This window comes from Callospermophilus lateralis, chromosome 4 (assembly GCF_048772815.1).
Source record: "Callospermophilus lateralis isolate mCalLat2 chromosome 4, mCalLat2.hap1, whole genome shotgun sequence".
In the NCBI taxonomy this organism is placed as follows: Eukaryota; Metazoa; Chordata; class Mammalia; order Rodentia; family Sciuridae; genus Callospermophilus; species Callospermophilus lateralis.
In genome coordinates this window covers 5,182,054-5,326,232 of record NC_135308.1, presented here as the reverse complement: position 1 = coordinate 5,326,232, position 144,179 = coordinate 5,182,054, and the positions used below count along the sequence as shown (strand labels likewise).

Here is a 144,179-nt window from a genome sequence, read left to right as displayed (position 1 = left end):
CTAGGTGGTGCCGCTGCTGACATACTCTGAAGTTTCAACCCTAATTTCTGAGATTTCACTAAGGACGATTCTGGCTAGACATATGATTTCATTTTTCCAATTGGGGGAAAATGGTCTACTTTATGTATAATCAATTAGATTCTACGTATGGCTAACTCAAGGTCACTAATCTCCTATAAAACCCGCTGTTTCCCTATTTACTGCTCACAGCGACAGTGGTGGAATTGCATGGCAGAGACCTGACCATGCTGGCACTCTAGTTGGTCCTCCTGTGTTTCTGGGTTTGTGGTCACTGTATTTTGTCGTGGTCCTTACCACTTCAGGCCAGCTTGGAGTCCACCCCCGCGCCCTGCCAGCCAGCACACTCACAACTGCAAACATCCAAAACTCAGTTCACCCAAGATAAAAAAAAAGGGGGGGGGGGGGTCAGCTCCAGGACACTCACCAGAAAGGTCACCTGCAGGCTCTGGGGACCCAGCATGGACGCAGTCCCAAGAATCCAGGGAGTTGTCGCCAGTGTCTCACTTACTTTTAAACCCGCTCCTTTACATGGTGAGATGCCTCCTAAAATCAAGGGATGTGTTGGTTTTTGATACTTTTACAGAGAAAAAGAACATCTCTTTCTGCAATAATTGCACAGACACCGAGCTTTCCATCAGTGGGAGCCGCCTCGTGCTTGGCACCCACTTTGGCCAAGGGAATGTCCTATCTCATCTGTTTGGGTCCCTTCTGTACAACCTGTGGCCAGGTGTGTGGACCATGCATCCATCCCGTAAGTGCATAGGAGGCAGTTCCCACCTAGAAGGTGCAGCAGACACCACTGGCAGAGGGGTGGGATGGAGCTGAATCAGAACAGGCGATCCTACCTGCTGAGCAAGTGGCCGGAGCCATACAGATAGAGGGGCCTCCAGCCAGCCCGGTGGGTCTCAGTCATGAGCTGCTCCTCCTGTCCTGGCCAGATCCATCTGGCCCTGCGCCTTGAGGACTCTCTAGTGTCTGCTCCTGGCCATCTTCATTCTTTATGCTCCCGTTGCCTCAGCTAAGACCTGAAGCCCAGAACCCAGTGGGGTGCGGGCATCTCATGCCCAGGGAATGGTGACTGAGCTGTGTTTTGGCAGGGGCTCAGCATCCAGAAATCAATAATAAATCTGAGCATCCAGGAGAACACCAAAGAATATCACAGAAATTCTTACCTTTTTTTAACTTACTGATCCCTCTCCCCAGAAACTCCTTAGGCTAAGAAGGAAGGGTATTTCCCTGCACCAAGCTTAGAGCAGAGGTAAGCAGCATGGATGTGCCAGTATTCAGGAAAGCAGGTGCGTCCAGCGAGAACCTCAGGTGGGCAGGCCTGCTGGGGTCACTTCCCATGGGGTTTCTTTGCCTGGGCAGAGCTCAGGATACAGAAGAGGGCTGGGTTTGGGAATCAGAGCACTCGGGTGTCACTGTCAGGCCGTCACTTGCCATGTGTCTCTGTACAAGTGGCTGAGTTGTCCTAACGCTCCCTCCTGTCTTCTGTAAAACGGCAACAGAAGCTAGAGAGGCACCGAGGGTCTCCCAGACAGCAAGTGAGGCTGTGCTCGAGGAGGGCCTCCTGACGCTGCAGAGACAGGGAAGGCTCCCAGGTCCTTGTCCTGCCGATTTTGTCTTCTCTGGCTTGTCTCCTTGGGGCCATGGGCTCCCACCCAGCTCCCCTCCCAGCTCCAGGCTGTGGAGCCAGCTCAGTGGCCTCCAGGACCACGGTCTGCTCTTTCTGCCCAGTTTCTCCTGCTCTTTTCTGTCCAGGGTGATTTTTACCAGACTTACATGGTGCAGAGACCCAGTCATGACCCCACCTCTCCCAGCCTCTTCAGCAGGGATGGGATGATGGGGATCCAGGAGCCAGTGTCTGGGCAGACATGATAGCACCCAACATGTCCCGAGTGGAGGACTCCTGCAGCCAAGAAGGAGTAGCAGTACTGGCTTTATTAGAAGGGGACACGGGAACATTATTAGAGGCAAAGTTCTCCAGATGGAGTGCCACTGCATGGCCTGCAACTCACAGCAAATACTATTCTCAACCAAGTACCCAAATGAATGTTCTTCTTCACGGGTTATAGCTACTCTCTTCGGCAAAATGGGAGTCAACATAAGTTTTTCTGAACAATCCACCAGAGAACCATCAATTGCTGTCACAATGGGAGAAATGCTGCAAAGGGTTGAAGGACCAGGACAAGGAGCCTGGAGAATGAGATCAAATGCTTAACTTTCACTCTAAAAATGCCACTGTATTATCTCCTGAAAAATAAATGGACAGGTGCTCAATTTAGTAGTGACAATTACTTTGTGTAAAAACGTTTGGGAGAGATGTGTGTCTAGAGGCTGAGAGGGAGTAACAGGTGTGCATGACCAGGTGTACATGTGCAGAGGCTGGGTGTGCCTGAAACGTGAGATGCCTGTGCACAGAAATGCTGGGGTCTTGGTTACAAACAGGACCATGTGCATGAGAAGAGAAGCTTCCACATGCACAACTGTGGGGGAAGGTAGTTTCACGTTTTACCTACATAGGCGCCTGTGTATGTGGGTGGGAAGAGAGGCATGTTAAATTATGGATTCACCTTACTTCGTTTTCTATATAGTGCTGAACTGTTTTCTGGACCCTTCAAAAGTCTGTCATTTGGCTAGGTCAGAAGCCACTTCCCATTCTTAGCTTAAAACATCACAGCCTCTTTGGTGGGTGATCCATAGCTTGGCAGGTTGAGCTGGGCTCAGATGAATGGTTCGTCTGGTCTCATCTGGTGCGTGAACCTGTTAGGGCTGCCGTGGCAAAGCCCCTCAGGCTGGGCAGCTTAAACAGCACAAATTCATTTGCTCTCCGTCCTAGAAGCTGGAAGTCTGACATTGGGGCATCAGCAGGTCAATTTGGCCTATAGATGGCGGTCTTTTCCCTGTGTCTTCATATGGTCTCTCCTCTATGTGTGTGTGCGCGTGTGTCCAAACCTCCTTTTCTTATAGGGACACCAGCCATATTGTACCAGAGCCCACTTTAAAGACTGCCTTTTACCTTAATTGCCACTTCTAAAGACTATGCAAATGTGGGTACACTCTAAGGCACTGGGGTTAGGACTTCAGCATAAACATTTAGGGCACGATTCAGCCCACAACACTGGCTTGCTCCTGCATCTGTAGCAGCCTGACCGCAGCTGGGTGCTGGCCTGCACTCAAGGCAACGTGAATTGTGGAGTCACAGGTCTCTGCCATTGTGGGCTCACCCAGACTGTTCTCACAGTAGCATCCAGAGTCCCAACAGAACAGGCAGTAGCACGCACGGTGTCTTCCGGTCCGGGTTGGAATGGCACCTTCTGCTGCCTTTATTGATCAAAGCAAGTCCGCAGGCCAACTTAGACTCCAGAATGGGAGAAACGGAGGCCACCTGTGGATGGAGAACTGCAAGGTCACGCTACAGAAAACCCACTCCGGGAGGGGTGTACGGTCGTACCCTTGTGGGTCCTCTTTCTGGGCCATCTTGCAAATGACCACAAAGAGCACCCAGGGTCCTTCTGCCCTGGGCATGGCTTGTGTTGTGTGCGGACCTTAGCTTAGCTCAATGTGCCTTTGAAGACCCCAAACCTGCCTTAGAGGCAGAGGGTTCTCTGGAAAAAAATCCATTCTATTCAAGGCTGCTCTCTTTGTTGAAAAATAAAACGCACAATGAATCATCAAGGGCAAGATCAGAATTTCCTGGACTACTTTATACTTTGCCATTTATATTGTATTGGCTATTACTTAGAGAGGAGGAGACCTAAATTATTTTCTCTGCAAAAGACCCCTGAAGGTCCCAAAGCAGACCTTGCCCCTTGCTATTGACCTGGGTACTGCTCCAGGTGCCATGTCTCCATGCACAGGTTGATGAGACCAAGGAGGAGGGAGGGAGGGCCCTGCACACCCCCATGATCTCCTCCCCATGGCCACCCAAATAGGAATGAGATGACACTAGAAAAAGAGTTGGCAGAACAAGGACACCTTCAAAACCATCCCCCAACGCCTTCCAACCTCACCACTCTGTCTAAATGCTTCCTCCGGGAGTATCTTAGAATCACCGGCCTTTACCCACGCCTCTGATCTGAATCCCACCTAAAAGGGCCACTGGATTTTCCTCTGCATCTTCTACCTGCTTCTGCCTCCCCTTCACCCTCCCCCCATGCCTTAACCCCGCTGACCAGGAAGGGTCATCCCCACTCCCTCACTTGACTTCAAGAGAGGCCCTTCCTCCTAATGGGGACTATCTCTGTGCTCCTGGAATATTAATTGCAACAGGGTCATTCCATCCTAACAGGTAGAGGCCAGGAGAGGGAGAATGCTGTCTCACGGCTATTGCCCAGGGGACAGGATTTCTGCACTAACCATCCCACATCCATGAGCCACACAAAGATGCACTCAGTGCTTCCTCTGGGTCAGGGATGAATGAGTCAAATGAAGTCCCTCCTCTCAGATGCTTGCCGGTTAGTGGAGGAAGACTGATTATGAAAACAAATAAACAAATTAGATGATAGAAAGCCATGAAGAAAGAGAGGGCAGGCTGAGGGCAGGCCGAAGGTGCAGGAGGCGGGTGTGGCTGCCCACAGAGCCCCCAGGTCAGGATCAGAACGTCCCAGGCTGTGTCTTCCTGGAGTCCTCTCCCTACTCCACGCATACCACCTGCAGGAACTGGGGAGAGCCGCTCAGATGCTGGACACAGCATGCGAGGCAGACAAAGGGGGGTCCCGTTTAATAATGACACCACCCCCAAAGAAAGTGCCCTTCTGTTCTGCTGGTGTCTGCCCAGCCCCAGGAGGAGGTAGGGGAAGCAAGGAAAATGATTCCTGCCACGCTGTCAAGTGCAGCTCTTCTAATGTCTAAAGATTTTCTTTTTCACCGGGAAGCACCTGCTATGAAACGCCACAGTTTTCTGGAGATGCCTGGCTGCACACGGGGCTCTGCTTCTGCTTGCAGAGCAAATGTCTCTCTGAGTCTCAGTGAGCAAGTAAGGTCCAGCCCACTCCAGGGCTTGCAGGCAGGGCCTGTTGAGATCATGTTTCCTAAGCATTTGGAAGTTATCCAAGATTTTCAAGTACAAAGGATTATCTTAATAAAATTAAAATTCATTTACCTGGACATGGTGACACTCACCTATAACTACTGTAATCCCAACAGAGGCTGAGGCAGAAGGATCACAAATTCAAGGCCAGCCTGGGCAACTTGGCAAGACCGTCTCAAAATAAAATAAAAGGGCTGAGGACATAGTTCAGTGATGGAGCGCCCCAGAGTTTCATCCCCAGTACCAAAAAATAAAACGCAGTTCTTTCCACACTGATTTGTTTTCCAAATATGTTTATAAACAGGTTTTTCCACTTCTCCCTTTAGACGGCCTCAGACGGATTAGAACACATGGTGCAATGGCGCCACCTACCGGACATCTGCCTGCACTGCGTGGCTTTCGTGCTTTGGAGACACCCATCGTGCAGTGCGAATGCGCCTATACCCTGTTTACACACCACACCTGCCCTTGCAAACTGACCACGGTTCTGGTGTTAGGAGGTTAGACGAGACAAAGGGAGGATTTCTTCCAATAGCTTGGAGTAGGGATGAGAAGAGTCCTGGCAGACAGCACAGGCTCCCTCCCCGAGCACCCGCAGAGATTTCCTGGAAGCCTCGGCCCAGAATGGTTCCCTCACTGGTCATCCGAGGGTCAGCAGCAGCAGTATGAGAAACAACTGTCCTCTGGTCCAAGTCCAGGCCCTCAAGGATTGCTACAAACTACCAAGGGCTACAGGATTCTTTACACTCTTGGTAAGGAGCATAAAGTCTAATAACCTACACCTGGAAATTAATCTTTTAAAACATATTCCAACAGAAAAGGGAGGGGAGAACTATGTCCCAAAAATGGTTATTGTAGCAGTATTGGCATTACAAAAAAAAGAAAGAAACAAACGAACAAACAAGTACATGTTCAACTATAGGGTAAAGAATCAGGGCACGTTGGGCTGGGGGTGCAGCTCAGTGGTAGAGCGCTAGCGACGTGGGTTCCATTCCCAACACAGTGCTCACAAAAAAATCACTGCACCTCAACACAGCCGAATACAAAGCATAGACCAATAAGAATCAGATCAAACTACGTGACTGTGAGCCTGATTCACTATATTGAAAAAGCAGAATATTAACCTCAAGGCATATTTTTATTCCAATAATGTAAAAAGAAAAGCATGATCAAAGACTCCAAGGTGTATATCTGAAGTTAAAATTACGACTACCTTAACTGTGGAGCACCGTGTCTGGCTTTGAAGCAGACCATACGACTTTTCCTCAGGACGGCTCTAGACTCCCTCCCAGCACTGGGGCCACCTCATGCTCTAGACGAACACTGGAGTATCATCCAAGTTCATAATTTTAATCTCACTAAAGCAATAATGTGATTACATTGCACTTTGCATTTCTCAAAATATTAATGATTTGAGCATTATTTCAATTCTCTTTGGTTTTGGATTATGTTTTCTTTAGTAAATTGGGCCTTTTCAGGTTTTTCTTTTCTATGAATTACCTCTTCCCATTTCTCCAATAAATTGCTTATTACAATTTTTATCAGTACCACATTGAACTAGTCAAAGCAAATCCAAGACCAGCCAGATTCAAGAATTAAGAAGCAGCTCCACTCCTTGGCTGGGATGTGCACAGAAAGAGGGGAGAAGCAGAGGCGTGGACAGGGGTGGGGACTTACACCCTAGGAACTTCCATTTCTCTAGCTTCCAAGAGATTTCCACAAGACACCACCTTCTCTCCCTGCCCACTTGCTTAACCTCACGGCTATGATTTGGGATGGGAGTCACTGTAACCAGAATACTCCGCTGAAAGTCCTGGCCCCAGGGGTCCCAATAGACCAGCTCAGCCACCAGCCTCAACATGCCAAGGAGACAGCAATGATGAGGAACAGAGACAGTGAACAAAGATCTATCTTCAAGGGGCTGGAGGTGTTGCAGAAAAGGGGAACAAAGCCCCGGCTGGGGGCTTGCCTGGCTGCAGGGCTCCCATAGCCTGTGGAGTGGGTGGTCCTGGGCAGGGACTGGTCAGGCTGATCCTTGTCTGGGGACTGGCTCCTGAAGCTCTGGGCAGGTCACAGTGGCTTGAGGGGGACATGGTTCCCATGTGAGAAGGCAGGTTTGGGGGACAGGAAACAGCCTCTTGGGGTAACTGCTCCCACTTAGGGAGCCACTGCTTGGAAGTAATTTTGGCTTCTGGACCAGCCTATTGTTCCTGTAATCCAAGGTGACTGCAGAAGAAAGTGGCTCAGGGAAAAAAGCTGAGTCAAGGGCAGTCGCAGAGGGACAGATGGAGGTGGTTAGGTAGCAACTCAGCCCTTTCTCTGTGACTTTTTTTCTGCTTCTCTTTCCAAAACCCTTCCATTTGCTTCAATGCCAAAGACATTGATCTTAGCTCTCACTCAAACTGCTGCTGTCCCAAGGCAAAGCCTCACCGTCCAGCTTTTAAATCATTAGTTTTTTTAACATAGGAAATGTAGGACACAGGGGTATTACTCCAGTAATACCTAGGATTTTGAGAGAAATTTTTTTTAAATTGAATTGCTGACAGAGGTACAGAACATCACACGGATCTCTCACCAACCAAGAAGAGCCTTTATTCCTCATCCTAATTTCTGTACGTGATTTCAACTTTATATTCATATTCTAGTGCATAACAGTACTGCTTCCACGTGCGTGGGGCCACATAGTCCCTTTGATAGGAAAACTGGAAAGGGGTTGAGAGTGAATATAAGGTGGGAGGTAGGCAAGAGCGAACAGGGCAATGAGGTTTTGAGAGAAGAGACACGAAGGGACGGAAGGGGAACGCTTCTGTGAGTAGAGGCTGGGAAGGACTTGGAGGGGAGATGCCACGGAACGCGCCCTGCGTTTTTCCCACATAATTTTAAGATTTCAAAGATCCAATTAACGATTCTAATTCAGTTCCTTCCCGCCCCTCTCCCGGACTTGCTTTCAGCAGCACCCCAGGGCCAGGACCAACGAAAACAGCACTTCTCCTTAGGTTCAGATCAAGGGGCCAGACCTAAACGGGACTTCCCACTGGGAATCTGTCCTTCCTTCCTCCTTCCCTCCCTCCCCTGCTAGCAACTTGGCATAAACCAGAACCAGCCCCCGTGCGCCCAACTGCTCTGGCCGAACTGCCTCCCGCAGTCGGGCCTCAGGCCGGAAACCTCCCCGACTAGGGGCGTCTGACAGGGGAAGGGGCGGGCGCAGGCGGCGGGGCAGGCTGGAGGATGCACGCGGGGCTCCTGGGGCTCTCCGCCCTGCTGCAGGCGGCGGAGCAGAGCGCGCGTGAGTGCAGCGCAGCCCGCGGCTGGCGCCGGCGGGTGCTCCCTCCACCACCCTCACCCCACCCCAGCGCCGGCGGGGGCGCACACCCCACCCCGGCCCGCTGGGGCAGCCTGCAGAGCGCTGCGCGCTGGTGCTTGCATGCTGGCTCTCCTCCCAGCTTGCCGAGCACGCCCGCCAATCCTTAGTGGGTGCTCAAGGTTGCCAGAGCCCTTGCGGATGCCTAACCCCCCGGCGGTTGCATGAATTTCCACCCCTCCCCCCACCCATGCATGACCCCTTCCGCGGATCCAGGGGTCGCCCTCGGATGGGGGATTCCCCTGCCGGAAAAGGCGGACTGGCATCCCGCCCTCCCTCCAGAATTCTTATTCCACGCGCTTCGCAAAGTGCTGTGCTGCAAGATGCGCCCCGCCTCTCCCCATCGCCCCGGCTGGCCTGAAGCGGGGAGGCCGCTCGGGAGCCGAGGGCTTGGGGGACCCAGGGCCTGAAGGGCAGTGGCTCCCCACTGGGGTTTGGGGTGGGGCAGACGAGACTGCCGGGGACACCATCGCCGCGCGGGGGAACCCAACCACCGGGCGAAGGCAAAGCAAAATGGCCATACTTTTCGCGCCCTTCGCGTTTGAACGTGTAACTCTTTGGGTGCCGGAGAGGAGTGTCTCCGCCCACTTCCGCCACGCCTCCGGGTCTCAGTCTTCCGGGCCCGCCTCTGGGGAGCGGGACGGTGGCCTAGGGAGGCTCCAGTGTCAAGAAGGTTCCGCGCCCGCTACCATCACGCACGCCTTCGGGACCCGCCGGGCGCTGACTCTCTGATCTGCCCCGCGGTTCCTCGCCGGTCCCCGGGCGCACCCGCTGCGCTTTCTCCGAGCGGCGCTGGGGGAGCCGGGGTGGGGTCCTACCCGAGCATTCCCAATTCCTGCCCTGAGGCAGGGGAGGGCTAAAACCGGGCGGGCAGGCCCGGGTTGGCGGTGTGTGGCGGGACGTGCTGGGCGGTTAGACCGCTGGACAGAGCCCAGGGCCCTGACGCCTCTGCTGGGGCTGCACGACTCCCAGCTGTTCCTCAGGGCAGTGCATTTGCCACCAAATTCATGGCTTGTGCTCACAGACCCACTTTAAACTTTAATACTGTAAAATCCAAGTAACAGTGATTTGAAAGAGTTACTGGGCATCCCCGTGTCCACCAGTGCTGCTGCCTCCATTACCAACCTCAGGATCCTCAGCCGCGGTGGGGAGGGGCTGACGTTTGCACTGACAGCGAGGACCCCACTGCCCAAGTGGAGGAGGCTGCCTCACCGAATTAGCCAGCAGGTGGGCAGCAGCAGGGTGACTGAGGACCCTGTGGGGAGGGGAGTGCTGGTCCTCTGCACCATGTCCCAGAGAGGAGGCGGCACACTTAGAGCACATCCTAGCTGCCAGGTACTTGGTACACGTGGCTCCTTGTAACAGAGGGAGGTGCCCCAGAGAGCCCTGGCACCTTTATGCCTGCCCCTGTTGCCAGCCAGCTCTGCCAGCTCCCAGGCAGGGTCTAGCAGAGTCTTGTGGCAATGGGGACACCGTGTTGATTGGCTAGGTGGCTTGGTTTTGTCTTTTAATGAGATGGAGTGTTGAGTGTATAGACAAGAGGCTCAGGAAAGCAAGTTCATTGTCCTCACAGGTGCCAGAGGCAGGAGGCCACAGAGGGCCACTGAGGAAGTACAGTGGTTAGGCAGCAGAAGTCAGCAACCAGGGTAGAGAGGCCAGGTTGGAGCCTCCTAGACAAGGACCAAGCACAGCGGGGACAATTTAGGACAGTCTAACATGGATGATGTGTGTGTGTGTGTTGGGCTTTTTGGCCCCTGGATGCCTGTCTCCTGGTCCTGAGACAACTAAGGCAGAACAGTACTGTCTCCTGGGGTGGGGCCAGACAGAGGAGGTGGCTCTGGGTTGGGCAGTCTGCATGTCACAAGCATGCTCCTGGAGGTGCCCTGTGCTACCCCCAAGGGAAGCAGTCTCTTCCCACCCAAGAAACTTTGTAAGATTTCAGAGCATTATAACATCCAGAAAACGAAAATACTTACAACCCAGTTACCCAGTCCAGCCCTATCCTTCCAATAACCCCTCTGGTTTTTCTCGTCCCTCCAGGCCTCTGTACTGTGGTTTACTACTTCACCACAGGACAGCTTCTCTGGGGGTGGCTGGCCTTTTCTGTCCTCCTGCCTGGCTTCCTGGTCCAGGGCCTGAGCTATCTGTGGTTCCGAGAAGATGGGCATCTGGGACGTGGCCTGTTGGTGATGCTGCACCTCCTGCAGCTGGGCGTCTGGAAGCGGTAAGAACAGCCAGCCTCCTTCCACCTCCAGAGCCTGACCAAGAAGGGACTCCTCTGACCTCTGTGCATATGTTCTGTCCTTAAGGTCCTGGAAGTTCAGGATCACACCTCTGCTTGATACTGACATCCCCTCATCCAGCATCTCTAACACCAGGGCCCCCTCCTAGATGCATCTGTAACCTTTAGAAAACTTTTTCTTGTCTTCAGCCAAATTCCATCTTCATGTTGTTTCCATCCTTTGGTCAACCTTTGGAGCCACATAAAGCAACCTGCTCATGGCAGCTCTGTTTGAACACCTATTATCTTAGTCTAGGAAGGTGACATAGTTGAGTTAGCCACAGGCTAGACAGTGAACACCCCCATACCCTCACACCCCACAGCAGCATCTGTTCAAGCTTTTGTGAAAGGAAGAAGTCATCTGGGAGCCAGGACCAGTGTTTTTGCCACAGAAAAGCTGCCAGAAATGTCTCTAGTGCTGTGGGCTTACCTGTGGTCCACAGGCCACCTCTGAGGCAAGGTGTGGCTTCTCCCTGGAGCACCTGGAAACAGGGAATTGTCAGAGAGATGTGGCAGTGAGTTTGCACAAATGTGCACTTCAGCTCTCAGCCGCCTCAATGATCCCATGGGGCTGAAGGAGAAGAATTCAGGGACCAGATTGGTGAAGCCTGTAGCTCGAGTGTGTATCACAGGCCATGAGGGTTCAAGAGTTCCAAGTGTATTGAAGGAGCCCTTGCCAGGTGTTGCTCTCTGTTCTGAGGGTTTGTGCTGTCACAGTCACTGTCCCTAGGGCTTTCTCACAAGGCCCTGAAACAAGTATGTGGCAGGTTCATGGGTGGGAGCCCCATGTCCAGAGAGAACATGGGCATGGCATGCCGCCTGCCCCACCCCGAGGACCCTCAGGCCAGAGTGGAAGGTGCTCCTGAGAAAGACATGGGGCAGCCACCACAGCGTCACAGGCCCCGCAGTCGGCCGTCTGTGTCAACAGGCACCACAAACACACCCACAGCCACCTCAGAGGCCCCCCAGCTGGACCTGCATGTGCCAGAGTGCTGGGGAGGACTGGACACCAGGGACTGGGAGGCAGCAGAGAATCTTTTGCCTGGACTTGGGGCCTGCAGCCTCTTCTGAGCACTGCCCAGCATCTCCATACCCTCCCTAACCAGCCTGGCCTCGAAATGAGAGCAGGAGGACCGCAGGCCTCTTCCCAACCTCAGCCATCATAGTCATCAAGAATGAGCCCTCAGGGGCAAGTGACCTGTGGAGAAACTGAGCCAGGCTTTCCTTAAGCAAATGTTTGATAGCTGACAGCCTGAGGAGTTGACTGGTCCTGTAGTTGCTAAGGAGAAGCCTTCTGAGTGATTGTCAGGTAGTGTGCCTTCGAGACTCTGGGCAGCCTCAGGCCCACCTCATCCACAGCCTTCTTCAGAGGTAGGGATACAAGAGGCCCGGGGCATGTGCAGATTCTTGGTACTGGTATTTGACAGTGGACTCCACCCTCTTGTCTTCCCCTGGGCTCTCAGAATCTCCATAAGCACACTGATATTCTGGTATATACTGAAAATTAGCATGGGTAAGTGAAAAGAGATGCAAAAATTAGGAGCTAGGAAAGACAACTAGTCACGTGTATCTAATCATTATAAAGAAGTGAAGGTAACCAAAGAAACTTACACATGATTTAAAAGAACACAAAAAAATTTACAAAAGGAGGGGGGAGTGTTGAGCGAATAAAAAGAAACAATAAAAGCCAGAAAAGGGGGCAAAATATCAGAACATGATCAAGCCAGAGTGGGCAGTTTGTATATCAAGCCACAAATTTGGTTCTAACTTCATGACAGTATATGCATAAGAAACTACCCAGCTTATAAGTTTTCTGAGATTACAAATTAGCCAAAACTCAGAAATCTACTTCCTTAGTAGGGAGATTTGAAAATAGGAAGAAGAATCTTTTCCTTATTCTGAAGCTAGCACTTTCAGCTCTCACAAAGAAAACATGGTAAAAGTAGTCTTTTAAAGCAAATCATTTTTAAAATCACAGTTTGGTAAATCACCTTTAGGGGGAGCCAAAACAGTGGTATTTTGCACAATCCTGAGTTGGATCCCAATTGCCCTCAGGAAGTGACTCCATAAGGAAATGCAGAGGAGCCTTCAAAAACAGAACAATCAATAAAACACAACCCACTTGAGGAAAGTTGCTTATAAAAATTCAGGCCTTTAAAATAAAATCGCTGAATTTTTTTAACACAAAATGGTACAAACTATATTCATGTTAAATCTGACTGTTCAAACCTGACATTAGTAGCAGCTTTTTTAAACAGAGTTACTTTTTTTCTATTTGGGCTTTTTGTGTCCCTTCTACTACTATGTGTTACCAACATCTTTTTAACAATTTTTAAAGCCTGTCAATTCAATTGAAACTCAGTGTAAGCTGGTAGAAGAGTCCCTAGCTAATCTCCTCAGCATGCATTCTGTGTTAGCACATTTAGAAGTTAAAAGATCTTTAAAAGGCAAATTTTAAGGGTGTGTAAGATAAGCTCAGTGTAGATGGGTGGAGACTGAATACTTAAAAAGTACGTAAAACACAGCTCTAGTCAAAACCTTGAGCTGCAGGCTGACAGGGCCAACATCCCCAGGAATGTTACATTGGAGAAAAAAAATCACTTATTCTCCACATCTTGGGCCCAAGATAGACTAGTTGTAGTGGACACATTTTCTTGCCTACTTGTTAGTTAGGAAAGACTAGATTGCTGAGAAACTGAATTCTAAAGACAAGTTAGGCTGATGGGTTGTGTTTCCAAGCCTCTGGGTGGAGCCTGTGTTCCTAATGCGACCAGGACCCTGGACCTGCATCCACAGGGCTCAGTACGCTTGGTGTGTGACTGTTCATGGTTAGTGACTCGTGTGAGTGCAGTCTCTGAGGCTGAGTTGGGAACAGAGCTGAGAGTGGCCTCACCAGCACAGAGAAGGATGTCGGCAGTGCCCCAAGAGTCAGACTTGCCCTCCGCACAGAAGGCAGAGCACTGTCCCTACACCCGCTGAGGTCCGGTCCTGGCGCCTCTGCAGGAGGGGAGGCGACTCTGACCCAGGAAGCTGCAGTGTTGCTGCAGAGGCATAGTGGCTTCCAGAAACTCCCGTCTGGGGAGTGGTCGTCTGTAGTCAGTAGAGGAGGGTGTTCTCTAGAGCAGGGAAAGTGCCAGGTAGAGGGACCTTGGTCGTAGCCTAAGGAGCTTGCGGTTGGAAAGCCCTGGGAGAGCTGAGACCACCGTGGCAGGCTGGGCCTGCAAGAGCTGCCCTGGCAACAGTCGGCCGAGGCTATCAGAACCCAGGCCAGAGCAGCTGGGGGCCTGGGCGTGCTGTGGCCAGGACAGATAGGTTGAATCTCAGGACCAGGTGGCCAGATCATCACCCCAGCTTTCCCCAGGGCCCCCAGTGACTACTGTCACAAACCTGGGTGGCTGCCCTCCCTCAGGCCGTCCGCATCCTGGAGGGAAGCAGCGTCAGCACACCCGCGAACCTTTCCCCGTCTGGCCCCAGCCTCTGTTCCACCAGACTCTTGACAGTTCCCAGACGTGGACCCTTCCCACTGCCCCCGCTCCCTGTCCCACTGACCCCACACACCCCTTTAGGTTCCCTCCCACCTCAGCTGCCCCACCAGGCCTTCCCATCCTCCCCCCAGAGAGCCCTCCCCGACCTCCCGACCCCCTGCCCAGGACTCGGACTCCACCTCCACCCTCACCGCTCATTTTGATGGTTTCTTCCCCAATCCTTTCACGTGTGTTTTCTTTCCAAAACTGAATCACAAGCTTCTAGTGAACATGGTTCATTTGTCTCGTTATATTTTTTGAGGTTTCATATGTTTTTTCTTAACATTAAGTTTGTGTCAGAATCAGACCTTCAAAGACTCAGTGAGAAATCAGTTCACTCCAGGATTCCGAATCATGAAAAAGGAAAACTGTTTTCCCTAAGCATCTTCCCTAGGCTCTCAGCCCCGTAAGTAAAACCCTTTCAAAAGGGACCCCCCACCTTCTGCTTGGACATAGCAGAGCTGGCCAAAGATCAGAGTCTGCCTGTCATGGCAGAGTCTAGGGAGATGCTTGGGAAGCCTTACCTCGTGGACTTCCAGAGACATTGGCTCTGGCCCAGGGGTTGCTCAACTGTGTCTCTGAACTTGGACCAGACAAGGAGGCTCTGCTCCTGAATGGAGCTGTAGGCACCACTGCCCACACAGCAGGCAGGTGGTCACCTCCCTTGTTGCTGCTGATGCATAGAAACCTCATCACCCAATGGAAACTCAGAGTCCACTGAACCCCCAAGTGTGACCAGGGAGTGGCATGGTTGTTAGATATTCCGTGTGGCCCTTTGGGCAGTTTAGCAGGTGCCCCACGCCACATTATAGACAGCTTTCAGAAGATGAGAATATGAGGAAAAGGCTTCTGGGGTGGATTTATGGGAAGCAGAATGAGAAAAGAACATTCTAAGTCCTTTCACTGGGTTTGACTCCTCTTCCAGACCCTAGGAAAGTTACCCAGGTGGGCTGAGCTGAAGTGTCCTTGGGGTCCTGCACAGGCCGGCGTGACAGACGTGTGAGGGGGCTCATCCCTCCAGCTGCCTCTAGTTCCCCATTGCCTCAGTCTGGTTTGCACGCTCCACCTTGACGACATGCCTTCCCTTTCTCCTCTTGCCACCTGACAGCCTGACTCTCCTCCATCCACGTGTGTGTGTGTGTGTGTGTGTGTGTGTGTGTGCGCAAGCACGTGAGCATGTGTGCATGTGTGCGGCTTCTCTTTCTCATCCTGGCCCCTAAGCATGAACAGCCCCTCAGCTTCTTGGGTGTCGTAATTTTAGGGCACAAAGTTCTTGTGTGTCGCAGTTTTAGGGCACACAAAGCTCTGCACTCCATAAGTGTGAGGATGAGGGTTTTCTCTGTGCTCTAAAGAGATGACCACACACAGCACCTTGGAGCAAGCAGCTGCTGAAGGAATTGATTCCCATCCCAAGAGCTCTGGGGCAGGGAAGCCAGTTGGAGTTGCCTTCAAACCTTGCCAGCCTATCCGTCTGGGTTTCCTTGCCCTGTGGCAGCTCTGCTCAGAGAGACCCTCCTGCACTGGGTCCTGGCTCCTCACCTGCCTTCCCCACCCTTCCAGATGTGGGGACTCTGTGGCACATAGGCTGGGCCTGGCTGAGCACCAGAATTCAGGGCACACCCATTGGAACTGACATCTTCAGCTTGGAGTCAGCCCAGTGACAGCCTGGCTGATGACTCTGGGTGACATTGATGAGTACCTAGGGTATTTCCCAGAATGCTACCTGCCTCTGAATGAAGAGTCCTGCCACAGCCTGGCTCCATGTCACCATGCCCCTTGCTCTTCTTTAGGCACTGGGATACTACATCAACTGCTCTGTCAAAGGCAGAGGAGGCTCCCCACTGGGGACAGCTGTGGCTGCAGGAGGCTGACCTGTCAGCCCTCCGGCTCCTGGAGGCCCTGCTGCAGACGGGGCCCCACCTGCTGCTCCAGACATATGTTTTTCTAGCCTCAGACTTCACAGATGTTGTGCCAGGTGAGTACCTCTTACTGCAGAGCTCAGACTGTCAACTTCCCAAGGGGGACATGAACACGTGACTAGTTAGCAAAACCCTCCCATCTGAGACTTCCCCTGCCTGGGAGAATGAGGGCATCCTGTGCTCACTAGCCCGTAGGGGACTACAGTTGGCTTTGCTTGGGGCAATGCATTCTCAGTGAGCTGGCTTTCCTTGGGGGTTAGGCTGTAAGGTCAGACCAGAAGATAGAAATTGTGCACTTAAGATGACCCTGAAAATACCCCAGGAAGAACTGCTTCTCAGCAAGATCAGTGCTCCGTCTTCCCTATGTCCTTAGTCACTAGAATAACTCCTAATGCAGCCAGAGCTGACTCCAGAGCCTCATGGAAACCACAACTCAGATCCCAGCAGATGCACATTTCCATCTCCTGCATCCACAATCTCTCCTTCCCTCCCTCCCTCCCTCTCCCCCTTTCTCCTTCCTTCCCTCCTTCCCAATTGCTTCTTATGTCCCTCCTCCCCTCACCCACCTCCTCCCCTCACCCACCTCCTCCCCTCACCCACCTCCTCCCCTCACCCACCTCCTCCCCTCACACACTTCTCCCCTCACCCACCTCCTCCCTCCCCCTCCCTCTGTGCACACGACATGTACATAAACCAAATGTTCAGAAGACAGGACTGTATCATTCTTCCATGCATCTTCATCGAAGGGCCTGATGCCGTTTATGTTCTGATTATAGTTTTTTTATTAAACCTCCTTCACATGATCCAGTGATCGAGCAGGGAAGGAACCTGGGAAGGAACCACATTCATCATCTTCCAGGATCTGCTTTGTTCTAAACAGAACTTAGACCAGAGGGCTTGGACCTGGGGCTGGGAAGTTCTTCCTAAGGGCTTACAAAGGGATAGGCCATTTGCTGGGCAAGGCACCCAGGACATTGGGCAGTGGAAGTGCTTCTTTGTGTCCTCATTTATTCCTGTGTACAGATTTGTGCCTTCGTGCACACAGTTGTTATGTTTCCACCTTCAAAGGGCTTGGTCAGTGGTGTCCCCTGTAGAGCTGGGTTTTAATGAGAGGTTATATGTCCCATTAAAGCAATGAACCTTCAACAGTGGCTGTTTGGAGCCTGCGAGGAATGTTCTGTCTGTTTGCTTCCCTTTCAGGAGTCAGCGCCCTGCTCTCCTGGTCCTCACTGTCCTGGGCCCTGGTGTCCTACACCCACTTCCTGGGTGTCCTGAAGCCAGGCCACCGCATCATGCCATGGGCTGCCCTCTTCTGCCAGCAGCTCTGGCGGATGGGCATGCTGGGGACCCGCGTCCTGAGTCTGGTTCTGTTCTGCAGAGCTTACCGCGTTTGGGTTCTGGTGGTTGGAGGTAAGCAGAACTTACTCTCTGGTCATCTACTGCTGCGTAACACGGCACCGCAGAGCGGCCTGTCTTAGAAATACTGTTGATGATCATGAGCCCCAGGTCTGGGGCTGGCTTGGCTGGGCCGGTGGTTCCTGCTTAGGGGTCGCCTGTGGTTGCAGCAGGAGAGCAGGCGTCTGGGTTCACAGGGAGGCTGGAGCAGGCTGCGTGCACACATGTCCTTGCTCTTCCACAGAGTAGCTTGGACTCACCCTTGGCAGCTGAGAATTCCAAGACAGGAAGTGGGACCTGCCAGTCCTCTTAAAAGCTAGGCCTAGAACTGGCTCAGGATTGCTTCCGCTGGGCTCTGCCGGTCCGAGCAGCCACAGGCAGCCCAGATCCCCCTGCGTGGAGGCGCTGACCCCAACTCCCAGAGGGCCGTGCAGTGGGAAGGAGGGCACGGAGGGCACGCGGCTTGCTCTGGAGAGACCTTGCCATAGCTTACATATCCCAGCCTCAAAAGTCCTAGGGACCCCTAGGGCATAGACACCATTCTACATCACGGACTAAAATCTTTCCCTAGAAAAACTGCCTTTCAAACAGGAGGGAGGTCTGGGGTTCCGTTGCCCTGACCCAGTTCAAAAATATACAAGTTATGAGAAGCTGCTTCTAGTCTCTGAAAGTGCTCTGACATTGTCTCTGTCTGAAACGAGACAGCTCTTCAGAACCCCAGCCCTCTGTCCAGGGCACACAGAGATGCACAGTGATGACAGGGAGTCTCTCTGGCCTTGCACAGTCCTGAATGGGGTCTGTGTGTCTCTGCCAAGGACAGCAGTCTCCTCTGGTCATCAGTGAATGCACTCTGCAAGAAAGGACAGTGTACTCTTGTTTTAAGGGAACTGGAGACATTGAGAGATATTGGGCCCTCGGGCCCAGAACAAACATTTGATACAGTTATGGGGGGAAAAAAACTTGCTCCAAAAGAGAAATTAACGATGTTTTTATTCATCCTTTTAAAAACTCGGCTTCAACTCTAGAAGGATATTATTCATCTTAAAATATAGGCATAAAAACTATAGCTGGACCTCATAGAATCCTTCCCTGTGGGTATGGAGGGTTTTGGCTCATGTAGTAACAATTTAAAAATAGTAGAGTCGATTTTGTAACTGCCTCCTTAAAACCTTTCTGGAACCCAAAAGGCAGGGGTCCATAACATCTGACATGTGCCATTGAGGGCAGCAGCTCGTCTTTGCTTCCGAGTCTCCAGTAGGCCAGTGCCCTTAGGAGGCTCGAGAGGTGATAGGTGCAGAGCTGGACTGGCCGGTTTGCCGCTCCTCCACTCTCTTCTGGGTTCTGATGTCTGTTCTTGGATGCAGCCCAAGCAGAGAGGGATGTTTCCAGGCCGTGCTTCTGGGTTCTTGCCCCCTCCCCCACCTACCCCCTGGACCCTGACCACCACCGCTGGCCTCTCCCCAGGTGCCCACTGGCTGGTGATGACGTTCTGGCTCGTAGCCCAGCAGAGTGACATCATCGACAGCACCTGCCACTGGCGACTGTTCAACCTGCTGGTGGGGGCCGTGTACATCCTGTGCTACCTCGACTTCTGGGACAGCCCTTCCAGGAGGAGGATGGCCAGCTTCTACTCGGCAAGTGCAATGGGGGCGCTCTTTCATCCCGGCTCTCCCAGAATGTGTGTGGCCTGTAGTGTGTGTGTGTGTCTGTGTGCACAGGAGCGTGAGTGTGCACACAGCTATGAAAGAAGGACTGGCGTGGTTTACAGGAAAATTCTAAAAGGAATTAGTCTTGAATGGAGACGACGGGCTGTGAAAATACTAAGCCGACGTCCAGGTGCCACCACAGAATCACTGTGGCACAGGCGTGTTTGGTGTGTTCTCTGCTGTCTGCTGAGGGTCCCTGCAGGTCCTCGTCACACAAAACAGCCTTGGTCGTCATCTCAGCCTTTACCAGGTGTTTATCACCGAGTTCCAGATGCGGTCCTACCTAGGGTGATAATCTCAAAGGTGGCCTGATGTCAGTCTTCAGGTTGCTTCTATTCCAGAAGAAATTTCTACCCATTTTTTTAAAAAATTCACATTAATAAGTTCACATGATAGTAAGGCAGAATGTGGGCAAGGCAGGAGAGAAAAACCTGGAGGACCTACCAGCATGGCTTCCCATTGGTGACCAGAAGGTGAAGGTTGAGCTGCACTGTGAAGAGCAGACCAGAGAAAATATGGCCCAGAGGTGCAGGCCCCAGGTTTCGAAGGCTAACGAGTGACGGAACCCCAGCCCTGCTGGTCACTACCCAGAACTCAGATCCTCACAGCCTTTTCCACCTGTCCCTCAGTGTTCCTGTGACAAGTAAGACCCATCTACTTTTCAAGGGCCTTATGAAGAGCAAACAACAGGTAGCATAAGTAGTTGGCACAAAGTGACCTATAAATGGAGGCGAGACACGTGACAGACGTCACAAGCCTTAGCAGGCAAACTCCAGCGGGGGTACACATTCAAGAGGAAATACAGTTAAAAAGATGGTGAGACACCAGCAGAGCCGGTAACAATTATATGGAAAGTATAGATAATGACCACCCAGCTTCCCAAGGGGGCCTCAGACCTCCAGGAGCCTAAGCCAACTGGGTCCTGGTTAGGGAGCTGGGGCCCTCCCAGAAACTGAAGCAGCACAAAGACCCCCTCTTCAAACTGCAATTCTTACAATCGGGTCAGAAAGATTGCAGACATGTCGCTCAGAGTAACAAGAATGTTTAATGAAGGAATAGGAAAGCAGAAGGGGACACTCTCAAGGGAGAGGCTGGGTCCTCTCAGGGAAGACAGGGACTGTGTGCCTCTCCTGCACTCCAGTTTTATTGGGGATCCCAGAGAAGTTTCCAGAGAGTCCTGCCCAGGTCCACCTCTTGACTTTCGACTGACAGCAGGACGGTATCAGACTTTCAGGCCTTCCCTGTCACGTCAACTCTAGGTCACCTTGGCCCATGCTGACCCGCTCTAGTTGAAGTCTTAACCAGACGCAGATCAATTTTCTGGTTAGGAAGAACTTTCCTCGTCTCCCAGTGTTCTGGGATCTGGTCACAAACATCTCCTGGGTTCCTCCCATCAGTATTCTCTTGGGCCTGCATTTCTCCTTCAGTGAGCAACAGGTGGTTTGCTGAGGAAGGTGACGTATCCTGTCCACTGAGGAAAAGAATGCGTGTGGGGGTCAGCCCAGGAGCAGCAAGTGGTTATAGAATCACTCTTACCCTGTGATCCCACCATCCTCATCTGTCCTCTAACAGCCGTGAGGCCCCAGGGGCCATATCTACAGGGCCTTTGAGCCTGTGCACTCCACTGTCCCCCTATTCATTACTTCTCAGGTCTCCCTCAGGCAAGGATGGTGATGGCTCCACTCCTGGAAGCCCATGTCCCACCCCTGAGCCCCTGAAGAGGGAGGCCCAGGTATTGCAAAGGCCACAGGCAGAGGATCACAGCACTGAGGTGGAAGGCGCCCAGAGGACAAGTCTGCCTTCTCAGTGGACCAACCAGACATCTGTCAGGAGTCAGAGTGAAAGACTCCAGGTTTTCACAGGGCTGCCAGCAACTCCTTGGGGGCTGCTGAGACCCTACCTACAACAGCTCCTGAGAGTTTTTAACCCTTGATTTATTTGAGTTTCCTGGATTAAGATGAAGCCAATGAATCAGCAGGGCGAATCTTTGGAAGACTTTCTGAGCATGTCAGTGCTATAACTCAGTTTCCTATGTCTTACGGTCAGTAGTTAAGTGTACAGATGGTCCCAACTTCTATTCTTTGATTTGCAGTGCAGCAAAGCTGCACCCATGCCACCATTCTGTCACTTTTAATGCACTATTAAGTTACGTGAGACAGTCCACTCTTCCCTGTAAGTGGGCTTGGCGCTACCTGACTTTGCCCAAGTGGGGAAGGTAAGTGTTCTGGGCACACTTGGGGCAGGCTATGCTGTGCTGGGGTGTTTGGGAGGTGAGGTACCCCAGACTTATTTCCAACTTAGCAACATATTCAATTTACAGTGGGTTTATTGGGTGGTAACCCCATGGTAAATCAAGGACCATCTGTATAATCTTGAATTACGTGCTGTTAATTTATATATTTCAATAAAAATTTACTTTTTATATTTAAAAATTAGAAACAAGTTGATAGGCCAGACTGGAGACAGGTGCCTTTGGGAGAGCCCACCAGCCAGGGAAATCCCCTCCCCCACTGCCACTGTGTGGTGCAAAACAAATTAACCCTTAAAGTGCTCCTGTTTACAGGAAATCTCTAGACTTGTTATGAAAGTCTGTGACTCTAGCTTACTGGAGCTCAGTGGCACCCTGAGCTCTGCACATGGCTTTCACTATCGTGTTACCATATGAGTCCCTGCCTACACCCAGCCTGGGCATGAGAAAGAGGTGGGGAATAAGAGCAGCCCAGCCCGACTGCCCCAGGGAGCCCCCATGGCTGCTCCAGTGTTTGTGACTGTGACATTTCAATGAGCAACGCTAGGAGACTCTCCCTTGCAGAGAGGTTTCCCTTGAGGATGAGGGTTCTGCTTCTAGGGGCCATTCGGCCTGGGCACCCTGGAGACAGCAAGGAAGAGCTGCAGATCCAGGAAGGGTGCGGTGGCTCTACCTTGTTCTGACAGGTGGTGGCTCTGCCTTGGTCCCACAGGTAATGCTGCTGGAAGACATCATTCTTTTGGTGCTGGCCACTGACTTCCTCCAGGGGGCCTCATGGAGCAGCCTGTGGACCATAGCTGGGGTCTTGTCTGGATTTCTGATAGGTAAGACCCACCGTGGCTGCCTTCTCCAAGCCTCCTCAACTTGGTTGTCTTGTTTTTACGTTGGACTCAGAGGACAGGAAACTGAGCCCAGAGGTGGTAGGCTGGGGACTGAGGACAGAGCCACTCTGTTGTGGCTGGAGGCCATGCTCCAGGGCAGGAGAAACTGAGATCAGCCCTGTTGGCCTGACTTGACTGCTGGGAACTCAGGTGAGGCTGGGCCCAGCCCCGTGTAGCCAAAATGCCTCCTGTGCCAGCCCCTCTCCAGGCTTCCATGGGGTTAGGGTGATTTCCCTCTCCTCCCTGGCCTGGCCACACGGCCACGGGCACTCTGTCTGTCACATCTGCAGCTGGTTGGAGAGAGTTTGCACAGAGGTCTCTAGGAGACTTTATGAGACCAGCAGTTGCTAAGTGGTCTAGCTGCGTCCACCCCAGCTCCATCACGGGCATCAGCACCGTGATTGGGGGCTTCAGGTATCAGTCACACTTAGTGAATGGACAACCTGATGGCACTGCTGTGTCCATGTGTTGACCTTGCCTCCCTGATAGGGGTGAGCTCAGCAGGTGTTTTGTCCTGGGGTTTTGAAGAATGATGCCAGCCTGCCCACCCGCCCTGCCCTGCCAGCCGCTCTTGAGCCTGTGGTGATTGTCCAGGATGGCCACCACTCGTGGCAGTGGCCCCTGCCCAGGATCCCCCATTGTTCACTACAAGCCTTGGTCCTGCCTGTGCCCCCCGCTTCCTGCTCACCTGGTCCTGAGGTCCTGCCACACCCCACCCCTTCCTCTGCCCACTTGTACTCTGAAGGAGGCACATGCTGGCAACAAGACCACCTGACACCTGGGCCCTCCCCAGAGAGGTGGGCAGCAGGGACCTAGGGCCCTTTTCTTGCTCACAGCTCTGGGGGTGGGCTGGCCTACGAGAGCAGCCGTGACAGGGGAAAGAGCAACCTTGACACAAAGCCTTCGAGGTGAGAGACCATTCACAGCACAGGAGATTCCCAGATCACGGGTCTATGACAAATACGGGAGCCCCAACCACCTGGGCCTTAAGCCTGCCTCCTCTTCCTCAGAGTCCCGAGTCCTGGCTTGGCAGAGTGGGCGGCTGAGCCACTGCTGCTTCTTCAGATGAACTTTTCTTTTCAGATAGTTGTAGTGCTAATCATGCAGAGAGTACCCTGTACCCATCACCCAGTCTCCACCCTGCAAGACTGTATCACAGTCTCACAACCAGGACAGAATGTGACACAGCCCAGACAGGAAGACCCTCCCACACCAAAGACCCCCACAGTGCCTACTTCCTCTCACCCCACCACACCCCCAGCTCCTGGCCAGCAACCCACCCTCCACCTCTGCACCTGTACCACTTCAAGGATGTTACGTAAATGCCCTTGTGGTACCAGTTCTGGGTGGTCCCCTTCCCTCACCGGCCCTTTGATGGCTGAGCAGCGTTCCACAGCATGGCAGGACCACAGGTGAACCACCCGCCCACTGAAGGGCATCCGTGTAGTCCTTTATAACGCAGCTTAGCTAGCGGCGCTTTCATTTCTAAGCTGCTCGTGTGCGTAGAATGGCCCATCTCAAGAACAGCAGGCTGCCCAGGCAGGTCGGCTCCCAGAGGCTCCTGGCCCTGCCAAGCAATCCCTGGGGGGTGGGGCCAGCCGTGAGGACTGACCTCTTTGCATGCTCTGGCTCAGGGGAGGCACAGCGGAGTCCTATAAGCTCAGGGTGGGAAGAGCACAGGCAGGGCTCAGCCAGAGTGGGCCTGCCCGTCCCTCTCCACTGAAGGCAGAGCTTGAGCAGACCTGGCTCACGAGGGGCCTCAGGAATCCTCAGCAGGAAGAGACACAAAAAAATGAAAAGGAAAGAAATTTTGTGAGCCAGTTGTTCAACACAGGCATTATTGAGAATTAACTATATCATGTGTATTCTTACAATCAAATACACTATATCAAAACTGATATCACTAAATATGAAACAAAATGGAAAGGAAGAAGGTAGGAAAGGAGGGGAGGGAGATTTGTAGTCCAAAGAGCTAGAGCTCAGGCTGAAAGTAGACAGTTCCTGCTCACATTTAGCCCCCACCACCTTTCCTTCTTTATTGAGCACCTACTGCCTGCCAGCCTGGGACTACAACCCAAAACCAGCAAATGGCGTGGCCCCTGAAGAGACTTTTCACTGGATCCGTGTGCTAAGGACTTCTATGACCCCACAGCGTGGTTCGTCTTGGGTCATTCATTGTAAAAGGTGACACTAGGTCCCTCCCAGCAATGTGAGAGTCTGAAGCAGTGTGCAGAAGTTGTGATCAGGGCCTGCTGCAGGGGCCACACCGAGCGTGTAGGGATTCTGCCCCGTGTCCCCGGTTCGAGCCCTGAGCAGTGGCCCTTGGCCCGAGAGACAGAGGGTCTGTGGCAGAGTCCTGGGGCCCCTTGCAGCTCTGTCATGCTGGCGTGTCCTGGCGCCCTCAGACTCTTCTCGCCAGCACTTCCTCCCGTTTCCTGCGGTTGATAAGGAGCTCCCTGCCCAGCGCTCCTCCAGTGCCGCAGGAAGCTGGGCGCTGTGTGGGAGGCTTACTGGAACGCTCTGTTAAAGAGATTACCCAGCAGTCAACACTCCTGATCAAAATATACGAAAAAGGCAACATGTGACCAAGATGTTTGCACACAGAGGAAGCCCGGCTGCTGCTCCTGGAAATTCCTTGATGTGGCTTTTCAGAAGCAGGACCGGCCTGGGCTGCAGCCCTCCGCCAGCACCAGAGCCCTGTGGCCCCTCCACCCAGGGTATTGACAGAGCTCTTCTAGGCATGTTGCCCACTCCCACACGTGTGCCCACTCCCACACGCTACACATCCCCATGCTACACACCCACTACACACATGTACACACATATTCTCACACACAACCCGAGCACTCAGTGGGAGTGTGCTTGAGAAGGAAGACCCAGGATCGGTAGGAGTCAAGCTCTCTTGTTCCAGTTGAAGATGAGCTGCAAATTCTAGGAGCTGCAAACTCCCCCAGAACATTCATTTCTCAGGCTCCACATAGTCTCACTTTGGATCCCACTGATATTGCTCTACTCAAAACGGCTGGAACCTGGAACCACAAACCACGAGGAGGCTGCAGGACTTCCAAGAACTTGACCTGGTACTCTCTCTCTTTTTCAGGCAGTGTGTCGCTGGTTATTTATTACAGCCTGCTACACCCCAAATCCACACACATCTGGCCAGGCTTCGTGAGAACGTGCAGAGGCCCTGCCGGCAGGGACAGCGCAGAGCAGGAGGCCCCTCCCCGGACCACGGCTCCAGCGGCCGGGAGGCCTGAGAGCGCAGACTCCTGCCACGGAGAAAGCTGGGTGCTGGAGAAGGCCCCCAGCCCAGAGCAGGGCCCTCCAGAGGCAGAGACGGGGGACCCAGGCTCCAGGGAGGGGTCCCTCCTGAGCCGCCACCACTGGCTGCTGGTGAAACTTGCCCTAAAAACAGGAAATGTGCCCAAGATCAACGCAGCCCTGGGAGAGGACAGTTCTGGCTGCCCCTGTCCCCCGACATGGGGGTCCAGTCAACACTGTAGTCTGCAGGAGCAGACCCTATTTACCCAGAAAGCCCACCTGTCATTCCCCCATGATGCTTCAACCCTAGAGAGAGGCTCCAAGTTTGAAGGGACCCCAAAAGCAGAGGTGGATGCCTTGGAAAACTCGAGTTACATCTCTTTTGCCAGTGATCATCAGGACAGCGTGCCCACCCAGAAGCCATCAGCTACACGCGGGGAGGACAACCCAAAGGAGAGAGCCAGGGCTACCCCCAGGGAGCAGGGGAGGACTGCAGGGGGGCAGCTGAGAGGAAGCGAGGGACAGGAGAGCACAACAGTGTACTTCAGTGCCACCACGGAAGTGGCCATGTCCTCACACCAAGAGGGCAGCCCTGCGTCCCTGCTGATGGCCCGCTCCAGGAGGATGCCGGGAGAGAGCAGCCCTGCCCAGCTGCCCTTCCCCCTCACTGTGGCCAACATCAGCCCCATCCTAGGCGCAGGCCCGTGCAGACACTTCCGCCCCAGCCCAGGCCTCCCTGGACCAGCCCCGGGTGGCTCAGAGTGTGGGGAGTGGCAGGAGCCGGCAGAGGCCCTGAGCCACCCTGCTGTAGTTGGCACCCCGAGGCTGTTGCCACAGATGAGCCTGAGATCCGCTGAAGAGCCCTGCCTCACATCCACCCCCAAGTCCGAGCCCATCCAGAGGGACTGCAGCTGCCCGGACAGGATGAAGCACGAGGCAAGCTTTTACATCTGACCACAGTCACAGGGAGACAACAGGTCACAAATGGGGCCAGCCACCGGGCGCCATGATGAGAGAAGCCACCTCCAACGTCTTCGTCCTTGGACGGGCTTTTCCTCCTCTGGCTCGCCGTCTGCCCGCCTGAAAAATGAGGGAGCAGGACTGGATGCCCCCTGTACCTCCCGCAAGAACGTCTCCCGTGGTGCTTGCATAGGGGACATTCTAGCACAGTGTACCCGGGTGTCGGCTCCGAGACTGCTCACCTCCTCCAGTGAGCCGAATGGTCCCCATTTCCCATCTTGGCGGCACTAGGAAACAAAGGTAAAACTCAGTTCTGTTTTACCCTGGGTTCTTTTGTAACTAACTTTTCCTGACACTGAGTGCTTATTAATTTTTTTTATTAAATGTATTCCAACTGCATTATTTCTTGGAGTCACACAGCTAGACAATGCAAACTCTGGAGGCAGACGAGAACTACAGTGCCTGGAGTCGACAGAACTGAACCCGCAAATGCCGAGATTTCCTCGCTCTCTGGCAGAGTCTGGATGGTATTTTTCAGTGAAATCCCAGCTCTCCTGCCCGCAGGCCAGCCGGCCAGCAGTTCTTTGTCTGCTTTTGATAACTGCCGTTCTGACTGGCGTGAGATGAAACCTTAGAGTAAGGTTTTCCTTTATCTCCAAACACTGCTTCCTCCTCCATTCCACGTGAGAAACTATCCAACTCAAGTGCATCCAGCGAGGGCCAGCGCGTCCTCGTGTCCGTTTCTTCCTCGCTCCTCTCTATAGGCTGTCCCTGTGGGTAGGAATTTCCATCGTTTCTCTACACCTTCCTTCATCGCTGGCTAAGGAAATCCAATCAGAAACCCTCTAGAGAAAGGACACAGGAGGGCTGTGTGCTGTTAGGGTGGGGAGCTTCTCCTCTCCGAGTGTCTCTGGGTCCAGGGACAGCATCAGAACCCCAAAGAGGACGGGAAGCCAGCTGGCTCAGGCCAAGGCCACACAAACATGGGCAGTGAGCTCACAGACATCCTCATCACCAGCCATGGAAGCCAATCAGCTCGATGCAACAGTAAACATCAACTATGGGGAGTTTGAAAAGAATGAATAGTCATAGTGACACTCACTGAGCCTCACATCATCCTTTCCCCTACTCTGCCTTGGTTCTCACCAGCTGAGGAGAAGAACTTGGGCCCTCAATTCCTGCCATTCATCCTCTGATTCTCAAATCCAGCACACCTTTAATTTTTTTATTAATTCTAATTAGTTACACATGATACTAGAAAGCTCTTCAACTCATTGTACACAAATGGAGAATTTTTTACTTCTCTGGTCATACATGGAGTAACATCATTGGTGCAGTCATGCATGTACCTAGAGAATGATGTTCATCTCATTCCACCATCTTTCCTACCCCTTGCCCCCTCCCCTTTGCTCCATCCAAAGTTCCTCCACTCATCTCATGCACACACCCCCATTATGGATTAGCATCCACTTATTGGAGAAAACATTCAGCCTTTGTTTTTGGGGGGATTGGCTTATTTCACTTAGCATGATGTTCTCCAGCTCCATCCATTTACCTGCAAATTCCATGATTTTATTCTTTTAATGCCGAGTAATATTCCATTTTGTGTATATATACCACAGTTTCTTTATTAATTCATCTATTGAAGGGCATCTAGGTTGATTACACAGTTTAGCTAATGTGAATTGTGCTGCTATAAACATTGAAGTGGCTGTGTCCCTGTAGTATGCTGTTTTTAAGTCTTTTGGGGATAAACCCAGGAGTGGCATAGCTGGGTCAAATGGTGGTTCCATTCCAAGTTTTCTAAGGAATCTCCGTAATGCTTTCCAGATTGGTTGCACCAATTTGCAGTCCCACCAGCAGTGTATGAGTGTGCCTTTTCCTCCCACATCCTCACCAACAATTATTGTTGCTCATATTCTTAATAACTGTCATTTTGACTGGTGTGAGGTGAAACCTTAGAGTAGTTTTGATTTGCATTTGTCTAATTACTAGAGATGTTAAACATTTTTTTCATATATTTGTTGAAAAGGACCTAGTAATTAGACCAGAGACCTTATGCCTAATAGAAGAAAAACTAGGCCCAAATCTTCTTTATGTTGGCTTAGGCCCTGACTTCCTTAACAAGACTCCTAAAGCGCAAGAAATAAAATCAAGAATCAATCAACGGGATGGATTCAAATTAAAAAGCTTGTTCTCAGGGAAAAAAACAACCAATGAGGTGAAGAGAGAGGCAAATTTTTGCCACATGCATGTCAGGTAGAGTGTTGATCTCCAGGATATAAAAAGAACTCAAAAAACTTAACACCAAAAAAACAAACAACTCAATCAATACATGGGCCAAGGAACTGAACAGACGCTTCTTATAAACAAATCCAGCCCGCCTTTAGAGAGCCTTGTCCTGCTGGCCTTCTCCACCTCACCTCTCCCTGGCCGCCTCCTATCCTCTGCCCTCCACTGACCTCTCCCGGGCTGGAAACCCATCCCCACTTGGAGCTCTGGGTCTTCAAAGCCAGCACAGAGCCTGTGACATTCCAGGAAAAATTAGCAAAGTGGGGAGACTTTAGTCAGGACTTGCAGCTCTGCTACCCATGGTAAAAGGCATTGCGGCTCAGGGAGAGTGGGCCTCAGACCAGCCACTAGAGATGGCACTGTGCTGTCCCTCAGAATGTCGGCGAGGCCTCTTCTGTCTCCTGCATGTGTTCCTCAGGCTCCCTCTCCTGTCCCAGATCACAGCCCAAGCCACAGGCCTCCCCAAGAGCCAGCAGCAGGCCTTCTCTGTCTGCCCCCGAGCCTGAACGTTAGCTAGTCCTGTCCCGGGGGGGGGAGCTGATCTGAGGTGGACAGGCTGCCCTGGTCCACAGGTAAGTGCAACACCTGAGAGTAAGAGCCGGCCATGACCCTTCTTAGAAGCCGAGGTCACGAGACCCCGTCCAGCTCCCCAGAGGTGACGTCAAACCCACACACTCTGGATGGGGTGTCGCTCTTCTCCGCCTCACAGCTCCTGTGGGACAGCGGCACCTGCCTGCCACATGGTCATCGCTCCTCCCGACAGTGGGCCCCTCACTACCGCCTGCTCCTTTTCCTTACCAGGTGAGCTGAGGCCTCTGCTGGACTCATCCTCCACCCCCACCTCTGGTCCCCGCTGGCTTCTCCTTCCCTTACAGCCGCCATGCTGACTGTCCACTGCCCCCCCAGTGCCCGCCCCTCAACACTGCTCTGCTGCAGCTCTGCCCAGACTCCATGCTGTGGCCACCCATCTGCTTAGACCTGGAGGAGGGCAGAGTGGCTCCTGGGCACCGGAACCTGGCTCGCGGCTCTGCTGGGCTGCTGCCTCAGAAGGGGGTCGTCACCAGGGTCTCCGACATGGGGTTTGCTCCAAGGGCATTTATCTGCGGCTACAACCACCTGGCCTCTTTATTTTTTTTTTGAGCCTTCCTCTGTTTAGTCAGTTTTTGTGCCTCTGTGACTAAGAGACCCGAAAAGAACAACTTAGAGGAGGAAAAGCTTACTCGGAAGCTCAGGGTTCAGAGCTCTCAGTCCATAGCCAGCTCCATCCTCGGGGCTCAGGGCGAGGCAGGACAGCGTGGCAGGACAGCGTGGCAGGACAGCGTGGCAGGACAGCGTGGCAGAGGGAAGCGGCTCACATGCTGATCAGGAAGCAGAGACTCTGTGCCCCCAGATACAAATATATACCCCAAGGCCACGCCCTGATGCCCCACCCCCTCCAGCCACACCCCACCTGCCTCCAGGCGGCACCCAGTTAATCCCACCAGGGGTTGGTTCACTGACTGGGTTAAGGCCCTCATTACCCAATCATTTCACCTGGAAACCTTGCATTGTCTCACTCTTGACCTCTTGGGGGACACCTCCCATCCAAACCGTAACGACCTAACTTCTTCCCCCAAGAGGGGACACCTGGCCGTCCACAAGCTGCAGGCCATAGCTTTCGTGGTTTTCCTCACCCCCATTCCTTCCCAGGCAGGGAAACCCAGCCCCCAGGACCTGCAGGAAATGCGATGGTTCCGTGATCTTCTGTTCCTTGGGGAGGGCTGTTTGGTGCAGCTGTAGCCCCTTGTGAGACGCGTGGCAGGCATCCAGCAAACGCCTCTTTTCTGGAATTCAGTGAGGCTTTTCTCAAGGACTAGGAGCAAAGCTTCTGAAGGGCCATTCTAGACACAGGTCTCAGCAGACGACCCCCCCACCTCTGCAGCGGGGGCTCTGTTTCCTCAGAACGCAATGCCCCCCTCTCACACTGGAAGGGGCTGCTCTCGGTGTTGTGGAGGGGAGTTTCCAAAGCCAAGGAGGCTGGGAGCACCCAGTTTGCTGCCGCCCACCTGAAGGACAAGGCTCTGGCTGCCACTGGGCCCCATCTGAACTGTGCTGTTGGTGAGGGCAGCAGCCAACCCACAGCGACCAGTGAAGGAAATGAAAGCCCTGGGCCCTCTCTCCTCAGGTGCCATCATGGGCCAGCGCTCACCGGAAGCCGGAGGACTTGGGGCTTCCCTCACAGCTCCCATGGCCCAGAGTGGGCAGACCGGGCAGAGGGGAAACTGAAAATCACTGTGGGGTGGCCACAGGACACGCCCTCCAGATGCCCGGACACACTGTGACCTCTTCCCACACGGCCCCCATGCCGTGGCCTCTGTGTGTGTCCACTTCACATGGTGGTCCTCTCCCTGCTGCATGCTGTCTGCACTCTGTGGGCTCTGGCCTGGGGCTGCATCTTGCTGGGGCCTTCACGGGCTCATCCACATTACTCATTTAGACTTTATTAGGAAGGGAAAAGCAGAAGGGAGATTCTGCATCTTCTGCGGGCTCCTACACAACAGAAGAAATCCTGGAGGGAGACATTTGAGACCTCTCTGGCTCTCCGTAACACAGGAATGGCCCAGTAAAGACTGCCGCGGCCCCTCACTGCTTACCCTCCTCCTTTAAGGACAAACAGCACAAAATCTCAGTGACATGGACCAGCACTGCACACCACTCGGGTCGGGTCGGTGGGATCTAAGGCACCCTTCCTCGGCTGTGGTCCAGGTCCCATCCACTCACACCCCAGGTTACAGGGCAGTGGCCAGGCCCTTCGTTCTTCTAGAGAGGAAGTTTGGGAATTGCCTGACGGGTGGGTGGACACACAGGCATAGGACCCACCAACCCAGGTTCCCTGCTGGGGACGACACTCCTCCTGCAGAGGTGGGCAGAACAGGCAGCATCTTCACTCCCCTGGTACCCTGCCTGTCCATCATGTGATCCTGGAATTCACAGTGCTCCAAGTTATAGCAGCCCAAAGGATTAATGCACCGCTGCCAAGGGCTCTGAATCCAGAAATGGATTCTATGCATATCCTACAAGTTCAGCATTCCTAAATCCAGAAGTAGGTTTAACACTCATAATCCAAAAGATCTGCTTTCACGTGTCAACAAGAGGTCTGACATACATTTTTCTCTTGCTGCTCTACAGAGTAGGAGAAATGCCGTCAACCCCACTCAGGCCCCAAATCCTGAGAGTTTGGGGTTCTCACAAAACCTAGAAAGGCAAACAGGACGCTCTGAGAGATCTGGGGGGGGGGGGGGCGGAATAATCCAGAAAGCAGGGCCCTTGAGTAAAGCACCACCTAGCTTTCCTCCGTTGCCTCTTTCATCATAGAGAAAGAAGCTCGGTCCTGCTGGGGGAGGCATGGAGCAGGGGAGACGTGGAGCAGGGGACCCCACCACCACCCCCAGGTGGCTCCTCTGCTTTTGCCTCAGGAGAACGAGCAGACCCGCTCCCCACCAGGCGCAGGCAGACACGTTCGCCTGTTTTCCACGTATATTCTGCCACGTTGAGCACGAGGCCTGATGGTTCCTTCTGAGTCTTTTCATGGATGTGATCTCCAGATACATGTTGACTACACTAGGGTTTTTAAGCACCACGAAAGGATTTTCCTTTGAAACTCAGTCTAGTTTCTCTCTTTAAGAGAGTATTAGTTTTCTGTCTTGAATTTGATCCTAGTTCTATATTATATGTATTCTACGTCTATATATTAAAGTATATTTTATATATACATATTTCTATACCTGCATATTTCTACTTAGGATGACTGGCTGTCCTGGCCTCCCCAGGCCTGGGGAGTTTTGTAGAGTTCCGGGCCAACCAGGAAGGCGGTCACCCTAATAGTGGTTAGCTCTATTCAACTTTTCTTCTCTAATGCAGCTCCCAAGTCAGAGAAGAAAGAAACCATTCCCTGGTTAAAAATGTGGGAGAAGATGCAGTTTGCCGGGGTCAGCTCCTGCACTGAGCAACCACCAGTCCTCACCATCGGTGTCTCCAGAATCAATGTGACCAGCGTCCCCCTTGTGATCCACGGCTACCAGAGCCAGCGTAATCACCAACTTCAGGCTGCAGCATCGCCTGCTCTGAAGTGAAAGCTATAATCCAGATTTTAAGTTAACATCTCACAGGAGGAAACCTCCCATGGAAAAATACCATGGAAAAGTCCACACTGATACACTCATTATGGCAAGGCTATAATTACCGCATCGCCGTCAGGGTTTCCATTCTACGTGGGGCCTGAATCTTGGTGGAGCACAATTCTTTCCAGCTGGAGTAACACGGACAGGTTTTCAGCTCATTGGGGATTTTTCCAAATTGTTTACACATTGGCAAGGCTGGGGATGGGGAAAGGAAAGAGGGGGAAGATGAGGCTAGGAACAGAATAAACAGTAGGGATTCCTGTTCCTAGGGTGTCCTTTCCACTGAAACTAGAAGAACACAAAAAACAACCGACCAGGCTGATTAAAAATATCACCCGACTCAACTCCTGGATTTGGGGTTTGAAATGACACTTTGTCCCTAGTTTTCTCTTTAAAATGAAGTATTAAGTGAAAGAACCAGGATTAACCCTTTTCCCCTCATCCCTGAAGCGTGGCCCACCACTGAAGAAACGAGCTCTGGGCTCTCTGTGCCTCGGAGGAGAGCAGTACTGGCAAGAGCCAAGTGGGAGCCGGGTCTTTTTCTAGCAAAGTCTGAGGTTGCAGATAACAACTTCATCTTTCTGAGTGTCTGGCCCGTTGCTGCAAGACGGGGACACTGTTCGCTGGCCTGGCTTGGTAGTAGATTTCTTAAGCATGTCCACAAGGCCACAGGTGTGAACTGTCTTACCAAGTGGCAGGATCCTTCTGTTCCTTCTTTCCCTGGTCCTCAAGCTGATTCCCCTGCTGCCCTCCAGACACAGTGAAGTCAGGGGCCTCCTGCTGGTCCACGGAGGCCAGGGAAGAAGGGATACCTACACCCCACCCTGCCTCGCTGGACACTGCCTCTCCCAGTGCAATGCATCTGCAGGCTCTCCAGCTTACTTTTCTGAAGGTTTTTAAGGTTGCTCCAGCACCCAAAAAAATCTCTGAAGGACATCTCACCCTCATCTGGTGACCTTGTACAGCACCAGAGGAGAAGCCTCCTCCGTGGAGTCTTTGGGGACAAAGACACAGACCTTTCTCAAGGCACACAGAGGGACCCACAGAATGACCAGTACAGCTCCTCAAACAGCAGGAGAGCCAGAGATGTTGGTCCCTGCCTTACCCTGCCCCGGGCCTAGGGACAGGGCTGAGGGCATCTGTTCTAGCTGTTGTTAGTCTTCAGTCACAGCCATTGCAGAGCGAAGGATGAAGTGTTACTTGGATATTCCGACCCAACTTTCCATTCTCAAACATGTTAAGAATTTGGAGGTCAGTGTGTATCTTTTTCTGCCGCAGCCAGGAAGTAGCATGATTAATCTAGTGAATGAGGTGGACAAAGGTCGAAGCTGAATTGCAAGGTCGTGAAAACACTCAGGATTGCTAGCCATTTATTTTCAGAAACTGTCAACTAAAATGTTCCTCTGGGGCGGCTGTGTCTTGGGCTGGCCATGAAGGGCCAGCTGCCTTCCTCTTTAGCACAGAGCTGGCACTCTAAGCAGCAAACAGCCCATCCTTGTGGCGATGGAGTCACGCTAACATTTTAAGGTGCGAAGCTGCCACAGTCTTGTTGACACTCACAATGAGACGCTCTGCCGTGAAGCGCAGCGTGTTCCCCCTCGTTTTGCTCTAGGGGCGAAAGCGGTGCTGCTGGCCAGTTCCCAGCCCTAGCCCATCCCTGGGCCAGCCGCGCAATGGGCTCCGCGGGGCCCGTGCCGCTAGGGGGCGCTCCAAGCCCTCGGCCGCTACGCGCGCTGCCTGGCCCCGGGGTTAGCTAAGGCTCCGCTGCGTGTCCTTTGAAGGGCAAGTTCGGTGGGTCAGTCCGCGGCTTTCGGTCACACACCGAAGCGCAGGCGCACCACAGAGCTTGTTGAAAGCTTAGCACACGCAGGACATTTTGCATTCCCAGCGAGTTGCCGACCTGCCCTAGTTGGAGCTGGTGTTCAAGGTTTTATGAAGATAATTAGGTATTCAAATGCAGCTATCCATTTTCCAATGAAAGGAGCACAAGGGAGTTCCGTTTCCAACAGTGAGCGCCCTGACATTGGAAGTTAGTGTTGAGGAGACGTCAAGCGAGTTTCTCCTCCAGGAAGCCAAGCTTGCTTCTGGGGGCCTGGCCTGGCACAGCTCTGCCCCCGGCAAGGGCAACGGGTCCAACAAGCCAGAATTCCTAAGGCTCCTATGGGTTTGGTCCTGGTGTTGATGTCACTTAAGAAAAAGGAAATATTCTACGTCTCTTCAGGGACAGAGAATTCCAAAATGGGCCTCCCATGGTAAGGGCCCCCAGTCTCCCGAGAGCAGGAGAGACTTCTCATTCTCACCAGGTGAGAACTGTCCCTTCTCAGACAGTGGGATACTGTGGGTGCCAAAGAGGAAATGAGCCACAGGCCGTGAAAGACCTGGAGAAACCCAAAAGCAGGTCCCTGGGAAGAAGCCCGTCCATATGCTGCACATTCCAGCTAGCTGACATTCTGAAAAGCCGGACAGAGCCGGGGCATGGCGGGCTAAGGGTCAGTGGGAGGAGGCCCGAGCAGGCCGAGGCAGAGGGCTTTTAGGCAGAGAAGCCACGCTGCATGCTCTGTGACAGTGGGCACCCATGGTATGCACTGGTCCAGTCCCACAGAGTTGACACCAAGAGTGGGCCCCAAGGACCCCTGTGACTCTGGGGGACAATGACACGTCCCCATGGGCGTGTGTACTGTAACACACACAATGCTCGGTGGGGATGTGTGAGGGGGAGCAGGGAATGTTCCGCAGGTCTCCCCCCTTCTGCTCAGCTCAATTTTTCTGTGAAACAGACCTACAAGACCTACAGTTTTTTAAATCATGCTTCGTCAGTCATGAGCCAAAACCTCTTCTCATCTGTCGATGTGTTTGAGAGTTGGGCCATCACCTGGACCGGCCTCAGAGATGCGAGGCTGCTCTGGATCCCCAGTGCCCGGAGGCCAAGGCTCCGCCCTGCAGGCTTGCAGCGAGAGTCACTGCAACCCGAATCTGACTGACACCGACTCCGTTCACAGCCCGTCTCAGGTGCATGCTCATGATGGCTCTGCCCCTGTGGGTTTGTGTGCAGAGGACCGGATGAGCTGGGCACAGTCAGGAGAGGCCTGGTTTTCACGCATCCATCCCTCAAGTCTAGTCTTGTGGTTAAGACACTGGCCTTGGAGTAAGTGCCTTGGTTTGCAGTTCCTGCTCTGTCACTGAAGTGTGACTTCAGCAAGAGACCTAGCTTTTCCCCTCCCTCTCAAAGAGGCGGTAATGACAGCCCAGCAGTGTCTGAGGACTACGGGGCAGGACTGAAGGATATGAGGCCCATAAAGCTCTTCGCCATGCATCTGGCCCGACTGAGAACACAGAGTGAGTGGCCATTGCTTTTCCAGGTGGTAGGCACGTGGGGGGAGGCGGGCAAGCCGTGGGCCCACCACGTGCAGGACTACTGTAGACTCACGCTTATCTCCAAGATGTCAGAAATCCCTCAAAAGCACCTGCAGCACCCACTCAACAGCCTTGTCTACCCTCTGCTCCCCGTGACGGTGCAAAAACACCACCACGCTCCCCTCCACCTCTCACAGGGCTCCCAGGCATCCACTGTGGCAAACACGGAGATCCCCGGGTCACCTTGGGTCGGAGGTGACTAAAAGAGCATAGATGTTTCTTTAGTTTAAAAAAAAAAGGGTTCAGTTTTCTCTGGTTGGGAGAGTTCCTGACGTGCTTTTTCTTGTTTTCCTTCGTACTTGGGGACAGCAGGAATGATGCATGGCCTCGCCACAATCACAGGGCACTATCCAGCGGACTATGATATATTTACTGAGAAATTTTTAATAAATAAACCGCAGCCTTGAACCCATGTGCCCTTATAAACCAGCCGGTTCTCATGGGGAGAGTTCCGGAGTTTTTATGGAGCAATACTATGTTCTCATGAGAATTTTATTAGAAATCAGAGACTTGAAATGCATCGAGCAGGAAATTTATGAGGTTACATGGGAACCATCTTTTCATTTTGTCATTCTGGGTTAATTTACTTCTTCATATTATGTTGATTTACTTTGTACAATTTAGTCATGAACAGTATTCTGAATTTCTCAGCAAATTTAAGCCAGCTAATTGATTTCTTGAACTTTTCACTTTCCATTTTTATCCTTAAAGTCAGATAGATCATTATTGATTGTCTATAAAAGAAAAGTCCCTGACTCTCTGGGAAACACAGATGGCTACTCAAAAATGAGGCCGAGCAGGTCTTGCCGAACTCAAGGAATAAACAAGAAGCTCAGTGGGAAACATTTTTATAACCACACACAATTCTTTACATCTCTAACTTTTCCACTTAAGAGTTTCTTCAATTATGTTTTTGAAATTGTGTTTTGTGAAGTACCCAGTTAAAATTTCACTCACCCCCCCCAAAAAAAAAATACCCTGTTGTTTATCATCGTGTAACCCAACTTGGAAAACAGCCCAAACCCAGAATAGATGTTTGCGCGGTTGAAGTGTGGAGGAAGTGCTCCGGACACGTTTTCTCCCTGGGCCGGGTCCAGCGTTTCATTAGTCGCCTGTGTTAATGGTGTGAGGACAACGCCAGGCCAGAGCGGCCTTGGCTAGAGAGGAGAGAATGGGGGTGACCCAGGAACCAGCCTTCTGTCAACTAGCTGACCCCTGCCTCTCTTTGAGCTGGATTCCAGGGTCAAGTCCCCAAATTATGTATTTTTTCTTACTCTCTGAATGTAATTCTCCAGTTGAAACTGTACTTTTCCATATTCCGGCTCTGGGGGGCTGCTTCCAGACCCAGCTGGTAAGCTCTAACTTTCTAGCACCCTCCCAAGCTTCTAGACAACTGTTATTTTAAAAAAAAAAGATATTCTTTTTTTTTTTTAATTGGTTGTTCAAAATTTTACAAAGCTCTTGACATCTCATATTACATATATTAGATTCAAGTGGATTATGAACTCCCATTTTTACCCCCAATACAGATGGCAGAATCACATCGGTTACACATCCACATTTTTACATAATGCCCTATCAGTAACTGTTGTATTCTGGATATTCTTGATAAAATTATGCAATAAGGCACAGTCATTGGCGGGCCTCAGGGTTTTTGATCCCAGAGAATCAGCTGCCCCGCCCTGGCTCCACTGGTCTTTGTGCTGATGAAATTCAGTCCTTCTGTCACAGTGCAAACGGAGGGGTTGGGGATTTAGCTCAGTGGCAGAGCCCTTACCTAGCACAGCAAGGCCCTGAGTTGTCCTCAGCCCTGGGGCCGGACAGGGGCAGGTGGTGGGGTGGGGGTGGGATGCAAACTGAGTGCTCACTGTCACCATCAAGCACCTTCCCGAGCCCAAGCCGGCTCTGTGCTGCTGTGTCTACTTTAGCATATTCACTACCGCAAACAACCCTGTAAAGCAGGTGCAGCTGTTCTCCCCATCACAGATGAGAAGCTTGAGGCTCAGCGGGGCCTGATCAGGGGCTGAGCCAACTAGCAGTTGCACCTACTTGTCCCATTGCACCCAGACAGAATCTCCACCCTCAGGCAGCCTGCTCTTTGACGTCAGTTTCTTAGGAACAAGAACTCAGATCCAGTGATTGTCCAGAGGAGTGCTGGCGTGCCTGGGAAGGAAGATGCCTGGGATGACCAGACTCACTGAAAAGGGCTCCCGGCACAGATCATCTGGGAGGCGCAAAGTGAAGCCACATGAGATGCCACTGGGCCCCGGCTGCTTGGCCAAGCCTGGAGCTCCGTGAGGATGCAGGGCAACAGGACACTCACTCACTGCTGGAGGGAATGGAGATAGCTACGCAGACTGGGGGAAGGCATGTAGCAGTTCTTACAACACCAAGCACACTCTCACCTTCGATCCCTCTGTCATGCTCTTTGGAATTTACCCAAAGGAACTGAAAACTTATGTGCAACAAAACATGCGTGTACATGTTTGTAGGAGTTGTGTGTGTGACCGCCAAAGCTCAGAAGCAGCCAAGTTGTCTCCTAGTTGATGAACGGATAAACAAACTGGTACATCCAGACGATGGGATGTGATCTAATGCTAAAATGAAATGAGCTATTAAAGCTTGGGGAGATGCCGGTGGGGCTGACGATGTGGCTCGGCATGCGCAGAGCCCTGGGTTCCATTCCCAGCAGAAAAAAGGAAGGAAGGAAGGAAGGGAGAGGGAGAGAGAAAGGGGAGACCTGGAGAAGTCTAACAGCAGTTTACCAGTGGAAGGAGCCAGTGTGAAGGGGCGGCTGCTGTGTGTCGCAGCTACATGACATTCTCCAAAAGGCCAAGCCAAGGAGACAGGAGAGACCAGTGCTTGCCAGGGCTCGGGGGAAGGAGGGTGAACAGAGAAACACAGGGATTTTTAGGACGGTGAGCTACCGGATGGTGAACATGCATTGTGGTGTATTTGTCCAAACCCATACAATGTGCAACACCTAGAATGAGCCATGGCATAAGCTGTGGATTCAGGGTGACTATGATGTGTCAACGAAGGTCCGTGGATTGTGATAAGTTTACCGTTCTGGGGTTGGGGGTGTTGATAGTGGGGAGGCCATGGAGAGGGAACAGAGAATATATGGGAAACGACTGTATTTTCTGCTTGATTTTGCTGTGAGCCTAAAACTGCTTTTTTTTTTTTTTTTTTTTTTTTAAGTCTTCAAGTAATGAAAAAACCTAGAACAGTAACAAACAAAAAGATGACTTGGATTTAGGAGACCCTCACCCCAGCTGCTCTGGAGCAGAGAGACCTTTGTAACAGGACTGCACCCAGCTTAACAAGCATAATGCAAATCCAAACAAGTCCTTCCAGCTGCCCCATCTTGCGCCGCAGGGAGAGGGTGCTGGGAACAAGATGGAGGGCAGCGAGGGAGCTTCCTGGTGAGACCGGCTTTGTGGCAGGATGTGAAGGGAATGAGGGTGTGAATGTGGCTCTGGTGGGACAAGGAGTTAGACTCAGGTCTTTGCCCTGGAATTGTGCCTGTAGATTCTTCCCCCGCTGGCCTCTTGTTCCTGAGAACTGTTAACAAATTGGTTTTCTTCCACCTCTGTGGTTTGGGGGCAGGCCAAGGGAAATACCCGCTGCATACAAACCAGTCTCCTAGAACATGCCCAGGAGCACAGAGCAAACTGTCCCAGCCAGCGCCCCACCGAAGCCTCCCCACGCCCTCCTGGGAGGCCTGCCGCCCACCTTGCGGCCTCTTGGGAAGGACCGACAAGTCTGGCGGGGCCTGCTCCAGCCCCAAGCTCAGACACTGCCAGCCACACACAGTCCTCCAGGCTTGGGAAAAACCGTGGTCCCCTGGGAAGAGCTCCAGAAGGGGCACCATCCACAGCAGAGGCAGGAAGGCGTGGGCAGCCCCAGAACAGGGTGCCACAAGGCAAACCCAAGCCCGGGCCGCTCTGGCTCCACTCAGGGTTCTGCTGGCATCCAAAACCCAGAAGGGTGAATGGCTTTGGTCCTGCGGGAGACCAGGAAACTCACCCATCCAACATGAGATTCCGAACAGGCGCCTCCTGGACCCACTGCCCACCAGTCCCCAAGGCCTCTGTCACAACCCAGGCTGGGAAGGTGACTTCTGAGCCCAGTGGCCCTAACTCACTTTTTACCATGCGATGGTTAAAATTCGTGTCCCCTAGATCTGCCTATTGAAACCCTAATTCCCATTGTGCTGATATGGAAGGGGTGGAGCCCTCAGAATGGGATTAGTGTCCTCATTTAGGAGGCCCCAGAGAGCTGCTGCTTCGCCTCCCACCATGTGAGGACACCACGAGAAGACGCCACAAAGAACCAAGAAATGGGACCTCAGTAGACAGTGACTCTGCCAGTGCCTTGGACTTGACTGCTGGCTTCCAGAAGAGTGAGAAGTAAACTTCCATTGTTTATAATCCACCTGGTCTATTGCCCTTTGTTATAGTACCACCAACAGACTAAGACACACTCTCCTGCTTTACCCAGTTTCCCTCCTGGGGCGGCCTGTGTTGAATGCCTCCCGGGATACATCCTTTTTTTTTTTTTTTGTTCATGGAGATGGGGCTCTGAAACATTTCTAGAGGCTACGACTGAGGCAGAAGCAAGGGGATACAAGAGGACAAGCAATTTTCCACTCTCTCTTGATGACCCAGGCTGAGCTGCCTTTGTCCTTAGACGACGAGGATGTTATAAACTGCACGGATCCCTCCTGTCTCCTGCGGGGAGGAGCACTCTGCCTTCGAGTAGCAGAAAGTGGAAAGACGCTGACCAATCCTAGAGGCAGCCTCTTTCCCAAGGGCCTCACCCCTCCGGGGGAAGCAGCCCCCAGGCCTGACCCCCCCTTCAAGGGCCCACTTCTCATCACTGCCACGCGGGGAATACCTGAACTTGGAGAAGACACATTCAGGATGATGCCCCAGACCTAGAACAGTGCCTGGAGTCTGGTGAAGTTGAATTTGTTGAATGAAGTAGTATTTCCAAGCATTTATCTCTGCAGCGAAGCAAAAACGCTCCTCAACTCATAATGGGGCCACATCCCAAGAAACCCACTGCAACCTGAAACCCATCTAAGTTGAAATTGCACTCAATACAGCTGAGCTGCTGACGTCACAGCGTGGCCCCGTCTGGCTTAAATATGCTCAGAACATAGTAGCCCACGGTTGGGCAGAACCATCCAACACTGGCCTATCTTAGAATGACGAGTTGCCTGTCTGGTGTGACTTATTGAATTCTGTATTGAAAATGGGAACCAGAGGCTGGAAGGACACCACCCTAGGGCTTCCCTTTATACCTTTATAAAGAAGAAAACTCACCAGTGGGACCATCTTATTGGAGACCTTCTATGGTGACAAGACCTCAGCGATTTCTCTTCAGTCTTGGCGAGCCCAAAGTGAGGGACGTAAGGATCCAGTCCAGGAAGGTGAAGCCACTGAAGGTCCCCGGATGGCTACCCCAGGCCCAGGGTTAGATGGGCCCACCCCATGGCTGGAGGACAGGTCCAGAGCCTCTCCCCCCTGATGCAGAGACCACATAGGCCAGTCGTGACCACCGAAGGGAGAGGCGAAGGCAACTCTAAACTCCCACTGGAGCAAGATGACCAGGTTCTAGTCCAGGAGGAAACCAGCAGACCAGCTCCACCGTGGCTGCAAGCTCTTGGCCCCAAGCAGGGCTCCCTGGACGTCTGTGGAAGGCCTTAGCCCCTGGTTTCCCACAGGAGTCACCCCAAACACTGTCCTCTGTCTTCAGTGGAGACCTCTGCTGTGCCGGGAAGACGGGCCTCATCTGAGCGGAGCCCCCTTAGAGCCGGGCCTCTCATCACAGGGGCATGAGTTCCCACTCACCTCCGCCCCCTGCTCCTTCCTTATCAAGCCCCGCCCCTGCCCTGGGCTTCATCCCTCCTGCCTCCTCCTTGCCTTCCCCATGAGGGTCCCCTCCCCCTCCAGAGCCTCCTCTGAGACCCCAGTCCACCATCCACAAAGGCCGACGGCTGCCCGCACCTGCCGGTCCTGCAGCTACCCTCGTTGCCAGCTCAGCTCACCCCCTGCCCCCAGCCTCCACCCTCCAGGCCCTGCCACCAGTCAGCACCTCGGGTCGACCTGGGGACACATCAACCTGCAAAAGCCTCAGAGGCCTCTCCTCCAGTCCTCCCCGTCAAGACCAAGGAAGGTAACACAACCTGAGCAAGGTCTCCAGAACTAAGGACGTGCATCCTGATCTCCTTGAACACCTAGTGGTCTCTGGGCCCCACATCCTCCCCCACCCCTGGACCACCAATGAGGGAGCATCTTTGAGGGTGCCCCCCACACCACCCAGGCTCACTGCACGTTAAGGCACAGCCTTCCTTCTCCCTGAGTCCACTCAGCTCTCCTGCTTGGCTTAATGCTCCTGCCCATCCCCAGGATGATGCCCTGCCACACCTCCCCACGACCACTAGCCCTCTCTCCCTCACCAATGCACCCAGCCCGAATCTCCCTCTGTCTTGGAACTCAAGGCACAAATCCGCTGGTGTTCTTCTCCTGCTCTGGCTCCGGATAGGAAAAGCCAAGCTGGAGCAGTGGGGCCTTCCTACCCCGTTGGCTTTTGCAACGGTCACAAATGTATCAGAAAGGCCCGCCGTTCCTCAACAGTGAGGAAAGGGTCAAGGCAGAGGGCATCTGGAAACCACCTAGTGTCCAGTTGTCGATGTGTTGCACACGAACACTTCTGTAATTTCCTTTAAACAGTTTCAGTCCTATTTCTGGGGGGCAGATTCAGTAACCCTCTTCAAATTCTTGACATCCTTCTAAAGTCCTGCATTAAGTTCCCCGTGAGGTTTGGACCTGTAGAAGACAGATAGGACACAGCATAATCAACTTGACTATGCAGGTCAATATTCTAGTGCCCATCTGGTTGGTGGCACCTTTTCTTTTTAAAACAAACTCTGTTTTCATGAGACCTATTTTGCACTGCGTGGACTTGGGTCTGCCTGTGGAGTCAGGGAAACCCTTCTTTTTCCTTTCTTTACCACGGACTCCCATGTCAGTCCTTCAGCAGAAAAGAAAAACAACTTTAGGGCATGGTTTCTGCATCCCAACAGGTGACAATAACATTTCAAACAACCACATGAAATGGCTCACAAGAAGGCTGGATGTCTTCCATCCCTGCCTGGGCCTGTACAGTTGGTTCTCAGTGCTGGCCCCGCTCTCTGCAGTCAGTGGTCACCGGCAGGGCTTAACTTGCCTCCACATCCCCAATTTTAAAGGCCTCCACAGGGACTTAGACTTGTGAGCAGGGACCATGGGGATGGTAGGAAGAATGGGATCAGCCGAGACTCCGAGTCAGGCGGCAGTGCAGGGGAGGGAAGGATCGCTCTGACGGCGCTTCACCAGCAGCCACATCTCCCGTGGGTGTGAAGGTCGCTGCCTCCGCCGCGCTGCACGGGCATCCTGTTTCTGACCCTGGACGGAGCCTGCAGTGCAGCCGCGTGTGGCCCCTGTCTCTGTGAGGCGCTCTGGAAGTTCTGTTAGTACCTCTTGGCCTGGAGAGCGGAAAACCGGAGCAGAGAAGACACCACTGGCCTGTTTTACGCCTGGGCACTGCGTTCAGGAGACCCTCCAAGGTCAGAACGGGGCTGCTGTTGGCGTGGAGCCAAGAGGAGAGTCCACTGGTTCCCCTGGGGGCGGGCAGGAGGCCACTGGAGCAGTCAGGCGTCTCTCCTTTGTGGTTTTGTGGGGAAGGAGGCTAAATTATCCAGGTAGACTCAAATCACGGCTGTTCTCCACACAGGGTCAAACTGGCGGCTGTTGTTGATGGAGCCAGGCTCTGTGCTGAGACAGGACATGTCCTGTGTAAAGGGAACCCTTGCGTTGGTCATAGCGTCTTTGTTTTAAAGATGACAAAACTGCTCCTGGGAGAATTGAAGAAGGCCCCCAAGCTGGCAGCTGGAAGAACGAGGACTGGAGCCCAGATCAGTCAGATGTCAGTTCCTACTGGACCCCAGCGTCTCCGCAGGGTCCCCTGCGCTCACTCCCTATCACCTGGATACTTCTCCAGAGGCCCCAGCACCCGCCAGGCCCCACCTCCAATCTCTTCTCCCGAGTCTCTGGCACCTCCTCTTGCTGATCCTTTAAAACTCCCTTAGGAGTCCCCGAAGCCCAGGTTGAAGCACTTGGTGGCCACAGATGCACAGCTCATCTTCCCATGACGTGGGAAGAGCACAAATCCGACGGAGCAGGTTACGGGACCCCGTCTCTAACAAAGACTGCAGGCAGGATGCCGAGTGTCGGCCGAGGGCCACGGCTCCTCCACCTGGTAGATCTCGGCTTGTGCCTTCAGACGGGATCAAAGGCCCCGGGTGCCGGGACACAGAGCAGGCTCCCACTCTGCCCACGGCTATTCATTCTGCCGTGGGCCAAGCCTGCTGTTAGCTCAGGCTCTGGGGTGAGAGTCAGAGGTGCAAGACAACCCAGACAGCCCCTGCCCACGAGGACCGTAGAGTCTAAGGGGACAACAAACGAACAAACCAACACTTGCAATATAGTCAGTCTTCACACAGAGGGCACGTGATGGAGACATTCAGCCTGTGCCGGACCAAGACCGTGTGAAGGCAGCCCGGGGCATTCCTACCCTCCTTCACACCGAAAGAGGTCAGTGAAGTCAGGCTCCTCATACCTGTCCTGGATGCCCACCCTCTCTACAGCACACGGTTTCATTGTGAGACCCCAGTGGGTGTGGCAGGTGGCATTGGAATGTCCGGCCGTGTCCGCAGAGGGTACCACACTGGGACTCACTGGCCTGGTGGTGTGTAGGCTAGGTCATCACGAAGGAATCTGGGGAGAATTGGAGAAGCCATCCACAAACCAGAAGGAGCCCCTGGACGGCGGGAGTCCAGGTGTGAGTGGGTCCCTGCAGTCCCACAAAGGTTTCCAGGAGGGGTACAATCAACCGTGTCCAATGCCGAGGATGAGCCAAGGCCCAGGAGGACTGAGAAAGACCCTGATCCAGCCACGCAGGGGCCTTGCTGACCTCAACAGCAGCAGTTTGAGAGATGGTTAGAGTCGGCCAACTTTGCACAGGAACCAGAGGAGGGTGACGGGGGCCCCAAACGGAGACACCCCTGAGGCGTTTGGTGTGGAAGAAGGGAGCGGCAGAGCCCCAGCTGGAAGGAAGGGGGCTGCGGAGCACAGGCCTGGTGCCGTGGACAGGGAATGGCAGAATGCATGCACAGGAGGGGTGGCCCAGGGGGGAGGGGAACCAGAGGTGCAGGGGAGGGGAGACTGCTGGGCCTTGAGAGGTGGTGGAACCCACGTGTGCAAGCTTTGGTCAGCCAAGAGCATGGGCTGGTCGTCCACAGACATAGGCGAAGAGGGACGGAGGACATGTGAGCAGGAGGAGGTGGTGGAAGTTCACCTGGGATTGCCACCGGTCAGTTTTATGTGTCACTTGACTGGTAAAGACTGAGCAGAGACCTGCCTTCACCAAGGAGGCTCCCAAACCACCCAGGACAGGAAGAGAGCACAGAGGAAGGACTCTCTCTGCCTGAGCTGGGACATCCATCCACGCCAGCTCCCATCAGAGCTGCTGACCCCCAGGCCTGCAGACGTGGACTGAGTTACACACCAGCTCCCTGGGCTTCTGGCTTGCGGGCGGCAAGGTGCAAGACTGCTCGGCCTCCATGATCACACAGACAAATTCCCATGATAAATATGATGCATGTGAGTGCGTGGAGTTGCGTGAATGTGTGAGTGGTGTTGTGTGTGCTGGTATGTGAATGTGTGCTTGAGTACGTACAAGTAAGTTTAGTGTCTGTGTCCGTGTGTATGCTCCAGTGTGTTAGCGTGTGGGTGAAGATGTTCGGGTGAGTTGTGTGTTTGAATATGACAGTGGTTGGAGTGTGCTAGGAGTGTGTGTTTGTACATGTGCAAATGTGTGTGAGTGTGTCAGTGTGAGTGTTGAGACAGCCTAGAGACACCAAGTGTGGGTGGACTGGAGGGGCTGGGTGGTGGAGTCTAGGGCTACACCAGGAATTCCTGGAGCCCGAGGACAGGGGCTTGTTCAGTGCACGTGTGCACGCGTGCACACACACACACACACAACAGCAGGAAGGCGGCGGCGGGCCTGGCACAGAAGGCTCAAGGGGGAGTAAGGGACGGTCATTAAGAACAGGGAAAAAGGCTCAGGAGGCTATTAAGGAAGGGAAGTGGAGAGAGCTTCCTGAGAGCCAGGGCCTGCGTGGGCGCCGGTGCTCTGCAACAGACCAGGGCCACCGGCCACTTCCCAGGGAGGGAGCCAGGCCTCCAGAGTCCCTGCGGGCCTGTGGAGTGGCCACCAGTGAGCATGAGGCCCCTTGGCAGGGCCAAGGCTGGGAGATGGCCCCGGGGATCTCAACCGCCTTTGCCTGCACCTGCTGTGCCCCAGCCAAGGCTCAGCCCCCTGGAGAAACAGGCAGCAAGCAGGGGAGGCCCCCCGGGCCTGCCCAGCACGCCTCAGCCAGAGCAGGGTGGCCTTTGCCTCTTGCTGGGTGGAAAGCCAGGGTTGGTTCCTGAGACTGCTCTGGGTGAAGGTGGCCCCGGAGGCTGGTATCAGGACTTCTGTGCTCCCCTCCTCACCATCTGAAGGCTGCAAGACTGAGGTGCACTGGTGCCTTGCTGACGTGTGAAAGAAGGCTGGTGAAGAGCTGGTTCGTCAGCACCCACCCGTGCCCCCACCCACCTCACCACCTCCCAAGAGACCCAAGGAACACATGCTCCGGCCTTTGGCCTCTTTTGAGTTCCATGAGCTAAAGTGATTTTTAGGGGAAAAAGTGTTCTTTCTAAACAGCCACTTTAGACCAAGGACACTTTGCCCTAGAGCACTGGGCCTGGAGGTCAGTGTCTAACGGAGACTCACAGTAGCTCCCATGTCCAGTAGGCTAGGCAGTGTCCATCATGGGGTCAGCAGAGGACGTCTGTCTACAAAATGCAATGCCCTTGGCCTGGAAAGGAACAGAAAGGCTGGCCCGGGCTACACCATGGACGGACCTTTTGTTGTGTGCAATAAGCCAGCCGTAAAGGGACAGATGCAGGTGACTCCACCAGGTGAGGAGCTGGGGCATGGTCAAGATCATAGCGGCCGAAACGGAGAGGTTGTTACCAGGGCTGGGGGAGGGGAGGAGCCGGTGTGAGTGGGTGCAGTTTCAGCTGCGGAAAACAGGAAGTTGTGCAGAGGGCTGTGGTGGGAGTCGCAGGGCAAACGTGGATTAAGTACATTAAGTGCCACAGAACTGAATGTTGAATCATAGTTAAAATGGTAAGCTTTAAGCTGTGTACGTTTCCGCGGTTTTTAAAAAGTGAAAAAGAGAGGTACATTGTTCCCAGGCTTTGAGAAGGGCTCCTCACATTCCCAGAGCAGCTGCCAGGAAGCAGGCCCAGCGCTGGGCCCACAGTGAAGGCCAGGAGCCCGCGGCTCGGCAGGTAGGGGGGTGCCTGGTTCTGGGCTGCACAGTCCTGGGTGGTCCCCTCATCCCAATGCGTCCTCTTGAAAGCCAAAGTTCCCTCCCTGCCCCAGGCCACCTAACAAAGAGGAGAGCCCTGGAAACTTGGAGGCCATGAACTCTAGAGTCTGTTTGTACTTGTCACAATAGAAGCCACGGCCCTGGAGACCCACTCTCTGTCCGCTGCTTCATATGTATTTTTAGTGTCCAAAACAAGCCTGTAAAGTAGGTATTCTTAGCTCTCGTGTCTGGAGAATGCTGTGGGGAGGACTGTGGTGCCTGTGTGGGAGCTCCAGCCTCGTAACGTGGCCTCATTTGGACAGTCTCTGCAGAGGTAAAGTTAAAAGGACAGAGTTAGTGTGGATCCTAATGCGATAAGGGTCCTGTCTTATGCCAGGGAAATTTGGACACCAAGCCAGACGCGCATGGGGCAAGATGGTGACCAAAGGCACAGGGAAAGGATGGAGCTCTACGAGTCCCAGAGAGAGGCGTGGACGGAGCCTCCCCCTCAGCCCTCAGCCCTGCCCAACTCTACAGACTCCCCCCAGAGCTGAGGCAGTCTCTGCTGTGCCAGCTGCCCCGTCTGAACAGTTGGTATGGCGGCCCAGGCAAAGGGACACAGCGGAGTTGAGGCTTGGCGGGGTGAGGGAGGGGCCGGGGGCCCCGAGCCAGCAGGCCGCAGGGCAGAGCTTCACACCGGACCCAGGGGGTGTTACCAATATCCAGCAGCTATTTCCTGGGCAGCGGCTGGGGACCCCAATAGGTAGCTTTTGGCGATCATTGTGGTGTAGACACTCAGTGACTCAGGGACCCAGAAGATGTGTGCAGAGTTGACACCAGCCTCGGGAGGACACAGACCACCTCCAGAGTGATGCTGCCTGAGGTGGGCAGGTTGGGTGTCCGGGTCCCTCCCAGACACTACTGACCCTGTTCTTATACACATGGCTGTGTACGCTCTCGGAAACCACTAAGACGTGGCAACCGTGTCCTCTTATAGAAGGTCTGATCTCTCCCAGTTTCTTTGATGTCCTTTATTTAATTAAGACAATAAGGTAGGGGGAGGGGGAACAGAAGCCATTAATAAGATAATTGGGGGGGATAGCCTATGCCACTTGTTGTGGGGGCAGTCGATAAATGAGCCATCTAATAGCTTCTGGGGTCAAAGTCCCCTATCCTTTGCACACTAGGTTGTAACATAATGAAACATGTGTCTTTTGAGTCAAAACAGGATGGAAAGGCATCTTACAATGCTGTCATCAAAACGGTGTGCCCATGGGGCTCAGGAGACCTCAGGGTGCAGCTTTACTCCGTCTGCTAAGGCTGGGAAGGGAACGTTCCTAGGAAGAGGCGGTGTCTCTAGACCTGCGCATGTCTTCCCTCCTTTACCACGGCCTGTTGGTCCACTTCCACCCGGTCCCCTCTGGGGACCTTTCGTGCCAGCCTCTCTGTGGTGCCGTCTTTCCCATGCCCACCACCTTTACTTCAACAGCCACAACTCCTCCGAGCAGGTCTCTAGTGAAGCTGAGGCCTGAGGTGCTCCCACGGCAGACGTGAATGTTCTGGGGGCAGCGGGCCAAGTCTTGACCAACACGTGGACAGCTGTCTGGCAATTGGGGGATGGGAGGCAGCAAGATGCTCCACTTCTCTGTGGACAGGATTTTCCGAGGTGGTGAATGAAACTGTCTTTATTGAAGTTGGCCACGCCCAGTGTGAGCAAATGAAGGGCACAGGACAGACCACTCTTTCCTGTGGGTGCTCAGCAAGGACTTCACTGGACCTGGAGGTGTGTGGAGGAGGAGGGCTCCACCATATTGGATCCAACAGAGAAGTCTCTGAGAAATGCTGGGCAAGTGGACGCTTGCAAAGGGGGGTTCAAGGCCCCAAAGAAACAAGTCCTCCTGTGTGGCTCGTGAAGAACAATGCATCTTTCTGGGAGGCTGTGCCGGGTCCATGTGGCCCAAGAGCACAGCAGCTTCACCAGGCTGGGGGGCACGGCGCTCAGCAGGGTCTAGCCAATGATGTGCTGGCTGCTGTGTATCTCAGAGGGCGTGGAGCACCCCCAGGACTGCTCTCTACCTGCAGGCATTTGTGTCTATCCTAAATGTGGACAGTGGCTGACCACAGAGGGGATGAAGGACAGGAGCACTTGCCAAGGTCCTCACATCCTTATCAACTTCCTGAGAGCCCTTTCCCCAAAACCCTCCTGTTATGGGCGCCATCACCCGGACACACCCAGAACAGAGAGAGCCCACACGTGGCTGCATTTGCTTCTACTTCGACTGAACAGGGATGGCTCAGTCCCTCAGCTTGCCTTCAGGTTGAAGAGATGCTAACCCATCTCTGTGCCCTCTGTTTTCTGATGTGGGATGACTTCCGGGCTGCCCTGGGGCTGCTTGTGATCCTCGGGACGTTTCTGTGGATCTTCCTGTATGCTGCGTGTTGGTGAATTATGATCTACTACAAAGATTCTATTTTTATAGAAAAGGCCACACTTAAGAAATAAGATATTTATATCCACAATTCATAGGAAAAAATTCAATATGAACAGTAGAACTTTACCAGGATGTCGCCTGTCTTAATGTAAGTTCTTCTCAGTCTATATCAAATGTTTTAAAACTTTAGAAAGTTTTATGTTTATTGGTACTCATACTAACCGGAATTTGACCAATAATAATTTTCCTGAGGTGAGAACTTAGAGAATTTAACAGGCCGATAGACAGATACATAAATTATCAGAGTTAACATGTAGATAATTTTTTTTCTGTCTCTCTCTTCTCTAAATGAGGGCAGAAGAAACACTCCACAGGTACATTTGTGTAAGTCAGCTATTATTTGTAATAAAGAAATCTGTAATTCATTAGCAGAGGAGTTATTTAAAAGCATCATACATATTTTTAAATGAATGGCTAATATTTAGAAAGTAAACAACAATTTTCTAGTTTATCTGTTTCAGTTCATCTAGAAAACTGCACGTGTGAATCCTGTTACTAAATTGATTTTGGTCTCCAGGGGCAGCTTTCAATTACTTTAACTGTTTTTCTTTGGTCCAGCAAACTGGCTACACATAGGGATAGTTAATTGGGCCTAGGAGGATCTCAACTTCTTCGCTTAATTCTATTTTCAAGAGTTAGAATTCTTTATTAAAGCAGTTTATTCTTACCAAAGTTTGTACTCATTTCCTAGGTCTACCAGAACAAAGTTCCACAACTGGGTGACTTCAGACAACAGCAGCTCGTCACTGTTCTGGAGACTAGAAGTCCAAACCCGCGGTACAGGAGCACGTAGCAGGGACCCCTCCTGGTTCCTCCTGGCTCCGGGCGGTTTCTGGCTTGTGGATGCGCCACTCCAAGCATGGTGCTCACGTGGCTCTGCCGCTGTCACATCAGCTAGCCCGTGCCTGCCTTCATCTGTATGTACATGGCCCACACTTAGGAGCTGGAGTGTTTAAACATAAATGCTGATGCAAACAGGAGCCCCTGACAACCTTCAATGACCCCGTGACAGGAGTCACGGTTCACATCTCGTCACCCTCCTCCCTCGGACTTGACTCAGACTCCCTCTCAAAGGTGAGGCTTCTCGACCTTTCTGCAGTTCAGAAGCTCCGGTGGGTCTTTCAGAAGTCTCACGGGCTGTTGCCCTCAGGCCTCAGACCCACACTTCTCCGGAGCCCGGCTCTGCCTGGTGAAGCAGAAACCAAAGGAATGGTGTCCAGAGTCCTCATCCAGGTGGGCCTCACCTGACTGGCACAGCGCAGACTTCCCGCGTCTAGGCTCTCCTTCCTCAAAACCCTGCCTCCTTCCTATTCAAGACATGGGATTTGACATTTTAAAATTGGTTCTTTCTGTACCAAATGATGACCTTCTAGAGTGACTAGAACAAGAATGTGTTGAGCTGAGCCTTAAAGGGCCTTGCATTGGGGGTCTCACAGCTACTGAGACCAGGGCCGTTGGCCAGATGCATGTGGGGCCGGGCAGAGGATCCACACAACCTGGTACAGTCTCCCTCAAGAGCATCTGCCTCTCAGGGACCCCACTTTTCACACCTCCCCAGGGGGAGGAGTCAGCCAAGTCGCTGAGTCAGGCAGTGACACCCCACGCCCACCGGAACTCCCTGGGCCTCCTCCACCTGTGTCTGGCTGGGCCAGCCTAACACTGTGCAGGGGAAGGAGCTTACTGAGCTCCCGATTCTTAAAGATGAATAGACATCAAAAGTTTCAGAGAACTTATTGGAAGTCTCTACCTTGTACCCTGACAAACAATGTTGCCAGTACTGACCCACCTGGTGGAATAAATAGGATATGTTTGACACCTATGTACAAGTGGCGCTCAAGGTCGATTCTTCTGGTTTCCACAATTCCTTTGTGATCTCAATGTCACCCACACGCCACCCTTTTCCCTTCCACCTATTAAGATGCAATTTGTATGTACAGCACACTCGTCCTCACAACGATTAAGAGACTGAAAAGAACAGCTTCCCCAAGATCACAGTTAGAAAACAAGTAGGAAACCAGCTTCTCTGGTCTGAATCTGGTGCTCCTTGAGTCACGCTGTCTGTGCAAAGCCCCTTTCCCACAGCTCCCTGATCCATTGCTCTGACCATGATATTAGCTGTCCTAGCAACAACACCAGCAGGACCACTGAGCCAGCTCCACTCACCCCAGGTCTTCCAGGTGAGTCAAACGGCTGGGGTGGGAAATTCTAGCTGCATCAGATTGGTTTTGTGGTTTTATCACAGCAAATTCCTTGCTCAAACTTTGAGGAAATATACCAGAAAATGTGCCTGACAGTCATGAGTTGCAAAGGACCCCACTGCTGTAATTTCCCCACTCACTGGGGTTTTTCCATGTCGCCTAAACCCAGGTTTCAGGTTGGTCAGAGGCCAGTGGGGACTGTCCTCAGAACCCTGCAGACATCACAGATGGAAAATCTGCCTGCAGGGTTCCGTTCAGTCCCGGAAGGGCAATCTCCAATAATTCCACGTGGCACCCGACCACCCCGCCCTGTCCCAAGAGAGGCCTTACCGTTTAACGACGCCCCACCGTGGTAAATTTCCCTTTCATTCATTTGCTTATTACATTTGGGAAAAGTTTTCAAAAATAATCTTTAATGAAAATATGAACTAAGAATTTAAAAAATTAAATAGTTCTTGCTGCTTCCCATTCATGGCAAACCCTGTGTTCTTAAAATCAAAGTGATTCCCTTGGGCTTCTTTGAACAAGGAATATTGTCTTCAGATACTCTGGTGGGAAGGAACACACTTCAAGAGCAACCTGAAGAGTTGTGCCCTGTGGCATGCAGGTCACACGTGGGTCACACACTGTCTACTGACATGGGATGCTGCCCACGTGCTACCCAAGTGCTCCCTCATGCACGTCTCTCCAAGCCTTCTTCAGGCCTTGCTGCACGCACTGGGGACATTATCTTGCCCTTCATGGAAGCCAAAGTGGTGATCAGAAGGCGGATTTCAAGGGATGCATCCTCCATGTCTGTTGGTTCCAAAATCCCCAAATGCCACAGGCCAGAGGCCAGTGTCTCTGTGGCCTTCCGTCTGCCCAGCTCAAGGAAGTTGTCTTCTAGCTTTATGTCTGTGGCAAATGTCTTTCCTCTGGTCCCCAATGGAGGATAAGGAATATCTAGTGGTGCATGGAGTGAAAATGGATCCCTGCACCTCCTGTCAGCCCATTAGGGCTGGGATGCCCTTGGCAGAGAAGATGTCCCAAGACATCAAACTTGGTCATATCTTAATTGGAAGAGCTGGCCTCCCCCAAGGTCCTGGTGTGAGGTCACAGACATGCATGCAGGACTCTGGCCGAGTGTGGGTTGGCCGTACACACTACCCCACACCCACCCACGGTCACCATCCGATCTCTTTCCCCTCCAGTAGGGCCTCATTCTTAGCTCCAACCCCCACCTCTGACAGGGCCACCAGGCAGGGGGTTAAAACAGCAAGTTTCCAGGCTCCCCAGGCCACTGACTCAGTCTCTGGAGGATGGAGCAGGGAGAGGTAACCACCTGACCATCAGGGGCCGTCAGGGGCCGTCAGGGACCAGCCCTCTGGCCGTCCTCCCCCTCAACAGCAGAGGCATCTGAGTTGGTGCCACAGGATAAGGCCGATAGAAAACCCAGGAAAGGAACCGGGTGGGGAGCACTGGAATGGCACAAGTGGCCCCCAAGGCGAACCAGGAACGTGACCCAGGGAGTCTCTTTAAAAGCAGGGCCTGGCCCTGCTCTCCATCATGTGGGATTAGGCCCAACTTCCTTAATAAGACTCCTATAGCACAAGAATAAAAACCAAGAATCAATAAATGGGATAGACTCAAACTAAAAAGTTTCTTCTCAGCAAAATAAACAATCTGTCAGGTGAACAGAGAGCCTACATCCTGGGAGCAAATTTTTACCCCTCACACATCAGATAGAGCACTAATCTCTAGTGTATGTAAAGAACTCAAAAAGCTAAGCACCGAAAAAAAGAATAACCCAATCAATAAATGGGCCAAGGACCTGAACAGACACTTTTCAGAAGAGGATCTACAATCAATCAACAAATATATGAAAAATGCTCATCATCTCTAGCAATCAGAGAAATGAAAATTAAAACTTACTCTAAGATACCATCTCACTTTAGTCAGAATGGTAGCTATTATGAAGACAAACAACAATAAGTGCTGGTGAGGATGTGGGGGAAAAGGCACATTCACACATGCTGGTGGGACTTCAAATTGGTGCAGCCAATATGGAAAGCAGTATGGAGATTCCTTGGAATCTGGGAATGGAATCACCATTTGACCCAGCTATCCCTCTCCTTGGTCTATACCCAAAGGACTTAAAAACAGCATACTACAGGGACACAGCCACATCAATGTCTATAGCAGCTCAATTCACAATAGCTAAACTGTGGAGTCAACCTAGATGTCCTTTAGTGGATGAATGGATAAAAAAAAAAATGTGGCATATATACACAATGGAATTTTACTCAGCAATAAAAGAGAATAAAATCATGGCATTTGCAAGTAAATGGATAGAGTTGGAGAAGATAATGCTAAGTGAAGTTAGCCAATCCCTAAAAAACAAATACTGAATGTTTCCTCTGATATAAGGAGGCTGATGGGGTAGGGAGGGGGTGGGATGGGAGGATTAGATGAACTCTAGATAGGGCAGAGGGGTGGGAGGGAGAGGGAGCGGGCAGGGGATTAGCAAGGATGGTGGAATGTGGTGGACATCACTATCCAAAGTACACGTATGAAGACACAAATTGGGTGTCAACATACTTTATATAGAGAGATATGAAAACTTGTGGTCTATATGTGTAATAGAATTGTCATGCAAAAAAAGTACATATATAAAGACATGAATCAGTGTGAACATACTTTATATACAAAGATCTGAAAAATCATGCTCTATATGTTTAATAAGAATTGTAATGCATTCCGCTGTCGTGTATTTAAAAAAAAATTAAAATCAATTAAACAAAAAAAAGGATTTAAAAAAGTGTGAAAAAAAAGAAGAAGAAGAAGAAGCAAGGCCTGGGGTAGACTGCAGACCTCAGCTCCCGCCCGACTGGCGACAGTGCAGTGCCTTCTCCACAACTGGGCAGGCAAACCTAGGGACAGCCTGCAACCTGATGGGGCGTAACCACGGTCTGTCCTCTCTGCAGCTCTGTGTTGTTCTTTCGATTTGTGTTTAAACTCACTCCTTGGGCTGGGTGTGGCTTGGTGGCAGAGCTCTTGCCTAGCATGTGTGAAACCCTGGGCTCAAGGGCCAGGACAGAAAACAAAACCTTGTCTTTTAACAACTTAAACCTGCTCAACATCAGAGCTGGCAGCTTCTCACTGGCCACTAGGTGGTGCCACGTCCCCGGTCTGTGAAGGGGTCCCTGTGCCCCTTGAGCTGGAGACAGCTTAGAAGGCAGAAGCTAGAAGGAGTCGAATCTAGAAGAGAATTTCAAAAGGAACAAGAGAAAGGGGCCAGAAACTGACGAAATCTGGAAGCCAGTCTGGCGGGGTCACGGCCTCCCTGAGATGCACCCCCAGTGGAAGCCCTTCACCTGAGCCCCTGGAGGGCCCCAGGGCTACCCCCCACTGCCTGGCTCCCTCTTTCACACTTGGCCACTTGCTGTCCAGGGGCCCAGGTCGGAAGCGGGCTGGTCTCTGGTTTTCCACCAGGGTGGCTTTTCGGGCTGCTCCTTCCCCCGCAGGAAGCTGGGGCTGTTTACGGCCTCTGCATCCACAAAGGCCTTTTCCCACCGGACAGGCCTGGAGACAGCGGCCCCGGTTGGCGCGGGCGTAGTGTTTATGAGGCCGGTCATAAATCCCTCAGCACCGCAGGCGGGCTCAGCGGACGGGCCACCTCCTTTAACCTCGTTCCCCGTCCTGTGGAAGCTGATTTTCCGGGCATGTTGCTGTGACTTTTGACTTGGGGCATCCCAGGCTGAGGGGCTGGCCCGGGGCTGCTGCAGGAGCTGGCCAGGAGCTGGCCAGGAGCAGGCCTGTGACTGACATCCTCAGGATGCTGGTGGTCCCCGGACAAACAGGAAGACCTGGGAATAAGAATGAAGACAGCAAGCCCCGCTTCCCTCAAACTCAAGTGTCTCAACTCGGAGGAACCATCATCTTCTGGTCAAACACCAGGTGGACACTTGCGTCACCCCCTAAAACACAGGCTGAGGGCTCACCTGGCCTTTCACCTGCCTCTGCAGGAAAATGAGCTGAAACATAAGACCCAGGTTCAGGCGGCTACTGCAGGGGCAGTAGGTGTGAGGGACTCTCACCGGCATGAAGGTCAAGGCCAACCTTCCTGTCACAGAAGACAGGCTCCCACGAGAAAACCAGGACAGTTACTTAATCAAAGGTTTTCATGACACAGGAGACTTCAGAAATGGAGATCCAAAGACCCAGGGAAAGTGGTCCGTTTTGATGAAGAAGGTGCCTGGACGCGGAGTCTGGCTGGTGGAATGCAGGGGGACCCACAGGCCTGTCTGTCTGAGTCTTGGTGGCCACCGGCTCAGCCTTCCTTGCACCTGACCTCACCAGCCACGGCAGGACCCCGTTGTACGGGGCTTTGAGGGAGAAGGGGGAGTGACCTTCCTAGTTTCTCTACTCACCTTGGGGAAAGGACTTCTGGCTTCCCTGGCTCCCTTTGGGAGGAGAGTGGAACAGAGATGGGAAAGGGGAGATCAGAAAGACCTCCCTTCTGGGCCTCCCAGCCTCCTCCGTGGAGAGCATTCAGAGGCCAAGGCACCCAGCCCTCGCACTTGGTCCCAAGCCTCCCAGCGGCTCCTTTACCCAGCCTGTGCCAGGGGAAACCCTCCTGGGAGCCACACTCCAACCAGCTGCTACATGCAGACAGAAGGCGCCTTCCTCCAGGAGCTCCGTGGGGGAAGCACATCACCAGCGTCCCGTCACCCTGGATGGCGCTCATAAAGTGCTGTGGACCGGGCGGCTGCAACAACAGAGGTGTGTCTCTCATAGCTCTGGATGTCCAGGGCCACGGTGGGTGGATGTCCACAAGTGGCCCCATCCCTGCATGCAGGGCAGGACCCAGAAAGCTCTGGAGTCCCTTTCTCTTCTCAGAAGGGCACCAATCCCACTGCGAGAGCCCCCCGCCTTTGTGATCTCACCGAGCCTTAGCCTCCTCCAGGAGCACCACCTCCATAAACCATTGAACTGGGGTGAGGCCTTCAACCCCCAAAAGTCGGGGGACACAACACTCAGTCCTAAAAACTCCCATTACTGAGGTTTATAAGGACTGATCATTTTAAGGAAGGGACTATTCAACCAGCCTTAGGGACAAGGAAACCTTCAGAAGAGACTACCCTAGAGGTGGGTTTTGAGAGATGAGTAGGATTTTGCCAAGGAGATGTGCATTACAGTTAAAGGGATGCTGCCCAAGAGTTTAGGTAGTATCCATCTTTCTTAATTGTCAGACAAATGTACCCAATAAATCAATCATTCAAGATAGCACTTAACCCAGCCCTTCTCAGCATCCTCTGAGGACAGCCGAATCTGCAGAGTGACTGTCTGCTGGAGTAGATTTTAGGGTTTCTCTAGACAGACAGACGAATACTGAACTGCATTTAGAATGTCAGGGGAGAGACGCATATAGATTCTGGCAGTGCTGAGGGGCAAGAGAGCTAGAAGTGCCCAGGCTGCCTCCCTTCAAGTCTGCCTGGCACAGGCTCAGTCTATAGTTGGCCATGTGGAAAGGGATCCTGAGCTGGGCCTAAACCCGGGCGTGGAGGGGGCACAGAGGGCTCTCGCCAGGGCCCAGCAGGGCCCGGCGGCAGGACAGGCATGGGGACAGCCCCGCACTGCGCTGGAAGTCCTCACATCCATTGTGGGGTTTCTTCAGCTGCCCCCAGACACAAACCAGGGCTCAGACAACAGAAATCTGTGTTCCCGAGGTTCTGGGGGTGGAGCCTGGATCAAGGTGTCAGCCGGGCTGCTGCCTCCTGAGCCTCTCTCCTTGGCTTGTGGGTGTCCACCTGTCTCTGTGCATGTCCGAGTCCGGAGTCCTTCTTCTCATAAGGACCCCAGGCTGCTGGATTGGGCCACCCTAAGGCCCTGATTTCACCTAATCTCCTCTATAAACCCTCGTCTCTGTGTGCAGTCACATTTTGAGACACTGAAGTTCAGGCCTTTGGGGAAAGTGTGGAGGGTGGGGCTCGGGGGTAGGGCGCTTGCTCAGCCTGCTCTGGGTTCAATTCGCAGCACCAGAAAAATTCATAACTAAAATTAAAAAAATAGATAAACATGGGGAGATGCAGCCCATCCCTTAATCTCCACGATTTCAAAACCAAGTACGAGCACCCAGACAACAGGTGTGGCAGGTTTATTTCGGCTCTCCCAGCTTCAGGCCTGGGAAAGAGGGTGACCTTGTTGACAGACATTTTGAGGGCAGGAGGATCAGTGAAAGGCTGGGCTGGGCCAGGATGGGAGCAGGCCAGAGCCCTGGGCTTCTGCAAACCACCCGCCTTGGGCAAGGCTTGGCACCCCCTGCAGCCGCTCTCAGACCTTCTCCCCTGCTTCATTCCTCCAACAAGCCAGGCCCCCTGCTACCCCCTGGAGGGAATCAGGATCTCCTTGCTGTCCCCCAGTCCTGAAGTCACCCTGCAGATAAGGACAGAGCCAGGTTTCCCTGTGTCCTGTGGCCTGCCCCAGTGGGTTCTCCCAGTGGAAGGAAAGCTCAGTGGAGAAACGCTGAGATCATGTGATCCGTACGACTGGGCCTTTCCGTGAGGTGACGAGGATCTCACGCTTGTCCCCTCACTTTCCCCTGGAGGAAGATTCTTGGTAATCAAGGAGGAGGAGAGCCACGTGCTGGCATGGAGGAGACCTGGCCTTTGTCAGGGCGGCCCTGGGTCCTGCCGCAGCCTTGCCGTGATGGGGGTGCTCCCTGCTTCTCCACCTGCTGCAGATGGTTAGCGTCCAGGCCCCGCTGCGCGGCACCCAGGGAGCAGTGCCTCCCACATGTCTGACGGCATCAGGTCAGGACGGTGGTATTAACTGCCTGCTTGCTGATGGTGAGGGCCACAGGCCCAGTGCAGTGAGGCCCTTGCCAGGAGGAGCAGAGGTCAGGGCCAGTCCACACCCAGCGGTGGCTTTCAGTGCCTGGCCTGGAAGCTGCATGGTGGACATCAGCAGGTCGGTTTGCACCTGGCTTGGCCCCTTCTTCTCTCAGTGACTTTGGATGAATTGTTAAATCTGTGAGTTTCGTGTCCCTCAGCTGTCAACTAGGACAGATTTCTACCTCTCAGATCTCTTAGGATGATGGGACGATGTCCACCAAGCACGGCACCCGCAGCAGGTGAAGGCCGGGCACTGAGCCACTTCCCTCTGCTTTCTGTCCCTGTTCTCCAGGCGGCCTTCACACCCTGCCTGGACTCTCACCACCTCCCCCAGCACCTCCTCCTACCTCAAGCCCCTGTCCACCCACTGCCACCAGTTGAGAAATGCCTAGGCCCAGCTGTGGCTCTTCTCCTGCTCAGAAGTCCCTGGACATGTCGTCGCCTGCCTGAGACTTGGTTTTCTTGTCTGTAAGGTGGGAAGGGCAATGCCTTCTTTACACAGTCAGGAGGTGACGCAGCTCACGGGCACCAGCCCAGCTCAAGGCTAGACTGGGAACTGCTCAAGGCTAGGTGGACGCCCCTCTTCCCCCAGCAGCCCGTAACCCCCAGTGTGACTCTGGAGGTCTCTGATCATTTCCTGGGCTGGTCACACAGCAGGCCTGTGAGCTGAAGGCTGAATCGATGTTCCCACGGAGTGGACCCAGGCCTGGGCCCTGGCTCTGGGAAGGCAGGAGGCTGTTCCCCATCCCAGCCTGCAGGACTAATTGTGCCCAGTACTCAGGCCCCAGCAGCTGCAGGACACCCTCAGAAGCACTACTTCCCTGTTATTCAGGAAGATGCCCAGCACCTGCCAATTCCTCGTCCCTCGTGAGAATCAAGGAGAGGCTGGGAGCTGGGGGTGGAGAATTCAGCACCATGGTCCCAGGTCACTTTGCTTTCTCTGAACACCCTTGAGAGGAAAAAGAAGCTGAAGAAGGGAATCAGGATGGGAGGGGGCTTCTGTGGCCCACCCCTGTGAGGCACACATGCACTGTACTGACCAGTGTCCCTGCGCCCTGATGGCACAGCCCTCCCGGAGGGTCCCTGCCAGCTCTCAAATCCTGACATTTGACCTCTCGCCTCTCACCTCCAAGTGTGGGCACCAAGCCTCGCCAGCCAGGTGGGGTGGAGGAGGAGAGCTCTGTGGCCTGAGAAGGGCCCTTAGCGGTCACCCCACATGTGGGGAGACACACGTTCTGATTCTCTGAACCTCAGTCTTCCCCCGTAGAGATGAGGACGCTGATGTGGAACCCCTGGCTGGCCTTGGAGCGGTCTCCTGCTGACGTGGATTGGTCCTGTGGAGCCCAGGGGCGTAGGTGTGCACAGGCTGCTCAGGGCGCTCTGGTGGGGCCCTGGACGGCAGGGGGAGGCAGAGGCTGTGGAAGTCCCTCCTTAGGGAGGCACTTCTCTGTCCTTGAATGGCCACCAGGGGGTGGCAAACCACCACTGGCCCAGGGCCTAACACACAGGCTTCCAGCTCACTCTCCTTTTCCCACTCCCCAGGGACCCCACCTTACCTCCAAGGTGGACTGCCCACCAGCCACGTGGAGTCTTGGGAAAGCCCGAGGTGGTCTTGGACCCCAGTGACCAGGGCTTTCTTCTCTTGAGTGTTGTCTCTGGAGTAAACACCAGCAGCTTCCTTATCTGCAGGCCTCTCGGCGGCTCTTGGAACTGAGCCATCAGAGCTGGCGCTGCACTGGACGTGACCTCAAGAGCCCTGGACAACAGCAGCAGCAGGGGAAGCGTGGGCTCTGGGGTCAGATGGGCATCGAGGCCTCAGTCCCCTCCTGACCCATGGAGTGAGCTGCCTCTCCAGAGCAGAGGGAGCAGAGGGAGGCCACTTAGCCCTGTGGCCAAGCTGCCCGGAGGCCTGAGGAGGGCAGGGTTGACGGCCCAGCCTCCCTGGGTGGGAGCCCCAAGTGACCAACCCTGCCCCTGACACCAAGCCACCTCCAGCCCCCAGGCCTCAAGAGGGAAACCCAAGGAAGGTCTAGGCCAGGTCTGCTTTCTCTCCCAAGGCTGGAGGGGTGCGTCTCTGTTTCTTTTAGTGCCCCCCATCAGCCATTGCCTTTCCTAGAAGTCCACACTCACCTCTCTGGTGCTGCAGGCAGGGGCTCCTAGGAGACCTCTTGGGAGAAGGAAGCACCCCTCACCTCCTTGCCTCTCGGGGCAGGCAGGCCACTGCTGACCACCCACTTGTCACCTGTTCCACCGACCTCCACGTAGCTGGTCGTTTGCTGGTATGTCGAACAGCTCAGTTCCACCCCAGGCTCTCTGCAAAGCAGCTCCACAGGCTCACGCACTGAACCCCCAATTCCCATATCCTCAGACCCTCAGCCGTGGGCAGGGCTGCCTTCGGGTCATGAAGCTGGTGATAAGAAGGCACACCTGGCTTTCCCATGACATGGGAGGACCTGGCATCTGTCCACTGGCACAGCCTCCCTGTGTTTCTTCAACTCTGTTTTTTCAACACTCCACCCTGTCCCCACCTGAGAAGACGGGGAGCCAGGCCTCCCGCTCCAGCGCCGCCGGCTCTCGGGAGCAGTGGCAGGTGGCACTTTCAGATGATGAGATTTCAGAAGTAATAAACATTCATCGTCAGATGTTTGGGGACTTATCTACTTTAGAGTCATTGTGAAAACTTGTATGCTACCTTAGACAGTAAATACTCAATAAATGACAGTGATTCTGAATCCCGGAGCGCTTACTTGAATTTGGGTATGGCTGAGCCTTTGAGAACTTTATCAACTGAAAAAACTATTAATCCAAGGTCAGGTAATGACTCAGAACTGCCTAGTCCATGAGAGATGGACACACCTGGCATGACCATGCCTGTTAACGTAACAGGTCACTCTTTTCTTTTGTGGTGCTAGGATTGCTCACACTAAGCAAGTGCTCTACCACTGAGCTACATCCAGTTCAGACAATGTATGTTTTTAAAAGAACAAATTTCTGTTAAGAGAGATGGTAACTGGGCATAAACTAATACCAAGGACCATACAGAATGTGCCAATATTATCAAAATCAGCAGTCTTCAAATTAACTGAGGCTTCAGGAGGCTGGTTGAGACCTTGCTGGGCCGATGGGTGGAGGGGGAGGTCAGCGCCCACTAATTCATGGAGGGCCTTTTAAGGAAGGGTGGCCTCATGGCTGCCCTCCACATCAAATATGGAGAGAGGCAATTCAGCAGACCCTGCGCTGTAGAACACATGTATCATGCAATTTCATGTCTATGAAACTGGAGTATATACTCTGTGTGTGTGTGTGTGTGTGTGTGTGTGTGTGTGTGTGTGTAAATCAAAGACTCCTTACAATAAAGTCAGTGTTTGGTTATAGCTGTTCACACTGGCAGACACCTGGTCATCCTTCTGTCTCTCGGCACCCACCAGCTCACCTTGGTGAGAGCTTGGTGCAGCCTCCTGCTGACTTGGATTGGTTCTTGGTTCTTCCTCTCAATGTCCTTCCAGCCCTCTGTTCACAATTTTACCTCTTCATTGAACCATTTAGAAATGTATTTTCTAGGTAGGTATTACGCTTAACCTAAAGGGCCAAATTATTTACTAGATTACGAGAGTGTTTTAAACGACAACTGGGGGAGTCGTCTTTTCTTAGGTCCTTGTAAATTCCAGCTGCAACCAGGTCAGGCACCCCATTCTCTCACTGCCACACCCTGCACCCTGTCGGCAACCACCCTCAGTGGTTCTGAGGCCAGAACAATCCATCCCAAGGGATTTCCTTTGAGAAAAATGAAAGGAGAAGAAAGAATTAACAAGATTTTAGTTCCTTATTATAAACATATGCAAGAGCAACAGTTTCAATGATCACTATTTGGAACCAGTGGCATGTAACATTAACTAATTACATTCACTGAGATACAGTGCAGAAGAAGGGTTTTCAATTCCTTGAAGATTTTACTGACTCCACTCATACCTAGAAAAGAGATCAAGGGAAAACAGCAATATATTTAACTAGCAATCGTAGCACAGTATGGAATCACCTTTGTAACTTTTTGAAACTTACTAAAATGTTTCTTGATTGTGCCACTTTAAAAATAATTTACTGACTATGGACTATACAAAAACCTTTACATGATATTTAATCTGACATAACTCTGATTAAGCTAAATGTGAACTGCCCTGTCCCAAATTTATATTTATTATCTATTTGTAGATTTGAGTATCCATTTGTAAAATCTGTATCTATTAAACACTGTTTAAGTGTTTAATATGTGCTGAGAATTGCCAGTTTGGGGAATTAAAAATTGGGACTAAAGTCCCTGCCCCTAAGTTATCTTGTATGCTGTGTCTGTCCAACAGAAATACAATGCCAAGCACATAGCCAATATTAAATTCTCTACTAATTACGACTTTGAAAAAGTAAAATAGGTAAAGATAATTTTAATGTATTTTATTGAACACAATATTTCCAAAAAAGTATCATTGTACCTACTGAATATAAAGATTTAATAGAGTATTTAACATTGATTGTACTTATTTTTCAAAATCTGGCATGCATTTTGCATATGCAGCACCTGTCCCCTTCCCAGGGTTCTACAGCCCTGGGGGACTGTGGCTACCACACTGGAAAGCTGGCTAAGGTGGGTGAGGAGGCTCATGCCGGAGGGCAGCAGGGGGAGCTGTATGTGGCACTCACTTCCACTTAGTGGAAGGGGACTGTGGGGGGTGGTGAAGACAGAGAGGAAGTGATGGGGACAGGAAGAAACCACCAGGTGGACTGGCTAAGGCAACAGATGGCAGGGTGGCAGAAGACAGCCCTAGGCATGAGGCCCAGGGCGGGGGACCACCAGGGGACCACCTGTGGGAACGAGACTGTGGGAGCTGCACATCTCAGAAGCTCAGGGGTCCAGAGATGAGTGACATGTCACCTGTGGGACTAGCCACAGCTCCAGATGTCCTAGCCCCCAGCAGGGCCTTTCTGTACCCGATGCCTTAAGGCTGCATGTAGTTCAAGCTCCACTGCCAATTTCATGCAGACCACAGCTGACAGTTGTCAAATACACCAAGAAACAAAGTGACACAATAAAGTTAGAAACCACCAGTCACCTAGAAAGAGAGGGTGCAGGGATAGGGTCAGTAGGGAGACACAGTCAGGACTGCCCATCCAATGACATCAGGAACACGTGCCCGGCATTTGTTCTGATCTCACACCCTTTATTTATTTCAACTGCTAGAAACAGAGGAGGGGACGAGATCCAAACACAAAAAGAATAATGATATTAGCACACAAGAAGAGGGGGACACATTGTTTAGAGATGTAGCCGATTTCACAAGGTCTGCTTTGTGTCACATGCTCATTAGACCACCAAACCAAAAACCTAAAGCAAAGCATCCTGAGCTCCAGGGTAAGGTGGAACCCACTTATGGGCACATACGAGCTAAGTGAAGGATCTGCAGCGGAAGGGACAACCATGATACAGTTTTGGACAGCTCAGCACCCAGCTTCCCACTGGACTTCTGGGGTTGCCACTGTCACAGCACAGAATGGCTGGGGTCATCAGGGTGGCTCAGAACAGGTTTTATGTAGGCCATACCATCTCATCCTCACGACGCTTCTGTGAGGTTGGTACCAGCACATTACCTCCTTTCTACAACCACGGGAAACAAAGCCCAGGAACTGGGGCACTCGCCCAGGTAGGTCCCCCCGTGGCAGGCTGGCAACAGAACAAGGATTCCAGCCCAGCGGCCAGGCTCCGGAACCCTGCTGCACCCGCTCCTTCCCTGCACCCAACCAGTCCTCCCTGTGGCTCCTTCACAAATGAGGTCAACAGAGGAATTATAAAAAGCCTTGTTTGACCATCTGAACAACAAAAAAGCCACTATTTAAGCTGCAGTGTCAGGGGCAATGCGACCCTGCTGTGCTAATACCTCAGTGGTCCCAGATGTGGTGGGTCCACCCCCACCCCCACCCCCACCACACCTGGGTTGAGCTAGTAGGCCCCCAAACAAAGAGCAAATTGGCAGCAGAGGAAGAGCAACCCTGCCCAGGTCTCTTGAGCACCATGCCTACTCTGCAGAAGTCTGAATAAGCGGTGGCCAAGGCCACAAAGTCTGCTTGGGTGCAGCAACCAATCCCTGTAGGAAGGTACCAAAGGCTTTCCTTTGACTCCCTAACACCTTTGGCTTTGCTAGAGACTTTGCCTGGTTTTCTTTGCACCACAAATAGGAACCTCTGGCAATGGCTGTCCTGGTTTAGCGCCTAACAGGGAGCCAACATTCAGTGGGCACTTGGGAAGCGAATGCAGACTTCTGGTAGAACCACAACTTACCACTACTCCAAGACCTTTGAAGGTCACCGTGGTGGTGCTGTAATTCTGCCTGACTTCCTACTAAATCAACCTTCAGCTACTGTCATGTTCCTCATGACTAAAACACTCAGGGTCACTCCAGGGGAACTGGACTGCACGAAGTAATCAGACAAGAGACAGAGGGACCTTTTTCTTTAGGGTCCTGTGATGGCTCCTCTGACCTTAAGGGTCTGCAGAAAGAGAGCACGTGCGGAGCCCTTTGATTGAGGAGAAGCCATTCAAATGAGGCAAGGGACCAGGTTTCGGGGGTTGACTCTAGCTTCATGTTATCTGCTGTCAGCAGGTTGACTGCCATCTAGGAAGGCCACACCCAAAGGCAGACAAGAGAAGGGGACACACAAAGAGAGTTTCCATGGAATATTCTATCCCAAACAGGGAAAAGGGGTAGTATTCAAAGGAACAGATGAGTATAGCTCAACCCCACGGTGACACGCCTACACCTGAAGACACACCCTCAACCTCCTGGACCAGGACATCGTCCAGGTCACTACAAAATGTAGTGACCAGTGACCGGTCAAAGCCTTTTCCTTCGGGATGGAAGGCGCGAATCATTTGGAGTGGCACCCTACAAACTATCACAATTCCATAGTGAAAATTATTGAGGATAAAACCTAATCAACCAAAGCAAGCAGACAACAAAATTATAATAGAACTCCTAAAATATTTACATCTTATAGATGTACTCCAGGATTTGGGGACACATACTTTATCTTCTGCTGATATTTGCTAATTAGTAGTTTGAGACAAAAAATTTCCTATAATTATAGTAATCTTTCATTGGTATTTAATTTGAAAGTGCTCTTTAAGAATGTAAAAATGTCAGTTCTTCAAGGTAAATCAGGTTCTTTGCTGTTTCCATTGTACAGACAGATGACTCAATATTCACCAGTATTTTCCATTCTAGTCAGGGATGAGTTGCTGAGGTGGAGTTGGTTGGAGAAAGGATCTTCTCTGCCATATTCCCTGTAATAGATGGGAAAAATCTATAAAGGATGGGTGCCGGTAATAAAGAATGAAAGGGATCCTGGACAAGAGGTTGACTGTTCGTAAAATCACCAAAAACTGACCTTTGACCCAAATACAAAGCAACCCGGGCATGGATAGAACCCAATGGAAACATGGTCCTGGACGGCTAGAAAATGTGTGATATTCCTAACAATCATGTGCTTAATTTCCAAAATACATTAGACCATAATGGACAATAACCTACTCACAAACTTTAGACAGTAAGTAAAGTTGATACCACTGGTCACTGGTGACGAGTCCTGCTCCCCACATGTTGAAGTAGTCATTAGAGAAGCATACCCAGGCAAGCAGATAAAGCCGGGTTTATTTTAAAAGGGGTAACATAGACTGCTCCCCGCGAGGGAGAAGGGGCCAGAGCTGGTATCCTGATCCCAAGAAGCGAAGTGTTCTGCCCTTTTTATATGACCTAGACTTCCTTTGTTCTCCGGCCTTCCCCCCCTTGTCTTTCTCCTTCCTGCCCAGGTGACTAGGCCCAGGAGTGCTTGGTGGAATGGCCCAAAGGTGGCAAACAGTGGGCTGAAGGGGAAGGGCAGGATGGTGGGCACAGGACACATTAATTAACAACTTTTAGCTCCCTGTAGGGAGGGGCAACTCTTGGGACAGGTGACCTTAGCAACAGGTAGGAGCAGGGCAGGTTCTTGATAAGGGTGGAGGAAGGGCTCTGAGGAATTAGCATTTCAATCCCTCAGGAGTCTCCAACTTGCCCTGATTCCATCTGACCTGACTCATCTAAAGTCAATACAGACTGGCTGCCTAATTCTGGCTTCAAACTGATCTACGGACCCCTCACCTCTATGCCGAGCCCTGTGTGAGTCCACCTTCATTCACCTAGGTAGAGGCTCCTTCCTCTCTGGCCTTGCAGGAGAAGGTAAGGATTCCTTCCAGTGTGTCAAGGGAGGATCCAGCAGGTAATCCCTAAGGCTGTACCCAGAACACACTGTTTCACAGCCAGGAGTGACCCCAGGGTTGCACCCCCGAGGGAGGACGTGATGCCCCTCCGGGAAAGGCCTGTGAAGCCCCATGGTGCTCCCTGAGGAAGGCCAGTCTGCAGCCCCAGGCTCCGGGCAGCCTCTCCTGGAGAGGCCTTGGGACTTCCTCAAAAGCTGAAGGCATTTCCTTTTGTGACTCTACACTGTTGAATTTGTATTTTAAGCAGAGCCTGTAATCTAGATCATAGTCAAAATCAACCACTTTTAAAGGCTCTTAACTGGCTTGAAACACTGCCTTACATCTTTGTTCAACAGGAAGAATGAGAGCACAGCAGAGTGTGTCACTCAGTATTCTATTCGGTTAAGTCCACTGTCGGAATTTATTCTGAAAATGCCCTAAGGAAACAAGATGAAGTTAGTTATGTATTTCCTGTCAGACACAGAGAATATCAGTGGTAACTTCATTTTTTAAAGATATGAATATTTATAAAATTGAAGAACACATATATTCACAAGTAAAATTATGAACCAATAGTAATTTGGGTGCAAAATCTGACCCATCTCATCATCAAAAAACATTTGACGATTTACTCCAATATTCGGTTTCCTTTAATAAATTATAGTCCTTGAGCTTTCTATTTGGAATGGCTTTCTTCAAAATAACTTCTGCTCAGGATAGTAACCAGATGTTATTAAATTACACACTCACATCGGGTGATCACCTCTCTGACCCCCAGGACAGACTCTAGCTGCTAACATAATGGACTTACCTGTACACATGAAGTGAACAGGAAGTCAAATGAAATCCTGATGGTCATGTCTGAGTCATGACCACTCCAAACTGAGATCAGTGATAGTACATGAAAGTAGTCCATAATGATGAATAAGAAGTTTTAAGTTAACATAGGTATTTTCCCTATATAACATAACATATCTGGATATTCCAAATATTGGTTTGACCAAAGTACTGACTTTCATCCTAATGCATGGGTGTTACATCCGTACATAGTGCCAGTTACGCATTATGGTAACATTTCACATAGGTCAGTCTTAAATCTAAAAAGCATGTGTTACTCATAATAAAAACTGGCCTGAAAGGGAGAGACTAACCCTGTTTATGAAGAAAGATATAACTTTGTACAAGTTGGTATCTGGAGTATCTGCCAAGAAAATCTTGAATCTGAATACGTCAAAAACAAGCCGGGTGTGTCGGCACGTGCCAGTAATCCCAGCGACCCAGGAAGGTGAAGAGCAGGACTGCAGCCTGAGCCAGGCTCAGCAATTTATTGAGGTCCTAAGCAACTTAGTGAGAACCTATCTCAAAATAAAAAGTAAAAAGGGCGGGGGATGTAGCTCAGTGGTAAAGCAACCCTGGGTTCAATCCCCAGTATCATTAGAAATAAATAAATAAATAGTACTTTAACAATTAGTAAGGTTAAAATTCATTTTTACTATAGATTTGCAATTGAACAGATGAAATATTTTGATAAGAATTTCTGTCTTCACAAATGTGGGTCTGGTATACATGTAGGAGTTACTTTGGCAAATTTCTATTTCTACTATCACTAATAGTCAATTTAAGTATGAACCGTGTATTATATATATAAAGGAAAATTGGTACTATTACTAATTTTTTTTAAAAAAAGCACAGAATTGAAACATGTGAAATAAACCATTAGTACATAAAACAATTAGCCAGACTGGCCCACCTGCTCACCAGCCCTGCTAATTTTAAGCACTCGACATGTTTGGCTGAGATCACGTAATGATTACAGCACTGCCAAGTATTGATTAGTATTGATCATACATCTTAGTGATAACATAAATGAGTTTTTAACAAACTATTATATTCCTTTGCAATTTTTAATTTTTCAACTTAGCTTTTAAAAACTTTTCTCAGTACCTAAGAAAAATATTGTAGTTTTATAAATGCAGAAAGCAAGCCCAATCACTAAGTCACTCTTACGTAATAGAAAACTGTTGGTGATATTTGGGTCGCAAAATGTTAAACAGTGAAGACATTAGAGACAGTGAAAGGTTTTATTTTATTTTTTACTTTCATCCAAACACACCCTTTGCTGAAAAACATAAAAGCATGCACAATGATGAAATTCTTATAAAGAAAAACCAAGTAATAAGTAAGCTGTAAATCAACAATAATACAACGAAAGCTTAAAATGATAATGTGAAACGATTTACAGGTAGGCATACAGCTTTTAATTTTAGAAAACAGTTAATTCAAGTCAACATCAACATGTGTTAAGTTTCTGACTTCTCAAATGTTTTGATTCAAAAATGTCTCCAACTCCCATGTTTTATTGACCTTTTGTGATAAGAAAGTTAAATACAGTCCTAAGAAACACCATATTCAAAAGTGACCTCATGAAGGTCACCTTTCTTGTTAAAATCATTTGTAATCCACATAATTCCAATGATATTTTCTCTTAAAATTTAAATAGAAGCATATCCATGATATTCCAAGTTCTACAACTTAAATTCATTTTGATTGTCAGAAACAAGCTCTAAAATTAGGATTTAAAAAAAAAAAGTATTTAACAGAGACATGGAATTGATCTAAATTTCACTTTACATGTAAAAGAAAATGGCAATTCAGCATGAGGACACTTTTCATGAGTCTGACCCAAGCCTCCACTCATAGTCAGGCTGACCGTATTCTGCGGGAAGATAGGCATATGAACGTTGTACACATACACATACTAATGGACAGAAACTGATTCATACCACACTACTCTTCAAAGGTATTGTTTGAAATGGCTTATTCTCTGGTTTTGGAAAAGTAATGGAAGAGAGACAAAATTTCCCTCGATTTTTTCCCCTCCATTTTGCTTTTTATAATTCAATTGGTGTGTTTCATCTGGGTCACAAAATGATTTTGCAACAAAAACTGACCAACAGAAAGCAGAATTGTTATCTTAAAACACCAGAAAGCAGTTGTATTTAAATTATAACATAAAAACAGAGCAGATCACACTTTAAAAAGGTCTTCTTCCATGACTGAAAGCTGTGATTTGGTTCCTGGAACCTTCTTCTCACTTTGTAGCTCCATTTAAACCAATGGAAAGAACCAAATCTACTCAGTCCTGATGAATGATATGAGGAAGGTGAATTTCTTGACACTGAACAAGTGCGAGACGCCTCTGCAGAAGTCTGGGAAGCTTGCTCGGAGTGCCTGGTGAGTTCCACTCCAAGCCAGGCCCGCTGGCCGGCCACTCTTCACTGCTGGTCTACTGTGCAAGCTAGGAGCAGCACCACTGAAGGAAGGGGTCCGGGAGGAAGGAAGGGCCCATTGCAGCTACCATGATAGCAGAAAGATGGTTTCTGAGTCAAACAGTTGGCTAGATCAAAGAGAAAAGAGGCCAAAGGCACATGCTAGCAATGGAGTCGTGATGTTTGTGGGCTCCGACCACCTCAAAGACCTGGGGACTCCAGATCCAGACAAAGGTTCACAGTAATTACTCTGATATAAAAAATAACAGGAAACAATTTTGTTTTCAAGCACTTATGGCACAGATGTTGGGAAGTACTAATAGCGTAGTTTAAATCTTCAAAAGCTGGGCAAATTCAAGTTCTGTTGTAATGAATCAGTTGCAAATTTAACTTAAAGTTCATTCTGACATTTGATACATTATTCTCTTATGCAGAGTATAGGGTATGCAAATTAAGTGATTTCAATAAATATTAGAAATGTTAATTATTTTTCAAATACAAAGTAAAATCAGCTAATATCGCAGTACAAAAAAAAAAAAAAAAAAAAAAACACTGAACAGAATTTCTTTCCCCATGAATATTTCTTGCCCTTTTCCTTGAACGTATTCATACTTAAATCCAATTTCTTTCATGGGCTTGCACAAAGTAAGAAAAAGCCCAATATTGCTAGCTTCAAGATACTAAACAGTGATGAGTTTGGAGTTGTCAGGTTGTAAAAAAAAAAACTGAAAATAACAAATAGAGTGAAATATGCTGCAAATTAATGTTAAAAAATACAGCCCTCTAAATTACAAAACGACATCAAATTATACAATGCTAATAATCTTCAGAAGCTGACGTTAGCTCGTGGGAGGTGTAAAGAATAGCATAAGCTCCACTTGGCTTTTACCTTTCCAGCAGCTCCTGCAATAACGTTGAAAAACCACGTTATGTTTGCCCAAGATCATCTGCTTATCGGCTTTAGTCACAAACTCTATCTTATCCAATGTTCAATCAACAAGGCTTTATTTACACTTCTTACTAAACTCAGGAAACAAGTTGACGTACTAGGCAGCCACAACGGCGAGAGGCAAGGCAGCACATTTATGGCTGGGGTGCCCCCTGCTCATGCTCTGATGGTGACCCACAGGCAGCCCAGCAGGGTCCCGTAGAGCCACGTGTTCACATACAGTTTCCTTCCCGCCTCCGTGGTCAGCATGCCAGCAGTCAGTCCACTTAGGATCAACAGTGATGGCAAGGTCTTCTTGAGACTTAGTTTGGAATGAACACATTTCCCAGGAAATTTGTTTCTTCTTTCTGGATCCGGTGAATCAAAGAATTCTATGAGCAACCTATGGTCATAATGAAAACCAATATAATTGAAAGTTTCAGTTTAGAGACACTTCAGAAGGTCTTGGAAATTCAGGGGACATTGAGATTTCTAGCCTTTCACACTCTATATAATTCATATGAACTGTATTTCATGTCTGACTTCAAACATCTTTCAAGGATGTCTTTGAACCTTGACCTTCAGTTTTGCAGCGACCTGACTCACAGGGAGTGGCTTGTTGCAGCTTCTCTCCCTCCTCCCACAGCCCCTATCACACTACACAGCCAAAAAAGACCAGCAGTGCTTACGATACACATGGAGAGGCCCAGCAAAGCCCTAGTTCCCATGGAACTATAAATACAGGTAAAAGAAGGAAAACAACAAGCATCTTCCCAACTTAAAATGTGTAGAATTCCAATAGCAGAACATGATTCGATAATCTCAAACAAAAATTCTCAAAGGAAAAATGCTTCTATTGCCTTATAAACTGCTCTAGATATAATCACTGTTTTAAAATATCTAGCTTCATCCTAAATACATATAAGTATCTATACCATAAAATAAATGAGACATTAAACATTGTTAGGTCTTTTTTCTAAAAATAGATTTCCATATCAATACACAGATATTATTTATTAAAGTTCTCCCATAACCAAAATGGCCCTGAATCACTAGTTTAATAAATTCCATCATGTATAACTGCATTGATGAAACATAGAAATTTAACAAAGTTTCATTTTCTGCCTGCCACACTTTTAATACTTTTCTTAGGTTAACCCAGAAGGGCTAATTATGAGATATTTCACCATAATTCAAGGAAAAGAAGAACAACTAAGTCTCCTGAGAAGAAACATACTAATGTGTGTGTGTGTGTGTGTGTGTGTGTGTGTGTGTGGTGTTGGAATTAAACCCAGAACCTCAACCATGTCAAGCACTCTACTACTGAGCTCAATCCCAAATCCTCAAACAACACTTTTTAACATGGACTTAGTAAATGGACCCATTTGGGGGAAAAAAAAAAAAAAGTCTAAATGTTTAAAATACATCTTAAAAAAAATAGGATATGCTTCAGAAAGTATAAAATTTTCATTTATAAAAGCAAAACAAGCAGTAAATATCCTGAAGTGTTCAACTGAAAAAACACTTTCTTGTAACAATAAATATCACATCTGAATTTAAGACACCTTTCACCTTTGAAAAGAAAATCCTAAAACTTCTCATATGAAATCAGAGACAGTGATGTTGCCTGCTGCAGCATGGCTCTCTCTTTAGTGCTGCTCAGTGTGGCCCTGGGCTGTGCCTCACCTGAGAGGTATCCAGATATACCTGTAATTCACTTACAGGTAACCCTCAGCAAGGTTCAACTCTGTGCTATTATTGTGGACAAAAACATGGCCAAGGCCAGAACCTACTTAGGCCCCAACATACTAACAACATAAAGACACCTTCACCATAAAAATGTCAACTGCCCCTTCCTCTTCCAACACACACACCTGCACCATGCCCACCAGCATGGGAGGCCCTGCCCTCTGCACCCCAGGATGGCGGCTGCTCCTTGTACAAAAGGAACACACCTTTATCTGACCTGGGGAGGCAGACTCAAGCATCTTACATTGGAAAACTTCTCCTTTTTCCTTAAACTTTATATCTTACCACATAGTTCAGGAAACACTGATAGGTAGACAGCTCTTTTACACTGACTTGTAAAAGCAACGTATGAACAGATATGCAGGGAATAAGATACAACTTGAGTTTATAAAAAGTATTCTTGAGATAATAAAACTCTTTAAATTGGTTTCAAGTTATTTACTATAGTAAAATTTAAGTTTCTTGAATTGTTGTTACTCACTTATCTTTTATTTCAAAACGCTCATGAAGCCATCTTCTCATATACTCTTGTTCTTCTGGGACATCTTTCTTGTCTATACGAGCTATGTGAATATGAATTGTTGGACATTCTTTGCAGAGAAATTCTAATAAAGAACAAAAATATTTCACTTTTTGCTATTTTAGAACTCATGGTTATATAAAAGTGAACTGTAATGCATTCCGCTGTCATATATAAATTCAAAAAAATTTTTAATTCCCAAGTACCTACACCTGATCCTCTTCCAGTGCTATACTGGTGTCCCTACTTTTTCATGAGAACACTTTTTTCCTTCTTTCTTTCTAGCTTTCAACATGAGAGAAAACATAAAACCCTTGACTTTCTGGGTTTGGCTTATTTCACTTAATATTTTACTATTCAGGTTACTGCAAATGACATGATTTCATTCATCTTTATGACTGAATAAAATTCCACTGTATATATACACCACATTTTTATTCATTCATTGTATTCTATACTTTGTTATTCTAATTTGTACTGCCATAAACATGGATATATACATACATTTCTATTTAAAAAAAGAAAGAAAATAAAACAAGGCAAAAAAAAAGTATTGATTATAAACTGGTAGTTTGAAGTTTCCAGAGGCAGTGATGTGGTAATTTCCAAGTCTACTATAATTATGCAAGTCATTATTAAATAAACAGCACCATATGTTGTTTTCATACAACGACTTGTAATTCTCTAAGTATCCCAGGCATAGGAAGCTGGACCCTTACTAAAAGTCCACCTCATCCCTCGGAAGGGAAGCCAAGATACTGATCACCATCAGACTCATCTCCACTACCAACCCCCATCCAGCACAGCACCTGTTATGCATGGTTACCGCCATTTCCCCTAAAATACTGGAGGTTTCTGGGGCAGAGGAGTCCATCTGGTTCATACCACCTAGACCTCCCAGCCTGGTGAAGAGCTCTTCAGAGCTTCACTTCTGGCTGTAGGTAGACAGCTTCTTGTCACTGATTGCTCCACAGCCCGGAGAGATCTGGAGGAGCAGCTGCCTTTCCTCTCATCTTGGCCACTGGCTATCCTTGATTTCCTGATCCTTGCCACATTTTACCAGATGATTCTTACTATGAAATAGCTACAAGCCCGTGAGTGACTGTTACTTTGAAGGCTTGCTAATATAGAAAAGGAGATGCTCTTTTTCTGCCTGGGCTGCCCAGGGATGCGGTGAGTGTTTACTGCAAGCCCCAGCCCTACTCCTAGCCCAGAGACCCCCTTGCAGACGGCTCTGTGGAAAGGAGAGCTCTCAACACACTGAAGTTCCTCCGGGAACAAGGAAATCATCCTCTGAAATTTAAGAGTATGTTTCCCTGGTAGGTGTGAAGAGGACACTGGGGCCTTTCTTCTCAGCATTCCCCAGTCTGAGGGGGACTTCAAGCTTCTCCTTAAAGCAGCCTCCACTCTCTTGGACTCTGCGGTGCTCTTTACTTCTGCGCCAGGCCTTAGCAACATGTTGCACTTAGGTCATCAGAAACACCTGAGGAGGAGCAAGCAGCTTGGATGGCAAGGAGCCAGGCACGAAGCCAGGGAAGATGTCACTCGTTCAGTACTTTTGTCTTCATTTTCCTCCAGTTCAATTTCATCTACATGATCCAAGAACTGCTTACAAACTGCTCTTTGAAGCAGAAGTGCACTGGTCAAGAGCACAGCAGTGGGGAGCGGGAGCTGGCCTCGGTCCCTCACGCACCCTAAGCAAATCTCCTAGGCTCTCTGTGCCCATGCACCCACATCTGAACAGAGGATGACAGTCACAGCAGTTCCCACACTCCCTGGTCTGCCTATTCCTCGTTCTCAGTTCTCTAAAGTTAAGAGTGTCTGCTTACATTTACCCAAACTATTCTGCTCACTCAGAACTCTTTTTCTTCTTATGTATGACACAGATAATAGATCTAAGTCCTTAAAACCCAGCATGTTTGAAAGAGAAATGTCATAATTTCTTCTTGTCAGACAATGATACTAAGTTTCATAAGCATTCTATGAAAAACACATTCAAAGATGAGCACTGGCCGTCAGTGCACACCTTGATATCACTCAGGACCACTTACCCTACCTTTGATTTACAGAGCTGTCCGTTTCTATGTATGAGCTTCAGGTAGAAAGAGGCTGGGATAAGGACTTCCAAAAGAATAATGCGGCAGCCAAGAAGTACCAAACTTGGCAGGGCAGATGAAATTTCAACTGGAGCCAATTAATAGCATCTTGAAAAAGACACCAAGTAAATGGAATGCCTATTTTTGAAGAATGGTGATACTCTTAATAGACACCGGCCACTGACATGTGCTGTATTAGCACTGAGTCTCTAGCACACGAAAACCTAGACTTACCCGTCATGGACGGTGACTCTTCTCGCTCTCCTTTATTGTCTTTCCCTTGGTAAACCACTGTAACATCATAAATCGCATCTAAGTAGTTCTTCATAGAATCAAAAGCAACATAAGTTGCCTTTATTCTTGGTGTCAGCACATACTTTAATACTGGAAGGCCTAGAAAAGAAGTCAATTCAGTGTGCCACAAATTAGGAGTAGTCTAAGTTTTCAATTGTTTTAAATTTCCACAAGTAGACAAGACAGACAAGTATTAATGCCATAACCTCACATCTATGGGCTTTAGCTTTGAAAGCACACCTCTCACAAGCCTTCTTCTATTTATGTCCACACTCCTTAATACAAACTAAACACTTACAGGCACAAGATACTGCACGGAAAGCTTCCAGAAACAGGTCCTCGGAAACCCTTGGCTTCAGTACGCCCAGCCAAGGGCAGACACTGGGATCCTCACTTCTGGCAACTGCATAAGGCCACAGCATCTTGCCCATGACCACTCAAGATGTCTGAGCAGCACAATTCATAATTTATGACCACTAGTCCATGACTCCTTTAATTCTACTTCTGTTCAAACTAAGACAGGGAGAGAGGAATCATGTAGATGACCCCCACTGTGTACAACATCTAAGTAAGAGCTCACACATTCCATATACTGCAAAATACTGACCTGATATTTTAGGATAAACTGAAGAATACCACATCTTAGTGTAGTATTTTTTAATGAAGTATACAATCTAGTGGCTGAGTCTATTCAGAACTGTCAGTCATCATCACTAAGGCTAGACTGTCCCCACTGCCCCACACAGACACCCCATAGCACATATGTGGACTCTGCACACGCCACTCACTTGTGACTACCACTGCTCTGCCTGCTGTCTCCTGCCTACTCTGAACATTTCACATAAATGAGCTCTGACACTATGTGACCTTGTGTGACTAGGTAGCTTCCTTACTTAGCAGAATGATTCCAAGGTTCACTTGCTCTTGCATGCATCAGTTTATCCATTCCTTTTTATGGCTAAATACTATTCCACTGCATGGATGGAGCACATTTTTTACCTGTTCATCATTTGATGGGCATGTGAGTTGTTTCCACTCTTTGGCTCTTACGAATAATGCAGCTATGCACATTCACATAAACTCCACATGAATTCTGCCTACTGAATAAGTTATTGTATCAACATATGATCTTAATTCTCTCAGGTATTTCTTATACTTTTTTTAAAACTTTTTGGATGAGAAAACATTGCAATTATAGACAACTAACAGAATGTCACCAGTGTCTCTACTTGTGTGAAGGATTTGCAGTTCCCCTTCTATTTTCCTGCTGCCTCCCCCTGCCTGGATTAGCACACTGACCAATTTAAGGGAAAACCGCAGATCTCTAGACATGCCTTGAACATAGACTACAGAGAACCTGACTTGGAACCTCTGCCTCCTCTTGCTGAGTCTTGCTCTGGCCCTCATGACTATTGACCAAGAAAGGCTGAGAGCTCTCACTGGTCCTCTGCCTTCACCCCTATTCTGAGAGCTCCCTCAAGAAAGCGCTGTCCCCGTGTTTCTCCCCTACCTGGACTTGTGCTCAGACCCCTCGGGGCTGACGCACACCCCCCTCAGGAGCCCTGCCCACTGGCATCCTGCACAGCCCAGCTTCAGTGCTTCTTCCCATAAAATCTCCCCAAACCACACCCTCTGTGGACTTACTCTTTTCTGTGTTCTGGTTTTATGAAACTACGTAAAAACCTAAATAAGACCGAGGCAGGTGGCCTCTAAAACAGCTCCAGTAACCCCTCCGCCTGTGTTCATGCCCGAGTGGGGCTGGACCTGGTAGCTGGCTTCTAACCAACAGAATACGGCAAAAGTGACGGGACGCCACTTCCAACATCAGCTTGCAGGGCTGGGCCTCCTGTCTTGCCCATTCTTGCTCCAAGCTCTTTTTTTTTAATCCTAAATTATAGTTTTATTTACATTTAAAAATACATTGGAAATTCTGAATATGCCCATGATCAAGCTTATTTTCAACGTACATTACTTCAGTTTTGATGTCATGGTTTGTTCTGACAAGTCCTTTTACAGGCTCAACACCAAAATGGGGAAACCCTTATAGATTTTTGCTGGCATTGCTGCCGATGATGTACACTGCTCCATTGCTAACAGTGATGAGTGACTCTAATCGGCTCTTTGTCACCTCAACGTTTTCTGGCCATAACGACGATAACTGTGAGCTGATGAGCTGTGGTGCATCTACCAAAGCACCTGAAGGTCAATGCCATCAGCATGATTGAAAAACTGTAGCTGCCAAAGAAGCCACCACGTTTAACTGAACTGCTGTGTTTGCCTTGCTGATGAGCGTTAGTTTTAACACAGCAATAGTTCAGCAAGGATTGAAAAACTTAGTGTTTGTGGTGGTGGAAAAGTTCAATATCTGAAATAAAAAACAGCAGCAATTATTACATCTCTTGAAATTATCCCATTAGTAAGTGGAACTGGAATAAGACCTTCATAGGTCAAGCTAACATGGAAGATACTGATAAGGACTTTATCAGCAAGTGGATCCACAGCACTTCCCAAAGATGATTTTTGATTGGCCCAGTTTCCAGCAATAAATCATCCAACAAATCAGTTAGCCCAGCTAAAGCAAAAACTCCTAATGCAACATTAAAATCTTCAATAATCAAATATCCCCAAGCCGGGGCCATGCCAAGCCTACTCACTGAACCCTCTCTGGGACTGTTCATGAATGTTCGTGGGGACTGGCAGTGCTCGCTGAGACCCACTCACCTTTGGGGCCTCCTTCATGGGCCGGCTGCCACAGGGCAAGTGCTACGGGTGCAGCAACCAAGCTTGGCCTGGCAGCTCAGGCAGGCGGGCACAAGTGGCAACTTAGAGAAGTTCCCCTACAGAACTAAAATGTTCTGAAACCCTAACATTTGTCCCACTGAAAATCCAAAAATTTTATTTAATGATGAGATTGCTGGGTTTTTTTTCCCTAAAACCTATAAAATTAGGAAACACTCATGAAATACAATCAGACTCTACTGTGGAACTTTTCTGAGATTAATGTTAACATGAACTGAAACTCTCTAAGGGAAGTACAAAAAATACCACATTCTCTAAACCCACCTGCACATGAAACCCTCTTCTTAACACTGCATGGACTTCACCATAGAATCAAGACTGTAAAGCCTTAAATAAAACTCAGTGACCTCATTAGGAAGACTGCTGTCAGCAGAGGGGCAAAAGGAGGCACAGTGGAAAAGACAGGAGCAAGTACTCAGGGAGTAACTTTTTTAAATAATTTTTTATTTGCTTTAATTAGTCATATATGACAGTAGAATGCAGTTATGCACTTTAATATACCATACATAGGTGGGGTATGATTTCTCATTTTTCTGAGTGTACAGGGTACAGAATCATAGTGGTCATGCAGTCACACAGATATATACAGTGATAATGTCTGCTTCCTTCTACTGTCTTTCCTATCCCCACAGACCCTCCCGTCCCTCCCATCACTGCCCTCTACCTAATCTAAGGTAATGCTATTCTTCCCTAGTGTCCCCCGCCCTTATTGTGAATTAGCATCTACATAGTAGAGAAAACATTTGGCCTTTTTTGGGGGGATTGGCTTAATTTTCTTAGCATGATATTCTCCAACTCCAACCATTTATTAGCAAATGCCATAATTTCACTCTTCTTTAAAGCGGAGTGATATTCCATTGAGTATATATGCCACATTTTCTTTATCCATTCACCTATTGAAGGACACCTAGGCTGGTTCCATAGTCTAGCTATTGTGACTTGAGGTGCTATAAACATTGATGTGGCTGCATCACTATAGTCACTGATTTTAAGGCCTTTGGGTATAAAGGAGTGGGATAGCTGGGTCAAGTGGTGGTTCCATTCCCAATTTTCTGAGGAATCTCCACACTGCTTTCCATAGTGGTTGCACCAATTTGCAGTCCCACCAGCAATGTATGAGTGTGCCTTTTTCACCACATCCTCACCAACATTTATTGTTGCCTATATTCTTGATGACTGCCATTCTGACAGGAGTGAGATGAAATCTTAGTTTTGATTTGCATTTCTCTAATTGCTAGAGATGTTGAACACTTTCTCATATGTTTGTTGACTGTGTATCTTTTTCTGTAAAGTGTCTGTTCAATTCCTTAGACCATTTATTGATTGGGTGATTTGTTTTCTGGGTGTTAAAGTTTTTGAGGTCTTTATATGTCCTATAATGTTTTATCAGAGGTGCATGTGGTGAAGATTTTCTCCCAGTCTGCAGGCTCTCTCCTCACGTTATTGTTTCCTTTGCTGAGAAAAAGTTTTTTAATTTGAATCCATCCCATTTATTGATTCTTTATTTTACTTCTTGCACTTTAGGAGTCTTGTTAAGGAAGTCAGATCCTAGGCCAACATGGTGAAGATTTGGGCCTATTTTTTCTTCTATTAGGCTCAGGGTCTCTAATCTAGTTCCTAAGTCTTTGGTCCACTTTGAGTTGACTTTTGTGCAGGGTGAGAGATAGAGGTTTAACTTCATTTTGCTACATAAGGATTTCCACTTTGCCAGTGCCACTTGTTAATAGGCTATCTTCTCTCCACGGAATGCTTTTGACACCTTTGTCTAATATGAGATAACCATATTTATGTGGGATTGTCTCTGTGTCCTCTATTCTGTACCATTGTTCTACAAGTATATTTTGGTGCCAATACCATGCGGTTTTTGTTACTATAACTCTGTAGTATGGTATCGTGATGCCTCCTGCTTCACTTTTCTTGCTAAGGATTGCTCTAGCTATTCTGAGTCTCTTTTTTTTCCAAATAAATTTCATGATTGCCTTTTCTATTTTTATGAAGAATATCACTGGGATTTTAATAGAAAATGCATTAAATTTGTATAACGCTTTTGGTAATATGGCCAGTTAGACAATATTAATTCTGCCTATCCACAAGCATGGTAGATCTTTCCATCTTCTGAGGTTTTCTTCAATTTCTTTCTTTAGTGTTCTGTAGTTTTGATTGTAGAGGTCTTTCGCCTCTTTTGTTAGATTGATTCCCAGGTATTATATATTTTTTGAGGCTACTGCGAATGGGGTAGTTTTCCTAATTTCTCTTATGGATTTACTGCTGATGTCTAGGAATGTGTTGGTTTTATATCCTGCTACTTTGCTAATTTCATTTATTAGTTCTAGAAGTTTTCTGGTGAAATTTTTGGAACTTCTAGATATAGAATCATGTCATCAGCAAATAGTGATAGTTTGAGCTCTTCTTTACCTATTTGTATCCCTTTAATTTCTTTCTTTTGTCTAACTGCTCTAGTTAGAGTTTCAAAGATGATGCTGAATAGAAGTGGTGAAAGAGGACATCTTTTTTTTTAATATCTTTATTTTATTTATTTATTTTTATGTGGTGCTGAGGATCAAACCCAACGCCTCACACATGGTAGGCGAGCGCCAGCCCCAGCCCCAGATTTTTTATTTTTTTTATTTATTTTTTATTTTTATTGGTTATTCAAAACATTACAAAGATTGCAGAATCACATCGGTTACACATCCACATTTTTACATAATACCATAATAATAACTGTTGTATTCTGCTACCTTTCCTATGCTCTACTATCCCCACTCCCCTCCCATCTTCTCTCTCTACCCCATCTACTGTAATTCATTTCTCTCCTTATTTTTTTCCCATTCCCCTCACAAACTCTTATATGTAATTTTGTATAACAATGAGGGTCTCCTTCCATTTCCATGCAATTTCCATTTTCTCTCCCTTTCCCTCCCACTTCATGACTCTGCTTAATGTTAATCTTTTCCCCCTGCTCTTCCTCCCTGCTCTGTTCTTGGTTGCTCTCATTATATCAAAGAAGACATTTGGCATTTGTTTTTTAGGGATTGGCTAGCTTCACTTAGCATAATCTGCTCTAATGCCATCCATTTCCCTGCAAATTCCATGATTTTGTCATTTCTTAGTGCTACGTAGTACTCCATTGTGTATAAATGCCACATTTTTTTTATCCATTCATCTATTGAGGGGCATCGGGGTTGGTTCCACAGTCTAGCTATTGTGAATTGTGCTGCTATGAACATCGATGTGGCAGTATCCCTGTAGTACGCTCTTTTGAGGTCTTCAGGAAATAGTCCGAGAAGGGCAATAGCTGGGTCAAATGGTGGTTCCATTCCCAGCTTTCCCAGGAATCTCCATACTGCTTTCCATATTGGCCTCACCATTTTGCAGTCCCACCAGCAATGTACAAGAGTACCCTTTTCCCCACATCCTCACCAGCACTTGTTATTGTTCGACTTCATAATGGCTGCCAATCTTACTGGAGTGAGATGGTATCTTAGGGTGGTTTTGATTTGCATTTCTCTGACTGCTAGAGATGGTGAGCATTTTTTCATGTACTTGTTGATTGACTGTATGTCCTCCTCAGAGAAGTGTCTGTTCAGGTCTTTGGCCCATTTGTTGATTGGGTTATTTGTTTTCTTATTGTTTAATTTTTTGAGTTCTTTGTATACTCTGGATATTAGGGCTCTATCTGAAGTGTGAGGAGTAAAAATTTGTTCCCATGATGTAGGCTCCCTATTTACCTCTCTTATTGTTTCTCTTGCTGAGAAAAAACTTTTTAGTTTAAGTAAGTCCCATTTGTTGATTCTTGTTATTAACTCTTGTGCTATGGGTGTCCTATTAAGGAATTTGGAGCCCGACCCCACAATATGTAGATCGGAGCCAACCTTTTCATCTATCAGACGAATAGTCTCTGATTTGATATCCAGGTCCTTGATCCATTTTGAGTTAACTTTTGTGCATGGCGAGAGGAGGGGATTCAGTTTCATTTTGTTGCATATGGATTTCCAGTTTTCCCAGCACCATTTGTTGAAGATGCTATCCTTCCTCCATTGCATGCTTTTAGCCCTTTATCGAATATAAGATAGTTGTAATTTTGTGGATTGGTTTCTGTGTCTTCTATTCTATACCATTGGTCCACCCGCCTGTTTTGGTACCAGTACCATGCTGTTTTTGTTACTATTGCTTTGTAGTACAGTTTGAAATCTGGTATCGCTACACCTCCTGATTCACACTTCCTGCTTAGAATTGCTTTTGCTATTCTGGGTCTTTTATTTTTCCATATGAATTTCATGATTGCTTTATCTATTTCTACAAGAAATGCCATTGGGATTTTGATTGGCATTGCATTGAACCTATAGAGAACTTTTGGTAATATTGCCATTTTGATGATGTTAGTTCTGCCTATCCATGAACAGGGTATATTTTTCCATCTTCTAAGATCTTCTTCTATTTCTCTCTTTAGGGTTCTGTAGTTTTCATTGTATAAATCTTTCACCTCTTTTGTTAGGTTGATTCCCAAGTATTTTATTTTTTTTGAGGATATTGTGAATGGGGTAGATTTCCTCATTTCCAGTTCAGAAGATTTGTCGCTGATATACAGGAATGCCTTTGATTTATGCGTGTTGATTTTACATCCTGCCACTTTGCTGAATTCATTTATTAGCTCTAGTAGTTTCTTTGTAGACCCTTTTGTGTCTTCTAGGTATAGGATCATATCATCTGCAAATAGTGATAATTTAAGTTCTTCTTTTCCTATTTTTATGCCTTTAATTTCTTTCGTCTGTCTAATTGCTCTGGCCAGTGTTTCGAGAACTATATTGAATAGAAGTGGTGAGAGAGGGCATCCCTGTCTTGTTCCAGATTTTAGAGGGAATGCCTTCAGTTTTTTTCCATTTAGAATGATGCTAGCCTGAGGCTTAGCATATATAGCTTTTATAATTTTGAGGTAAGTTCCTGTTATCCCTAGTTTTTCTAACGTTTTGAACATAAAGGGATGCTATACTTTGTCGAATGCTTTTTCTGCGTCCATAGAGATGATCATATGGTTCTTATCTTTAAGTCTATTGATGTGGTGAATAACGTTTATTGATTTCCGTATATTGAACCAGCCTTGCATTCCAGGGATGAATCCTACTTGATCATGGTGCACAATCTTTTTGATATGTTTTTGTATACGATTTGCCAGAATTTTATTGAGGATTTTTGCATCTAAATTCATTAGGGATATTGGTCTGTAGTTTTCTTTCTTTGAGGTGTCCTTCTCTGGTTTGGGAATCAGGGTGATATTGGCCTCATAGAATGAATTTGGGAGTTCTCCCTCTTTTTCTATCTCCTGAAATAGATTATGGAGTATTGGTATTAGTTCCTCTTTAAAGGTTTTGTAAAACTCTGCTGTATATCCATCCGGTAAGAGGACATCTTTGTCTCGTTCTAATTTAGCGAGAATGCTTTCAATTTTTCTCCAATTAGGAGGTTGCTGGCCTTGGGTTTAGCATATAAAGGTTTTACAATGTTGAGGTATGTTCCTACTATCCGTAGTTTTTCTATTGTTTTGAACATGAAGCGGTCCTGTATTTTGTCAAATGCTTTTTCTGCATCTATCAAGATGATCTTATGATTCTTATCTTCAAATCTATTGATGTGATGGATTACATTTACTGATTTCCGTATGCTGAACCAACCCTGCATCCTTAGGATGAATCCCACTTGACCGTGGTGTACTAAAATTTTAATGTGTTTTTGTATGTGATTTGCTAGAATTTTATTGAGAATTTTTGCATCTATGTTCATCAGGGATATTGGTCTGAAGTTTTCTTTCCTTGGTGTGTCTTTGTCTGGATTTGGTATCAGGGTGAGATTTGCCTCGCTGAATGAATTTGCTTTTATATTTCAAGAAATACTTTGAGGAGCATTGGTGTTAATTCTTCTTGAAAGTCTTGTAGAACCTGGTCCTGGGCCTTTCTTGGTTGGTAGGCTTTTGATGGCATTTTTTATTTCATTACTTGAAACTGAAATGTTTAAATCATGTATGACCTATTCATTCAGTTTGGATAGGCCATATGTCTCTACAAATCTGTTGATGTCTTCAATATTTTCTATTTCATTGGAATATAAATTTTCAAAATAGTTTCTAATTATCTTCTGTATTTCAGACATGTCCATTGTGATATCTGCTTCTTCATCTTGTATTTTAGTATTTTTCTCCTTTTTCTCTTTGTTAGCATGGCCAGCGGTTTCTCTATTTTATTTATTTTTTCATAGAACCAACTTTTTGTTTTGTCAACTTTTTCAATTTTCATTGATTTCAGCTCTGATTTTTATTATTTCTTGTCTTCTACTGCTTTTGGTATTGATTTCTTCTTTTTTTTCCTAGGGCTTTGAGATGTAGTGTTACATCATTTATTTGTTGATTTTTTTTATCTTTTGATGAATGAGCTCAATGCAATAAACTTTCCTCTTAGTACTGCCTTCATAGTGTCCTAGAGAGTATCAGTGTTCTCATTTACCTCTAAGAAATTTTTTATTTCATTCTTGATTTCTTCTACTATCCATTCATCATTCAATAGTGTATTATTTAGTCTCCATTTGTTATAGTAGCTTATATCTTTTAATTTTTTCATTGATTCTAATTTCATTCTATTATGATTTAATAGAAGGCAGGGTATTATCTGTTAATTTGTATTTACTAAGAGTTGCTTTGTAGCTTAAGATATGGTTTATTTTAGAGTCAGAGCATGTGCTGCTGAGAAGAAAGTATAATTAGTATAATTTTTGCTTGTTGATGAGTGAAATATTCTATATATGTCTGTAAGTCTAAATTATTGATTGAATTATTTAGTTCTATAGTTTCCTTATTTAGTTTTTATTTGGAAGATCTGTCCAATAGTGAGAAAGGTGTATTAAAGTCATCCAGTATTACTGTATTGTGGTCTATTTGACTCTTAAAATTGAGAAGGGTTTGTTAAATGTACACAGATGCTCCACTGTTTGGGAGCACGTCCTGTTTATATATACTTCCCTTAAGAAGTATGAAGTGTCCTCTTTTTGTCTTCTGAATAACCTTGGTTTGACCTCTACTTTATCTGAGAATGAAAAGCCCTGCTTGTTTACACAATCCATGAGTGATAAGTCTTATCCCATCCCTCAACCTTCAGCCTGTGGATGTCCTTCCCATGAGGTGAGTCTCTTGAAGACAGATATTATTGGGCCTTGCTTTTTAACCCAATCTGCCAGTCTATGGCTTTTGATTAATGATTTTAGCCTATTGACATTCAAAGCTATTACTGAGATATGATTTGCATTCCCTGTCATTTTGACTTACTTCTGGTTTTTGATCTGTCTTGGTTTCTCATTTGGTTGAATGTCCCTGTAGTGTAGACCCTCCCTCTGCTGGTTTCCACTTCATCCTCGTGGAATATCATGCTGGGAATGTTCTGTCTGTAGTGTAATTTTCTAGTGTGAATTATTTTAATTTTTGTTTATCATAGAGGGTTTTAATTTCATCTTCAAATCTGAAACTTAATTTTGCTTGTTGGCATCCATTTTCTTCAGAGCTTGAAATACATTATTCCAGGACCTCCTAGCTTTGAGAGTTTGGGCTGAGAAATCAGTTGAGATCTGAATTGGTTTCTCCCTATATGTACTTTGATTTTTTTTCTCTCACAGCCATTAAGATTTTATCTTTATTCTGTGTGTTAGTCATTCTCACTGTAATGTGTCTTGATGGCGGTCTGCTGTAATTTTGTACATTTGGTATCCTATAAGCCTCTTGTATTTGATTTTCCATTCCATTCTTTATATTTGGGAAATTTTCTGCTATTATACATTGAAAGGATTGTGCATTCCTTTGGTTTGTATCTCTGCTCCTTCATCTATTCCAATTAAGCTTAAATTTGGTCTTTTCATGTTACCCATAATTCTTGGATGTTCTTCATAGTTTCTTACCATCTTCTCTGCATGGTCAACTCTACTTTCAAGATTATATATTTCGTCTTCATTGTCTGAGGTTCTGTTCCAAGGGGTTTAGTCTGTGGGTGATGCTTTCTATTGAATTTATTTATTTTTTTAGAATTTATTTATTTATTTAAGTTTTCGGCGGACACAACATCTTTGTTTGTATGTGGTGCTGAGGATCGAACCCGGGCCGCACGCCTGCCAGGCGAGCGCGCTACCGCTTGAGCCACATTCCCAGCACCTTTCTATTGAATTTATAATTCGGTTTACTGATTCCTTCATTTTGGGGATTTCTGCTTGTTTTTATTTCCATGATCTCTAACTCTTTTTGAAGTGAACTTTCACTTCCTGTATTTTTTCTTTGATTTCACTCCTTATACTATACTTCACAGATCAATTTAACTATATACAATCTGAACTCCTTCCTGGACATTTCTTCTACTGTGTTATCAGTGGCTTCTGTTGTTGAAGCATCTTGGTTTGTTTGGGGTGCTTTATTCCCTTGTTTTTTCATGTTGTTAGTGTGTTTTCCCATCTAGAAGTATGGATCTAAGGCAGGATAAATTCTACCCTGTAGACCTACAGGGTCCCTGAAGGTTTCTAACACTTCACCTTTACTGGTAAGACCAATATCAACAGCACCCAGTATACACAATATATAGCCTTAAACCTAATAGCTCCCACCAAGGTGTCTGCTGCTTTCTTTGCAGATGATGAGTTCAATAACTATCTATAGTACAAACAGAAAATTGGTTAAAACAGTTTACAATTTCAAATGGTAGATGAGAGAACAGGGGTAGTATGCGATACTAGTGAGGGAGGAAGAGAAGCTAGAAGTAAAACTTCACAGGAAGAGTGAAAGAGGAACCGACAGAGATTGGCTGTTGGTTGGAGAAAGGTTGGAAAGAAAACAGACAAAAGAGAGGAAGAATATGAACAAAAAGAAAAATATTAAAGACATAAAACAAAAATGCAAAACACCAATCATATATTATTGTCCTCCACACACTGATGCATAAAAACATCCTGTTCCAAATATGGTAGAGATATTAGCAAATCAAAAAATAAAATAGAGTAAATCTTGCTGGGAAGTCGAACTGTCTCTGTCAGTGTTCAACAGTTTCTCAGCTCTGTCTCTGATGTCCTTCAGGATCACCAAACCCAGATCAGCCCCTGCAAACCCAGTCACGATCCCACTGATCTGGTCTTCAGATACCTCAGGTTCAGCAAGCTGCAGTCCCAAGATCTCAGTGCTGCTCCGACTTGCAGAGAGATCACCGGGGATCCACTCATGCAAAGGAGCAACCCCGAGATGCAGCAGCAAGACAAGGGCCACCAGCACTCTCAGCAGGAAGACCCCAGGCTCCTCAAACCCACAGGCACCTCCACACTGGACCTGTAGGTCCCAGCTGGAGTCCTCAGACAGAGGCTCTTGTGGTGGTAAACCTGCTAGTACCCAGGCCTCAGGGCCTGGCTGGTGTCCCAAAATGGGTGCAGCCACGCGCATCCAAACCTGGAGTCTCCCCGCAGCAGTGCTCTAGGCATGGTAGCTGTAGCAGTGGTGGTGGTTGTCGGCAGCAGGCAGTGGATCAGTAGCAGTGGCAGCTGCAGGGTGAGCAGCAATTGAAGCTGTGGGGGCAGCATTACCAGGCAATTTCCAGGGATCAGCAGCAGTTTGGGCTTCAGCTGCATCCGGGCGGCCGTGTCTTCTGGGACAGCAGCAGGTGGTTGCAGCTGCAAAGGGAGCAGCATCCAGAAAGAAGACCTCCAAGCGACCTCAGGCTGGCAGCAGCAGAATCAGAGGCAGCAGCCAAGCCGGTAGCGGTGCAGGCTAGGAGTGACGTTTTGATGTGAGCCACTGATGGGGTCTCTTCTGACTGGACTGAGGGATACTTTAATTCACTGGGAACAAGCATCCATGTGGATATTTCAGCAGTAGAAATCTGGGTCATGAACACTCTTGGAAACATGCTCGGTGGATTCTGTCTCTTCATCTCATTTTAAAAGGAACATTAAGGAATGCATTATTTTAGCTGTAACTATGCCAATGTATCTATCTAGAGGCCTCTTGCCATTTCTGTCTTCAGTGAACTTTTTGTCCCCAAGAAAGGATTACAAATTTTGACTAATAAATTGAGATGGTATTGTGTATTCTTGGTTATCCAAAACACTCATGTAGCTTTAGGATTCTGAACTGGTGAACAAGCATGGTACACAAGACCTGAGGAGTACGTCCAACTACGCTGCTTGTGACGCAATGGCTTTGTTCTTTGCTTGTGTTTGTTTCTTGTCTTGCACAAATGAACTTTTAAAAAATAGCTTTTGGAAATAAAAGAAAGAAAAAAGAAAACTACTGCTAATGACTTGCCTTCACCCACAGAAGGAGAGCCAAATACAAAGCCCACGTTCACTGACCTCCATCATTGCACCCGGCCCAATTGAACACTCCATTGCCACAGCTCTTCTTCACTGGCTTTTTGCATGAAGCCACTGAAACTCCTTGCTCACCACACATGTCCCTCACCACTCATGCCGTTCAGCTTGTTTTCTCACACCCATAGCTCCCTCTTCAAGTCACCAGGTGCCCTGCAGGCTGGCCAACTGGCTCTGGCCTGACTTACCCACTGCAGTGCGGAGGCTCCTCAAGTTGCACACCTGACATACCATGCACTCTCCTGAGCAGGATTTGTGCCTGTGCCATGTCAAGTCTCTTAAACAAACACAGCTACACACAGCTACACAAAAGCCTTGTTTGCCTGCTATTACAAGGCACAAGATGACCGACTTGAGTTCCTCTGTACAGTTTTATTAATCCTTTTTTTTAAAAAAAATAATTGAATCTCTTTTTTGATGTGTTCTCCTTGGTTATATATGACAGTATAGTATATTATGACATATTTGTATAAACATGGGTACATCTTATTCAAATTAGGGATGCCAGTCTTGTGGTTGTACATGATGTGGAGATTCTTTGTAGTGAATTTATAGTGTACAAAGGAAAGTTAAGTCACATTCATTCCACTGTTTTTCTTATTCCTGTCCCTCCTCCCTTCCCTTCAATCCCCTTTGTCTAATCTACTGAACTTCTATTCTTCCTCCCCAATGCTTACTGTATGTGAGCATCCATAGACAGAATATTCAACCTTTGGTTTTTCAAGGATTAGCTTATTTCACTTATCAAAATAGTGTCCAGATCCATCTATTTCCCAGCAAATGTCATAAAGTCATCCTTTTTTATGGCTGGTTAATATTTCATTGTGTATCCATCATATTCTCTTTATCCATTAACCTGCTGAAGGGACCTAGGTTGGTTCATAGCTTACCTATTGTGAATTGAGCTGCTATAAACATTGATGTGGCTGTGTCACTGTAGTATGTTGATTTTAAGTCCTTTGGATATTTACCTTAGAGTAAGAGAATTGGGTCAAACGGTAGTTCCATTATAAGGGTTGTTTTGGGGTGCGGAGTGGGAGCACATACCAGCAATAGAACTCCAGGGCACATGACCACTGAGCCACATCCCTAGTCCTATTTTGTATTTTATTTAGAGACAGGATCTCACTGAGTTGCTTAGCGCCTCACTTTTCCTGAGGCTGGCTTTGAACTCATCATCTTCCTGCCTTAGCCTTCTGAGCCACTGGGATTACAGGTGTGTGCCATCGCGCCCAGCCCCATAACAAGTTTTCTTGAGGAATTTCCATACTGTTTTCCAGAGTGATTGCACCAATTTGGAGTTCTACCAGCAATGTATTATGTACCCTTTTCCCCACATCCTTACAAACATTTATTGTTACTTGTATTCTTGATTGTTCCATTCTAATTGGAATGAGATGAAATCTCAGTGTAGTTTTAATTTGCATTTCTCTAATTGCTAGAGATGTTGAATATTTTTTCAAATATTTGTTGACCATTTGTATTCACTTCTGTGAAGTATCTGTTTAGTTCCTTTGCCCATTTATTGAGTTATTTGTCTTTTGGTATTAAGTTTTAGAGTTCTTTATATATCCTAGAGATTAATGCTCTGAGGTGCAGGCAGCAAAGATTTTCTCCCATTCTGTAGGCTCTCTTCACAATGTACACTGAACCCCAGGCCAACATCATTTAAATGGAGAAAAAATGAAAGCATTCCCTCTAAAAACAGGAACAAGACAGGGATGTCCTCTTGCACGACTTCTATTCAACGCAGTCCTTAAACACTAGCCAGAGCAATTAGGCCAAAGAAAGAAGTTAAAGGGATACAAATAGTTCATATAAGAGCTCAAACTATCCCTACATGATCCTATATTCAGAAGACTCAAAAAACTTCACCAGACAACTTCCAGAACTCGTAAATGAATTCAGCAAAGTAGCAGGATATAAAACTGACACCCATAATTCAACTGTGTTCCTATACATCAAAGATGAATCAGCTGAAAGAGAAATTAGGAAAACTATCCCATTCATAACAGGCTCAAAAATAAAAAAGAAAACATGGGAATCAATCTAACAAAAGAAGTGAAAGACCTCTAAATGAAAAATATGTAACACTAAAGAAAAAAATTGAAGATCTTAGAAGATGGAAAGATCTCCCATGATCTTGGATAGGCAGAATTAATATCATCATAAAGGCCATACTACCAAAAGTGCTCTACAGATTTAATGCAATTCCTATTAAAACTCCAATGACATGGGGCTGTAGTTGTAGCTCAGTGGCAGAGCACTTGCCTAGCATGTGTGAGGCACAGGGTTCGATCCACAACACCATAAAAAAACAGAAACAAAAACAAAGCTTTTTAAAAAAAAATTCCAACAGCATTCTTCATAGAACTAGAAAAGCAATTATGAAATACATTTGGAAAAATAAGAAGCCCAGAATAGCCAAAGAAATCCTCAGTGAGAAAAGTAAAGCAAGAGGCATCACAATACCAGGCCTTAGATCACACTACAGAGCTGCAGAAACAAAAACAGCAGGCACTAGCACCAGAGCAGACATGGAGACCAATGCAGCAGAACAGAGACACGGAGACCAACCCACGTGAACACAGTTAGCGCACTCTAGACAAAGGCGCCATTAACATGCACTGGAGAAAAGATGGCCTCTTCAACAAGTGGTGCTGGGAAAACTGGAAAACCATACGTAGCAGAATGAAATTGTGAGTCCTTCTGTTTTGTCCCTCAGGACCAGCTACCAGTGTTTGGTATCACCGATAGATTTACCTGTACTGCTCCCTTCTCTCCATCTTCTAAAGCTAGCAGCGACGACTTTACTTATCACATATGAGTCTTTGTATAAATACTGTGTCACTCACAAAAGCCATATTACTGCTACTGCTGCTTTACGAGTAAAGAAAGAGACTAAAAGAAATAAACTTGTCCAAGGATACGTGACTAATATGTGCTTAGGAAAAGCCCAAAGCTAGTGCTGATGTTCCTCTAGGCACAAATACTAGCAAAAGAGTGAAACTTGATAAATATCATGAAGAAAAGCTGAAAACTGAAGAAAGAGGTCCAGTTTCTCCTGGCCAACACAGACGTACCAAGTATGACATAAGACATGCTGGCAAAGTCATCTTGGACTTTCCACCGATTTTCTGAAGTGAAATAAGAAACCACAGCTGACTCTGTGGATAGAGATGAGCTGATCTTGCTGAGCCTTGCCCAAGGCACAGATTATGAGCAATAAACAGGTGTTACTGTTTGGAGTTACTAAGCTCTTGGATGGTTTGTCACTTAACAACAGATATCTGAAAGAGATTTTAAAGGCATAGAGAGAAACTAGACTTTGCTGATCTACTAGATGTTTGCTTGGTGAAAGGGAAGTGTCGAGGATGAGTCTGGTTTTGCACTGAGTGACTGAGTCACGAGGGTAGGAAACGTGAGTGTGTGTGTGAGGGGTAACACCCCTTCAGCATACTGACTCTGAGACGCAGCTCTGGACCCATCAAGTGAAGCTCTCTAATGGGCAACTGTACATACAGGACTAGAATTAGGCAGAGAGATATAAAAAGGAGAAAGCTTTTTGTGAATCATCAGCATTAAACAAATGATGGTGGCTGAGGTCATGAATTTAGACAATTATGAGAAAAATAAAAAGTGAAAAGAATGAAAGGTCCAATTCAGACGGTGGAAACAGTGTATGAAACAGGAGAGAATGAAGACGATAGGGACAGAGGGAGATGAACACATGCAGGAACACAAAGGCCAGCCGACAGGAGCGTAGGGAATGGAAATCAGAAAGCACCATGAGTGTCGTATCCCATCCCCGGGGACTGAGAGGTGAGTGAGATGGTGGGAAGAAGGACTCAAGAGGCCTGGGCTTTAAGGAAAGGAGAAGAGGGCGCCAGAAGGAGGAGAACGTGAGCAGAGGGAGGAGGTTTCTGTTTTACTTTTTCAATGTGAAAAAGGCAACAGAGACGATGGTATTGCAAGAGAACAAGTGAAAAGACAGCCCATGGTGCCCAGACTAGCCAGAGAAGGCAGTAAAAGCCAAGCCTTCACAGGACTCTCCTGTTCCCGACCTACTGCTTGGGAACGGGGCGTCTAAACCAGGAGTAAAATACACTAGCATTTTAAAAATGCATCATTATAAGAGATTTCACATACACATGCATATTCATACATACTGAATGAATGAAAGTTCTATTCTTAGGAAAAGAGGTTTCTCTTAATTTGTTTGCATATTATATCTGCCAGAGATTAAATTCAAGTGCTGTGGATTTAGTTAAAATTTAAAGTTTTTGCATCCCACAAACCTGTGCTATCATAGATCTTCCACTAGCAACATGTATCTACCTAAATGTAAATTAAACAAAATTTAGAATATCAATTAAAGTAAAATCAAATAAAATGAAGACTTCCTTTCCTCTGATGCACTGGCCACACGCAGAAATCACATGCAGGCTGGGGAAGTACACTGGACAGAGCAGACAGAGTGTGTCACCGTCATTGCAGAAAGCTCTCTTCTATGGTACTGTCATGTTCCTGGAGTGACATGACCAGTAGATGCTCAGTCATGCCTCGCTGGCCACACAGGAGAGCTCACACTGATTCAACCTTCAAAGACACTTCTGAGAACACAGCAGAACTACTGTTGTCTGCAGAGTTCCCAATTTGGTTAAACTATGTAGCTTACTGGTGTATTAGTTATCCAGTTTTCTAAAATGGACTTTAATCCTTGATATCCCATCATCCTATATACAGGACACCAACAAAAACTTAACTGAGCACTTTCATAGGTGTCCTATACGCAGGATGATGGACACAACGAGTTAAGAAGAACATTCCTGTTGTTGGGGAACATCACAGCTTCTAAGAACTATGACCAACTTTCAGAAACACTCTCCAAGGGAAACTTCACACATATTCTAATTTGATTCCTACACAAATGTGGGGCTTACACAAATATATCTATTATTTTAGAAATAAGAAACTGGTGTTTGGTAACATTAGGCAACATGTACTCACATAGCTAATCAAAGTCAGAGTGTGGCTTCTGCCTCTCCTCTGTAAACCTACAAGTCAGAAGTTATTTCCATGACCCATAACCCACTCAGTAAGAAAAAATTACACTTACATGCCCATGTACTTACATTTTTAACTAAATCCAAAGTACTTGAATATAATATCTTAGACATATGAAATAACATGCCAATTAATTTAGGAGAAACCTCATTTCCTCAGAGATGATACATTACTCATTCAATCATAAAACATACCTTCTCCAGGAAGAAAAACTAAAAGGATCTTTCTCTTTAAAAAGTTATTTTTCAAACACAGTTAACCGTTTACTTACCTTGTTGAGCAGCAAATGTCTGACTAGCCGAAAGGAGCTTTGTCTGTCCTGGATTATACCTTGTTCCCTCTGGAAAAATCACAAGATACATCTGTGGGGCATAAAGGAAATTCAGTTTGCTTTTTTTGTGAGAGCTATGTTGTTATTACTGTTAATTTACCCATGCTAATCCTATTATTACAGGATTTACATACAACATTTTTTCATGCAGAGCAATCAAACTGCACACACTCACTTGAGTCTGAACACAGCATGGACTACATGTAAAACGCAACCCTCACGGTGGGCCAGCCACTGAGGATCTAAAACAGTTCTAATAACATGCTAGCATTCACAAATCGAAAATCTGGCCACACCATACTGACTTGTAATGAAATCACCTTTCCCCTCTAAGAATCTATACCATTTTATTTCATTTGTCCATTGACTTAATAACATTGCAGCTGCACATTTATACTGGTATTCAGTATATTTCTACACATGTATAGAGTATGCACTGACCCTGCCCCAACCGTCCTGTTTTCACCCTTTCCCCCTAAAAACCCAACATGACATTTAAAAGGGTGCAAATTTTAGAAATTAATGTTAAGTATCAAGACAAAAGTACATCTCAAGTACTAAATGTACTAAAAGTACATTTCCATTTTAGGAAAATTATATATATACATTGAATATTCCATAATATAAAAGGTAATATCTGCATTTTGAAAGCTTTGTACAATAATCCTATTTTATAGAACTTCTCTAATGCATTTACAGCTTCATATTAGTTACGTAAGTTGAAGTAATACAGTACCTATAAATAAAACCAGACTATCAAGTATCTACTAAGCAATCAATTAGTCTAAGCTTTTTATAAGTACCTACCTGGGAAGGTAAAAACAAAAACATTAAATCATACAATAACAAACCCTCAGTTTGAGAAGTGAGTTACAAAAACTACACTGATATTTTTAATTGACAGCCAAAAGAAAAAACAAAAGTAAAACATTCACCTTTTCAAATAAACGCGTAGAGTAGGGATTTTGGATTTGACTGAGAAGCACTCTACCTCTGAGCCACATCCCTATTCCTTTTTATTTTTATTTTATTTTTAAAATTCTAATGTTTTTTTATTTTTTTCATAATAAGGTTAGAAATCAATAATAAGTCAAAAAACAGAAACCACTCTAACACCTGGACACTAAGTAATAATACACTTTTGAATGATGAATGGATGGCAGAAGAAATTAGGAGAGAATTTTTTTTTAAAAAATCATATAAACAAATGGAAATAATGATATAAATCTCTGGGACTGTATAAAAGCAATTCTAAGAGGAAAATTTACAGCACTGAGTTCATACATTAGAAACTAGAAAGACACCAAATAATCTAATACTATATCTCAAGACCTTAGAAAAAGAAAAAATTAAACCAAAATCAACAGAAAATAATTAAAACCAGTACCAAAATCAATGAAATAGAGAATTTAAACACACACACACACACACACACACGATCAATGAAACAGTTTCTTGAAAGGACAAACAAGACTGATAAACCGCTAGTCAAATTAACCAAAATAAGGAGAGAGAAGAGTCAAACGAATAAAATCAGAGATGAAAAAGAAAATACACCACAGACACTACTGAATCCACAAGATCATCAGAAACTATTTTAAAAATTTATACTCCAAAAACCTATAAGATCTTGATCTTACACAATTTCCTAGAGAGATAGAACTTCCTTACACAAATTGAACCATGAGGATATAGAAAACGTAAACAGATCAATAACAAGAAATAAAATTGAAGGAGATAGCAAAAGCCCTCCAAAAAAAAGTCCAAGACTGGATGGATTCTTGGCCAAGTTCTACCAGGTCTTTAAAAAAGAGGTAATTGATGGGCTGGGCTTGCAGCTCCGGGGTAGAGTGCTCGCCTAGCAGATATGAGGCACTGGGTTCGATCCTCAGCACCACATTAAAAATAATTAATTAAAGATATTGCATCTACCTACAACTAAAAAGTATATTTAAAAAAAAGAAGAATTGGCTAATCCTCTTCAAATTATTCCATGAAATAACAAAGCAGGATACACTGTCAAACAGACTAAGACACACCAAGGAAAGAACACTTCAGATCAATATCCTTGATGAACACAGATGCAAAAAAATCTTAATAAAATACTGGCAAACTGAATACAAAAACACATTAAGGGGCTGGGGTGGTGGCTCAGAGGTAGAGCACTCGCCTACGTGCGTGAGGCACTGGTTTGGATCCTCAGCACCACATAAATATATAGTGAAGATATTGTATCCACCTATAACTAAAAAATAAATATTAAAAAAAACACACACTAAAAGCTGGGCGTGGTGGTGCATGCCTGTAATTCCAGCAACTCGGGATTGAGATGGAACTATCACAGGTTTGATGCCAGCCTCAGCAACTTAATGAGGCTATAAGCAACCTAGTGAGACTCTGTCTCAAAACAAACAAACATGTGGCTCAGTGGTTAAGTGCCCTTGTGTTCAATCCCTGCTACCAAACACACACACACACACACACACACACACACACACACACACAGATATTGCATCATGATCAAGTGGGTTTTGTCCCAGGGATGCAAGGTTGGTTCAATAAATATAATTCCCCATAAAAATAGCCTTAAGGATGAGAATCACATGATTATCTCAATAGATGCAGAAAACGAATTTGGCAAAGTGCAGCACCCATTCATGTTTAAACAACAGGCACTAGGGATAAAAGTAAGTACTTCAACATTGTAAAGGATGTATATGACAAACCCCAAGCCAACAGCATACTGAATGAAGAAAAACTACAAACATATTCTCTGAAAACAGAAACAAGAGAAGGATGCCCACTCTCATCACTCCTACTCAACAAAGTCCTAAAACCCAGCCAGGCCAATCAAGCAGAAGAAGGGAATTAAAGGGCTACAACAGGAAAAGAAGATCTCAAATTATCTGTTTGCCAATGACATGAGCCTATATTTAGAAGACCCCAAAAATTCCGCTAGAAGACTTCTAGAGTTGAAAACCAAATTTGGTAAAGTAACCAGGGGCAGTGGCATACGCCTGAAATCCCAGCGCTCAAGAGGCTGAGGCACAAGGATCGCAAGTTTAAAGTCAGCCTCAGGAAAAGGGAGGCACTAAGCAACTCAGTGAGACCTTTTTCCTAAATAAAATATAAAATAGGGCTGGGGATGTGACTCAGTGGTTGAGTGCCCTGAGTTCAATCCCTAGTACACCCCAACCAAAAAAAAAAAAAAAAAAAAAAAGGTAAAGGAGCAGATATAAAAATACATACATAATACATAAATCAATTTAACATACATAAATCAATCACTTCCCTATACTCCAATAACAAACCTGCTGAAAAAGAAATTAGGAAAAATATCCCAATTATAATAACCTCAAAAAAATGGAAATAAATCGCACAAAGAATGTCAAAGAACTCTACAAATAAAAACTATTGAACACAGAAGAAAAAAACTGAATAAGACCTCAGAAGATGGAAAGATCTTCCATGTTCTTGGATAGGCAAAATATTATTAAAATGACCATACTATCAAAAGCATTCTACAGATTCAATGCAATCACCACCAAAATACCAATGACATTCTTCACAGAAAACTAGAAAAGGCAGTTGGAAAAACAAGAGACCCAGAAGAGCTAAAGCAATTCTGAGCAAATTGAATGCATCACAATACCAGACCTCAAAATATGCTACAGAGCTAGAGTAACAAAAGAGCACGGTACCAGCACCAGAACGGACATGAAGACCAAGGGAACCCTGAGCGTCCTCAGCCAACTGTTCTCTTCATTGATCCAGACAAGCACCCTCCTAACAAATTAGCATTTCCATAGCCAGGCTTATCTTGTACAGGTTTATGCACTGAGTTATGCATGAAAAGCAGCAAACATACATTAAACATTTTGTTTAGTACCTGAATAATGGAACTTGCATGTGAAACAAATGATCTTGGATCACTCTAGTAAAATTAGACAAACTGTTAGGAAATTTTAAAAAACCTTAAGTTAATTAAATTTAAAGAGGAAAATTAGACATCAGAATAATATATTGTATGATTGTAGTACAAGTAAGATTAGAAACATCAAAGTTCTGAATGTGCTAGATAAAGATAAAAAGTCAATGTTTACCACACTTAAATTTCATAATGAAATTATTTTCACTAAACAAAATGGTAAAAAAGTCAGTAACTAAAAATTATTCAAGTTACTTCAAAAGAGATTTTTAGGAAAGATGGTGGACTGAGATGGACATCATTACCCTGAGTACATGTATGAAGACATGAATGGTGTGACTCTACTTTGTGTACAACCAGAGACAGGAAAATCTGTGCTCTATATGTGTACTATGAATCGAAATGCATTCTGCTGTCATGTGTAACAAATTAGAATAAATAAAATTTTAAAAAGAAAAAAAAAAAAACAAGACCAAGGGAATAGAAGACACAGAGATAAACCCACATAAATACAACTATCTGATACTAGATAAAAGTACCAAAAACATTTCTTGGGAGAAAAGATGGCCTTTTAGACAAATGGTGTTAGGAAAAATGAAAATCCCTATGTAGAAAAATGAAACTTGACTCCTATCTCTCACCCTGCACGAAAGTCAACTCAAAGTGGATTAAAGACCCAGGAACTAGAACATAAATTCTGCAACTGCTACAATGTAGGCTCAACAGTCTAACATGTTGGCACAGGAACCGACTTCCTTAACAGGACCTCTAAAGTACAAGAAATAAAACCAAAAACCAGTAAGTGGATAGCATCAAATTGAAAAGCTTCTGCACAGCAAAAGAAACGAATAAGAGCATAAAAAGAAAGCCCACAGAATGGAAGAAGATCTTTGCCACCTGCTCCTCTCATAGGACATTTATATCCAGAATATATGAAGAACTCAAAATACTTGATACTATGAAATCAAATAACCCAATTAATAAACGGGCAAAAAAACTAAACAGACACTTCTCAAAAGAAGAAATGCAATTAGCCAACAAATATATGAAAAAATGATCAACATCTTCAGCAGTCAGGGAAATGTAAATCAAAACCACATTGAGATTTCACCTCACTCCAGTCAGAATGGCAATCAATTACAAATAATAAATGTTGTCGAGGATGTGGGGGAAAAGGTACATCCATACATTGTTGGTGGGCTACAAATTAGTGTTAACCACGCAGGAAAATTGTATGGAGATTTCTCAAAAAAACAGAAATGGAGTCACATATGACCCAGCTATCCCACTCCTGAGTATGTATCCAAAAGATTTAAAAATCTGTATACTATAGGGATATAGCCACATCAATTTTTATAGCAGCACAATTCACAATAGCCAAGTTACGGAACAAACCAAAGTCCTTTAACAAATGAACGGATAAAGAAAATGTGGTATATATACCCAAAGGAGTATTACTCAGCCATAAAGAATGAAATTATGGCATTTGCTGGTAAATGAATGAAACTGGAAACTATCATGCTAAGTGAAATAAGCCAGACTCAGAAAGCCAAAGGTGAATATTTTCTGATTTGCAAAAGCTAGTCCCAAATAAGCAGGGGGAAAGAGAGAGAAAAAGAAGTGAGGTGGATTCCATTAAAATAAAAGAAAGGACTAGATGAAGGGAAGTGCAGGGGAGGGAGACGAGCTAGGAGAAGGGAACAACAACAGAAGGGATCTGCCCACTTTCCCTGTGTATGTGCAGGAAGATGCCACAGTGAATCTCACTGTCATGTACACCCACAGGACACTGACTTTAAGGGGTGGGGGTAAGGACTGAAAGTGAACAGCAGAAATATCAGTAGAGGGAAGGAAACAGGAGGAAGGAGAAGGACAGGGAAGGGGAAATAGCGGGGACTGAAATACAGCAAATCATAGTCCATGCTTTTATGCCAAAATCAACCCTAGCGTTGTGTGTAGCTAAAAAGAGCAAAAATTTTTTTTAAATGTTTTTGGTACAGGGAATCAAACCCAGGGTGTTTTAGCATCCCCAGGCCTTTTTAATTTTTTATTTTAAGACAAGAGTCTCACTAGGTTGCCCAGGTTGGCCTAGAACTTAAAATCCTCCTGCCTCAACTTCCTGAGTTACTAGGATCAATAACAGGAAGATAGAAAAGAGGACAGGAGTTGAGGGGAGAAAACTCTGCTCATGCCACCCATGCTCAAATAGCACCTAAGCACACCTCTGATATAAGACGCGGTCCCTTGTCTGAGTGACCTGTGATTAATGACTCCTACTTAACACATCCATATGAGAATCTGAGTTTGCTTATGAAACAAACTCATAAACAAATTCACCCAGAGTTTATCTGAAAAAAGGATAATGGAGAATGCTATTGTGGCACTTTTGCATTTTCAGCTCCCACACAAATAATAAGCTTTTTGTTCATTTACATAAAAAGCTTTGGAATCCATTTTCTTTGCCTAACTTAGGAAGTAATAGATTGTGTTACGGACCTTTATATTTGATAATGTAGATTGACCAGATCTGTTATAAAAATGTAAAAAAAAAAACTGGTAAAACTGACAAAAAAATAAAAATTCATTATTTTCAGGAAGAAAAATATAAATATTAGTTCCCCAAACCATAAATTCATGTTCATGAGAATATGTTTTTAAAGTCTATATCCAGATCTACGAGAGCAATCACTGCTGGCGATCAGCCTTAGGCTCAACCACGAGAGACAGAATGGTTTTCCCCTGGCTAACCACTCTTGTAGCATGGTCTCCTGCTCTTGGGTGTTTACCTTAAAAGAAGACTGACAATCAGAGAAGGCAAGGTCCCCAGAGAGCTATTTCTTGCACTCTCCTTATATAAGTGCCAGGTCCTACACACCAGACGCAGAACAGACACAGCCTCCCCTCCAGTCTTTACGTACAAGTGAGGAAAATACACAAGATAAAGAAATAAAACTGTGCAACTACACATCGTGACATACTGTGAGAAAGGAACACAAGGCTGTGAAGGATAAGTTACACAGGGGACTCCGAATGAGACATGGGATGAGGCCCCAAGAAGGGCAAGAGAAGGAGTGTCTCCTCCGAGGCTGAGAAAGGCTGCTGCTCTCTTAGTTCTAATTGAGAATGTCCTGAAGGGTCTGGCCAGAAAATCTGGCAAGAAAAATAAAAGACATCAGATTTTAAAAGAAGCAAAACTGTCACTCAGATAATACAAATGACATTATTGTCTATATAGAAAACCCTAAGGAATAATCTAAAAGAAGTTAAAGTTATTATTAATAAGTAAGCTTAGCAATGTTATGGGATTAAAAAGTCAATATACAAAAAACAACTGTATATTTAGATGCTATCAACAACAGAATCTACTTTTTAAATGTGAATTTTTAATAGCATTAAAAATGTGAACTTCTTAAGGTAGTAAAAATTTGGCTGAAAATATAGAAACCATACCCTAAAAACTACAGAACACTAATAAGAGAAATTAAAGATGACTTAGATAAAGAAATATAAGCTATTTATAGAGCCAAAGACTCAATTCTGTTATATCAGTTCTTCCCACACTGAGTTATAGATTCAATAAAATCCAAAACAATTTTGAAAACAAAGTGAAAATTTGAAACTCGATATACCAGATTTCAAAACTGATTATAAAGCAAGGGTAATCATGAAAGAAAGGTACTGGTGTAAAGACACACGTACAGATCTACAGAAAAGAACACAGAATCCACTGTGTATCAATAACAGAGCTACACACAGTACATTTATTTCAAACAATAGGGAAAAGATATCCTTTTCAATCAAAGGTGATATATATCTATATAAAAAAAATAAACTCCTACCTTATGTACAAAAATGAACTTGAATGAATCACAGACCCAAATGTAAAAAATAAACTTTTATGTTTCTAGGAGAAAAATCTCAGCAACTCTGAGTTTAATAAAGATTTCTTAATAGGACACAAAAGGCAGAAATTATATATGAAAGGAAAAAACAAAGAAAGTGAAAATTATAACCATACCTATGCTTCCTGACAATATTATAAAAATAAAAGGTTACCAACTTTTAATATGCACATCTACTTAATATAGTGCATAACATAAAACAGCACTGCAACTCACTGCTTTTCAATTACAACATGGATCTGCTTTGAAAGTCTGAGCTGACCCACTTGGTGGAGGACTGGAGAGGGGGCGAGGGGACGCCAGCCCCCTTTCCCTAACCCCGGCCGTCCCTGTGGTCACCCTCGCAGGCGGCATCCTCAGGAACAACCACCCAGGGCAAGGAAACTGAAGCAGTGTTCTCTTTCTCCCTCCCGACAACCAGACAACCACGTGGGGCAGAAGGCACACTTGGAGAGTCAAGGTTTTCCACAGAACGTTTTTTCTCCTTCGGGTGCTTTCATCTGATAACTTTTTGCTACTGGTTTCAAAATGCTGATAAAAAGGGCAGCCATCCTTTTTTTTTTTTTTTTTTTGTAAAGAGAGAGAGAGAGAGAATTTTTCAATATTTATTTTTTAGTTCTCGGCGGATACAACATCTTTGTTTGTATGTGGTGCTGAGGATTGAACCCAGGCCGCATGCATGCCAGGCGAGCGCGCTACCGCTTGAGCCACATCCCCAGCCCGGCAGCCATCCTCTTTATTCCCGGGGTAAGGAGAAGGTGGCCCTGGAGGGAGGACAAGGAGCAAGCCAGAGCACTGGGGCATGGAAAGGGTGCCCTGCAGGGCAGCCTGGGCATCGGGACGTCATCGCAAGAAGCATGATGTAAAAGAAACTGCTGTCCCCCGACAAGGAGGAATGGGAGCTACAAGAAAAAACGACAAACTACTAATAGTTAAACTATGGAGAGGATCTCTACTGCTACCCATGTAAGTCTGATCTGCTAAGTTCACTGAAAGAACCTGAGATTCTGTTCTCCCCTGTGATGACCTTCAATATTTTTTTAAAAATATATATTTTCAAGATATGATACACCATTTGGAACATGAGATGTTTCACCCTCTGATGGAAAATTAACAACCTATTTACACTAAAAACCTAGTCAAAAATAAAACAACTCTAATCAGAGTTTTAAACTATAACCAACCACTGAACTGGACTTTTTCCATGCACTGGATAAGTTAATTATTAGAGGGATGTCATGAAAATATAAAGCACTAAGTGGCAGGCTCTTATGAATGTTTCCTTCACCCTCTGATTTTTAGAAATTCTATTTAGTTTACTAAACAGTTTTCAAAACACATTTATATAGCAACAATATTATGATTAGCTATATACTTTGAATACAGCCTTTTCTTTCATCTCTGCCTTCTGTCCCCCAAGCTAATCTAATCCAGCAAACCATTTTAAAGTTTTTTACAATTACAATCAGAAAAACTCAAGTCAATCAAAAGTCCATCATCCGTTTAAGAGGAAAACCTGCCAAATGTGGCAGGATACAGAATAGTTTCTTTCCTCACTGAGCTCATTATTTATTTCACTCTGAAAGTGCTATATGCATGGTCAGAAAACATGGTCAGGTCCCATAAATACATATGTAAGTGTGGCGGGAAGGGTACGCCTTCCCTCCCTGGGAGGTCCACATCCTAACCCTGGAGCCCTCAACGCACTGTGTGACAAGGCCAGAGGGAGTTATGAGGATTACTTATGGACCTAAAGACAACAAGTTATCTTCAACTAACCAGAAGGCTTAATATACTCATGAGAGTCCTTGAACAGGAAAGGGGGAAAGTCCTGGAACAGGAAAGGGGCTCAAAAGTCAGAACCAGAGGGCCGGGGTTGTGGCTCAGTGGTAGAGTGCTTGCCTAGCACACGGGAGGCACTGGGTTCAAAACTCAGCAAACACATAAAAGTGAAATAAAGATACTGTGCCCACCTATAACAAAAAAATAAATGGTCCATAAGGACAGACCAGGCCAGCCAGCGCTCGCTCTGGAGACGGATGGAGCCACGAGGTAGGGAAGCTGGCCATTTTAAAAGCAGGGAAGGCAAGAGCATGGATTCTCCCTAGAGTCTCTAGAAGGGACCACAGCCCACCAATACTTTAATTTCAATACAGTGAGACCTATTTTGGGCTGATTTTTAGAAAAGTTAAGATAATGAATCTGTGTTATTTTAAGCCAGTAAGTATGTAGTTATTTGTTAAAGTAGTAATAGGAAACTAAGACAATTTGTGTAGTTTGCAAATATGCTATTTAAGACTAGCTAACAAATTAATAGTTATTAATAGATTTAATGAAAATGGAAACCAAAGCTTAGAAAGTGACTTATGTAAAATAACAAAGTCTAAACAGCAGATCTAGGACTTAAAGCCAAATCTGATGCCAAAGGAGTACTCTCATCTGATAGGCTGCCTCCCACTCCAAAAAAACTTGGAAGAAAAAGCACTAAGTCTCTATATGTGTTGTATACATTTACTAGCTCGAATTCTAACTTCATGACTTTTATAAATTATGTAGTTATTTTTATCATAAATGTTTCATTTGCAACCAGAACCAATAAGTACCTTGTGAAAATATTGTCCCAGCAGCAATTATGGAAATTATTTCTTAATAATTTGTAATACAGATGCACTTTATTTTAAATAAAATTTTGTAATCTCTTAAATAACAATATTGAGGACAAACTCATGTAGTCATAGATTCCTAAGAGATATACCAAGCCATATGAAAGCTAACTTGATAAATACATTCTACCATGTCAGTTACTTAACTTTCACAAATAAGAGTATAATCTCTGCTTTCATCTAGATTCTAAGAAATTGGACCTCAGATACAGGGTGATTCCAACATGAGCATGCCAGTCATTATGTGCTAGGAACATAAAAAGTGAGACTCTTGCCCTTGAAAAGCAATAAGGTTCTTTTGGTAAGTCACAATGAAAAAGTAGACTATCTGAATGAACCTTCCTATAAAAACAATTTGAAAAACTAGATATAACATAATTTTCAAAGTACCAAACAGATGACAAAGCCAGGTGTGGTGGTGCATGTCTGTAATCCCAGCAACTTAGGCGGCTGAGGCAGGAGGACTCCAAGTTCAAGGCCAGCTTCAGCAACTTAAGCAACTGTATCAGAATTACGAATTAATTTAGCATGCAGAACACTGAAGAAGGTTGCTCCTAACCCTACACCAGCACAACACTGGCAGCGTGTAAATTCACAACTTCAAAGAGCTCACAGGCTGCAAGGCAACCCCCACCAAACACTGAGGAAGGGGCTCAAAGGGGAGAAGAGATGTCAGCACTTGCTTACCTAGGAAATACCGGGGGCCACTAAAAAAGTCTCTTTAAAAAATTGTTACCAATTTTCAAAAGCCAAATGTGAACCAGTAAAACAGAAGCACCCCTGATGGCCACAGGCACTACAACCTGAAAGAGGGAAGGAAGTGAGGAGGAAGGGAAAACCAAGGAAAGACAAAGGGGGAAATGCTGGAGTCGGGAGGAGAACGAGAACGACACAGCCCTGGAGTGAGAAGCAGCCCTGGACGGCCGCCCAGCCCACACAGGCCCTTCCCTCCACTCTCCTGTACAGTTGCTGGTAGAAGAGCAAGAAAATTCTGCTACACTTCAGATGTGGATGGAAACCTAAGGAGGCGAGGGGGAAGAAAGAAGCCTCAGAGGAGGGAGGGCAGGGATTCATCCAGGCACAGACAGAGGGGCAAAGGCAGGGTCAGAGAAGGCTGCCCTCCATACCCTCCCTAAGTCTGAATCAAAACAAAAATACTCCTTCCTTCCTTCTACCAAATCAGCAGAGCTCAGCAACACGTTCCAGAGTACTATGGAGAGAGGGAGCCTGAGTAAAAGCTGGGCATGGAACAGACACTTAGGGAAAACTCTCCAATAAGACACCCTCCATCCTGAGCACAAAGTAATGAAAGCTACTGGAATCTGAAGCCCCAAAGACAAAACACGACATAGCAAAGCTCAAACCTAATACAACTGCTGGCTGGCAGACTCCACTCCCAACATAGGGAAAAAGAAAGGCGCGACCATTTCCAAGGGTCGGGACTACCTGCCTCAGTGCCTTCCAGTCTACCCAAGATGACAACTTTCAAAATCTTAGGAGGTGTGAAAAGGCAGATGAAAGCAGTGTCTGGACATAGAACCACCAGAAGCACTGGTCTCAGGCAGACGCTGGAATACAACCAGCAAAGATGAGAGGCACAATCAAGGTTCTCAAGTGGAGATGTTCAGTACAAAGAGGAAATCATGAGAGAGAGTCAAAGAGAAATGTTGAGAGGAAGGACCAGGTACAGATGAAGAATGCCTTTAACTGGCTCAAGTACAGACTGAGCACAGCCACAAGAACTAGTGAACCTGAAGGCAATCAGCAGAAGTTACCCAAACTGTAACACAAAAATAAAAATGAGAATGGGGAGGGCAATTTGTGGGACAGGGTAAAGCATCCAAGAGTTGTGGGACAGCATCAAATGATCCAACACATCAGTAACCGGAGAAGAGAAAGAGAACAGGATAGCAATAATATTCAAAGAAATACAGGTTGAGCACTCCCAATTCAAAAATCACAAATCCAAAATGTTCCAAAATCCAAAATTTTGAATACTGACATTCCTCAAAAAGTTTCAGATTTTGGAGCATTTCAGATTTTGATTAGAGATGTTCAACAGGTAAAGCCTGGAAAATTATGGAAAATTCCAAATCTAAAAAATTCGAAATTGACACACTTCGGTTCTCAAGGATACTCAATCTGTAACAAACAGAAATTTTCCAAAATTAATGATAGACACCAAACTGTAGAGCCAATAAGGAGAAAAGAAAAATGGACATTTTAATACATTAATCCATGTCTTTAAATTTAAAACTTTTAAAACTGGATATAGGGGGGATAGTAGGGGATAGGAAAGGTAGCAGAACACAACAGACACTAGTATAGCAATATGTAAAACAGTGGATGTGTAACCGATGTGATGCTGCAATCTGTATACGGGGTAAAAATGGGAGTTCATAACCCACTTGAATCAAAGGGTGAAATATGATATGTCAAGAACTATGTAATGTTTTGAACAACCAACAATAAAAATTAAAGAAAAAAAAAGTGGATATAAATATTTCCAATCTAGTCTGTCTTTTAGAGATCTACAAAATGACCCCCACTGTATCAAAAACCCACCACACTGTATAAAACTGAGTAGTCCCTTCTCGACTCAATGCCTGTCCTCCAGAGTGTGCTATACAGGACACAGGGCCGCTCTTCCCCTCATCTCATTCCATTGCCATCTGCCCAGACTGCACGCCACCTCCTACTGCAAAAACACCCAAAGAACATTTATGAGAAAATGCTCATACTGGGTACCTCACCGGCTGACTAGCAGAATCCCTTCAACAGGAGCCCAGGCTGCTGCCCACAAGCCCTGGCAAGTGGAGAGGAGGAGAGAGGGGATAAGAAAAAAAAGAAAAGAAGTTGAGCCCCTGAGCAAAGTTTCGGAGCACTTGGAATGCACTGAAAAGACAGATCCCAAGCCGTCATGGCAATCCTGTTGTCTGATCCAGGGGGAGTCATGGGAAAAAGTCATTTGGCAACAACTGGCATTCTTCAAATAGAAGATCAAGATTCTTGGTTTTTTTTTTTTTTTTTTTAAAGCATAGTTTTGGAAAATAATATTCACATTGAATGTAAATATTAATACTCCTGGCTTTTCAAACAATTCAGTGTATAAGAAAAATCCAAATTTATACTGACAGAAAACAGTGGCTGCTTCTAGTACCAAATCTGATCTAAAGAAGACAGAAGTTCGATGAGCTCCGAGGAACTCAAGTGTAGGGTTACCAGCACATTGCCGTTTTCTATTTATAGACTCCAAAAGTATCAAATGTTCTTTTTATTCCTCTTTAAGGTCGACACTGACAACCACCAGGAAAGGACTTAATTGTCTGCAGCAACATTTCTGATGGCTAAAAAGAATCACTGCCTTTTATTTAGAGAGTTTTTGTTGCCTCACAAAACTCTGAATTATTTAGTATCTATATGGTTGTGTACTTTCAAATCAAATCTTAAATGTTACCTTGATCCTTAGATTAATAATTAGGAGCTGCTAAGGAAAAACACAAACAGCACTCTTACTGGGGTCCCCGCGTCCACGTAACTCTGCAGCTTCCTCCTCATGTCTCTTTCGTTAAATTTGGCACTTCGCTTTACATAGATCCCTCCATGCTGCACATGAAAAAATGGGGAGAAAAATTATTTACTTTTCAATTAACCAACTGCCACAGTCATCAGAGAGGCAACTCTGCTCCTGAAGAGTAAAGAACAAAACCACATTTCACAATTTAAGGTATATTTAATACATTCAAATATTAGCACATAAATAACTTAGATAAACATTCTGTTCTGACATTATTCCAATAAAATTGCATGCTATCCTATGAAAATATATGAACGTTTAGTTTGTTGGTAGTTAATATCCTTTCTTTTTTAAAAATATATCCTTTAAACCAAAAACTCTATTTATCAGATGGATCTTAACTCCCAATTTTTCACTGATTCATTACAGAATCACTAAAAAGTATCCTTAAATGTCAGCACTAACAAACTTTAGGGATTTGAAAAAACGACCCAGCTACAGCTATTTACGTGGCACTGGTAAGGACTACATTTGTTTCCCTAAAACTCAGGTGTTGAGGCTCCAACTTCCATGGTGACTGTGTGGAGACAGGGGTAATCATGATAAGTACATCAAGGTCCTGGGGAGGCGGGCTGAGCCAGAGTGACTGCATCCTTCTGAGGAAAACAAACACCAGGCATGCAGTGCACAGAACAAGATCACATAAGACACAGGGAGGGTGCTGTCATCTGCCAGCCAGGGAGAAAGGCTGGGCAGAAACCAGCTCTCTCACACCTGGATCCTGCACTTTAGGACCTTAGAAAATAAATGCCCTCATGCTAAGAACTTTACACATTAGCTCATTATTTTGCTTAATCTCTGAGAGATCATAATTAATTTTATCATTGGTTTCTTAAAGTAACTGACTACTGAATTCTATGTCTTTAGTTTCCTATCTGACTTTTGTACTTTTGCTATTTCATTTAACTATGTGGACAATCAGACACATATATACATATACAACATCAAAAATACCAAAGAAAAATTCTGGGGATATAGTTCAATGGTACAGCGACTGCTCAACATGCATGAAGACATGCATTTAATCCCCAACACGACAAAACAGAACCAAAAAATCCACATATATTTATATTAAGTGTATGTTAAACTTTAAAATATATTTTTTTAACTGACCCATATGTAAAGGAAAAAGTAGAGGAAAGAAAAGTTACCTGAGAAAAGTAACACCCATATAATGGAAGCCACTTGAGCCTATCCTTCAGCACGTAGCGCACGTGTCCGAGAGCATTCTGCCGGATGGCCAGAATATCAGCAACAACCCAGTCAACTGCAAAGACAGATTCCGTCAGTATGTCCAGCGCCCCTCCCCAGAGACCACAGAAACAGCCTCTTCACAGCACTGTGTTAGGAATATGATATGAGAATAATCAGAATGTTTAAAATTACTTTACATAAACCCCAGATACTTAAAAAACTTAAATTGTGGGGATTTTTTTTCTTTTTTACATTATCCTCCAATTCTTGAAAGGCTTTTTATTTCAAGGACAAAAGAAAAAAAAAATCACAAAGTACCAACTAATTCAACAAAAGTATTTTACAAAGAATAAGCTGAGTTTTTAAAATTAAGACATATTTTTTTCATTTTTTCATAAAAGGGGGAAATTATAAGCAGAAAATGCTAAGAAACTATCAAGGGTGACTAAATATTCTGGACACACATGCTCAACAAAAGGCCAGGGCCCTTTATGAATGAGCCTCTGAACACAGTACTAGGTCACACTGGCATTCAGAAGGTCTCAGATGCCTTACAACGAGGCTAGGGAGATGTGTGCTCCTTACCAACCAAGGGACGAGGTCCCCAATAACCCATTACCCCGCTATGCTATTACCAAAGAGTCGCGAAACCAAGAGCAAAGCGTAAGCGAGCCGACAGGAGCCGCAACTGAAGCCTTCCAAGAAGTTGTGCACTGGGCTTCAAACAGAAGAAACGCTGACCTGCAGGAGTGGGCTTGCCAAAGCAAAGAAACAGGACCAGCAAACGGGGTGCAGAAGACAGTAACAGAGGAGGCGCTTTGAACAGATGAGAGGAAAGGAAATGATGGGGACAAATAATAATAATGTCTTGAGAGCCAGAGAAACCGGACTTGAAAGTCAGTGGCTGCCAATGGCAGGGTAAAGTGAAACGTGAAGGAAACTCTAGCATTAGCAGATGAACTCAAGGTGTGAGACTTAAAAAATACATTTGTTAAGAACCTGTGAAAAGAATATACTTCTAGCATCACAAGCATATTCAAGGCCATGGAAATGAGAACAAATGGAGTAATTAAAGAAAAAAAAATGTTTTAAAGCCTAGGAAATAAGTCTGGAATTTAAAGAAATCACAATAAAGTTTTAACAAAAGGAGATAGTTTTCCACAGACTACAAGATGACTAACTCTCAGTCACGTGAAATCCTTTAGACAATGCACATACTATCTAGACTGTCCTGAAGATATAGCCATTTAAACACTAAAAAATTAACCTTCTAGAAAAAGTCTTACCAATTATTATAAATTTCTCTTTTTAATTAGGGATTATCACTCACAGATTACCTGGTTTTTGATACCTTTAAGACTTACAATTATATATATATATATATAAAATTTTGTATGGATCCTTATATATTGATGCCTAAAGATTTCTGTCTATGTAAATAGCAGCTGTGTCTATTACACAAACTGTAATGCTATCAACTATGGCTTCTTTTCTAAGGTACACAACTTTCTTTAGAAGCCCTCTCCTTAGTCCCTTCTAACTTAGATCAAATAAATCATCACTGAGTCACAGTTCTTCGAAATCATCTTAAAAACACATAACCAAGCCTGTTATAAATGTTCCAAATTTAGAAGTAGATTCAATATTAAGAACTAATTTGATATGACTCTATATGGTTCCCAGGTTAAAGTACATCATGGTATATATTCAGGGAGTATGAAGTTAAAAAACAGATTTGGCATCTTTTCCTGCAACAATTATTTTTTAAAGTTTAGGGAATAATAAATGTATTTTTTGAAACAAGCATGGTTATGTTGTGGACTTGGATGCATATTCCAAGAATGTTGTAAGAAGGAATAAGATTTCCAAAATATGTCATGATCCTAATAACCTGCCCTGAGCTATGCCCTTAAACTTGAAATTTTTTTGTGGAAAAGTTTAACAACTAACTAAAGCAGTCAAAAGACATAAGCTTTTTAATTGTCTTGCTGTTTATTCTCAGCTAGGTTTCAGGTAGGTAATACTAGATTACAACTGACACAATAACAAATTATCTTTGGAGTAACTATTCATATTTCACATTCTGGCTAAGTCAGAGTTCTTTAACAGTGAACCAAACAAAGCAGGGTCACGCTCCCTCATCGTGAGGAGAGAGTGGAGGGATGAGGGATGAGGTGGAGGGCAGCCACCTGTTATCTCCCTCAACCCTATCATCTGTTGTAACACTAGTTCCTAACTCATAAAGGTCTGCTGTACAAAGACACAGCACATGGAGCACTCAGCTACCGTGGGCACAGCACTGTGCAAATTGTTAGCTCTCATCCTCACTACTGTTGTTGAACACCTCCCATAAGCCATATTCACCAGTGGGATCACGAGATAACCTAAATGTAAACTACCTAAAACCTCCATCAGTAGATATGACGCCTAAACAACTAGCCTCCAAGAGGTTAAGTAATTTGCCCACAAACTCACATGAACCAGGGTCCCTGACTTCAAAGCCACATCTACTTATGACAGTTGACTCACCACACATGCTGTTAGTCAAGGAAATTGCCACCTAAACCCAGAAAAGGGAGCATTTGTGAGATTAAAGATAAATAGTGTTCAAAGCAGATAGTTAAAGAAGAATGAGGGGAAGAAATAGCCTTTTGTCTTTGGTAACACTGGTAAAAAATAAGTTAACAAAAACTAAGAATGTAGAGACAGCATGGGCATGCCAAGCGAAAACAAGGGATGAGGGAGACTCATTTACATGTCAATTCTATTTGAATGCCAGCCAGGAAACTCATTTATTCTGGCAGGCCTCGTGGAGGGTGAACTAGAAAGCCCAAGCTGAGCAGCAGTCCTTGAAATGTTCTTTCTACCAATTACATTTTCAGAGATATTTAATTGTGCCTTTTAATACCTCAAAAGGGTTTTTAAAAGGGCATCTACACACAAGAGGCCAAGGAACCTAGTCTACGGTTAAGCTTTGAGAACCTCTGGAATCAAAAAACTACATGCAGATTTTATGGGTACGTTTTTCTGGGGGAAGATTCCATCCCTTCCATCACATACTAACCAAAGCCTGCAATTCTAAAGTAATTTAAACTCATTCTTCTGGTATGTCCCCAAGTTGTGCATGTTTAGAAAGCATTCCAAAAGTAGCCTTCCCAAATTCCAAAGGTTGCCTGGTATCAGGACCTGGGACTAAAGCAATGCGAGAAAGCCTCGGGGCTTCGGCAGGGAGTAGAAGGAAGTAGCTCTCTACAGTGAGAAACTGAACCTCTCAGGTTAGGGTGGGTCCAGTGTGGAGTTCATGCCGCCACCTGCGACATTCCAATCCCAACACAGAAGGGGAACTGTTTCCATGTATCCTGTTCCCACAAATGCTCTCCCAGAGTTCTCACTCTGGAGGGAGGCATGGAAAGGCCAACAGAGTAAGCATGGAAACGGCAGTGGGGGTTATTCCATTCTCAGCACCACCACCACAGCCTCCAGGAGTAGTCCCAGGACTTGTTCTGCTTGTCAGTACCAGGACCACAGCTGTTAAGAGCAGTGTTTCCACTAAAACCCGGAAAAGGGGAAGCTGGCAGGAAACTGAACAAGGAATTTCAAGAGAATTCTGATAAAGAAAATTCTATGTTAAATTAGTGACTCAGTCAATAATAATTGAAAAACGTGGGATAAATAATGCTATCACAGGTCATTCCCTATGGTAGACCCATGAATGTCTTTTTTATTTGTACTGTATATGCCTGGTAGAAATTCTTCCTCAGCACCAGGGCAAGAACGGCAGGATTGTCCTACTGGTTAAAAAAAGGGCATCATGACTGGGCAAGCCAGCATCCCAAGAGGCTGTTATTTCTACTAAAGTCAAATGTAATTAGATCAAATAATCTGAGCCAGTCCCATTAATAAAATTGGAGAAAATACACGGATATGTCATGATTCCTATCCACCCGTTTTGTTTCTCCTGCTCTGATCCTATCCATCTGAATGTAGTCATTCATATGCTAAATTGAGAAAAATTCACTTCAACTGCTTTCACTTTCTACACTTACCTAAGGTAATAAAAGCAACAAGATCATGAGGACAGCTGATAGGAAAAAACAAAGGAAAGCCATGGGCATTCGTGATCCTCCATAAGAGCTCTATCATTGATCCGGTGGTTTTTAGCTTTGGGCATACTGTATATCTAAAAGTAATTAAAATGGAATTTAGGAAGCATGCATCAAAAGTAGCTACAGCTTTGAAAAATATGGAGATTTTTGTTTGTTTTTTGACTAAATCATTTGAAGAAAAAAGTGCCTTAACCAGTGTCACTTTCCTGGTTTTGATACTGGCTACAGTTTTATAAAATGTTATCATTGAGGGAGACTTGGTAAAGGGGTTATGGGACTAGATGCACTATTTTTACAAATTCCTGGTAATTATTTAAAAATGAACAGCTTCTGAAAAGCACCTTGACCTAATTCAAAGTATACTAGAGCCAGTCTCCTGTGATTTCTCTGACAGAGACTAGCAAGCTGGAGCTAAAACGAAGACATGTGAAGGGGCAAAAAGAGGTGGACCAGTGGGAACAGAAGGCCATGATCAGCAAGAGTGCAAGTGCATGCACACCAGCCCAACTGTGCAGGCCGCAGCTAGGAGTGCACAGGGTGTACCCACTTTGACCTACCACCTGCACCTGCAGACAGCTCACAAAGAGAAGAATGGACAGTCTCAACAATTACTCTAAGGAATAGGGGAAAGCAAAGAAACAACTCATTTACAAAGAAGTATAGACAAATTCAGAACTTTCACATTACTGACTTTCCAAAAAGTAAAATCACAAAAATACAAGGACAGATAGAAAATCTGCATAAAAAAATGCCTGTTTTAACAACTAGAAAAAGACCCCGCTTCATTTAAATATATTAAAGTATTATTTTGAATGCCCGTGAACCATTTGTAGAAAAACCTAAATCTCATGCAAATGAAATACAAACCTGTGCTTTGATGATTTGCTAAATATATTATATTTTCTTTATTTTTTGGCAAATCTCCATATAGCAATATCTAAAAGACAAAAAGAAACATTACTTTGATATTTTAAAACACATACTACTGTAATATACAAACTAAGACAATGTGAAAAATTTGACACACATGTGATGTTGTAAATATATCCATAATTAACGAAAATTAGATTTCTCTCAGAAGCCTCACAGATCATAAATAGCTCATGCTTATAAAGTAGACAAACGTTGGGAAGGTTAATGGTCATAGCATAAAACAGAATGATAAACATCCTCCAGAAAAAGGCTACAAGCATTAACTGATATGCTAGCAATATATAAAATTTTTCAAAAGATACCTCTTCCTTCAAATAGCTTGCAAGCTAATGGAAGAGACAGACACGTACACAGCAACTGCAATGACAACATAACACACGTATAATCAAAGTACAGTATATTTTAAAGAACTACAAGCTGCAAAGCTGTGCATTTCATAGGTGTGATTTCCAGGGACAAAAGGAAAATGTTCACAAACATAAGGTCAAATGAAGCAGCAGTGCTGGAGTCCTGCTGAGGCACACCAAGCAGTGTTGTGGGGAAAGCCCAGAGAGGAGCTGGTGAACTGGAGCAAGGAGGGCAGAAGGGGGACTGCATTGAATGTCAGGTCTTTTGAGTACCAAGTAAAAGATTACCATTGTATTCTGTAAGTACCAGGGAAACATGGCCTGGTGATCAGAACTCTGTATCTCCATCAGGAATTGATGCCCTGAGAGCTTCCAGTCCACCTGTCAGCTGCATTTCTTAAATCAGGTGGTAGAGACATAGGGTTCCTTTTATTGACCTTCTGAAGTTTTACATGTCTTAAGTAATCCATGATAAATAATTTAAAGAAGCTGGCAGTACACTTCTAAAGACTTCAAAGGAATGACTGCTAATGGTGGGTTTTGCTTTTTTTTTTTTTTTTAATACCTTCGTTTTATTTACTTATTTTTATGTGGTGCTGGGGATCAAACCCAGTGCCTTGTACATGCTAGGTGAGTCCTCTACCACTGAGCCACAACCCCAGCCCTTGCTTTGTTTTTAATTCAGGGCTTTTCTGTTTTTGTTCCTTGTCATCATGGAGTATGCAAGCTTATGAATTAGCTAAGGCTTTTTAGATCTAGCTCATCCACAGGGGACTTTCTTTATTCATTAGCATCTTAACAAAAAAGAAAGGACATTAATGCAATATCTTTGTAGAAAATGCAATTAGGTGACATAAAGTTCCAAAGGTCAGCGACTCAGAGTGAAGTTTCTCCTATCTTTGACAACCACATAGTGCTATGAATCTAATAGGTATAAATATATGCCCAAATTTTTTAAATAAGGTTTATCAATGGCATAAATAAATACAGTAAATACAAATAAAACCAAATGATTGATCTGTGCAGGGTTAAGACTGGAGGGACTCCAGATTGTGAGCCCAATCCCTTAACAACGAGCACAGGACTTCTTCGGGACCCTTGTGTACACACTCAATTTAAAAGTACTGCAGATATGTAGCAGTGTTTCAGGTTTCACTTCCTTGGGTAGAATATCCAAGGTTCTTTAGAGACATGCCTAGCCCCCAAGCTGAAGGCAACACTTGAACCATCCAAAGGCTCCTTTCTCACTTTCTTGCAGAGATCTACTAAGAAACTGCTAAGCTGCAGCCTTTGAAGACTGATGGCAAAAAAGCTATTAAAAAGCAGTTTTCAGGGCTGGGGTTGTGACTCAGTGGCAGAGTGCTTGCCTGGCACATGTGAGGCACTGGGTTCGATTCTCAGCACCCTGTATCAATAAATAAAATAAAGGTCCATTGACAACTAAAAAAAAAAAAATTGTAAAAAATTTTTTAAAAAGCAGTTTTCACAATATTACAGATTATAGTGCCATCCACAGGAAACATAGCCCTTCAAATTTTTTAATAAACCTAAACATATCTCATTTTAAAATCAAACAAGCACATTGAAGGTAGAGAAAAGCATAAAAACAAGCACAACCATCTAAGGTCTCTCAATGTATGCAGAGGACTGAAACAGTGTGTCCGGCCTTGGTTTTACACTCAAGCAAGCTGAGTTGTATAGAAACCAAGTTCAAAAACCCCTGAGCAGTTAACCAGACCATACCAACAGCTTAAAAATACTACATATCACCACTTTTGGGGCTCCAAGCCAGCTTTAAAATACTACAATTTTCTATTTTTGTTTGGGAATACACCATGAACCTAAAAGCTTTGTATAAAAGGCCATCTTTTCCTAGTAGATATTTCTACTTTTGCCAATGAATTTCTCTACCCTTAAAAAAAATAAAAAGAGCACACAATAAATACATCAATGGAACAAATAAAGCATACAGACTACGTAAAAAAAAAAATTTAAAAACTTCATAACTGTAGTCCCTACAAAACTAATGTTCCCACTTTGAAATGGCTTACAAATAACTGTTAACTTCAGTATTTTGGTTGATTAATTCAAAGTTAAATTTGCTCAATCTTTAAAAACCAACCTTTAATGGAAGCTAAAGAAAGTATAAACAATTAATTCAACTGGGTAAAATGAACAGGGAAATGCAGTTCAATTGTGACATTTACTAATAAAGATTTTTCTTCCATATACATATCATATTGAAAGAAATGATATTTCCAACTAAAATGCAAAAGATAAGCCTTTGACAAAATATAATTTGGAATCTCAAAGTAGGTATTTGGATGACAGCCTCTTCTCTAAGATTTTCCACTCATGGCTCAAACAAAAACTGTTTGGAATTCAAGAAATAAGAAGTTACAAAATACAAGAAGAGCCTGTCATAATTAAGACTTAAAAGATCTGAGATAAAGCAAGTGAAATGATAAAGTAAATCTTAATGTAACAGATGTAAATCATTACTAAGTATTTAAATAGATGCTGATAAACCAAAAACAAGAATGTGTAAGTTCAATGCTGGCTCACTGAATATACTCAATTTTTAAGATCCTACATTTCTGAGGGTCCAAGTGTAAACAAGCATTTCACACTAAGAAATATAAAATTTCTTCCATTCACTTAAGTGGAAAGGTTATGTGTTTCAGTCTACTAATGTGGGGGGGGTTCATTTGAAGAATACAGATTTTCAAAAATATTTAATAATCATTATCTTATTAAGAAGTATATGACTGGGGCTGGGGTTGTGGCTCAGAGGGAGAGTGCTTGCGTAGCATGGGTGAGGCACTGGGGTCGATCCTCAGCACCTCATAAAATAAAAAAAAAAAAAAAACAAGTATATGACTGAGGACAGCAGAATGAATCAGACATCATTACCCTATATACATATATAACTATACGGCCAGTGGTATTTACATCATGTACAACCAGAAGAATGAGAAATTATACTCCAACTATATATGATGTATAAAGTGCATTCTACTCTCATGCATAACTAATCAGAAAAAATAAAAAGAAGTATAAGACTGAGATAGCTATAATATTTTCAAAATTTTAAAAAAGCTCTGAAGAACTTAAAAACATATCTACACAAATTACGAGATCATTACATGACTGTCCCCAGCACCTACACTCCCTCCAGTGATCACCAAGTCAGCCCTCACCTTCGGCCAGCCCAGGGAGGAGCAGCAGCTGGGGCCCTGTGACACACCCTGTTCACACCCCTGCTCACATGCCAGGGCATGGGATGTGCCGGGCAGACAGTCACGTCCCTCACGGGCTAGGAGCTTCTCATTTTTCTACCCCCAGAGCCCAGGATCCCAGATTCAACAGATGTTTACTGAATCTCTGAGTCTGCACTTTTGTATTCCACAGGTACAGAAACCTATACCTCATTTTCAACATAAAATCAGTTTTTTAATAAATATAAATAAAGCAATCTAAATATACCAGTGAACTTTTAAAGGCCTAATTTTATGAATCTTCTAGCACTCTTATTTTAAATTACACTACCAAAATTTCGTTGTTGTTTTGTTTCTCAGTACTAGGGACTGAACCCAGAGCCTGAAGCAGCTTAGCAAGGGCTCTACACTGAACTACATCCCCAGCCCATATTAGCCACTTTTATGAATACATCTTACAGATAATTTGTTCCTTCAAAACAAAGCACATGAACACCTAAGTACTGTGAGGGGGCAAAATTGCAATGTATGCAGTCAAGGGGAGAAATAAAGAAATAAAGAATGTCTACGCGCTTCTGCCCCTTTCAATGCTTTATTCACTCAAATTATTCAATACAATTTCACTCTATAGGTTCTTAATCAAGAAAACAACAATCCTTAATGCTAGGCACTGCAATAGACATAATCCGTTCATAGCAAAAAAATTCTAGATTAATCAATTCACAGCAAACAATTCTAGATTAATTCTAAGCACTGCAAACACATTTAACCATGACAGGCTAATGAAAGACATTCCCTCTGCGTGCTAAGTTCATTCCGAGTGAGTCTACACAACAAACCGTACCAAACCACCCATGTATGCCCTACATTTCCTGGTCACTGTCCCCACAATGTACTACCCACAGTAGCCAAACACCCTTTTTCTTTTGTTGAGTCACTTCTTCACTGAATCTGAGCCCACCACCTCACCATGAGAACTCGCCTAAAGTCTTGAACTTAACACACCTATCTGTAGAATGAATGCATATAAACTGCTTCACAAAATGGAAGAAACATGTAACCCCTCAAAAAAAGTGTCAGTCTGCTGTTATTATCCAACACCAAAAACTGTTTCATTCAAAACTGTTCCGTGATTAATAGATAAAAGAGACAGCTGCCTAGTCTATTTCCCTCTCCCAAATAGTCCCTGAATACTAGCAATGCAGCTATAATTTTAATTTAAATGACTGTATATACTATTTACACTCTATGCTTTCAATCATTTGAAATGAATCATAAACAGAGTGAACGAGTTTTAAAATCGTTTTGTTGTTTGTTTTGTTTTGTTTTGGGTACTGGGGATTTATCTGTGAGCTTTACCTCTGAGCTACACCCCAGGCCTTTTTAAAAAAGTATATATATATGTATGTGTATATATACATATAAACATATATACAATATATTTTGGTTGTAGTTGGACATAATACCTTTATTTTATTTATTTATTTTTTTGTAGTACTGAGGATCAAACCCAGTGCCTCGCCCGTGCTAGGCGAGTGCTCTACCGCTGAGCCACAACCCCAGCCCTTTTTATATTTTTATTTTATATTATTTGGTACCAGGGATTAAACTTAGAGACACTTAACCACTGAGCCACATCCCCAGCCCTTTTTATTTTGAGACAGGGTATCGCTAAGTTGCTTAGGGCCTAGCTAGGCTGGCTTTGAACTTTGATCCTTCTGCTTCAGCCTCCAGAGCTATTGGGATCACGAGCATGCACCACCATGCCTGGTTTTATTTTTTATTTTGAGACAGGTCTTACTAAATTGCCGAGGGCCTGAGTTGATGAGGCAGGCCATGAACTTGCAATCCTCCTGTCTCAGCCCCTGGAGTCAGTGGAATTATAGCGCACACAATCATGCCTGGCTTACATGTACTTTTAAATAAATTTTTAAGTGTATTTTAATGCCAAAAAGAGTCTTGCCCCAGGTAATGACACTTTGGTCCACCAAATGGTACTCCCAGATGATTAATAATGATGCTGAGAAAGTCCTATTGCCTAGTGACAATAGCCGTCTTAGTGACTGCATACTCCTGTGTCTGTGGTGATGTGGTGTAAACAAGCCCACTATCACATAAAAGCACAGCCATACAATTGTGTATGGGAAATAACACTTATTAATCAAGTACTGTTAATGGTTTGTGTTTGCTATCCTACACTTTTTATTGCTATTTTAGAGTGTATTCTATTTACTTATGAAAAAAATTTTTTTGCTGCGTTATGCCTGCACAATGCATATTCACAGCATCAAGAAGCCGTGTGATATTTAAATCACCTGATGACATACTTCTCAAAACATATATCCCTATTGTTAAGCAACACATAACTACATTACCAAGTAAACAGTAAGAGATTTGTACTCTAAAGTATACAAACACTGTGGTCCTATGCTTGGTCCAAATTAAAATATTTCATCAAACAGTAAAATCATGATGCCTTTCTGAAACAAGAGTGAATTAGTAAATAGTTATTTGTATAATAATCAGAATGCAAGACAATTAACACAAATCTAAATCAAATTTGATCTAAATCAAACCTCAGATTACAAAACTCTTCTATACACATGCACATTCCTTGGTACTGTTTTTATTTTAAGAGTGTATTTTTTTCCCCTCAACATTCCGATGCAACAGTCAGTTAGGCAATTTCATTAACTCATCTAGTCTTCAAAACAGCATGACAAAAATATTCCAGTTAAGGATGAGAATATTGAAGTTGAACTGCTGACTTTATTTAATGGGCACACAAGTGTAGAAGAGAAATAGAAATTAAACCTAAGTTTCTCACCCCAAGATACCCAAGTCTTTCCACTATGATAAAACTATTATCTATAAAATTTCCAAATAAAAAAGTCCATATGTTACTGAATAAAAAGAACCAAAAAATTTTCCTACAGAAATACATGTTAAGAATGGGAACAAAGCGGTTTGTCAGCGCACAGGTGGCATTCCTGACACTGCACCCACGGACAGAATCACCTGCTAACATGCGCAACAGCTCCACCAGGGGAGGACACTCGGGGATGCAGGTATATGACACCATTCTTTCCAAAGTTCTTTGTTAATCTCTTTATTTTGGTCTTTATCTCACTACACATTCAGGGTTTTTCTCTTTTAATCAACTGCTTTCTGTACTGCTAAATGATGCTATTTGAGGCCAGAGACTATTTTATTAACCCAAAACATTAGCACCTCTGTGGTTATTACCTAATATGAGGCTGAAACACTCTTCTTTCCAGGTATTGTCAGCCCTCATTTCTCTCTGCTTCTAGAATTCTCACCCCAAGATAGGAGAAAGCAAAGTTGTCTTCCAGATAGCACTTGCATTTATGCATACATAACTGTCCTCTAAAACACCCACACAACGCTCCTACTGTGGGTTTTGTTGCTGATTCCTAGAGAAACAGAGGAAACAAAATACACCTTGGAGAATTACATAGATCCCAAAACTACAGGCTTTTACTGACAACTCAACACCCAGTTTTCTGTTGTTTCTGGCAGTCCCAGTATACCTTCTTGTACACTGTCTCCAACCTGACTCCTGAGGGTGGAGTTCAGGGCTCTTCCCTCTTTAGTTAAATAAAGAATGAAGAGCCTCACTAAACCTGTAGTCCCTGTTGGACCAAAGCTTGTCCACTAGTCAGGCCATTCAGGAATCCCCATTCCTTACAAGTGACATTCATCTAGACATCCACAGAAATTCAGAGTGGCATTTTCTGTAGAGTCTTGTGGCTTTTCTGTTAAAAGGGAAAAACCAACTCAAGTTATTGACTCTCCTCTTTATTTTATTTTATTTTATTTTTTGGGTTTCACATTTTATTAGGCGAAGGTGCCTCCTCCCTGTCAATGGAAGTGCTCACAGTTTCTTCAGCCACTCCAAGCTGGGGCCCTGGGGGTCCTGGGGGTGGCTGGGCCCGTCAGGCATGTTCCCATCATCTCGGAGGGGCACTGGGTGTTGTAGGGTGTATCCTTGTTGACCATGATGGCATCCCTAGTGTAGGGGTTGAGTGGGGGCAGAATCACAGCGAGACTTCCAATGGCGAAGGACACGACCAGCGCCGCCGCTCCCTGGCCCGGGCATTCTTCAGAAAGGCGGGGAGTTTCTCAGCCATCTTATTCCTGGCTGACTCTCCCCTTTATTGCCAGTTCCAAGAGCTTATAACTTATAGAGGGGTCGATATATATAATAAGAGATGCTAATTTCATGTCAAAATTATGTTAATGTTACACAAAAGTAACCTAGACCTTGAGATGGGGTGAGACCTCGACAGATGAGGAACAGCTGGGATCTGAGACAGAATTAAGTATACAGAAGAGTGGTCCAAAGATACACTGTTGAGAAGATTTTGCCAAAGAAAGAAGGACAAAGGGAGGAAGGAGTAGCTGGGCTAGAGTAAAACCAAGGAAAGGAGCCAGAACAGAATTTAGCCAGACTCAAATGCTGTGCTTAAAAGCCTTCACATTTGTTCTCCTATCAATAGAGAATTTCTTTTCCCTAAACACACCATGTTACTATGTTACTTGTATTCCAAGTAAAAATTCAAAGTAGTTCATGACAACTGATAACAGCATTCTTGAACAACCCCAGCCAAGAGTTAAAGAGTTCCTTTATCTGTTTCACAAAGCTAATAAATGCAACACACCAACAATTTCAGATTATTCTCTATTGTAAACGTCTGTCCTTGCTTTTCCTAGCATGAATACTTTGAGAACAGGGAACACATTTCAACCAATATAACCATAAAACCTGGCAAAGCTTCTTCAGAACAAGGTGACCTTGAAGCTAGACTGCCTTGGACTAAATAAATCCTTGCTTGAGGATTACAGGCAGGAACTACCTCTGTCTCAGTTTCCTAACTGTAAAAAGGGAAGAACAGTGTCTACCTTGCAAGAATGAAAAGATCACATAACAGAACCTATACATGGTAGGATTCACTACATTTGCTAAGCTCCCTTGGTTTTTTTTTTTTTTTAATTTTTATTATTGGTTGTTCAAATCATTACATAGTTCTTGATATATCATATTTCACACTTTGAGCTCCCTTGGTTTTTCTTTTCTTTTTCTCAATTCCAATCCAAGGCCATCTGGCTCCTTCTAAAACAGATCTGGAATTCTTTCACACCTTGTGATGTCTATCTTTCTACCACTCAGCCACCACCTCTCACCTGGATTACCACAGTATCTTCCAAACCCGCCCTTTTTCGGAGTCAACATGCAAAACATGTCACTTGCTCAGGGAAGTTTTTCCAAACCACTACCTCCTCCCACTAGGCTAAACAAACTCACACAGAACAGTAAATTGTAATTCTCTTGTTGTTGCTTACTTTCCCCACTAGAAGACAAGAGCAAGAACCATGTCTCTATTTTTCTTCACCCTTTCATAACCAGCACAGTTCACCCAGAAAATTGTGCACACACAAATATTTGTTGGATGGATGACTGATTTATTACTAGGTTCTAGAGCCACCTTATTGAAAAATTATTACTCAGTACTGAATTGTCGAGCTATTAATATCAACTTCTGTTTAAGACACATAAAATAAAAAAATTAACTTATAGTACTACTGAAGAAACACCAACATCAAAATTAGACAAACATATGAAGGAGGAAACGCAAACTGAAGTCACACTGTCCTTTCTTTCCCTCAGGATGGCACAGGAGAGCTATGCAAGGTCACTATGAAGTACTCCTGAGAAGTTCATTTAATGACAGAGTCTTCCCCTAGTTCAAATATTTATATAAATGCTCTTGGAAGACACCTAAAATTACACACCAGACCATTATACACCTGAGAAAGTGGAGGCGGGGGAGGAGGAGAAACTAACTTCCTCGAAATACTCTGGCAGTGTTTGAATGTGTTACTGCATCTGTGATTTAAAATTTAAAATCAAGAAGTTAAAAAACTTTACACAAATGCAACTTAAATAACTGGTTTATTTATAGAGGTTTACATCTGTAAAAAGTGTAAAAACAAAGTTCTGTTGACATTTCTAAGATTTTCTTATCTCACTAAGATTCCCTAGCAAGACCTATGTTGTAGACTGGAACTGTATTGATTAGAATTGGTTGATTTCCTATATCAAAGGTTGTACAGTTCTGCTTAAGCAAGCAAATGCAAAGGCACACCCAAGCCCCCTAGTCTTCCTTGCCCAGCCAATCCTAAGGGCAAAAGCCATTTAAGGTCTTCTGGTGGATGCTAAACGGAGGGAAAAACTGAAAATACAATCCACTCACATTCTGTTTTAAGACTAGAAATACTAGGAAGATTTTGGGCAGAAGGTGGAAAGAATTCAGACATGTAATAAGGCGGGATTAGTATAGACGAGGTGTATGATGTCTCCTTCAATTACAAATACGCATGTTCAATTCCAAGAGTTTAGGTGCTTTTATAGCAAGACACAGAACACACACTTTTTTAAGAGTTTAGGACTCAGCTGGGCGTGGTGGCTCAAACCTGTAATCCCAGCAGCTTGGGAGGCTAAGGTAGGAGAATCGCAAGTTCAAAGCCAGCCTCAGGAATTTAGCGAGGCCCTAAGCAACTCAGCAAGACCCTGTCTCTAAAATAAAATATTTTAAAAAGGTGCGGATATGGCTCAGTGGTTAAGCGTCCCTGAGTTCAATTCCCAGTACCAAAAAAAGAAAGGGGGAAAAAAACAGTTTAGGACTCTTTTGATGAAGTAGTACTACAGAAAGATTATAAACAATTTTTAAATAGGAAGTCTTATTATTGTCTTTGAGGATCTTGAAAAACATGTCAGTTAAAATATGAATCACTAAAGAAATTAGAAGTATTTGGAACACATCCTACAAACATCAAAACCTGACAAATTATTTATCTTGCTTCCTGTGTTTTTCAAACTATTTTACATTTAAAGCAGTTCAGCTGAAAAGCTGCTTATTTTATATAAACTAAGACTCTCACACTTTATTGTTACAATATGTTAATACTGACAAAGGAGGGGATTAGCAGCCAGAGCCATTCATGGAAAATACATTTTGAAGTAAATTCCAAATGTCACCAACCAATTGAAGCAGGAATAAAATGGTGACTAAAATACTCATTAGGTGTCAATGAAAACGCATGGATCACATCACTGGACTATTGGCCTGAAAATATCAATGGTCTATTTTTAGTGTTTTTTACTGAAATAGAAAAAGAAAACAATTATAAAAAGAAAGTATTCTGACATTGAAACAAATTGTGGTCACTTTTTCAGTTTCATAAAACAGGTTAGGATTTTCCACTATCACCTCTACTCGTTACTGTCTGTAAACTACCTCCACATTAGCATACAGCTAGACTCCTGTGATGAAAGTGAACATAAATGCAGCTTCGCCTCAAGACTGCAGCAATGAAGTTGCCCTCACTCCTCTCAGGAGTCTAGCCACACCTTCTGCCATCCAGCTTCCTATACAGCTTCCCACAAGCTTTCCTTCAACTCTGGCACAAGGACACACATCGGGCTTCTTATTTGGAGTCCAGGCACCCCATATTTAAGTTCCTACCTATCCATTTTTTTTTTTAAATATATTCAGTTGTAACAATATCTTTTTTTAAATGATTTTATTTTTTTAAATACACGACAACAGTGGAAGGCATTACAATACTTATTATACATATAGAGTGCAGTTTTTTGTATCTCTGTATATAAAAATGTTCATGTCAATTTATGCCACTATACATGTATTTTTTTTTGCATTACAATTCTTAGTACACATATATACCACAATTTTTCATCTCTGTTTGTATATAAGGCATGTTGACACTCAATTAAGTCTTCATAAATGTACTTTGTATAATGATGACCATCACATTCCACCATCCATACTAATCCCCTTCCCCCCTCCCTTGACCTCCCACCCCTCTTCCCTATCTAAAATTAATCTCATCCTCCCATTCTCTCCCTCCCTACCCCATTATAAGTCACCCCCCTTATATCAGAGAAAACATTCGGCATTTGTTTTTTGGGGGGGGATTGGCTGACTTCACTTAGCATTATCTTCTCCAACTCCATCCATTTACCTGCAAATGCCATGATTTTGTTCTTTTTTAATGCTAAGTAATATTCCATTGTGTATACATGCCACATTTTTTAATCCATTCATGCACTGAAGGACATCTAGGTTGGCTTCACAGTTTAGCTATTGTGAATTGTGCTGCTATAAACATTGATGTGACTGTGTCCCTGTAGTATGCTGTTTTTAAGTCTTTTGGGTATAGTCTGAGGAGAGGAAAAGCTGAGTCAAAAGGTGGTTCCATTCCCAGATTTCCAAGGAATCTCCATACTGCTTTCCATATTGGCTGCACCAATTTGCAATCCCACCATCAAGGAATGAGTCTGCCTTTCCCCCACATCCTCGCCAGCACTTATTGTTGTCTTCATAATAGCTGCCATTCTGACTGGAGTGAGATGAAATCTTAGAGTAGTTTTGATTTGCATTTCTCTGCTTGCTAGAGATGATGAACATTTTTCATATATTTGTTGATTGATTGTATATCCTCATCTGAAAAGTGTCTGTTCAGTTCCTTGACCCATTTATTCACTGGGTTATTTGGATTTTTTGGTGTTTAGCTGTTTGAATTCTTTATAAACCCTAGAAATTAGTGCTTTACCTGATGTGTGAGGGGTAAAAATTTGTTCCTAGGATGTGGGCTCTCTGATCACCTCACAGATTGTTTCTTTTGCTGAGAAAAAACTTTTTAGTTTGAATCCATCCCATTTATTGACTCTTGTCTTTAATTCTTGTGCTATAGGAGTCTTATTAAGGAAGCTGGGGCCTAATCCCACATGATGAAGATTAGGGCCTACTTTTTCTTCTATTAGACGCAGAGTCTCTGGCTTAATTCCTAGGTCCTTGATCCATTTTGAGTTAACTTTTGTGCATGGTGAGAGAAGGGGATTCAATTTCATTTTGTTGCATATGGATTTCCAGTTTTCCCAGCACCATTTGTTGAAGATGCTAACTTTTCTCCAGTGCATGTTTTTGGCACCTTTGTCTAATAAAATGTGATTTTGTGGGTTAATCTCTGTCCTTTATTCTGTACCATTATTGGTCTACCAGCCTGTTTTGGTGCCAATACCATGCTGTTTTTGTTATTATTGCTCTGTAGTATAGTTTAAGGTCTGGTACAGTGTTACTACCGGTTTCACTCTTCCTGCTTAGAATTGCTTTAGCTATTCTGGGTCTCTTATTTTTCCAGATGAATTTTATGATTGCTTTTTCTATTTCAATGAGGAATGCCATTGGGATTTTGATCGAAATTGCATAAAATCTGTAAAGTACTTTTGGTAGATTGGTCATTTTGATAATATTAATTCTGCCTATCCATGAGCAAGGTAGATCTTTCCATCAAAGGTCTTCTTTGATTTCTCTCTTTAGGGTTCTGTAGTTTTCATTGTATAGATCTTTCACCTCTTTTGTTGTATCTTATTTTTGCTGTATCTTATACCAAGTATCTTTTTTTTTTTTTTTTTGAGGATATTGTGAATGGGGTAGTTTTCCTCATTTCCCTCTCAGAGGATTTGTCACTGATATACAGAAATGCCTTTGATTTATGGGTGTTGATTTTATATCCTGCTACTTTGCTGAATTCATTTACTGGTTCTAAAAGTTTTCTGGTGGAGTATTTTGGGTCTTCTAGTACAGAATCATATCGTCAGCAAATAGTGCTAGTTTAAGTTCTTCTTTTCCTATATTTATTCCTTTAATTTCTTTCATCTTGTCTAATTGCTCTGGCCAGTGTTTCAAGAATTATGCTGAATAGAAGTGGTAAGAGAGGGTATCCCTGTCTTGTTCCAGATTTTAGAGGGAATGCCTTCAGTTTTTCTCCATTTAGAATGATGGTGGCCTGAGGCCTAGCGTAGATAGCCTTTAAAATGTTGAGATATATACCTGTTATATCTAGATTTTCTAGTGTTTTGAACATAAAGGGGTGCTGTATTTTGTCAAATGCTTTTTCTGCATCTATTGAGATGATCATATGATTCTTATCTTCAATTCTTATCTATTGATGTGATGAATTACATTTATTCATTTCTGTATGTTGAACCAACCCTGGGATGAATCCCACTTGATCATGGTGCACAATCTTTTTGATGTTTTTATATTTGATTTTCCAGAATTTTATTGAGGATTTTGCATCTATATTCATTATAGATATTGGTCTGAAATTTTCTTTCTTTGAAGTGCCTTTGTCTGGTTTTGGAATCAGGGTGATACTGGCCTCATAGAATGAGTTTGGAACTACTCCCTCTTTTACTATTTCCTGAAATAAATTGAAGAGTACTGGTATTAGTTCTTCTTTAAAGGTCTTGTAGAACTCGGCTGTGTATCCATTCGGTCCTGGGCTTTTCTTGGTTGGTGATCTTTGGATGGCTTCTTCTATTTCCTCACTTGATATTGGTCTGTTTAAGTTGAGTATATCTTCCTGACTCAATCTGGGCAGATCATATGACTTAAGGAATTTATCGATTCCTTCACTGTCTTCTATTTAATACTATTAAGAGTATAAGATTTCAAAATAATTTCTAATTATTTTCTGTATTTCTGTAGTGTCTGTTGTGATACTACCTTTTTCATCGCGCATGCTGGTAATTTGAATTCTCTCTCTCCTTCTCTTCATTAGCATGGCTAAGGGTCTATCAATTTTATTTATTTTTTCAAAAGAACCAACTTTTAGATTTGTCTATTTTTTCAATTGTTTCTTTTGTTTCGATTTCATTGATTTCGGCTCTGATTTTAATTATTTCTTGCCTTCTACTGCTTTTGCTGCTGATTTGTTCTTTTTCTAGGGCTTTGAGGTATAGTGTGAGGTCATTTATTTGTTGACTTTTTCTTCTTTTAAGGAATGAACTCCATGCAATGAATTTTCCTCTTAGTTCTGCTTTCACAGTGTTCCACAGATTTCGATATGTTGTGTCTGTGTTCTCATTCACCACTAAGAAAAAAATTTTTAATCTTCTCCTTGATGTCTTCTGTAACCCACTGTTCATTCAGTAGTGTATTGTTCAGTCTCCATGTGATGCAGTATTTTTTATTTTATCATTGATTTCCAATTTTATTCCATTATGATCTGATAAAATGCAGGTAGTATCTCTACTCCTTTGTATTTGCTAAGAGTTGCCCTGAAGCATAGTATATGGTTTATTTTTGACAAGGATCCATGGGCTGCTGAAAAGAAAGCATATCCACTTGATGTTGGTTGATATATTCTATATATGTCAGTTAAGTCTAATTTATTAATTGTGTTATTGAGCTCTACAGTTTCTTTATTCAACTTTTGTCTGGAAGATCTGTCCAGTGGTGAGAGAGGTATGTTAAAATCACCCAAGATTATTGTGTTGTGGTCAATTCGACTCTTGAACTTGAATTTGTTTGATGAACATAGCTGCACCATTGTTTGGGGCATATATTTCTGATTGTTATGTCTTGTTGGTGTATAGTTCCCTTGAGCAGTACATAATGTCCATCTTTATCCCTTTTGGTTAACTTTGGATTGAAATCTACTTTATTTGATATGAATATGGAGACCCCTGCTTGCTTCCGCAGTCCATGTGAGTGGTATGATTTTTCCCAACCTTTCACCTTCAGTCTGTGATATCTTTTCCTTTCAAATGAGTCTCCTATAGGCAGCATATTGTTGGGTCTTTTTTTTTTTTTTTTTTTTTTTAGTTTTTAGTTTTCGGCGGACACAACAACTTTGTTTGCATGTGGTGCTGAGGATCAAACCCAGGCCGCACACATACCAGGCAAGCGCGCTACAGCTTGAGCCACATCCCCAGCCCCTTGTTGGGTCTTTTTAATCCAATCTGCTAGCCTATGTCTTTTGATTGGTGAGTTTAAGCCATTAACATTTAGGGTTACTATTGAGACATGGTTTGTATTTCTAGCCATATTTGTTTATTTGTGTTATTTAATTTGTGGTTTTCCTCTTTGATTAGTTTTTCCTTTAGTGTACTACCTCCCCCTGTTGGTTTTCATTGTTGTTTTTCATTTCCTCTTCATGAAATATTTTGCCAAGGATGTTTAGTGCTGATTTTCTAGCTGTAAATTCTTTTAACTTTTGTTTATCATGGAAGGTTTTTATTTCATCTTCAAATTATGTATAATAATGTCTCGACCCAGAAGTTATATTATATCTAATTTATCAGGTTTCCAGTTTTGTTTCATTTTGTGGGTTTTTTTGTTTTTGTTTTTTTTTTTTACTTTGTGGGGTATGCTATCAGAAAATGATAATTTCAGAATCAAGAATTAAAAGAATATTAAAACATGAATAAAAAACTGCTACTGATTCTGAAAATAAGACAACTAATCAAATGCTCTATTTATGGGATATATGAAGGTAAATATATAATTAAGAAATGAAAATACTATGGAAAATGATTTTGAAAGTACCCTTAGCATAAACAAGGTTTATGTATGCTAAATAAAGTAAAAACCTAATGTATTTTTTTTTTAAGTAAATAATTCAGTAGGACATCCCTCTAGCAGGGTTATTGAACAACCAAATACTGAACAGGCAGAACCATGGCATTCACTACTGTCAAAGCTGAATGGTGGCCCCAGAAAGCACATCTATGTCTTAAGTCTGGGAGCTCATGAATGTTCCCTTATTTGGGAAACTGATCTTTGGAAATATTTATGTAAGAATTTTGACAGGAACTGATCATCCTGGATTATTTGGGTAGACCCAAACCCAAGGACAAGTGTCCTTATAAGAGAAAGACAGAGGGAGTCATGAATCAGAGCTGAAGGCAATTCACTGTACTGGACCATGAGAGAGCAACTAGAGGGATGTGGCCTCAAGTCAAAGAACCAGAAGCTGAAAGAGACCAAGAACAGTTCTCCTCCCGGAGCATCTTCTTAGAGGGATTATTCCCTAGTCTGCATTTAAATTTCAGACTTCTAGCCTTGGACCTGTAAGAATAAATGTGTTTAAGCACCTAAGTTTGAGGTGTTCTTTATGGCAGTCGACAAGAAAATTATACACTTAAATCAATGCCTTTTTTTTTCTTTTTAATTTGATTTGGCAGTAATGGGGATGGAACACAGGGCCTGGATCATGCTAGACAACTGTTCTACTACTGAGCCACATCTCCAGGATCCCCCCCTCTTTTTTTTTATTTGGGACAGGGTCTCACAAATTGCCCAAGCTGAAGTGGAATTTGGGATCGTCTTGCCTCATGAACTACCATACCTGGCTGAATCAATGTCTCTCACAATAGTAAAAAGACTCATGTTGATTTTCAATGAATCTAAAATTAATAGCATGCAAAAAATTTTAAAAATTCATTTTATATATTCCAAAGGAATAAAGAGTAAAGGTATACAGAGTTTCAGTACTAATGAGAGGCTCTGAAAGAACCTAAAAGGATAAACAAGTTATAAATAATAATTTTAATAACATTGATTGAAATTCTTTCCTATCTCAAAGATACATATGAAAATAGGGAAGAACAGATGTCTACCTGACTCCAGTGGGATATCCAAAAACTCGCTGGAAGCAGATCTTCCTGCCAAGAACAGGTGGTAAAATTCATGGACCTACTTCCCTTCAGCTTATAAAATTCTATGCAAAAAAAAAAAAAAAAAAGATATTCCACAACTACTACTATGAACAATTTCCTTTCAAACCTAAAATTAAAAGGCACAGAAGTGCCATTTTTAAAATATTTTCTAATCTGGGCTGGGGTTGTAGTTCGGTGGTAGAGCATTCACCTAGCACGAGTGAGGCACTGGGTTCAAACATCAGCACCACATAATAAATAAAGGTCCATCAACAACTAAAAAAATCTTTTAAAATATTCTAATCTAAAAATGCTTCTTCAGTGTGTATAACCTGATGAGTTTTATTTAAAAACTTATATTCTCTTAAATTCCTAAAATTTCCTTCTGAAATGAGTCAACAGTATTTTAGACAGAATAAGAGGATCACCAAGAGCCTTGTAAATGAAGACTGACAATTCAAAGTTTGTCAAAAAAAAGAAAAACTAAAATTTTAATCAAAACATCTCAAAGTCAATAGTGAAAAATAATACATTAAAAAATAAAAATAAGCTGAAAGAATGTCCCTATAAATCTTTTTCCTTTTTATATTTGAAGTTAGCTATTCATTCCTTTATTGATTTATTCTTAAAGAAAACCATCAATAAAATATTATAAGGTAGCCCTGCTTACACAGGACACCCAGATTTTAGGAAAAGACTAAAACGTTCAAAATACCCTGCTTTGTCACTAAACAGCAAATAATGCCTTCAGAAAAAATTATTGGGTCTACATTTTTAATAACTGTTCATAAACTGCTCTGATGATCAGTGAGCAATTACACTTAGGATCCCTGACAAGCTTTATCAAGGGACACTCATTAAGTAAAATTTTGAGTTATACAGCAGACATCCTTTCATGAATACATAAAGACTATGAATGGACATTGGACCCTTTTACTAGAAATAACAGGGGACAAAATCAGTAAGTTAAATGCTTCAAAACCATTTGCTAGACTGTCCCAAGAATGACACATTTTAGTCAGCAATACACAAGGTAAAGCATGTAATTTCAGAAATACTGTGAAGTTTTACAATAATTTAAATAAATAAATTGCTAACACAAAAGACTCCAATGGCATATTCTACATTACACTGTGTAAAACACACTGTTTTTTAGACAAAAGTAAAACAACCCATCACAGGTAGAACAAATTTTCCAAAAGCTGACTGACATGTTCTGAGTTGTCATTTGACGCAAAATTTAAAAACTTAACCATGATAAAACCATACTTTTAAACTGAGTGAAGTAAGAGACTGGGGTGAAGTGATCATCCTTAATTTGTGAAAATTTTATGTGAAGTCCATTTTAAAAGTCAATTTCCAAGAAACTATGATCTGGAACAGCGATTTTTCTTTCTTTCCCAGAAACGCTTAAAAGATACTGATTTAAATGGAGACCCTGGCCTCTCCTAGTTTCCTTCCCCACAAATAATCTCCAAGTGCAGCAAATTCAATAAGAAATCAATCGTTCAACTGCAAATCCAATGTAGCTGCCAGCTGACTACAGGATGAAAAAAAAGAAGTGCAGAAAGACTGGAGATGAAAGTCTCTGGGCGTCCCCACCTGACCCCCAGGAGGGATGGCGGCAGGAAGAGGCTAATAGGGCACTCAGAAGAACCAAGAATCAAGCTCTTCTTTGAAACTGAGAAGTAAAAGGACAATTCACATTTTTAAGATACTTCACATATTTTAAGATTAAACTAATGTTGTTAAGACCTTCTACTTTTATTGTTTTGCAAGTTTAACCTACAAATCCTATCTGTATAGAGAAAGAAACTAACAGGGAGAAAGCAATCAGACAAAAAATCAGGCCCACATTCAGACCTAGTCAAAGTTGGCAAGAGCAGCTGTATCTACAGTAAGAATTCTACCGTAACAAATGTATTAATTTCCTAACCCTGCACTCACTTGCTCTGGGGAAGAACGCAAAACAGAGTTTTATTCATCCTCCAAATGGTAACATCAGTTGCAAGAGGTCCTTTTAAAACGCACTTCTGAGTGGAAACGGATCCTGTTCCAACACTATCACCTTCTTGGATGAAATGCCAAAAACACCGGCCAAGTGCTTGCCCTACTTAAAGTGTTCATCTCACCTACTGTGCCAGGCACCAAGACACAAACACCAGACCGGGCAGGGGGCAGGGACGCGGGCAGGGGCGGGGGACCCCGCTGGCAGCCTCGGAACGACGTTACTACCGCCTCCCAGAGACCTCGGGGACCTGCAAGGAACCTCAGAGTGAAAAACGAGAAACTTCGCCCCCGGTGGGAGGATGGGTGCTAGCACGTGTTCTTGGGCTGGACCTGCCAAGAAGGCCAGGGTGATCCCAAACCCCGGGGTGGGGGCTCAGGTGGACGCAGCGGCGCCGCGGGGCCAAGGGGCTCACCTGCACCCCGGTGTAGTTCTCGAAGAAGAAGAGCACCGTGCTCTGGTAGACCCAGTACAGCCGGTCGTCCACCGCCTGGTAGATGCGGGCGGGCAGGAGGGCGGACAGCAGCCGCCAGACCCCCCAGGCCAGCACGTAGGTGGGCGCCGAGCCCAGGAGCACGACGCCCGGCAGCAGGTAGCGCATGGAGTACATGTGGAGCACCAGGGACAGCAGCATCCTCCCGGCTCGGCGGCCGGGGCTCCGCCTGTCCTCCCCGCCCGGCGCCGGGCCTCAGCCGCGGCCGGCGCGCGGCCAATCACGGCGCGGGGCCGGGCGCGCCGCCGCCCCCTCACCTCCCAGGCCCCGGCCGCCGAGACGCCGAGCCCGCCACCCGCTCCCGGCCTCCGTCCCCAGCCGCATGGGCCGCGCCGCCGCCGGGGCGCCGACTGGGAGTGCGGGCCGGCGCGCTGCTCGTGGCCGCCGCGCAAGGGGACGCGTGGCCCTGCGGAGCTCCCTGCTCAGGAGCGGTGACACCCCTTGACCCTCGCCCGTCACTAGGTCTCCTGCCGGGGAGGGGCTCCGCGGCAATAACGCTTCTTCCTATTGGCCACCCGTCACCGTCGTTCCCGCCAGGGGCGTGTCTCTGCCTGGAAAACCGCCCTCCGATTGGCCAGTTCCCACTGACGGTTGAGTTGAAACTGCCGCCCGGGTGCGCTGGGGGCGGGTTCTCGCCACTGCGCATGCTCCCCCCGCTGAGTGGCTGCGGATGCGCCTAGGGAGGCGGTGACTGGGAGCCCCCGGGGCAAGGTGGGTGTGGGTCGTGCAGGGGCTAACGCCCGTCTGCCCCTCGCTGGACCTTCGCCCAGCTGGTTTGAGCGACCCTCGGGCTGCCTGGAACACGCCCTCCTGCCGGTACGCCCGGGGGTCCCTGGGTGCTCCCTGCGAGCCCCTGGAGGAGCGCAGCCGCCGAGACGCGCGCGTTTGGGGAGCCCCGGGAACGCGCCGGACCTCGTGTGTGTAGCGAACGTTTGTCCAGCGCCCTGTGGGAAGGTCAACGAGACGCAGTTCGAATGGTGACAGTAGTTGTTCCGAGCGCTGTCGAGGTCCCTGCGCGGACAAGTGGCAGGCGGCTTTCGGCCTCGTGGTCTGCTGAGGCCAGGCAAGGGACGCGCACCTCCTCGGCGTTGCCCAGCCAGCGCAGGAGATCGGCTGTTCCCGTCGGTCTCACTAGGGAGTTGCAGGGTTAGGCCTGTCTTTCTTCCATCACAGGAATGATGATAATGGCATGTTTGTGCGTACGAGCAGGATGTTTCCAACAGTTGATTTAATATTAGACCTTTGCAGATTTTTTTTTGGGGGGGGGAGCCTCATATTTTTGTGTGTGGTGCTTAAAGTACTTACCTACACTTGGAGAATCTATAAAGTAAATATTTTTGTAAACTGGGGAGGTGATAGACAAGCATCCACAGACCTTGTAGATCTGTCTGCCCTAACAAGTTGAGACTAGACTTCCCTTTATTAGGAAAATGTATAGAGTCAGGCTGTCTTCACATTAGGATCTATAGTCAAAAGTGAATAAATGTGTCTGTGCAAATATGTTGATTTGGGGGAATTATCCCCTCTTTTTTTTCTCTTGTTTTCTCCTTTTCCATCCAGACTTCTTAATCATCAACTCACATCCCCTTTTCTGTTTCCTCATCTTGAGTTTTGCTTAATCCCTTTTGGTCAGAGTCCATTTTCCTTTTTCCACGGTTGCTGAAATGGTGCTGCCCTTTTCTTTTTTTTTTAATTGTAGATTGACACAATATCTTTATTTTATTTATTTACTTATATGTGGTGCTGAGGATTGAACCCTGTGCTTCACGCATGTGAGGCAAGCACTCTACCCCAGCCAGAAATGGTGCTTCTTAAGGAGCAGACTGCTGGGCGCCTGGTTGACACTGGACACACTGATTCTTCTTCGTTCCTGGTGCTGCTTTTAACAGGGATCCACGCTGGATAGAAAGGGGGAAACCAGGGTACCATGGGAGCAAGGATGGTGCTAAAGTCAATAATCCTACATATTGATTCCCAGGAGATATTGGAACCCACAGAGCCACCTGACAAAGTGAAGCAGAGCATTCTGCCTGAGGGATCTGAGGTCTCAGTCCAAGTTGAGAACAACACATTGAGTGGAGGTTGGTAGCTGAGAGAGTGCTTATAGTGGGACAAACTTAAAAAAAATTTAGATGCTCACTGAAAGAATGCTACATATTCCCCTAACACATTATTGAGTTGATATTAAAGGGTTTTTAAATTATAAATTTAAATAGTTACAAAGGAAGTAGATTCTGATGAGTACCGTTTTGAAAATAAAGTGGCTACAAAAATCTTAGACCCGCAGGTCATTAGTACCACAGTGAATTTGTACCTACCCTGATTCATTTTAAATATACTGAAGCCTTTTACCAGTTGGAAAGTTTGCCCTGATCATTATTCTCCTGAAAAATGCTTTTTATTCTTCTACCACAGGATTCTATCTTGGTGGAATATGCTTTTAAACATCAAAGTCATTGATGAAAGCATTTCATCAGAGTTCTGAGTATCAAAGTTTCTTCTGCATTCAAGCATTAACTTTGTTAATGTCAAATGGTATGTCGGAATCTGATAAAGGGGGCCAGGGTTGTGGCTCAGCTGTAGATCGCTTGCCTAGCATGCATGAGGCATTGGGTTCCATCCCCGGCACCACATAAACATAAATAAATAAATAAAGGGTATTGTGTCCATCTACAGCTAAAAAAATTTAAAAAAAAAGAATTTAAAAAAATCTGATAAGGACTTGCAAGTAAGAAAATGTATCAAAATGCACCTCAGCGCAGCCTTTATTAAAAGAAACCATCAGGCTATCTCTTGTCCTCAATGTTATTCTTTCTTGCTACCTGAGGAAGGTGCAATACAGTGTCATTTGGGGTGCTCTGGGTGGGAGTGGAGCCATTGTCCAGCACAGGTCTGGCCTCCAGGACTCTGCTCAGGTTCAGCGGTCAGGAAGGCTGAACATGTGACAACTAGGTTTTACTGCATCTCTAATCTGTATTCTCAGGGATGCTCACAAACCTACACCAAAATAAGAGCCATATAGGATTTAATTGCAAAAATATTAAGACAAATGTACTACAAAAATATCGAGGTAGAGAAAAATTTTTTTTAAAGAGAGAGAGAGAGAATTTTAATATTTATTTTTTAGTTATCGGCGGACACAACATATTTGTTTGTATGTGGTGCTGAAGATCGAACCCGGGCCGCACGCATGCCAGACGAGCGCACTGCCGCTTGAGTCACATCCCCAGCCCGAGATAGAGAAAATTTTACCAAGGATGGTGCTAAGGTCAATAATCCTACTATTGATTCCCAGGAGATATTGAAACCCACAGAGCCACCTGACACAGTGAAGCAGAGCATTCTGCCTGGGGGATCTGAGGTCTCAGCCCAAGTTGAGTTGACAGGAAACCTGTGGCCCTCAGGTGTGTTATAAATCGGCCACCCTAAGTGGTAACAGAAAGGTGCTATCTGAAACCAGTACCCTTAGAAGCCAAGGAAAGCCGCTGGTCTGAATGTGAAAGAATGGAAAGATCTTGAACTAGGATACCTTTTATCTACTCACAGCTCCCATCACATTATCTCCCTCCCCCATGTTCCTTAACTCCTTCAGAAATAGTGGTTATGAGGAGCATCCTGGCCTCCGCAGGCTGCTGGCACCTGGGTTAACAGTGACATCCCCAATTCCCCTTTACTCCTGGGACTTCTTTCTGGTCAGTTTCCACGCAAGCTTTTATTTTTCCTTTTATACAAATAAAACAAGAAGACATTCTCGTTCTAAAAGATTTAAACAGTAATCTGTTTGAACACTGAATGAAAGTCTTTCACTTACATCCAGTTTTCTTACCCACAGTTTCCACTGTGTGCTTTTCTAGTTTATGCAGCAGAGGTTTGGCAATCCGATGCCTCTGTTCCCCTCTGGAGATCACTAAGGCTTTCATTCAGATAAGCTCCCCTCCTCCTGGCCCACCTGCTTTGGAGGAAGTTGACCCTGCCCTCCTGAGGCAGGGCAGGATCAGTCTAGTGCTTGCAGTGGGTCCCCACCCCCAGCCTGGACCTTGAGCCTCTCATGCTCACCAGGGTGCTCTCAGGTAACCTAAGGTACAGAGTATTTTTGCAGTGACACTGAAATGCCATTTATCTTTTCACTGGGCTGAATTTGCAGTGGTGGTGCAAGAACAGTGGTGGGTAAACTGCAGTGACCCCAAACTACACTAGTGTCAGCTGTTCAGCACCACAGTCTCAGGGTGAGAAACCGAAACCACATTTCACTAGATGGTAACCTTAATGAGGCAGTACAGAACACTTAAGTAGATCTCAACCCCTGGCTACAGATCTTGCGGTATTCCCCATGGCTGCATGGAGTATGCCGGAAGTGCTTGGGAGGCCTAGTGAAAACATTAGCTCTCTGGAGGAAGAAGCCTCTAGGGCAGGCTGAACTAGCCATTTTGTATGTGGAATGTCATTTTTACTTGAAAGAATATCTAGCAGATAAACTGTGCTTGTCCATTTTGTCAAAAATGAACAATAGGATACCGTTTAAGGAAAACAACAGATAATAACTGCCAATAAGATTTTCAAGTGAATATTTGAATTTTGGAAAAAGTATTTGCTCCCAGGAGTTTGACACCTTCCTACCACTTGAATTTTTTTTTTTTTTTTGGGGGGGGGTTGTTGAGGTACTAGGGATAGAATCCAGGGGTACTTTATCACTGAGCTACAAGCTACATCCCCAAAATATTTTTGAATATATTTTTTAGTTGTAGATGGACACAATACCTTTATTTTATTTATTTATATGATGTGCTGAGGATCAAATCCAGGGCCTCACGCATACTAGGCAAGTGCTGTACCACTGAACTACACCCCAGACCCCCAAAATATTTTTTATTTTGAGGCAGGGTCTTGCTAAATTCCTAAAGCTGCCCTTGAACTTGGGATCCTCTTGCTTAGCCTCCTGAGTAGCTGGGATTTATAGGTGTGCACCACCATTTCCAGTCCACTAGAACTTTTTAAAATGAGATGTGTGATAATAGTAATCATTGTGATTTTTCAATATTGTATGATGAAATGTGTTGACATTTAGATCTGTGTAACTCATCAAAGATTTTCTGAATACTCAACACATGGTGTTTAAAACATTTGGGTAAATGATTCTTTCCATGTATATAATAGACTACTGTTTGTTTTTTTTTTTTTGTGGGGGGGGTTGCTGAGGGCACTTAACCACTGAGCCACATCTCATCCCTTTTTTATATTTTATTTAGAGATGGTCTCACTGAGTTGCTTAGGGATTCACTGAGATGCTGAGGCTGGCTTTGAACTTTCAGCAGTCCTCTGCCTCAGCCTCCCTAGTTGCTGGGATAACAGTGGTGCGCCACCAAACCTGGCACCATTACTTTTAAAGGAATTTGTAAGTGCCGTGGTACAGGAGGTCTGTTTTTGAACAAAGCTGAATCCAGAACACTGCAGAAGGGAAGACAAGAAACCTGATGTGGACCTCAAGTTGCTGAATTAGGTCAGCCACAAGCTACAAGAGCAGACAAATCTTTATTGTTAACCCCTCTTTGCGGTGGGTATTCCTTTTATATATTTTATATCCACCCAGCCACCCCCCGCTAGAAGCCGAAAGACTCTTCTGTAGGCGCCCCTGTTCCTCACCTGCTGGACCCTCATAGACCACTAAGGCGTCCATTCACTTAGTCAGGAATGACTGAGCACTCACCCTGTGTCACCAGCCCCCATCTAGTCAGGAAATAGAGCCGTGAACAGGCAGCTGAGGTCCCCGTTTTAGTGGGACTTAGGTGTCAGTGATGAAAGACACATTGTACAAGACATTGTCTCACAGGGCAAATAGTGAAATCAAGTAGGGTGGTGTTAAGGAGTGGCGCCCTTAAATTGCCAGGCCAGGAAATGCCTCTCTAAAGAGGGGACATTGACATTAAAATGATGAGAGGAAGCAAGCCACATAAGGACCCAAGATGAGACTTTCCACCTGAGGAAACACGACGCTCCCAGGACAGCACGCAGTCAGAGAGCATCGGCTTGCTCTCCAGGGACGTGACTCCTCGTCCATCTCAGCACTTCTCTTCCCAACCTGGGTTCAGTCCAGCAGTAAATTCCAGTGGTTTCACCACGGAATACAGCCAGAATCCACGCCCTCTCCACCTGGAGGTGACCACGCTCACGAGGGACCATCACCCCTCCCCTGTGCAGTGAATCACCCCACACCAGTCTCCACAGCTCCAACTCACCCTCCCACGCACCCCATTTACTGGGCCCTCTACACACTAGCTGTTAAGGGTTAAATCATACTCTCCAAATTCATGTGAAAAGTCCTACTGCCCTGGACACTGCAGTGTGACCTTGTTTGATGGAGGGTTTTCATATGAGGTAACCAAGGTAAAGTGAGGTCGTTAGGGTAGATTCCAATCCTTTCAGGAAGGGCACATTTGGACATAGACTTGCAAGTGTGAGATAAGACTTGAGAGTACATGGGGAGAAGACCCACCATCTGCAAGCCAAGGAGAGGCCAAGGTCAGAGCCTCCCCTGAGCCCACAGAAGGAGCCCCCCTCCCACAGCGCACCTTCACACTTCCACTCCCCCTGACTGAAAGACAGGGCTTGGCGGGCCTGTGACCACCTGTGTGGGTTCTGCCTTGCCAGCCCTGGCCAACTAACACTGGTGAGCAGTCCAGCAAGGATGTGGGTCCCCACGGGCGCACGTCAAAGAACCATTGTGCATTAGACTTGCTGAGTCCCTGGTCTGGCAGTGTCCACCAGGCATTTGTCCAAACCCAGTTAGATCCTCTGTAAAACTGCTCAGACCTGGACCCCACCCCTGTAAATGCCTCTGGACACCCCTCTGAAACCCTCCCAAGACCCTCGCCTAGCTACAGGAGTGTCTAACTTGGTTCTGCTTGTCATTAAGTTGCTCTGGAGGTCTTTCTGAAGAGCTGACCATCCTAACCTCTTGTCCTTGCAGTGCATCAAGCAGAAGGGAACTTCCCTAAATCTGGAATGTTCTTCCCCCTAATATGGACATGTTTGTCCCTCATTTCTTTCCCAGTCTGTTCAAACGTATACAAAACTATGCCTGACCATCCTAAACAGTAGGGGCCCCCTATGTCATTACCCCTTGTAACAGGCACTGCTGTTTTCCCCAGTATCTATAATTGGATCCCCAACTTACCTAAGGATGTGGCTGCTTAAATTGAAGGCTGATCTTACCAGCTTCTCCTGTATCTTGGTGGTTTGACTATAGCCAATGAAATGTGAAGGAAAGTGGCCTATTTGGCAATGGGATGTGTCTGTGTCTTTCTTGTTGGGAATGCATGTGTGATAGGTAGGGCTCCAGCCGCATTCTGGCAGGCACACCTAGAGGAGCAATAAAATTAAAAAAAAAAAAAAACTTGAGTTCCAGTCACTGTGGAGCATCACTGACATTGGATTTACTGCCTTCAGACTTCCTGAAAATTAAAAAGAAATAAACTGTTAACTTATTTAAATGTATTCTAGGTATTTTTTTAGGCATATAGTACCTCCATAATCACCTTATCATGCTTTATATCATATTCATTTCTGTGTGACATATGTATTTAAAATCTGTCTCCTCAGTAGGATATAGGCTTGTAGAAAGGAGGGACTTTATTTTAATTTTGCTACATTTCTACAACCTGGACCACTGTCCAGCAAGTAACAGGTCATTAAAAACTTGTTGAGTAAGTTCAAGAGTACCCGTGCACTTCAGGAAGAGGTACCGCATGTTTTCCTGGAGACATTTCTACCCTGGCCTGCTGCCACTATCTAGAAGCCTATGGGACACTTTCCCAGTCCATCCCCTTCCCTGGAGTGTTCCCCAGAGGACTGCTAAGTGAGCAGAGATAGAGAAGCCAGCTCTGCCTGCAGTTGCCCTGCAGCCCCAGAGGTTGGCTGCAGAGACAGGTGATGGCCACGCAGACCTGAGCACTGGGCATAGAAAGTGATAGAGAAGGCCAGTCATGATCACAGCCTGGAAGCCCCAGCCACGGCGCGTGGACGCCTTGGAGGCAGGGATGAATGAACTTGCAGGGACAAAATGCCACATGTGCACAGCTCCTGTGCCTGGAGGAAAGGAAGAGAGAAGGGAGCAGCCCCACCCTCTCACGTGGTGGGCAGCTGACCAGCAGCTGTCCAGGGCCCTCGATTCTTCACCACGAACTCCCTTTCTCTGATGCACTGGAATAGGCTCAAGTCCTTCATACCAGGACAGTCCTGGCCAAGACTGGCTCCTCAGGACAAGGCCTTCCTACCATCCCTCCCTGCCACCTTCTGTTCTAGCCTCTCCACACAAGTTTCTTTCAGTTCTTTAAATTAAGGGCCCTGCTGTCTTGACCCTGGGCACCTGGGCTGTCATTGATGCTAGAAGGCCCCTCCTCCCCAGAGTATCCCCAGGACTTGGTCAAGTTTCCTCCCTGTGGCAGCCTGCCGGACCTCGCCCACCTGCTCCCCTGGCCCAGCAGGGCAGCTGCTCCTCCCACCCTCAGCCCCAGGACTGTGGCATTTGCTGGGTGGCTGAAAGGCCTGCAGTTTGCCTCTGCTGGGAGCATGGTGTCCCTTCCTCCTTTCCATGTTCTCCGTCCAGAGCTCTGTCCTCTGTGTGGCATTTCCAAGGTTTTCTCTGAACAGCCCTTGGGACTGAAGCTCTCTGGCCATGCTGGCCAGGCCACTTCTGCCCAAGGGGTTCTGAGTGAGTCCACTTCCTTCTATGGGTTCAGCTGATCCCATATCTGAAGACTTGTCTTGAGGTACCGACTTTTTTTTTTTTTTTAACTCTGCCTTCCTGACATCTGAATCTGGACATTCTATAAGAATTTCAAATATTCTTAGCAGAATGTGCCACCACCACCTACGACCACAATCCCAGTCCTCCTGAATCTCCTGAATTTGGTGCCAAAAAAACTGGAAGTTGGCTGATCTTCCTGTGCCTCCCTCTATGCAGGCCTGTCACCTGCAGCGCTCAGCTGGCTGGTGGGCACCAGTTCCTTTTTAAACAGATGCCTTTGGAGGTGCTGTCTGCTCTAACTATAGCACCCAGGAGCAGGCGGATCC

At 45.7% G+C, this 144,179-nt stretch overlaps 2 protein-coding genes, 1 non-coding gene and 2 pseudogenes across 4 annotated transcripts; 1 reads left to right on the top strand and 4 right to left on the bottom strand.

Moving 5' to 3' along the window:
* Nucleotides 1-8,281: 8,281 nt before the first annotated feature.
* Xkr5 (XK related 5) lies at nt 8,282-26,703 on the top strand. The gene is made up of 7 exons (XM_076852241.2): nt 8,282-8,339; nt 10,455-10,638; nt 16,010-16,194; nt 17,339-17,548; nt 18,998-19,167; nt 22,200-22,311; nt 25,469-26,703. The coding sequence occupies exons 1-7, from the start codon at nt 8,282-8,284 to the stop codon at nt 26,581-26,583; spliced, it is 2,034 nt and encodes a 677-aa protein (XP_076708356.2). The 3' UTR covers nt 26,584-26,703.
* A 43,126-nt stretch (nt 26,704-69,829) lies between these two features.
* Agpat5 (1-acylglycerol-3-phosphate O-acyltransferase 5) lies at nt 69,830-135,320 on the bottom strand. Of its 2 annotated transcripts, XM_076853501.2 has the most exons (8): nt 135,033-135,317; nt 115,430-115,499; nt 110,414-110,529; nt 109,202-109,291; nt 95,133-95,223; nt 76,559-76,717; nt 74,190-74,313; nt 69,830-72,362 (listed from the first exon to the last, which is right to left on the bottom strand). In XM_076853501.2, the coding sequence occupies exons 1-8, from the start codon at nt 135,249-135,251 to the stop codon at nt 72,137-72,139; spliced, it is 1,095 nt and encodes a 364-aa protein (XP_076709616.1). In that variant the 5' UTR covers nt 135,252-135,317; the 3' UTR covers nt 69,830-72,136. The 2 variants fall into 2 exon arrangements, with proteins under 2 accessions (XP_076709616.1, XP_076709617.1); XM_076853502.2 differs by lacking the exon at nt 76,559-76,717 and having other exon boundaries at nt 135,033-135,320.
* LOC143397271 (cardiolipin synthase (CMP-forming)-like) lies at nt 78,743-89,782 on the bottom strand (annotated as a pseudogene).
* Nucleotides 98,914-98,964, bottom strand: LOC143641661 (small nucleolar RNA SNORD109A). The gene has a single exon (XR_013155458.1). It is a non-coding gene; the product is annotated as a small nucleolar RNA SNORD109A (small nucleolar RNA).
* Nucleotides 122,899-123,211, bottom strand: LOC143396384 (NADH dehydrogenase [ubiquinone] 1 alpha subcomplex subunit 3 pseudogene; annotated as a pseudogene).
* Nucleotides 135,321-144,179: the final 8,859 nt, after the last annotated feature.

Bases quoted from the DNA above. Each gene is read 5' to 3' on its own strand.
- Xkr5 (XM_076852241.2), top strand. From the start codon at position 8,282: ATGCACGCGGGGCTCCTGGGGCTCTCCGCCCTGCTGCAGGCGGCGGAG. The intron at 19,168-22,199 runs GCAAGTGCAATG...TTGGTCCCACAG, and splicing joins GGATGGCCAGCTTCTACTCG to GTAATGCTGCTGGAAGACAT. The intron at 22,312-25,468 runs GTAAGACCCACC...TCTCTTTTTCAG, and splicing joins CTTGTCTGGATTTCTGATAG to GCAGTGTGTCGCTGGTTATT.
- Agpat5 (XM_076853501.2), bottom strand. From the start codon at position 135,251: ATGCTGCTGTCCCTGGTGCTCCACATGTACTCCATGCGCTACCTGCTG. The intron at 109,292-110,413 runs GTAACTTTTCTT...TTTCATGTGCAG, and splicing joins ATGGGTGTTACTTTTCTCAG to CATGGAGGGATCTATGTAAA. The intron at 72,363-74,189 runs GTGAGTAACAAC...TTATGACCATAG, and splicing joins CGTTTTGAAATAAAAGATAA to GTTGCTCATAGAATTCTTTG.